At 31.6% G+C, this 144,179-nt stretch overlaps 6 protein-coding genes and 1 long non-coding RNA gene across 27 annotated transcripts; 3 read left to right on the top strand and 4 right to left on the bottom strand.

The window, feature by feature from the left end:
• Positions 1–13,510: 13,510 nt before the first annotated feature.
• On the bottom strand, positions 13,511–18,465 carry LOC105204465 (T-complex protein 11-like protein 1). 4 transcript variants are annotated; one of them, XM_039446382.1, is made up of 9 exons: positions 18,056–18,465; positions 17,854–17,994; positions 17,500–17,616; positions 15,868–15,981; positions 15,422–15,719; positions 14,824–15,342; positions 14,356–14,540; positions 13,886–14,052; positions 13,511–13,805 (listed from the first exon to the last, which is right to left on the bottom strand). In XM_039446382.1, the coding sequence occupies exons 2-9, from the start codon at positions 17,862–17,864 to the stop codon at positions 13,552–13,554; spliced, it is 1,665 nt and encodes a 554-aa protein (XP_039302316.1). In that variant the 5' UTR covers positions 17,865–17,994; positions 18,056–18,465; the 3' UTR covers positions 13,511–13,551. The 4 variants fall into 4 exon arrangements, with proteins under 4 accessions (XP_039302316.1, XP_039302320.1, XP_039302319.1 ...); XM_039446386.1 differs by having other exon boundaries at positions 13,552–13,805; positions 17,582–17,616; positions 18,056–18,462; XM_039446385.1 differs by lacking the exon at positions 17,500–17,616 and having other exon boundaries at positions 13,552–13,805; positions 18,056–18,461.
• A 4,758-nt stretch (positions 18,466–23,223) lies between these two features.
• LOC105204461 lies at positions 23,224–59,833 on the bottom strand. 5 transcript variants are annotated; one of them, XM_039446366.1, is made up of 6 exons: positions 59,514–59,833; positions 59,270–59,402; positions 58,995–59,072; positions 58,356–58,919; positions 43,646–44,691; positions 23,224–23,758 (listed from the first exon to the last, which is right to left on the bottom strand). In XM_039446366.1, exons 2-6 carry the CDS (start codon positions 59,352–59,354, stop codon positions 23,426–23,428), a joined length of 2,106 nt encoding a protein of 701 aa, XP_039302300.1. In that variant the 5' UTR covers positions 59,355–59,402; positions 59,514–59,833; the 3' UTR covers positions 23,224–23,425. The 5 variants fall into 5 exon arrangements, with proteins under 5 accessions (XP_039302300.1, XP_039302296.1, XP_039302311.1 ...); XM_039446362.1 differs by having other exon boundaries at positions 59,530–59,833; XM_039446377.1 differs by lacking the exon at positions 58,995–59,072 and having other exon boundaries at positions 59,530–59,833.
• A 623-nt stretch (positions 59,834–60,456) lies between these two features.
• Positions 60,457–61,903, top strand: LOC105205875 (E3 ubiquitin-protein ligase HUWE1-like). 7 transcript variants are annotated; one of them, XR_005574216.1, is made up of 5 exons: positions 60,457–60,598; positions 60,711–60,877; positions 60,949–60,966; positions 61,042–61,062; positions 61,134–61,232. XR_005574216.1 is itself a non-coding variant. In XM_039446318.1 (5 exons), exons 1-5 carry the CDS (start codon positions 60,528–60,530, stop codon positions 61,469–61,471), a joined length of 339 nt encoding a protein of 112 aa, XP_039302252.1. In that variant the 5' UTR covers positions 60,457–60,527; the 3' UTR covers positions 61,472–61,903. The 7 variants fall into 7 exon arrangements, 3 of the variants coding, with proteins under 3 accessions (XP_039302252.1, XP_039302257.1, XP_039302263.1); XM_039446318.1 differs by lacking the exon at positions 60,711–60,877 and adding an exon at positions 61,432–61,903 and having other exon boundaries at positions 61,134–61,322; XR_005574215.1 differs by lacking the exon at positions 61,042–61,062 and having other exon boundaries at positions 61,134–61,257.
• A 405-nt stretch (positions 61,904–62,308) lies between these two features.
• Positions 62,309–63,641, bottom strand: LOC120357035 (E3 ubiquitin-protein ligase HUWE1-like). 6 transcript variants are annotated; one of them, XR_005574224.1, is made up of 5 exons: positions 63,499–63,641; positions 63,220–63,386; positions 63,127–63,148; positions 62,867–63,055; positions 62,309–62,757 (listed from the first exon to the last, which is right to left on the bottom strand). XR_005574224.1 is itself a non-coding variant. In XM_039446339.1 (4 exons), the coding sequence occupies exons 1-3, from the start codon at positions 63,567–63,569 to the stop codon at positions 62,917–62,919; spliced, it is 228 nt and encodes a 75-aa protein (XP_039302273.1). In that variant the 5' UTR covers positions 63,570–63,641; the 3' UTR covers positions 62,309–62,757; positions 62,867–62,916. The 6 variants fall into 6 exon arrangements, 1 of the variants encoding a protein (XP_039302273.1); XR_005574222.1 differs by having other exon boundaries at positions 63,131–63,148; XR_005574223.1 differs by lacking the exon at positions 63,127–63,148 and having other exon boundaries at positions 62,867–63,126.
• A 1,394-nt stretch (positions 63,642–65,035) lies between these two features.
• LOC120357028 (52 kDa repressor of the inhibitor of the protein kinase-like) lies at positions 65,036–67,713 on the top strand. Of its 2 annotated transcripts, XM_039446313.1 has the most exons (6): positions 65,039–65,496; positions 65,641–65,817; positions 65,918–65,986; positions 66,702–66,758; positions 67,128–67,333; positions 67,465–67,713. In XM_039446313.1, coding segments are annotated over exons 1-6 (609 nt in total). In that variant the 5' UTR covers positions 65,039–65,398; the 3' UTR covers positions 67,467–67,713. The 2 variants fall into 2 exon arrangements, with proteins under 2 accessions (XP_039302241.1, XP_039302247.1); XM_039446307.1 differs by having other exon boundaries at positions 65,036–65,496; positions 67,128–67,713.
• Positions 67,714–74,431: 6,718 nt separating this feature from the next.
• LOC105198770 (catalase) lies at positions 74,432–124,635 on the bottom strand. Its single transcript, XM_039446300.1, has 8 exons — positions 124,425–124,635; positions 108,798–108,969; positions 108,430–108,571; positions 91,207–91,357; positions 83,664–83,843; positions 83,386–83,577; positions 83,078–83,314; positions 74,432–75,275 (listed from the first exon to the last, which is right to left on the bottom strand). The coding sequence occupies exons 1-8, from the start codon at positions 124,485–124,487 to the stop codon at positions 74,874–74,876; spliced, it is 1,539 nt and encodes a 512-aa protein (XP_039302234.1). The 5' UTR covers positions 124,488–124,635; the 3' UTR covers positions 74,432–74,873.
• Positions 124,636–124,679: 44 nt separating this feature from the next.
• Positions 124,680–142,200, top strand: LOC120357027. Of its 2 annotated transcripts, XR_005574211.1 has the most exons (4): positions 124,680–124,794; positions 141,106–141,230; positions 141,305–141,453; positions 141,523–142,199. It is a non-coding gene; the product is annotated as an uncharacterized LOC120357027 (long non-coding RNA). The 2 variants fall into 2 exon arrangements; XR_005574210.1 differs by having other exon boundaries at positions 141,106–141,453; positions 141,523–142,200.
• The last annotated feature ends 1,979 nt before the right edge of the window (positions 142,201–144,179 follow it).

Below are 144,179 nucleotides of genomic sequence, written 5' to 3'. Positions count from 1 at the left end.
ATAACGTTATAATCTTTGAAAATTATGTAAAAAATTTTAAGTTGCTTTAACGTTACATCAACATGGAAGAATAATGAATACTAAACGCACACAAATACGTATAGTTTTATTTTATTTAAATTTATACAGAGTGTTTATAAAGTTCGTCTCCACATATTAAAAAAAAGAAAATTAAAAATTGTGAAAAACTGCGAAATTATGTGTTTGAGTATTTTGAGAAGTTACTCTTTTAAAGGAATTGAGGGAGTTAGAATAGCACCTCCCTAGTAGTAATTTTCTGCAAGATTGCTATAAATCTTGCAGCAGATTTTTGACAGATTCTGCCAACAGGACGTTATAATCTGCTTCTTCATTCTGTTCAATTCTTCTGAAAGATTCTGCAGTCAAATTCTTGTAAGAAATTATATATATATATATATATATATATATATATATATACCCAGCAAACACAGAAAATAATAATTATATAACTTGTGTGTGTCACGTTATATAACGAATTTTTACATTCTAGCAATATTGTAGTTATGTAAAATTGAATTGTTGATATTACAACACAATAACTTATAACAGTCATATAACTGCCGCTTATCAGGTTTATATAACAAACATTTTATTTTAATAATATAACTGTTATAATATTATTAATACGACTCCTCCCTGCCGAAAATGTGCGATTAAAACCGATTAAAACGGAATATTATATATATATATATATATATATATATTATATATATATATATATATATATATCTGCTGCAAGATTTGCAAAATTCTTTCACCAGATTATTAGTATAGTCTTAAAATGGATTAAAAAAAGATTAAATTTGAATTAAACATTTAATTTACAATATTAAATAACAATACAAATTGTTATTTACATGTAAAAATATAAAATTTATGTGGAACAGCGTTCCACACAAACATATTTGAAAAGAATGAAAGCGAGTATTCGTCTCAAGGTTATAACAAGCAGCTCCTATATAAAGGCTCACTGAAATATGAACTGGACAGTCGGCCGCGGCGGCCCCTAGATATAACACCTGTGGCCGCATTTGACTCACGAGAAGATCTTCCGTGGCATGGCCGCGTGGCACCAGTACTCATTGGTTAAATCTATTTCAATCCGAAATTGTTATAAACCTTGCAGCAGATCTTTCTGATTGAGCAAAATCTATACAATATCTGCACAAGATCTGCGCGTCATTTCCGTTGTAAGAAACTTGCAGAAATTTGCAGATCATATTCGTGCAATATCTGCACAAGATCTGCGCGCTACTTCTGTTGAAAAAATCTTATGTCACTCTACTTACGAACTTTGCTAGACAGTTTACAGACTGCAATTGCGGGAAGAATCTGCTTCAAGATAGCTCAATATTTGTACCAAGTTTCTGCAAACAATTCATATACAATACAAATACAGTGCACGAATATTGAAGCAGTCTACTAGCAATCTGCCAGCATGGTTGTATTGGGAATAATCTTCTGCACATCTAACTCAATTCTATTGCAATTAACGCAGATTGTCCTGCAGAAAATACTACTAGGGCTTGAAATGGTTGAATACGTATTTCGTGATTTTTCATAATTTTGCATAGATTTCGAAATATAGGGGGTGGGACAGACTTTATAAACTTTGTATATTAATCTTTTAATATTGTAAAAGTATTCAACTCGTTTATCGTTTTCACAAGTATTTATTCGTTCTTGTTACAAGAGCTTCGTATCTCTATCACGCAAGTACCACGAGTGAGTCTTCGCGTCCAATGCCCCAGGGGGCGAATGCATCTAACTCAAGCAACCAATCAGCGAGTTCGGGGCTTGAGGCTAGTGCGTTAATTCTCTACGGTGCGCCATCATGTTATGGCGGGTAATTTGAATGGAGTTAATCTGCGCAAGACGCTCTTTCAGCCTCGGCCAGCCTGAAAGGACACTCGTCCTCGAGTGTTATTAATTTTCCTGTATAGGCAGGGCTGATGTTGCTTATGGTAGATGATTGACATCTATACTTAATATTAAACGCAGAACTTAGCTTATGCTTAACACTACTTAGTAATTATATATAAAGGATAAAATAGATAATACTTGTTATACAAATATCAGTCTTTTTGCGCAGTAAGCCACGGCTTCAGCCTATCAGTTGACAATATTCCGTTATAAGGTTTTTGCGTTATTTGACACCCAGGAATGTCTTGTACAACGTATCTGTTATGGTCTAATATTTTGACAATTTGGTAAGGACCTTTATACTGATAGCGTAATTTTTTATCTTCCCCGGTTTTTGAGGCAGTGTCTTTGATCATTACATAATCCCCGTCGTTGTATTTATGTGGGGTCTTGTGACGTAAATCATACTAGGTTTTGTTATAGTTCTTGACACGATCTGAAGCAATGCGCGCAATTTCACGGTCTCTATCTCGTGACTCATTATTGTCGGGATTGTTAAAAGTTTTGTTATACATATCATTTAAGAATTGTGTTAATTTTGTATCGGAATGATTTTTCATGTCGTATCCTAGTAATAGTTTTGACGGTGTGTTTTTAATTGAGGTATGGAATGTATTATTAATAATGTACTGCAATTCATTAATCTTGTCTGACCATGTAATTTGATCGTCAATAATCTTCTTTAGTGAAGATTTTAAGAATCGGTTGATACGCTCTACGAGGCCATTTGCCCAGGGTGCGGCGACGGCGACCATTCTGTGATCGATGTTACGCTCTCGAAGGAAGTCTGTAAATTGTAAGGAGGAGAACGCAGTTCCTCGATCTGATACTAATATTGATGGGTTACCAAAAATATCGAATACTGTTTTTAAGTTAGCTATTGTTTCTTTAGAGCTTGTAGTCTTAGTTGGGAACAGCCATGTGAATCTAGTAAACGCGTCTATTATTAAGAGAACGTGTCTAAAAAAAGTATTTGATTGGATCAACGGGCCGAAATGATCCGTGTGAAGAGTATGCATAGGTTTATTTGGAGTAAGGTGCGTTTGTAGTTCTCCTTCTTTAGAATGTACAGACGTGTTTGCCAGTAGACAAACGAGACAATTATCTATGTGACTGTTGACTCTTTTGCGCACTGAAGGAAACCAATAATGCGAGTAAATGCCCTGCACCGTTTTCTCGGGTCCACAATGTGCGCATTGGTCGTGATAGATTCTTATGATGTTAGCAACCATTGACTCTGGTACAACGAAACGGAGTTTATTATCTTTGCACTTTTTGTAGACTAAGCCTTCTATTAAAGTAAAACTATGGCTTTCTGATTCTTCTAGTGACTTGGCTATAGCTCTAATACCAATATCCGCTTGTTGTTTACATTGTAGTTCTGTTTCTAGGGGTACGGCTTTTAAAGAGGCGACCGCTCTGCTTAGGGCGTCCACATGTTTCATTTTTTCGCCTTTACGATGAACCATTTTGTAACGGTAATTTTGTAATTTTAATAACCAACGGGAGATACGCGGATTAATATTGGCTTTAATAGATGCGAACACTAAGGCGTTGCAATCCGTAATAATTGTGAACTCTAAGCCGTATAGATAAATATGGAATCGATCAATCGCGCGTACTATGGCCAGCATTTCCAGTTCGAACGAATGGTATCTACTTTCCGCGGGGTTTGTTGGCTGGCTAAAATATGCGACTGGAGCAAACTTTCCGTGCGTTTGTTTTTGTAACAGTATTGCTGCAATCGCGACGGTGCTTGCGTCGGTGTGTAATTCTGTTTCTGCTTTAGGGTTGTAGTGGCATAACACTGGTTTAGATATTAGTGCAGATTTTAGGACATTAAACGCGTGAAGGCATTCATCATTGAAAGTATAAGGCGTGTTTTTCTTCAGTAGCGCATAAAGAGGTTTGGCGAGTATTGCTATGTTCGCTATAAATTTTCGGAAATAGTTGACGAGTCCTAAAAATCGTTGCAATTCACGTACGTTGTGTGGCACTGGAAAATTTTTTATGGCGGTAGTATGCCTTTCGCTTAACGTGATACCGTCTTTATCAATTATATAACCAAGATATTCTATTCGTTTTTTAAAAAGTTGACATTTTTCGTAGTTTACTTCAAAAGAATTATCATGGAGTGCAGTTAGAACTTGCTTAAAAAGCTGTAGATTTTTTTCCACTGTGTTTGTGGCAATAAGGATGTCGTCTATGTATATTAATACTTTTCCCTCGCGTATTAGCGGTTGTAAGATATTAATAATGCGGCGTTGGAATTCAGCTGGCGCTTCGCAGTAACCGAAGGGGAGTCTTTTATATTCGAACTGTCCACTAGGTGTGGCGAATGAGAAATATTTAGTACAGTTCGGGTGAACCTTAACATTATGAAAACCTGCAACAATATCCAGAACGGTGAGTACCAATTTATCGGATAATTGTGCCATTAAGTCTTCCATGATAGGGAACGTGAAATGTTGTTTGATAACTTTGGCATTTAGTGGACGCAAGTCCACACAAAGTCTAGGCTCACCATTTTTCTTTCGGACTAAAACAATACGCGAACAAAAAGGCGATGAGGACTCCTGTATTATGTCGCGTGAGCATAAGTCTTGTACTATTTTATCAATTTCTTGTCGCTCAGACCATGCGAAACGTCTAGCCGGATATGAAAAAGGAATTTCGTCTTTTAGTTTGATAGTGACGTAATAATCATCTTTAGGTTTGGCAACCGTTCTATTTTTTACTTCTAGAATAATATCGTGTACTAAATTATCGACATGTGTGCCAAAATCGGAATTAATAATAGGTACCGTGTTCTCATCGTGCGTTAAAATATCCGCGGATGCAACCTCATTAATTAGTTCTAGCCGTTCTTTGCAGGAAGGGTTCGCTGGATTATAAACGAGAGTAAGGTTGTTTTGTAACAAAAAATCTCTGCCTAGAATAACATGCGTAGGCCAAGATGTTTGGTTAATAATGTGAAATGTGGCATGATACAGAACTTTAGGAGAAATTTGCAAATTAAAATCGAGCTCTTTTTTCCCGTGTACGATAACTTTTGAATCGCTTAAGGTTTGAAATTGAAGAGTTTCGTTTTTTTCTAATTTTGTATTTTGTCCGAGAAGTAATTTATAAGCTGATTCCTGTAAGAATGAGACCGGAGAGCCCGTATCAATGAGTGCAATCATGCTGCATTTCTGATTATTGACGGAAGTAATTTCTACCGTAGTGTTACTTATAGTTAGAGGGCGAGATGATTCTACGCAGCCAACCGCAGGTGGATCCTCTTTGATGGAAGCAGATTCTGTAGGTTCCTCAATATCTATTGACGCCACTTGCGTTGGTGTCCCTGGCGAAGTCTTGTTTTGTTGTTCCCTCTTCTTTAGTTTGTAACACTCTGCTTTAGTATGACCTTGTCGCTTGCAATACACACAGATGACGTCCCTATTCTTCTTTGGTGATGACGACGTTGTGCTTTTGGAGAGTATGCTAGATCTCTCCTTCTGATCCTTTGAATGTTCGCTGCGTACAGGCGGTGGAGGGTGTTTTGTACCGCAGGCACTCGTGATGTATCTCATTTGGTCTAGAAAGTCATCGACCGAATTGACTCTCAGAGAGGCTGCTGAAGCGCGCACAGCAAAATTGGATATACCGGCCACCAGGTATTGTACGCACTCTCTATCAGGAAGGTGTAGAGGATTCAATAGTTTTAATTTTGCCATTGCGTAATCTTGGAACGTTTCTCTTCCGAAATTCCATCGTCTGGCTTCGATTTTTTGCATCGTTTCCCTGAATGGGATGCGTCGATGGAAGCGACGAGACAGGGCCTCCTTGAATGCTTGCCATGAGCTTATTATATGGCCTGGGTCCATATCAAACCATTCTCGTGCTGTTTTTTGTAATTTCTGTGAGGCAGCCAGGATCAATACTTTTTCATTTACTTCATGTAGTCTTGCGACGAATTCCACCTTTTTAATCCATGTATCAACGTCATCATCCTCTGTACCAGAGAACGTAGGCAGTTGCGATACCAGTAGATTCACCATTTGTGCTGGCGAAACAATGGGGAAACCTTGCATCGTGGTCACTGTAGGACCCTGAGAGGCTTGTGACGACTGATAAAATCCAGGCGGCATAGGGATCCTACCGTGAGAATTAGAGGCAGTGTCGAAAAATGCACTTGAGCCGGCCGTTAGATAGTCCAAGTTGGGTACCGACGACGCAAACGGCGAGGACGTCGGTGCGCTGAAAAACGAATTCGGTACCGGTGCCGTTTGTTGCGTGTAGAACAGACTCGTCGCGTTAGGTGGAGAGAGAACCTCTTCTCTTCTGTCCTTTTCCTCTAATTTTTTAAAAATAAAATTAATTTTTTCTTCTAAGGAAAGGTCTGACGTACCTTTATTTATATCTCTGGATGGGGCTTTATCTTGTGTGTAGATTCCGCCGACCGCCACATCGTCAGCATTTTTTGCTCTGCCTGGAACTTTCTTTTTTTCGTAAAATGCTAAGAGGTGGTCTATACTCGCATGTCTGCTTTCATGGAGGGGAATTCCCGCTTTGACAAGCTCGTCGTGAAGCTCGGCGTCAGAGAACTTTTCTAGATCTTCTCGACGCATAGTTATCGTCCCTGAACGGGTAATCACCATGGGATCCTCGTGTGAAATCTCGTACCAAACAATCGTTGACGAAACACTAACCGACGTGTCGTGGACGCGCACGTGTGTCCGTTCGCGTGGGAAAAACTTTGCAGACGGAAGAAAGAGAAAAATAAAAAAAACGATTGAATATGCCGACTCGTTTATAAGTCGACCAAGACGGACGAGCACTGAGTGAACCGATGGATATTTATCCCACTTCTGAACTGTAAAAGTATTCAACTCGTTTATCGTTTTCACAAGTATTTATTCGTTCTTGTTACAAGAGCTTCGTATCTCTATCACGCAAGTACCACGAGTGAGTCTTCGCGTCTAATGCCCCAGGGGGCGAATGCATCTAACTCAAGCAACCAATCAGCGAGTTCGGGGCTTGAGGCTAGTGCGTTAATTCTCTACGGTGCGCCATCATGTTATGGCGGGTAATTTGAATGGAGTTAATCTGCGCAAGACGCTCTTTTAATATAAACTAACAAAGTTAAAAATCCACTTAATAATAAATATTTTTACTCAAGTTCATAAAACCGACTAAATTACATGCCGAATATAAAATGATGATAGCATCATTATAGTAAAATAAAAAAAGTTTGAAAATGTAATAAAAGTATAAATCAATTTTTTTTATGTTTGTAATAATAGTGTAAGATTGATGATTAAAAATTTAGACGATTAAAAACGGTATTGTAATCTTGAACATACTTATACATATATACTCGGTTCAAGAGCACATTCTGCAGGAACATACCCAGCGCGAACGAAAATTCATCTGTTTTGCGCAAGTTTCCCAAAAAGACGCCTCCCGTATACTGGCTTCTTTACAGCGGGTAGCATAAGAGCATCGACTTAGTATATTCATATTAATTTCTGAGATGCTACATATTAAAGAACATAATAGATTAAATTCACAAAAGGACATTGAGTGTTTCGACGATTTTTATTTGTGTTTATTTCATAAACTTTTAACAAAAATCAATATATTTATAATTTATTATAATTTTTCTTTGTATATCAATTTAATATATTATATTATATCACTTTTTATTCTATAACAATTTTTAGTTTTCTGCTATTTTTCTATAATAACTCTTGTAATAAGGTTTTGTAAAATAAAGATTTTTTTTGTTTTGTTTTTTTAACTGATAATAAAGTTTATCGTTATATTATATTTTTTTAATTTTTAGTAATTCGTCCATAAAATTTTATTTTTTACATTATTGAATTGTATATTATTATTATTATTATTATACTCAATTATAAAAACAATCTTTAATAAAAAATATTTGTATTATAGATTTAACTATTTCGTAAATCATAGACACCCAGCTGCGTAATTTAAATATATTATGATGTCAACTAATCATATTGAAATGTAGAGATTATTTCACCTGTTCAACAATAAGTGCGGTTTTTAACAATAAGTGCGGATCCGAGCGTACCATCATTTACATATACAGTATTGAATAAGGCGCTGTACTCTCTCCACTATGCTGTCTGTATGCGCAGACTTGTGTATATTCTTACTGTCAACCGAATATACATTAATACATATACCTTCATGTTATACACGTTAACTTATGACACTGTATGTTGTAATACAAAAATTTATTACAAAAACACAAGAAAAGAAAAAGACACCATATATCATTAAAATTTGATTAGTCAATGTATTAGTCAATATATAAATATACACTAATGTTTTACAAATAACAGATTAAAAAAAAAAGAAAAGTATAATGTAACTCTATTGTTTGGCGTTAAATGATCATGATTGTTGCCATCGTGAATAATAAAAAATTATTGTCCATTATACAATTAAATGGAAAAATTATATACACTCGTACCTCGATATAGCTTATCTCAATATAGCGCTCGGAAAAAAGTTTTATCACTAAAAGAGATGTATAGCACTACAAGTGAATACAGTTTGATTTATTAAGAAAAATGCTTCCGTAGAAGTCCGCTGTAGTCCTTTATATCTAAAGTTCCATCAAAATAATTCGAATAGTTTGTCAAAATTTTTAGAAAAATGAAATTTTTTTCTTCAATCCTCACATACTGTATTTCTGAAACTAACAGCGATTTCGACTGGGGCGTACCGGTGTGCCACCTTAACGGTGGCACACAAACTGGCTCCGACTATTTTCTCAGGTCCACCTTGTGTACACCCCATATGCACTTGTGAGGTGTATCAAACCCAGACGAACACGCGGCACCATTGAGGGACTGCATTATTTGATTAGCCAAGCACAAAAGTTGCACCAACACCTGAAATGTGCAACCGGTGTGCCCCAGCCGAAATCGCTATAAGCCATTTTAGACATATATACACTATTCATTCAGAGAAACAAAATCGGTCTGCGCATATGGACAACATAGTGTGGAGAATACTGACATTACGAGTCTATATGGCATATACGAGCAAAGAAGAAGGGAGTTCCAGCCGTTTTGCAAGAGCTTGCACGAAACGAATTTTTGTCCGAAAATTTCTCTCAGTGAATAGAGTATAGTTATATAAAGTTTTTGTTTTCAATTAGTATGAGTAACTTCTTAAAATTTTTAGAGTACTTAATGATTATCCTGTATAGTGTATAGATAATAAAAAAAGATTTCTATAAGAAAAATTATATTGATATGATATAAAGCCATTTTAAATAGATGATTTTATAAAATAATCAAAATATTTTTATCTCAAAATATAATTTTTATCTTTTAAATATATAAAATATGTAAAATTCGATGCTCTTAAATTCGAAATTTTCGAATAATTTGGATTCAAATTATAAAGATTCAAATCCAAATCGAATCAAATCTTAATCAAATTCGATTTGATTCGATTCATATTCGAATAGTTTGCACATCTCCATTAACTAAACATCACAAAATGTTAAAAATTTTTCTAGTTTTACAAATCTATTTTTTGTGATTCATGTAACATTACATAAAGTATTATAAGATGCTTTAAACATAATTTTATAAATATTTTATATTGTTAGTAAATTAAAAGAATTATTACGTTAATATTTTATATTCGATAAAGATATTTGATGAAAGGATAGTAATTTAAAAAATATTCAAAGATATATAAAGAAATACACGAATCATATTTCTGTTCTTTTTAACAAAAATTAAATTAAATAATGTGACCTTAAAAACCAATTTTTACAAAAATTTTACTGTTATTCTTCCTTAAGGCTCCTGAGTACTCACTACGGCCATATTAAAGTCGTAACGTCAGAAGAGAAATTGCGTGAAATGACACGTAATTTTGTCCGACGTGCCATTTTTAAATAAAGCCAATTTGGACAAAATCAGATGGCTTTAAAACACTTCTAATATCGGTCACGACTATCCTTTTTCCGCCCAACAGTCAGTAAATAGTAAAAAGCATATAAAGTGAACTATTGAAACAGGAAAACACACGATCATGTAATTTTGTCCGACGTACCATTTCTAAATAAAGCCAATTTGGATAAAACAGACTAATCAGATGGCTTTAAAACACTTCTAAATATCGGTCACGATTATCTTTTTGTTGCCTAGCAGTCAATAAATAGTCGTAAAAAGCACGTAAAGTGACGCCTATTCAGACAAGAAAACACACAGATAGCTATGGAAAGGAGTAAAAAACGTATTTTTATGTATAAAATTCAAAGAAACTTTACTCGCGGTTTATTTTTACGAATTTGGTAGATACGAGACAAGTCATATTTTCACAATGAAATACATAATAACAAAATGACATCTCATCGTCAATCTGTCACGTTTCACGTCTATTAGTGTCTATAGTTCTAATTTTGTCCGCGACGGAATGTCGCTACCGTCAACGCGGAGTTCTCGGCATCAGGAGCCTTAAGTCGAACATGGTAAAATGTTAAAAATTTTTTCAGTTTTCTACAAATTTTATGACTCACGTAACACATTAATATTGTTTCGTGTATTTCCTTATGTATTTTTAATATTTTTTAAGTTGTTGACTCTTTACCGAATATCAATATATTATATGTATATGCAATATGCCTTAAACGCTTGAAAATATTTTATATTAAGCTTTTTATTAGGAGAGAATAAATTAGAAGAATTATTACGTTGGTATTTACCTAGTAAACACAGATATAACTGCTATACATACGTGTGTGTGTGTGTGTGTGTGTGCATGTGTATGGGGCATTCCACGTGAAAGGAGTCCACCTAAAAACAAACTGAGATTTTTTAAATGATAATGAAAACATGTTAGTGGACGTATTGTATAAGGTTAATGATAAAAGAGTAATCATTATATGCTTTGCATCAAAGATATTGAAGGCTATCGTTAAAAAAAAAAAAAAAATTTTTTTTATTTTTTGCTAAAATTAAAAATTTTTAGAGACATGATTTTTTTAGGATTTTTTTGTACTTTTAGATAAAAATATTAATTTTAATGATAAAATTTTTATAGTATCGAAAAAAGTAATTTTTTAGTTTTAAATAAAATATGGACAATTTATTTATTAAAAAAAATTTTTTTAAATACTTTAATATATGTAGAATATCGCATAATAAAGCAAATTTTGAGATTGCAATGATATCCTCTCGAATATTTTTTCCAATACAAAATTATAATTTTAGCCAAAAGCTAAATGATATCAATTTTTATTGCCCAATTATTTAGTACTAGCCTATTTTATAATTATTTGTTAGAAATATTATTTGGTGAATAACATTTCTAACAAATAATTATAAAATAAAAAATAGTTGTGACGTATGCATTATATATTATTTAGACTTATTTATTTTTTTCTTTATTTTTTTGAGAAAAGTCTCGTTTCTTATTAAAACTGAATTTTTTTAAATTTAATTGATTTTTTCTCGCAGGAATAATTGCATGATATTTTAATGTACCCGGAATCATTTTCGCTAATGCGAATCTTGGTTCCAAAAACTTATTTAATTTGTCGTGATTTGTTTTGGAACTAAATAAAATTGTTGTCTCTATCATATCATTTTTAGCCAACGTGTACAATACCTTAGCGTTGAGGATTATACTTCCTTGTAAAGTAGCTTTTCTTACTAATTGTTTAGAATTTCTACCAATACCATCACAGAAACCTTTCCCATGTGCTGTAGCAAAAAAGTGTATTTTAATTTAATAATTATAATTTGCTTTACCACGTGCGAGATTTTTTTTATATTACAGCCGAATGGCACTTCTTTATTACAGCACATGGGAAAGGTCTCTGTGATGGTATTGATGAAAATTTTAAACGATTAGTAAGAAAATCTACTTTGCAAAGATTACAAATGTAATCCTCAATGCTGAGGTATTGTACACCTTGGCTAAAAATAATATGAAAGAGACAATTTTATTTGGTTCAAAGACAAATCACGACAAATTAAGTAAGTTTTTGGAACCAAGATTTGCATTAGCGAAAACGATTCCGGGTACATTAAAATATTATGCGATTATTCCTGTGAGAGAAGATCAATTAAATTAAAAAAAATTTAGTTTTAATAAAGAACAAGACTTTTCTCCAAAAAAATAAAGAAAAAAAAAATAAGTTTAAATAATATATAATGCATACGTCACAACTATTTTTTATTTTATAGTTATTTGTTAAAAATATGTTATTAACGTAGTACTAAATAATTGGGCAATAAAAATTGATATTATCTCGCTTTCGGCTGAAATTATAATTTTGTATTGAAAAAAATATTTGTTTTCGAAAAGATCCCATTGCGATCCCAAAATTTGCTTTATGGTGCAATATTCTACATGTGTTAAAGTATTTTTGAGAATTTTTTCAGATTTTTAAAAATAAATAAATTGTTCATATTTTATTTAAAACTAAAAAATTACTTTTTTTAATATTATTAAATTTTTTTCATTAAAATTAATATTTTTATCTGAAAGTACAAAAAATTCCTAAAAAAATCATGTCTCAAAAAATTTTTAATTTTAGCAACAAATGTTTAAAAAAAATTTTTTTTTAATTTAAACAATAGCCTTAAGTCTTCTGAGTACTCGTCGCGGCCATATTGAAGTCGTGACGTCAGAAGCGAGAAATTGCGTGAAATGACACGTAATTTTGTCAAACATGCCATTTGTAAATAAAGCCAATTTGGACAAAACAGACTGGCTTTAAAACACTTCTAAATATCGGTCACGACTATCCTTTTTTCGCCTAGCAGTAAATAATCATAAAAAGCACGTAAAGTGACACCTATTTAAACAGGAGAACACACGGATAGCTGAAAGGAGTGAAAAATGTACTTTTATGTATAAAATTCAAAGAAACTTTACTCGCGGTCCATTTTTACGAATTTGATAAATACGAGAAAAGTCATATTTTCACAATGAAACACATAATAACAAAATGATATGCACGACAACATTTCATCGTCAATCTGTCACGTTTCACATGCATTAGTTCTAATTTTGTCCACGACGGAATGTCGCTACCGTCAACGCGGAGTTCTCGGCTGAGAAGCCAGGAGCCTTAAATATTTTTGATGCAAGGCATATAATGCTTACTTTTTTTTATCATTAACTTTATACAATACGTCCACTAACATGTTTTCATTATCATTTAAAAAATCCCGAACAGTTTATTTTTAGGTAGTCCCCTTTTGGTGGACTTCTTTCACGTGGAATGCCCCATATATATACAGGGTGATTATTAATGACTGTTCCCACTTTTTACCATAGAAGCACGCATTTGTAATTTCTAATATAATATGTTAGAAATACGTATCCGTCGGTAAATCATGCTCCTATGGTAAAACGTGGGAACAGTCATTAATAATCACCCTGTATGTATATATATATATATATATATATATATATATATATATATATATATATATATATACATATATATATATATAATTTCAACTTAAAATTATCTTGATGCAACGTCTTGGAAACAAGCTTATCGAAATCCGAATATATTAGCATTATTTATATTAACAAATTATTTAATCCTTTTTATAAATCCATAGTATGTGTTCCATGTAAGATATGCTCCATCTCTTTATCATTGTCGCTTTTTGCAAGCGCATTTGCAACAATATCTTGATAATACTCGCAAAACACACTACGATTATGTGAAACAAGTATTACAAATCGGGCAGCGATAACCACTAATTCCTCTTGTAGCGAGGAGAGGCCTAGTGGTACTTGTTGAGGCGCAGTAGATTGAGATTGAATAATTCTCTGTACAAACTGTCTAATTCGTAAACCTAAAACGATATATTTATAATCAAGCCAAAAATAATTTAACAAGTATTAAATCCATTGTGAAATTTATTTTTACACTTACTGACAAGATATCTGATCTTATGTTTTGTATCTACAAGATCATTTATTTGACCTTCTAATAATGTTTCTAATTCTGGTGACAACTCGGGAGCATGGACTTCCTGTAATGTCGTTTTTACATCTGTTTTTACTTGGAGTATAATATTTGGCATTGCAGCTTCTAAATCTCTGCAAAAAAAAGTAAAAATTATTTATAAAACTATTTATATTATTAATGAATTTCAATATTTAATATTAATTATTTCTGAATCATATACAATCATATCAAATACACAAAGAAATATATATATATATATATATATATATATATATATATATATGTATGTGTGTGTATGTATGTATGTATGTATGTATATATATATATATATATATATATATATATATATATATCTTTTCGATTAAATAATAAAAGATTAAAAAATGATTAACATATCTTATTATAACTTATCAATTATAAGTTATTTCACGTACTTATTCGAATGTACAGAATCCAACAATGCGTTTAAATGTTTCTTAATATTCTTTTTAAAGTTTGAGATCCCATAAATTGGTGCACCAATTGTATTATTCACCAATAAAATCACAGAACCAATGACACTTAATCTGCTAGTTATATCACGCAATTCCAAAAGTCTTCCTTGATCCAACATCAATGTCTAAAAAATAAAAATTATTGTGTGTATATATGTACACACGCACGCACGTACGCATATGTATTATGTGTATATACACCTCTGCTTTTAACAATATTTTTAATACAATATATTTAGTATTATAAAATTAATATTTAATTTGGATCATTGATTAATAAATGTTTAATGTTTTGTTATAATATACTACTTCATTTTTAGTTAATAGCATGCTGTTCATAAATGTGAAAATTTGTAAGTCAAAGTAGTTATAAATACAAGGATATCTGTATTTCAGATAGGTCTATACCTCAGCATCTGGATTGAAATCCCATTCTAGAAGATCAAGGTACGCTTCTGTCAATAAAGAATGAGTAATTTGTCGTACATTATTAATACCGCTCGATGAACTTGTGACTTTTTCTGGATCGAAGTGTCTCAGTAACCATTTTTCTGTGTATTGCAAGCCGTTTGAATTAATTTTTAAAAATTCAGCAAACTTTTTTTTCTCGTATTCAATACTTGCTGCAACGATACTTGGTCTCATCATTGTAATAGTATAGTTTGCTAGGTCCAATCTCATTAACTGCAACAATTCCATGACACCTTTGAATGTCTCAATAACGTCTATTTGCTGCGACAGCTCTTTGATTTTGTCGTCTCTTATTGGCGCACATATTTTACTCATAATAGTTATAATATATTGCGCGTAATGGTGAAAATCTAATACGCCTTTCTCTGCTTGCTGCTTGATTAACTCCAAATCGAGCACTTCTCTAATATTTTCTTTAATTCTCACGTTGTGTGGTGGTACAAGTTCATCTAGAGACTGAAATAAACAAAGAATATGTTGTTACATCTCGTTTGATGCTTTTGAACATTGTCATGAAACAAAAGAGAATTATTACTTCTTTAATTTCTTTCATTAAAATCAATGCTTGTGAATAATCTGGCGGATCTTTGGCCAACTGCTCTGCTAACAGATTCCAGAAAGCTTTGTGCATTATTTCTTTTACTCGCCTATGAAAACTACCATCTTTCGGCTCCAATTTTTGCAGTTGAAAATTCTTATCTACCGCGATTTCGTGCGCTAAGGCCATATTTTTCATTCCATTGGCAGCTTTTATAATTTCATCAAAAGATACGAATTTCGGTGGCGATGCCGCTGTTAATCCAGCTGTCATAAAATTTGACATTGTAGATTCTCTACATTGACATAAAAGACATACAAAAGATAAATACAAAACTATAATGTATATAATGTAACATAATGTTCATATTAAACATTAATTAATTATAATGACTTAACGATAAAGTATTTGTTATATATTTGCTCTAGATTCTGACTACATACCTATTTTGAACTTCATTTTCTGTATTTGTATGTACATTAGTATCATAGTTCATTGATGTACCAGCGTCGTTTGTATTCTGCTTTTGTTCATCCTCATTCTCCATTTTTTTGTTGCTAAACATAATAAAATAAATTTAATAATAACGAAATAATAGTTATAGAAATATTATTTATAAAATGAAAAACAAAATCAATATGCTATTACATTTGTTACATAAAATTTTTCTGGCGTGTTGAATGGCTGCTGGAAAAATCTTGAATTTCTAAAAATCTTTTAATAGTCAATCCTGCAGCTAATCAATGTATATGAAAAATTTGTCATATGACAAATGCAATAGCACCCTAAGAAATTTAAGTTTGAAATAGTTATGAACAATTAAGATTTAATATTGTCATAAAAATTTATCTCAATGCAATATAGTCTGTTACCTATTACATTTAGCTCAATGCCTCAATTGACATACATGTAGTTAAATAATTTATAAGATAAATAATACTTATAAAATATCATTGTTACTACTGATTTATTATTAATCACACAGTGATTTTTATAAGTGTTATTTATAAAATAAAAGACAAGTAAGAAGGCTAACAAGACAATTTAAGTTTCTAATAATCATTAAAATGTAATATACAGGGATGGATAAAATAATGAACACCTAAGAAATTCACTACATTTTTTATTAATAAGAGTTTAATTCATCATTTGTTTTTAATTTCCATTTTATCTTTATTTGAAATAAGATTATATAATACTAGAATAGCTTCCAAGAATATTGTTCTTCTGTTTTTTTTTTTGTAGCAGAACATCTTTTAATTAAATATATTTAATTATATTGATTATTTAAGTGATTATAAGTAATGTTGAAGAAAAAAAACTTGGTTCTCATGTTATTTTTCTTTTTAAATTGTTTTTTGTTTTTCAAAACTTCAAAGTTTTTCCTGTCAACATGATTGTTTAACTTAAATATCATTGAGTTATTGTGAGCAGTTTTGAAGGACAAAGTAAAAAATAAGATTTTCTCCTTCAATATCTCTTAAAAGGTAATCTGTTAGAAGAATATATAATATTACATTGGTGATATTATTTTTAAGTACTATAAAACTTTATTCAAAACAAGGATAAAATCTGTTTTAAAGCAAATGATGACTCAATCTTTTATTCATAAATAAGTAGATGTAATTAATAATGACTTTTGATTAGTAACTAAACAATAGAAACAACAATACCTTTTAAGAACAATATTTATAAGAAAAAAAAAATAAAAACCAGCAAAACAATTCAGTTTGAAATAATCATTAAAATGTAATATAATTTGTTGATTGTTATGTTTAGTTAAATGCTAATGATGGATATATTAGATATGTAAAATTGTTTTGTGATTAATAATTACAACAGCAATATTTTAAAATTACATTAATTTAATTCTTATAAATATAAGAATAAAAAACAAAAATAATTCAACTCAAGTTTGAAATGATTGTTAAGACATGGAAATATAATATGTTTTTTGTTATGTTTAGCTAAATGTCACAAAAGATAATATTAATCTTTAATTTTTTTTAATGATTAGCAATACTGTTACACACTCAAACAAATCATTATCAAACAAAAACTATTATCAAACTGACCGAGATAATATAGCAGGGATAAAATTTAATAATGTTGTAGGTCTCAACTTGTGACTAAATAAAATATAGCAAAGAGTCATACCCCATATTACTCCAGCACTGACTAAAACTTTGTTCCTGACAAAATATTATCAAATCACATATGTTCTTCATAATTATTTCTTGGAGATTGAAAAATATAATAGTATAAAAATAAATCAATTACTAATATTTATAATGAAATATTAGATGTTACAATGTTACAGCAAGACTTCTTTATAAAAAGAAAAGCTTGAAATTTGCAAGATTCTAAGATAGAGAGGAAAAATAACAGTCATGAGTTTGCTATGTAAACAAAGCTTCCAAGCGACATACCTGTCTGGCATAGTACTGAGTGCAATGCGTATATATAGATATTATTTAAAAGACTGGCATAATCCACACATAAGTTTGGATAGATCTGCTGATCCGCAACTTTAAAACGCGCTTCAAAACGAGAAGTAGGTCAGCTTGTAACTATAAAAAGAACATCCATGAAGGAATGTGCGAACTGTATCTCTTTACGGCGTATCCTTACTGAGTAGGAATTACGGCAGGAGTCATGCAGGTTAATCGCACACGGTGTAGACGACAGTCACCGTAAAAGTCCTGTCCTTCCTGTGCGTAGCCTTCAGGCCCGCTGGTACATTGGATCTGTTTGCGAACACGCGTGCTCGCTGATCAGCATCCCGTGATAATCCGCGAACAAATTTGGAAACAGCTGTGAGACCACGCACCTATAACATCTTGGACTTGTCAAATTTGGCCGAAAATGTATTGCGCAGCGCCGCGTTTGAACGTCACGCAAGTGCACGTTGAAATGCACGAGTCGAGAAATGACTTATTGAATCAATGTCGAATCGACATCAATTCCATCATCATTTATCACTGGGTAGGCCGCCAGTATTCATGTCAATTCTTTTATGTTTGAGAACTTAAGTTATCATCTTAAGATGCCATCCACCAATCAGAGAGCTGTATTAGTACCTTAAGACTACAAATTCTTAAGGCTGCGTTTACTTTCGCGCTCACAGTGCTTGTAAACATTATTTGTCCTTGTTTAATATTTATAAACAAGAATAAAACGATGCTTACAGCGCGTGAGCTTCTAAAGTAAAAGCACTTAAAACTCTAAGGTCGGTATTCATAGTTGATTTTTATTTCAAGATTGTCTTAAGTAACGTCTCAAGATGCTAATACGGCTCTCTGATTGGTTGATGGCATCTTAAGATGATCTTAAATATAAGAATCGACTATGAATACCGATCTAAATAATAAAGAAGCACAAACTGGCATGCTGATTGGTTAACAGTGGCCACCAATCAAAATCAAGAATAAAGGGCCAACAGCTGACTCTTTTCGACTGCACTCCAAAATTATTATACAACTAAAAAAACTACAGCATATATAGTCTAAACTATAACTTTTTAATTACTATAATACGATATTAGTATGCAGTCCTGTGCAAAATAACATATACAGTGTGTTCCAAGTTCGACAACGATCAAATATATCGATCAAAATAGGAATTCTCTTGAAAAATGTTTTATACAAACGTTGTAGGCATGGAGTTAGGAGAATAGAAGGCTAAACTCAGCACTTCAATTACGTTCTCGTTTCGTGTTCCTTATTGGGAAGATGGTCGCTGAAAAGAGTAACTTCTTACGGATGAGCGCCATTTGTAATAGTTACACTAACTTGACTTTTCATGTATTTTCATAGAGTTCAGTGTTTCTACCCCAATATTGAAATATTTATTTGTAAACCAAAAAATCAAGCAGAAAATGAAATTAATAAACAAACGAATAAAAATTATAAAAAACAAAAAATGTAATTTCTAAATGTTTTATGTTTTTTAAGTTTATGTTGTTACATAAGTTTGTGTTAATTTATGCATCTGTTAATGTATATGATGGTGATAAATAAAAAGGAAATGAACATAGAAACGGATATTTAATGAACTACTAAGTTTATATTTTCTTATAATGAAAATGTACAATCATTTAAAAAAGGTTGAATAGATATATCAAATAAACTTTTATCGTACAACATTAAGTAATTATAAAGACTTCAAGTTACTTCAATACAAATTGAAATATAAATCTCAGACCTTATATTAAACTATTTGATATCAGAGTAAATAAACAAATAGTTTTCAAAAATCGAAATTGATTATCATGGTTTTCTTTAATGACTCGGTCGATTCCATTTCAAATTGTCAAATTTAATTATCGATGTAAAATCCTTAATTTCCTTGGATGCACAATTATTTCATCCTTAAAATATATAATATATACAATTACAAGGAGTATAAATATATATACCATAAATATATATACAGTTAAAAAGAGTATAAATTAAATAGTATCTAATGTTTTCAAAATTTCATTTAAATTATTAATACTCGATACTTTAATATATCTTGAAAAGGGCATAATCTCATCATCGATATAAATATTAATATGTAAATTTGGAAAGACAACAATTCTTTTTCTTATGCTAAAATCACTTTCAACTTTCGTAAAACCAAAGAATTTGTCGTTTCCAGTCAAAAATCCCCAATCCGAAGAAGGCAGCTCTACTAAATTCAAGTTCTGTTGCAAATATTTAAATTTAATTTCATCTGATGCATGATATATTTCCGTAAAATTCTTTCCATTATGTCCCTAAAATGTAAGTTTTCGTATTAATTACTAATCAAATATACTATTTCATAATTATTATGTAATTTTTCATAATATAACCTCTCTGTCGCTTGTTTGACGCAACTTCTATTTTCCATTTCCGATTATTGGACTCATTGTCAGCTTGTAACACGATGTACACCCAAGGACTTTGATTCTGTCCATGGGGAAATTTTCCAAACTGAGAAATCACTATCTTTCTACATACTTACAGTTCATGATTAACGTAACGACCAATAAGCTCTAGTAATTTCATTAATCATAAACTGCGAGTATGTAGAAAGTGGTGACTTCTCAGTTTGGAAAATTTCCCCATGGACAGAATCAAAGTCCTTGGGTGTACACAATTTACGATTAGTTCTTAATTAATATTACTTTGTTGTTAAAAATGTTGCAATAAAAATGATATTTTTCAACATTTTCTTTCAAAATCGGAGTAACAACTGGCATCTCGTATATGATCTCGTGTATGCGATGTATGCGTGATCGTGAATTCATCACATTTTGCATGTGTGAGAGGCTTTTAAAGATGGCGACCATCGGTAAAAAGTTATTCCGTTTAGCGTACAGTCGTGTTCATTATAGTTGCGACACTTTTTTTTCGATGGTTTTTGGAATGTAGCCTTGCTCATCGAGCGGCGAACGTAATTGGTTGGATCCACAAGTAAGAACCAATCATGTTCTCAGCTCGTGTTATAGTTGCGTATTCAGAAACGCATCTAAGAAAAAGTGTCGCAACTATAATGAACACGACTGTACTTCCTCCCAAGGTACACCCAAGGACTTTGATTCTGTTCATGGGGAAATTTTCCAAACTAAGAAGTCACCACTTTCTACATACTCGCAGTTTATGATTAATGAAACAACTAGAGCTTATTGGTTGTTACGGTAATCATAAACTGTAAGTATGTAGAAAGATAGCGACTTTTCAGTTTGAAAAATTTCCCCATGGACAGAATCAAAGTCCTTGGGTGTACAATAAATCAGGAACACTTTTGCTTCGCGCGCGCTATCGAGTTCGATCTCCTTTTCTCCTACTCCATGGTTTAGCTGTGTCAGCCATCAATAGTATCAACACATCGGGAGTCGCTGGTTGGCCGTGTACCAGTAAGCGTGTTTGTAATAGAGTGAAAAAGCGCGGTTAGGATTGCTGACGCAATCCTCCTTACTTTTTGTGCAATCATATCCTGTATTCCTATTTAAGCCTTTTGTTTCCCATACAACTTTCTGCAATGGCCAAATCGTCCCTGCCCTAAATTCAGTGGGGACGGGTGCCAATTTAAAAAAAAAAGAAGAAGAAGAAGTGTCAACACATCGGGCAAATAAATTATTTTTTCAAGTGTGGTACTGGTACATTTTAGTCATGTTCAGTCATGTTTTGTTGCCTTAACATACAAAATTAAAATTATAGTTTGAACCGTTTGTTTCTTTACATGCATCTTTAAATTAGCACAATGGACTTATATTTTTATTAAAAATGTCTTTGTTTTCGAAAATAACGTACCGGACCCAGAATTCTTAGATGGTAATCAATATTCATTATTTTTATTTAAAGAATTGTATAAGCCTGTAATGTTACGTCTCTCCGCCATGCCACCACTCCGGTCCAAACGCCGAACGCAACACGTAAGATCGAGCACGTGCACGCGCTCAGCTAAGCTTGCCGTGATCACGCGCTACCATGCCTGCCGCGCGCCGCGTTCGGCAAACGCTCCTACTCCGGCCGGCCCTACCGCGTGCGCTGATTGGTACTTGCGACCGCACGGACCGCTATATAAGCCGACAGCGGGCAGCCGAAATCAGATCGCTCCAAGCCACCGATCTCAAATCTACTCCGCTCCTGCGCCGGGTATTCTTGACGCTCCTTAGCTTGGGCATTCTCAAGCACTTTCTCGGGAACGGGCATTCTCGTTCTAACTTCCTCGCGACGGGCATACTTCTAATGGCTCTGGCAGACCAGCGCGATTTGCGACGCGCGATTATCCAATAGGCGTTTACAATTTTTTGAAAAGACGTACGCCTATTGGATAATCGCGCGTCGCGTGTCGCAAATCGCGCTGGTCTGCCAGAGCCATAACGGCTGGGAATACTCGGCCGATCCCATCCTCCGTCCGCGACGGGAATACTCGTCGTCTCCGCGGCTGGGTATTCTTGGCCAATCGGAACCGTCCGTCCCGCAATTCTCGGGGATTCTCGAGACCAGCACCGTCGTCCGGAATGCTCAACGCCGTCCTCCGGCTCATTCCGCAAACCTGTTCCCTATGGGGTGACAACACTCCGCAGGGAGAGACCGCTTAGGTCTCTACCGTCGTTCGCTCTCGCGTATCGTGGAACTGTCCGCTGCACCGCGCACTACCGATTCCGCGATCGCGACTGTTCGTCGCGCGGGCCAATCACGGCCGTTTAACCGTAAGTTAAGTTAGCCGCTTCACGGCAACTCCGATCATTGCTTCCGAGCGCCTGGTGCATAATGCCTGTCCGTCTGTTGCTATAACTATCCGAGTCCGTTCTTTAATATTAAGTGACACCGCGAATTATATTTTCTTGTCCGCGGAACCGATGATTGTTTAACCAAGCAACCCCGATTGCTATCTCCGAGCGCATAGCGCATAACACGTGTCCGTCTGTTTCCAGAGTTTCTAAAATCCGTTTCTTCTAAGTGTTTAGATATTAAGTACGCCGCGAATACATTGTGACCGTTCGCTTAGTTTCACGCGGGCCGACGACCGCGCAATTAAGCACTCCAGTGCCGTAATTCTATTCGTGGAGTTCAGTATTATCCGATAACGATATCGGGACCTTATGATTCTTTTGTACTAAACCATAGCAAAATATATTTAAACTATTTCGTTTCCACTACCAAACCACGGCGTTATCATTTGACACGAACCCGGACATCCGGCGAGCACATCCGAGCAACCGATCCTGAACCTAAATCCCGTAACCGACACCGAGAAATTACCAGCGTTACAAGCCTAAGAAACAATGCATTCGTTGATGATTCATTATTTATACGTATTTCATCGGATTAAATTGCAAGTTTATTCTTTTGTCGGCATTGTAAAGAAGTTATTCCTACGTTGGATAATGTAAAATTCCTTCTTTAACGGGTCTAGATTTTCTACGGATAGATTTCTGATTTAATTCGAATCTGTGTTTTTTACTAAGTCAGTCTTTTACGCACTCTAGTGACCGTGTTTGGTAACTTATCTGTTCCAATTAGACTACACAAATGTGTTACACTGTGTCTTTCTGTGTGACACTGTGTCACTGTGGCACTCTTGTTGGAAAGCACCCCATATTATCCTTCCACCATGGTAGGGAGGCATGGTGTAAGAACCATGATCACTGGTAGGGAGTCCGTTTGGGGCGTCGAACGCGTGTGGACGTGTTCGTCCGTTACCGAAAGTATTTTTGAATCCGCCGATTGCATCACAATCGGCAATTGTGTTTTGGTTGCAAATTTGATTTTGCTTGCACATTTGGACTTTGTTTTTCATTTCTTTTTTTCTGGAACTCCTTTTTATTCGAGGAATGGCCGTAACGTTCCTGACTTTCTGAAACAGGAACGGGTGCCAAATTGTCAAAGAAGAAGTGTTAGTAGTGTTTTGACAGCTATCCGTTCTAACCTCAATTTTGATCGTTTAAATTTCTGAAATATTACAAAAAAATATTTAGTAATAAAGTTAGGTGTTCATTAGGAATTAAAGAAAATTACTCACAATTTAATCGAAAAAAAATGGATTGAAGCATTTGATACGTCAGATAAATAGCATAAAAAAAAATAAATAAATAAAACTGCTAATAAATTATTTGTTAATAAGAAAATATACTTTGTGAGCTGTTTTTATTTGCAGTTAATAATAAATGAGCGAAAAGAGTCAACAACAGAGCGATTGTGACAACAAGCATTTTATTGGATGCAAGAATGGATATTACATGGTTGGATATTGTGTGCATATAATAACAATCATTTGATATCTGAGATATGCATAATGTCTTGACAAAGATATCTATGAGCTAACAAGATCAGCTAACGATGTATTTGTTTAGTTTTAGAAAACCTGATAATAAAAAAGAAGTTGAAAATAAAGTTTATATGTTTCCCAGGACCCAAGAGAGCGTGTTCTCTTGCTGGAAGGGCGGTAGAGCCCAGAGCGTTTATCTTAGTGCTTGCACGCCATTACCATTATATTTTATACGATGAGCAGCTGGACAAAGAGGATGCATCGATGCACTACAACGTTAGAAAATGTTGCAATCAACTATGGACATCCCTCCTCAGAGCCTCCGCACCTGAGGCGCCCAAAATAATTAGTATACCCTTTGAGAATAACCACATCGTTCATTCTTGAGTCAGGTTTAAATTAATATATTATTCTTTAATACATACATATTTTAAAATTTCCTTTACTCTTGTTTAGACATACATATTGATTGTATTAAAGAATAAAATATTAATTTAAACCTGACTGAGGAACAAGCAATGTGAGGAACAAACAATGTTATCTGACGTATCAAATGCTTTTATCCACTTTCTTTCGATTAAATTGTGAGTAATCTTCTTTAGTTCCTAATGAACACCTGACTTTATTACTAAATATTTCTTTGAAATATTTTAAAAATTTGGACGATTAAAATTGGGTCCCTAAAATGGGTGACCCAGGCATTAATGGCATGGTCTGTACATTAAATTTTTATAAATTACGTCCTAAATAATATTCATTTCATTACTTTAAGTCTAGAATCTGTCAAACAACATTCTGACGAATGTAATCGTTCAAGTTTCAATAGAAAATATTAATTATAAACAAAATTATTCAATAAAATAAAAATGGGTGCCATATTATTCTCTTCTCCTCTACTCTTAAATTAGGGAACTATCGATACTTTAACATTATAATATCTTTTATTGTATTTTCTTGTAGTTGATTTCGAGAACTTTTCAAAACACTATAAATAAGTTTACTTTCGTTAAGTACTTTCCGAGTTATGACGCTTGAATATACAGTACACTGTAGCTTTCAAGTCTCACAACTCGAAAAGTGCACAAAAGAAATAGGATTTTCGTGTAAGATTTTGGAAAGCTCTTGATACCAGCTATTAGATTCTGGAATCGAAAATAGGGTGTTCCATTTAAAAAAGTTAACGTGATTTCGATCTGACCTTGGCGACGCCATCCAAGGTCAAACTGATAAGATCAAATAGATCTTTTGAAACCCTACAACTTTTGTCTAACACATTTTTCAAGAAAATTCATATTTTACGATATATTTGACCGTTAATGAACTTTTGGGACATACTGTATATCACATATGTGATCAATATGATCATATGATTCGATAATAATTGGAGTTCCGTCTGTTCCGTTTACAAGTGAATAGCTGCGAGCCCAAAATGGCGCTCGTGAGAGTCATGAGGGAGGGGGTAAATGTTTGCGCTTTTTTGATTATTTAGGATACTACTTAAGATATACTTAAGTCGCTCTTGACATAAATTTGATTGTAAATACCGGCCTAAAAACCTTCAGTTAAACCCTGAACTCAGCCTAGGCTTCAGAGGATCTACTGTCCGTATCTATCTTCATGGAAAATTTTTATGAAAGGACCTAGCCGAATAAGTATGGTGAAACGACCCCCACGGCTTTTCAAGTTGGTCTTTTTTCAAAAATTTTTAAAAATCCACTTAAAAGAAATTATCTTTGCAACAAAAAAACTGAAGAACTTTACAATATGACGTTTCAAAGCTAAAAAGTTATACTTTCAAAAAAAAATTATGTTACTGTCATTTCTATAAAAAAATATACTTGGGTAACAAGTGAGGTATTTTTGATTAACTCAAGGTGTCCAAAAATGAAAATTGATGTTTGATAATATATTTTGGATCCTACGCAGAACTCTTCTTTTTCACAGCACTATAGTATTTTAACTTTAGAATATTTTAACTTTAGACAGAGTAACATACGCGTACGGATCTGTTTGAACATGTTTTGTCCAGTCTTTTTACATAAGATTACTTACAAAAAAGTTTCACTGATACATTATATGGATCCCATTGACCCTAACAAAACTTTGCTGCCGTGCCGTCCAAATTCTAGTTGAACAAAATAGTTGATCAATCATATCAATCAAAAGAAATTTCAAACTTTTTTTACGTTCTGGTCCAAACCTATCTCATTCCGTCTTCACGTATACAGCAAGCGTTTGAAACTTCATATGGGATCTCTCAGACCCTTTCTTTTTTTTTTTGTTTACGGAGAGGAAATGCGTTACCGCATACCCCAGGCCCCGGGGGAGGCCTGGTGGTTATGTGGGGCTCTCCCCTGCCGGCGGCGTGCCGGCGAGGGCCTGCCCACTAAAATCTCTCCGGGTGTTCTGCTCAGGTCCATGACTGGGGGGCTCCGGGAACGCGTGCAGCATGCTTCCGGAGCGGGATCTCTCAGACCCTGCACTTATGTGCAAACTTTAAGGGTTAAGTTCAGATTTTCGTCTCGCAGTCGCATTCACTTTGCGTTGCCCTCAATGCCCATATATAATAGTTAACAAACTGCGAGTGGCAAAAATCAGAACTTAAACTTTGAATATAGCAATTTTTTTTTTAAATTACGCATAAAACTTTAGAAAAAAAAGTAGTTTACAAAAAAATAAAAAACAAAATACATATAATTTAAAAAAATAAAAAAAAATAAAAACAAAAAAAAATTTTAATGGGATCTTGTTTGACACGTATTCAGCGTGATCCCGGATAGTGCAGAGAGCAAACGCAATCAAGAAAGCCACAAGAAAGGAGGAGCGGAGAAGGGAGACGACTTTTGGAACTCTTGTCCAGAGCGCGATAATTTCTCACGCCGGTCCTGACGACTATCCCTATTATTTTAGTTATTATTGCATCGCCGGCAACTTATATATGTGGAGAACTCCATACTCGGATTAATCCGAGTGTGGAATTTCCACACTTGAAAGGCTCTAGCCGAATAAGGAGAGTTGAATCCCTCCTCAATGGATTTGTTTGAAATTTGACCCATCCTTTTGTCATTAAAGAAAACTAAGGGATCGATTCTGTAACCTTAACAATGTTGTTATGGTATCATTGCGCAGCTATTATGTGATACAAAAAATCTACGCAACGATACCATAACGACATCGTTAAGGTTACAGAATCGACTTCTAAGTTTCCCCAAGTTTTCAGGCCTCAGGCTTTTTCCTATTATTCATAACTTTAAACAAATGTTTTTTGGTAAATAATTTTTTCTCTGCGTGTTTTTAATGAATTGATGTGAAATTTTAACTGGTAATAAATATTATTCAGATTCATAACTACGAATTTTTGTCTTCTATTTTGACAAAAAATTCAAATTTAACAAGCCGAAAAAATATTTCAACTTGTAATATCTTGTCTCTGATAAGACTTGCTACCTCTATATTTTAATGATAGCTGCATTTTCGTACAAACTATCTCCTTGATTTTTTTCAAAATTTTTTTTCATGCAAACACTTTTAAATACCTCAAAAACCGCTTTTTCACTTTTTTAGCCTAATTTTCATGGTTATTTTTGCTTGTAAAGACTATTTCGTGGCTCTGTCCGATAACTTTTCTATTCTTCTCGGGAACAGTTTATCATCAAGCATCATTAACCAATAACTTAAAAAATATCACGTTTTTACTTGTTTTTGTTATTTTCGTATATTTTAAGCTTGATTTTTTAATCTATGTCCACATCGATTCGTTTATGCAACTAGATAATTTTTGCTATTATTCATCATAATCGAAAATGCTACCAAAACTTTTTTAACTCAAGAAAAACATATTTCAATCGGTTTCTACGATGCCATTCTAGTAAATACAAAGTTATGTTGTATTAATGTTACCCTAGTAGCAATTTTCTGCAAGACTGCTGTAAATCTTGCAGCAGATTCTTGAAAGATTCTGCCAACAGGACGTTATGATCTGCTTCCTCATTCTGTTCAATTCTTTTGAAAGATTCTGCAGTCAGATTCTTGCAAGAAACTTGCAAGAAACTTGCACATATCTCTGTTGGCAGATTCTTGCAAGAAACTTGAATGTATCTGCTGTAAATCTAGCAACAGTCTTTCAAGATATTTGCTACATACCCTAGTAGCAATTTTCTGCAAGACTGCTGTAAATCTTGCAGTAAATTCTTAAAGATTCTGCCAGTCAAATTCTTGCAAGAAATTTGTATATATATCTGCTGCATGATTTGTAAAATTCTTTCACCAGAATATTTTAGTATAGTCTTAAAATGGATTAAAAACGGATTAAATTTGAATTAAACATCTCATTTATGTACAAGATTAAATAACAATACACATTGTTATTTACATGTAAAAATATAAAATTTTATGTGAAACAGCGTTCCACATACACGTCATGTTTAAAAAAAATAAGAGCGAGTATTCGTCTCGAGGTTACAACACAGAGCTCATAAAAATCTCACTGGAGTATGAGCTGAGAAGTCGGCCGCGGTGGCGCCTAGATATAACGCCTGTGGTCGCACTCGACTCACGAAAAGATCTTCCGCGGCGTGGCCACCTAGCGGTGGCAGCAGATCTTTCTGCTGCTGATTAAGCAGAATCTGTACAATATCTGCACAAGATCTGCGCGCTACTTCTGTTAAAAGAATCTTATGTCATTCTGCTGAAGAATTTTGCTAGACTGCTTACAGACTGCAGTTGCGGGAAGAATCTGCTTCAAGATAGCTCAATATCTGTACCAAGTTTCTGCAAGCAGTTCATATACAAGTACAGTGCTCGAATATAGCAGTCTGCTAGCAATCTGCCAGCATGGCTCTTTTGGGAATAATCTTCTGCACATCTCACTCAATTCTACTGCAATTAACTGCACGCAGATTTTGTCCTGCAGAAAATGTCAGAAAATGCTACTAGGGTAGTTATAATTTTCCATTTAGCAATGTTACATAACACACTCGATATATTACATTTACATTGTTGAGTGAGAAAATATATTAACATTTACATAACGGTAACTTTGTATTTGCTGGGAATGTTTTCAGTGCATAAAATCCTTTTCCTCTCAATGGATAACATCTAGTTTGGGAAATACTAAACATTTACAGTTCAAATCAAGTCCAGCTCTTAAAACAAATTATTTATTTGCTGTCTGCAATCTTATTATAAAATAATTTTTTAACAATTTTAAAAATTATTCGACCTGTAATACAAAGTCAGTATTACGTAAAAAGAGAATATGTCATATGAAGAAGGATTTGATTCATTTTCAAATATACAAACAAGAAACGGGTTTAAGAATGGTACTAGGTGTTATATGCAAGGGTCAATAAACTAAAACATTACTAATTGAATATAATAAATGTTTCTACTTGTAATTATTGTCCTTTCTTGTTGTAGAAACAAATTTCAAGATCTGTAATAAAATTCTGTAATGTTGGTCTCATAGAACGTTGTAAGAAAACGTTTGGTTTCGGAGTTGACAAAGAAAATTTTCGGAATTTTGGTTGAAAGGCTTAAATTACACAGTTACAAATTCAGCATATTTAAAAATTAACAAATAAATAAATAAGACAACAATAAGTTAATATAAATACAAGTTATGTTTGTCAAAATATAAAATTAAAATATTAGCAAATAAAAACTTAATAAAATAAATAAATTAGAACTAAATAAAATAAATGCTGAACAAATCAAAATATTATAAAATGTAAATTAGAGTCAATTTGAAATTAAAGTAACAAGAAAAATAATTATTGTACCTATGAGTTCTGAAAATATATTTTCAGGATTTATATTAGCATCTTTAAATGCTCCAAGATGAATTTTAAAAATATGTTAAATTTGTAACTGTGCAGTTTGAGCCTTTCAACCAAAATTGATGTTCCAAAACCTTTATCTTCTTACAATGTTCTATGAGACCATTACATAAAAAATACGATCCGATACACATTTTGTAATAATCTGGTAACTTTTGGATAATTATCGAGACAAACATTAAATAACTATTTCTGCATCACTGGTAATTAGTTACACAGTATGTATTTTGATATGTCATAAATACGACAAGACGAACATTATTGAATTTTACAGATCTTGAAATTTGTTTCTACAACAAAGAAAAATGATAATTACAAGTCGAAACATTTATTATTATTCAATTAGTAATGTTTTAGTTTATTGACCCTTGCATATAACACCAAGTACTGCTCTTAAACTCATTCCTTGTTTGTATATTTAAAAAAACTAGATATTTCCCAAACTAGATTATTATACATTGAAAGGAAAAAAATTTTATGCACTGAAAGCATTTCCAGCAAATATAAAGTCATCGTTATGTAAATGTTAGTATAATTTCTCAACAATGTAAATGTAATATATCGAGTGTGTTATGCAACATTGTTGAATGGGAAATTACAACATTAATACGACGGTAACTTTGTGTTTGCTAGAATGGTATCGTGAAAACCGATTAAAGTACGTTGTTCTTAAGATTAAAAAAGTTTTGATAGCATTTTCGATTATAATGAGTAATAGCAAAAATTATCTAGTTGCATAAGCAAATCGATGTAGTCATAGATTAAAAAATCACGCTTAAAATATACGAAAATGAAGTAGAAATGTGAATTTGTTTAATTTATTAGTTAATGATGCTTAATAATGGGCTCTGTTCCCGTGGAGAATCAAAAAGTTATCGGACAGAGCCACAAAATATATAGTCTTTACAAGCAAAAATCAAGAAAATTTGCAGAAAAAGATAAAAAAAGCGGTTTTTGGGTATTTAAGGATGTTCTCACGGAAAAAAATTCTGAAAAAAATCAAGGAAGTAGTTTGCACGAAAATGTAACTATAATTAAAATATAGAGGTGTCAAGTCTTATGAGAGACAAAATAGTACAATTTAAAATATTTTTTTGGCTTGTAAAATTAAAATTTCCTGTCAAAATGGAAAACAAAAATTAGTAGTTATGGATCTGAATAATATTTACCACCAATTAAAATTTTAAATCACTTTATTAAAAACTTGCAGAGAAAAAAATTATTTACCAAAAAATATTTTTTTGAAGGTTGGATGATAGGAAGAAGCTTGGAACTTGAAAATTTGGGAAACTTAGTTTTCTTTAATGACAAAAAGATGGGTCAAATTTCAGACAAAACCACTGAAGGGAAATTTCGACTTTGTTTATTCGGCTAATAAAGCCTTTATTAATTTTTCTAGCTTCTTCCCCCCCCTCCCCTCCAACAGATAGCAGAACTCCACACTTGAAATTCTACTAAGTTGCCGGCTACAGTTATTATGTAATGAATTCTAACAATTACTTATAAAATTATTCGTTTAGTAGCACTATTTTTTAATGACGTTAATATGCCAATACATAATAGCTGACAATTGTTAAAAAACATTTTTACTTTTGGGCTTTAAAACTTTTTCAAAATACATTTTATTTAATTACACATACATATACTTCATCCTCATTGTTTTTAAACTTAAGCACACGAATGTATGTACACTCAAATGTTATATACACTCAAATGTTGTTTTTATTATTTAACTTTTTATTTGGCTGTACACATTTTGTGTCATGCAAAATTTAAACAATAATATGGCATTTTGTTAATGTTTTTTAAAAATTTTTATATCAAAATATTTCTTTGATAAATCGATTATTACTCTAGAGAATGGTGTTCGGAAACGTAGAGATATTATTTTATGCTTGTTTTTTAATGTTAAATAGTGATAATTAAATGAAATTTCTAATATCTCTAAAAGCATGACATTTCTAATTTAAAAGATTCTAAACGATGGAAAATTAAAGATAATTTAGTAATAAATAACTATTATTATTAAATAATAATAATTATTAATGATTATTATTAATTAAATATAATTTTGTAATAAAATATTGTGTTTTTTTAACTAAACCAATTTTTAAAAACTATTTTTGACTTAAGTCACCTCTTTTTCTTCCATCAATTATGCAGTGCGTTACATTTTTATAAATTATGTTCTAAATAATAAATATTTAATTGCTTTCAGTAAGTCATCTCTTATGGTAAATAGTTGTTCCAACTATTAATAATCATCCTATATATAATTACTCAAGTATAAAAATATTAGAGAAGAAAGGATATTATGGCTATTGTCGGCAACATGGCTACGCTTTTATTTATTTTTGTAATTAAGGTGACGTATTCTAACAATTGCTTATGGAATTATTTGTTTAGTAGTCCATCGTTTTTTTAATCATGCTAATATGCCAATACATAATAACTAACAATTGTTACAAGATATTTTTACTTTTGAGCACTTCTGAACTTTTTCAAGGTACATTTTTAACCTTTAATTACAAATACTTTAATTACAAATAATTATAAACAAAGTTATTCAATAAAATGAAAATGGGTGCCATATTATACCCTCTTCTCCTCTAAAAATAAGTAGTATACAAAAAATTAGACAGTGATAAATCACTTTCTTTTTGCTAAAAAATTTACTACTTTAGCTTACAATTAGTATGGCGGGTTTTTTAGCTCACAGAATGAATAAAGCACCTACTCGTTTATGTAAACAATTACTAAAAATAAATGTTTAGATTGTAACACATTAAGAAATATTTTTTACAACTTCACGCGTCAATTGTAAAATCGCAAAAGGTCTGCCATACTTGCGTTTTCTTCATCTTTACCATTTAAATGACAAATTAATGACGGTTTCAAGCAATAACAAATAAAAATCAAAAAAAGTGTCATCTCCCAGACTGTTGCATTTCAAGTTTTGATTCAGTGTATATAAACAGAATTTTTTTAACTACGCTGTATTTATAAATAACTTTATTTTATATTAAAATTAATTAAAAATTAACCTTTACTAGCAATTGTGGAGTCACTTGCGTCAGAGTAAAATTTCCCGCGTTATACACCGGTATATTATGCATGCAACTATAACCTGCCTAAAAAAACTTCATTGGTTAAGAATATGACGCCGTAATGGTGTTTTATAATGGTTGTTATTTCAATTAGATCGGTGTGAAAAATTCACAGTGTAGGACTGAACCTAGCTTGGCTGGTGAAGGTGCTAAAATTGGAAATATAATTTTTATATTTCTTAATATTTCATTTTATCAATATATTTGCACAATATTTGTAATTTTTAACTTTTTATTAATAAAGGTATTTGATTTTTATATTATTATAGAAATGTTATGTATGTATATGCATATGTATATAATTTAAAAAAATATATAAATATAAAGACATAATTTTTACTTTTCAACATTAAATTCGTATATTTATTAACCTCACAGAATCGAAGCTATATTTATTGAAAATCCCATATTATCCGCTAATTTTATATCATAAAAATAAACATTATTCATGTTGCAAATTTAATATTAATTATGAATCTAAACTAATGGAAATTTTTGTAAAATATCTTTTAATTTTAATTTCTTTGTTCGAATCGGTTTTCCATAATGATTTTTAAGAAAGTCATGATTTTTCAAAAAATTACCCTGTATTTGCCGTAACTTTGTTCACATATTTGCCAAAATTATAGTTTCACCAATTATTATTGCCATTTCACTTTTTAATCGTACACTAGAAGGAGTGAAATTAATAGCAAATTTGGTTGGACTGCATTAGTGCGCATACATTAAAGCCGCTATACTCTGATCTAACCTTCTTTAAAAATAAATACTAAATTTTACTAAATAGTATAATAAAATATCGATTGAGGATTTCACAATTTAAATATGTTTATATTTTATATTAAATTATACATATCTTTCCCATACAGCACAGAAAATTCCAGCAACATTGCAGCAATGTTGCAATGTTGCAGATTGCAATGCAATATTACGGAAACATTGCAGAAACATAAATTAACAATATGCCTGCAACATTGCATTGCATATGCCAGTAATATTCCAGAAACATTGCATCATAATTTTTTAATAAAGTAATGGCAATAAAAAGCCAAAACAAAATATTCGCGTATAATAATATATTAATTTAATTCATCCATAATTATTCATCCGCATTTAGCAAACTAAGATCGGGCGACATTACTAAATTTTCCGCTGAATCTCTACATTCCCTAACAGTACAACCGTCCATCGACTGTATATCGACTGTAAGTCGACTCATCCAAGTCAAGCTTTCAAAGTTGACTACAAGTCGACTTTGCATAGACATCTACAGATATCCTTCAAATGTTGACTCTAACATGTCTAGAAAAAGGAATGCGATCCCGTGGTGCTGTGTGCATCATAGTATTAAGAAACATAAATATTTATATCAATAGACGAAATAGGTACATATATGAAGAAACCTCACTCTACAGCCTCACTCTACCCAATAAACAAACAATATTTTTTAATTGTTTTTTTAATAAAAATTTTTCGTATTTAATTTAATTATTGTATTATATTGATATATATTTTTTAATTGCATCTTATTTAAACAAATAACAGAAAAGTTATTCCAGATGCTATTCTGCATTTGTAAAAAAAAACTATAATTTTATATTTATTTATATAAATATTGTGCTTTAATTATACATATTTCATTTTTTTGATAACGTATATTGACCTGATCTACAAGTTATATACATATATCAGCCTAAAGGTGTTCACAGGTCATCATGAGGGATCAGTTCGCAGCGATCACGGAGGTCAAGCAACGTTCACCGGACTCGCGACTTGGATGGGTGACCGCTTGAAAATTTCCGAAAAAATATTTCCAAATTTTTTTTTGCAAAAAAAGTTTGTTAAAATGTTACACAAATATTGTTTTGTTCATTGGAATTATGTGGTGTAATAATATTTATGTAAATATTTTGAAAAAATGGGATATTTCAATGCAATATTTCAAAAAGTGGACATCTTAATGTTGCTGCAATCTTCCAGCAATGTTGCAGCAATGTTTCGCAATCAAAATGCAATATTACAATGTTTCAATGAAATCATTCTGCAATGTTCCTGCAATCTCTCTGTGCTGTATGGGTTTACGTCAATTTGTGTATGATGGTTTTAATGTGCACCAGTGCGCACTAGTGCATCTAACCGAATTCGTTATAAATAAAGCTGAACTTCTTCGATGTCGGTACTGTAAATTATTTCTCAAACGAGAGTCGACGCGGTCGCGCGTGGGACGTAGGATAAAGGGAAGCGTTAACATTAGACTAGCGCTCTTTTGTCCAACGCATAAATCTATCTTTGTTCTTTGATTGTAACGCCATCTGCAAAAAGACCTATCAACTACTGTTTGTACACATTCACTGTTCTGCTTGCCATCATTTACGTGCGCTAAGCAAAATTTATACACGTATAGATGTTCAGTAACTAAACTTTTATGTTGCGCTTTTGATTGGAAAGGCACACAGTTAGTGTTGGTCATTAGAGTTTTCTGTATTGTGAGAAGTTCTCATTTCATACATACAAACTACAGAATGTCAGTAAATGATAAAAGTTAACCTCGACTGACAAATCCACGAGATCACAAAAGTAAATAAATTTTTCACTTTTTTATTTTCTCGTAAAATATTTCTTATCGCACTTTTTTTAATGCGTAGTTTCATTCTACAAAAGGATTTTGTGCCAATTTTCGAGCCAATTCAAAGATTTGAAAAAACTAATGCATCGGTAATTTCCGTGTTGATTAGAAAAATATATTTTCTAAATTATAAACAAACTTCGAGCTTAAGAGTCGTGCTAGATGTTATACGCTAAAGATCAATAACATTTATAATTAAATATAATAAACATTTCGACCTTTAATTAACGGTCTTCCTCAAATCTTTGTACACTGAGGAAGATCGTTAATTAAAAATCGAAACGTTTGTTTATTGTATTCAATTATGTTTTTATTTATTGACCTCTGGCGTATAACATTTAGTACGGCTCATAAGTCTAAAATTTGTTTATAATTTTGAATTGTATTCATACAAGCCTTATTTTTTCACTTAATAGATATATTTTATACTTATTTTCAAATTATTCCATAATAATATAATATATTGTACACACATTTATTACAAAACTTTTCCTTATTAAATTGTTTAGGTATTTCGATTCTCTTGTTTAATATTATAAATTTTATCTTTCTATGTTGGGTAATCGAAACATTTTAATTCATTTCAAAACATTTCAATTTGTCAAATAAATTTACAATAATGTATATACATATTTTTATCATAACATAAATAGTCAATTATGTTATATTACGTTCTAATAGTTTTAATCTATGAGGATAGATTGAAAAAATTCCAACCTAAACAAATATTTTTTTGCCAAATAAAATTTATTTCTCAATATAGTCTCTCTTCAATTCAATATTTCTGGTTCAATGTTTTTCTAGATCTTTTATTCTTTCAATATAGTAATTTTTATCTAAACCGGAAAGTTATTAACGGCACTTTTTTCCCAGATAGCCATTTTTTAAATAAATTAATGAAATGCTTTAAAACATTCATTTCTTTTCATTGTGTTTGAAACACTCAAGACACGATCGTGAAATGTCCAACCAATTTTTAATCAACAATAAGCAAATGCAGTATTCAACGGGCGCTCAGCTTTCTCATACCTGTTATTTTAAAAGGTTAGAAACCAACTGATTGCTAGAATCATGGTAGAAAAACAATCCTGGTGAAAGTTATGGTTTAAATAGGAATTTAATACAAATTTTTTCGAACTTGCTATTCTCAAGTCCAAGCATTAAGAACTGCACATCGCGTTATGTATTTTGCTTACGTCATTGCACAGACTCAGTACTCTTCGAGGTGTTTCGATTCGAAGACGCGTGAGAATTGAACCAACGCTTTGACTCAATAAGTTTATAACATCTGGTTTTCCGCTGCCGAAAACACGATACGTGACATTATCGTTATTATCGGAAAACGTGAATTTTTGACAGTAACATACGCTTTTGTAAAAAATGAATTGTGCAGTAAAAGGTTGTATCAACTCGTACAGAAAAACAGCTAAAATTAAAGATTTTAAAGGTAAAAATTATAGGTCTAAAGTTAAAGGTTATTTTTTACACACACGGAAAGACACAGTGCAGCACAAGTTAATCACTTTATTCTTGTTTATTAACGAATAAAACTGAAATGATTCACTGTTTTACGCTATGTCAATTGTATCGCATGTTAGGAAATGCCCGTTGTTAGAAGAGTTCAATTTGCCGCTTAATGTGAAATATGATGACGTAAGCAAGATACAGTTTCTCATTGGCTGGCCGTCATTGTGATGCACAAAAGCCCTTATTTTTCTACCATGGCTAGAATGACATTAAAGCTTAGCTCTTTGTATTTCTTTCAGATCTATAGAACAAGTATTGCTTTCCTGAAATCTCATTTTTTCTTGCTCAGGTCGGAAACTTTTCAATCTATCGTATGTATCTTGTTACAATACGCTTACAAAATTTTATGTCTCGTTATCTGAAAGATGTGCTTCCTTCATTGTAGGAAGTATGCGCATAATAATATCACATGCTCTAAATCGTTTTTTGTCATCACCCGGTAAAGCGAAGATAAAAGGGTTTTCTTCGTGAATATTTGCTTCTTTACGATATCGTAAAAGTAAATCAATACTATTTTTCATTTCACAATCCAAAAGAACAGGAACAAATCTTTCGAACTTTTTTCCTCTAATAGGTACTCTTGTATATTTCTCAATTGTCTGAAAAAACACATAATTGTTCACTTTATTATTACGTATATAAATGCTACTATATATATGTGTGTATACACAAATACGTGGGCGCACACACATAAATCCATTGCCAGTATTCATAGTCGATTCTTATATTTAAGATCGTCTTAAGCATTATCTTAAGATGTCATTAACCAATCAGAGAGCCGTATTAGCATCTTAAGCTATTACTTAAGCCGATCTTGAAATAAGAATCGATTATGAATATCGGCCCATATGTACATTCAGCGTCATCGATTCTGTCCCTCAGAAAATTTTCCAAACTGAGAAGTCACCATCTTTCTACATACTCGTAATTCATGATTAATATAACGACTAGAGCTTATTGGTCGTTACGGTAATCATGAACTGTAAGTGTATAAAAAAATAGCGACTTCTCAGTTTGGAAAATTTTCTAAGGGATAGAATCAATGACGCTGGGTATACGTACATATGCACACGCATACATGTATATACAGGGTGAACATTTTAAAACGTAATGGGTCAAATATCTCGAAAAAATATATGAAAAGATACGGAAAAATGTTTCAAATAAATGTTGTAGGGTTAAAAAAGATTTATCTGTTGATCTTATCAGTTTGACATTGGATGGTGTCGCCAAGGTCAGATCAAAATCACATTAACTTTTTTAAATATAACACCCTATTTTTGATTCCAGAATCTAATAGCTGGTGTCAAGAGCTTTCCAAAACACTATAAATAAGTTTATTTTCGTTAAGTACTTTCCGAGTTATGAAACTTAAAAGTTACAGTACACTGTAACTTTCAAGCCTTACAACTCGGAAAGTACTTAATGAAACATAACTTCTTTATAGTGTTTTAAAAAGTTCTCAAAATCGACTACAAGAAAATGCAATAAAAGATATAAAATGTTAGAGTATCAGTAGTTCGCTAATTAAGAAGTATTGGTACTTCCCTAACTTTCTATATATTGCATTTTCTTGTAGTCAATTTCAAGAACTTTTCAAAACAATATAAAACAGTTATTTTTCATTAAGCACTTGCCAAGTTGTAAGGCTTAAAAGTTACAGTATACTATAACTTTCAAGCCTCATAACTCAGAAAGTATTTAACAAAAATAAACTTATCTATAGTGTTTTGAAAAGCTCTTGAAATTGCTATTAAATTCTGGAATCAAAAATAGTGTTCCACTTTAAAAAATTAATGTGATTTTGATATAACCTTGGCAACGCCATCCAAAGGCAAATTGATAAGATCAGTAGATAAAGCCTTTTAAACCCTACAACTTTTATCTAAAATATTTTTCCGTATCGTTCTTATTTTCCGAGATATTTGGCCCATTACGTTTAAAACAGTTTACCCTGTATACAGGGTGTCCCAAAATTCGAGGATTCAGAGTACAAGACGTGATACTTTGTAGTAAAAAAAAAACAACTTTTTTCTTTAGCAAAATTACGTTGGACCTATAGTTTTTGTGTGAGAGATAATTAAATTTAATGAAAAAACGCTCTAGTCATTTATTATACAATTTATATTAATAATGTTGTTTTTCAATAATCTTCTTTTATACCCATGACAAATATCTCGTAGTCAATTTTTCCCCATCGCTACGAGGTTAGCCATGAAAATTAAGTAACTAAATAAACAAATCGATTAAATAAATGAATTAAACAAACAAATAAATAAATAATAAATAAGAATAAAAAATAATCAAAAAGTGAATAAATTTCCAATTGTAATTTATTCTTACTCATTTATTTATTTATTTGATTATTTATCTATTTAGATTGATTGATTTATTAATATGAAGAATTAAAATAAAATTTTAATCGGGAGAATGTTTACAGTAAGCGCAAGGTTCCACGGCACGCTTCTGGGCGCTCCGGCTCAGCGCAATCTGATTGATAAACTTTAACAGTTAATAACTCGGTAAATAATGATCTAAGCCAAAATTGGCAAAGAAACTTTTAGTTCAAAATTTCATTCTCTTTCGCTCCCTAAAATATTTATAAAGCGTTACGGGACACCCTGTACACAGGGCGTTCCAGACCATTGTATAAAGATTATCACGGTAGAAGGGATCGAGATAAATGAAAAAGTTTAATACCATTTTGCGATATTTGCAATAATTTTCAAGTAACAAAATATTTATGTCAAACAAATAAGAGCGCGCGGAGAGACAACCGGTCGCTCGTCTGAACAGTAGGACTACCCACCGCGGCCCAACTGTAGGCTACGGTAAGTGGCGCCCAGGGAAGAATAGCTTGGTAACCACACCGTGCTGAGGCTCGCGATTCTATGGCTCAGGCGAGAGACCGCTTGTCTCTCCGCGCACTCTTATTCGTCTGACTTTAATATTTTATTACTCAAAAATTATTGCAAATATCGCAAAATGGTATTAGACTTTGATTCATCTCGATTCCTTCTACTTCATCGTGATAATCTTTATACATTGGTCTGGGACACCCTGTATATATACTTATATGTAACTATTTTTAAAATTATATGTATATTTTTGTACATATACAAGGTATTTCAAAAATACCTAATACTGAATACTGTAAATACTTTTTGCTTACTGTAAATACTTTTCATTTGAAAAGTATTATAGCCTCGACATTTTCGTATTAGGATTTTTGTCTTATTTTTATGTAAAGAATCTCGTAGCGTATTCAGTGTTAGGTATTTTTGAAGCATCCTGTATATAGGTGTGTGTGTACGTGCGTGCGTGCATGTGTACACACGCACGCACGCACGCGCAAAATATATTTAACAAAAAAACATTTATAATGTTTTGGAAAGGTTTTGAGATAAGTTACAAGAATATGCAATAAAACATGGGCACCTTGAAATCATAGAACTTTTGTCTGAAACATTTTTGTTGAAAATGAAGAATTATTGAGGTCCGCTTTTTAAAATGGGGCACTTTGTATACATATATGTAACTACTTTTAAATTTATATCATAATTCACAGAATAAACTTACATTTCTTAATTTTTAATTAAATTATAAACATTTTAATTAAAAATTAAGATTAAATACACTTCTAATTTTAATTAATATTATTAAATATCATATATCTTAAATTAAATTATATATTTAATATAAAATATGTGACATTTGTTATTTAATTAAAATTAATTAAATCGTTTTAAAAATATTGTTGTTTCTAAATTCACATTAAATGTACAAAAAAAAGAAATTTCAAAAATCAGTTGCAGTTAGCGTTTAAGGCTTCTGATTTCTCGCGCGGCCATATTGAAGTCGTCATAAGCGGGAAATAACACATAAAAGTTTCCACCGTGCCATTTATATTAAAACAAAGAGAATTTGGAAAAAACAGATCGCTTTAAAACACTTAAATAAAAATTGACCTAAACTATCCTTTTCCTTCCTAACAATCAGTAAACAGTCATAAAAAGTACGTAAAGTGACACTTATTCAGAAAAGAAAATATACGAATAGCTGTTGAAAGGAGTGAAAAATATGCTTTTACATGTAAGATTAAAAAATTTTTACTTGCAGTCCATTTTTATGAATTTTATAAATGCAAGACAAATTTTTACATTTTCATAATAAAATACATAATAACGAAATGACATGTAAGATAAAATTTCAACCTCTCATGTTTCACGCTTATTAGTTTTAATTATTTCCGCGACGATACGTCAACGCAAAGTTTTCGGCTGAGGAGTCAGAAGTTTTAAAATCAGAATATGTTACTATTTGATCAATTCATAAAATAAAATATTTTGATCACTAAATTCAGAAATAAAAAAATATACAAGATAAATCATAACAAAAAATTAATTTGCACAAAAATAAGAAAATATAAAATCTTTTTCAAAAAATTGCTTTAAAAATTGGGAATTCCAAACATTTTATGTATGTTTTTCGTTTTTACGACGGACTGCTGTCAAGTCGTTGGCAAAAACAAAGGCTTTTTACGTTTTTTTATTAATAAATGTTTTAACCCTAGCTTTCCATATATAGATACGATTCTATGCGATTTTTTTACTGTAACTTTTTTATTATATAATTTGAAGACTAGAATTGAAGTTCAAACTTTAACTAAAACTTTAACTATTTATAAATACGATAAGCCTACAGGCATATTTTTTTTCATTATTTAAAATGTGAGAATGCACGAAAGTTTAAAAAGGATACTTGGTACGCTTATAAAGGTAACTTATAAATTTTCAATTTTCTGGATAACCCTTTATTTTTTGTTACATTTACTGGATTCGAAATAGTATAAAAGTAAAGACTTGAAATTGTAGAATTAAAAAAGTACTATTTTAATGTAATGTATACGCATTATTATGTGCATTGTAATATTCTTTCGTCTTTTGCATGCTAACACTGGAATTTCCGGAACTTTCCTCGAGATTCATGTTCATAAATTACATATAGAATAATAACATTTATTCATTACAACCACTTATCTATCATTTTATTATGTTCAAATAATGAAATATTGAAATTTATTAAACAAAATTAATGTAAAATTATATGGATTTGCTAATTTTAAAAAAATGTTGACTTTCGATATTTTAAATAATTAAATTTTTTGGAACGATTCATATCAAATTTTTTTTTTGTTAGTTCAACGGATTAAGTAAAAAACCATACTGGTTTTTTGCTTGAAATTAAAATTAAAAAATTTAAGATTTTTTTACTTAAAGTACTCATTTTTTTCGAATTTTTGCAACAAAACTTTTTCAGAAAAGTGTAATTACTTGAGAATAAAATATTTTTGATTTGGATCATTTATCGTTTTTATTAACTCTAAGATATCGATTTCATATGTTATGAACTATGAACTAAAAAAATATACTTTCTGTTCAGAAATATAGCATGTCAAAGTTACAGGATTCCACAAACCCATAGGGAGAAAGGCAATCAAAAATATGTGTTGAGAGCTAGGGTTAACATATTTTAAAGAACATGTTTTAATTATTTTACATGTACTGTTACATACAGGATATCCCAATTAACACATGACCACTTCTTTTATCTTTGCAGATAAGATCGGATGAAAAATATGCCCAGAAAAGTTGTATGATCTGAAGAACATGTAATAATAATCAATTTAAAAAAATTGACTTTTTAGAATAACAGAGATAATCACCTTTTTTTAAATTATTATTTTTTTACATAATTTAGTGTATTTAGAATGATCAAAAAATCAATAATTTACAAAATATTTTATATATTTTATTCTACTATTTTTTTTATAAAAAAAATATCTCGTAAACTATTAGGTGAGATACTCTGTATATCACAATAAATTTATATCAATAGCATCTTTCAAATTCAATCATTGTTATGATTACTGAATCATATCTAAATAGAAATCACAATATAAAAAATTATATATTAAATTTATAACAAAAAATTTCAATAAATAAAAATTAATAAATTATAACTTTAAATTTAAATTATAACTTTTATGATTCTTTTGTAGAATGTGAGTATACTTTGTAGAATGCGAAATTTACAATGTAAAAATTTAAACGTTCCTTTTTTATATTAACTTTCTATATAAACACAATTTTTAATTGATACATAAATCACTGTGCCATGTGCAACTGAACATATTTGTCTTATTCGGTTTGTCATTAATTCATAATCTTCAAATTTTTTGTAATGTTTCATATATTATGTATTATATATACAAATACTATACTATAATTATATACACAAATACTATATACTATATATTATATATATATATATATATATATATATATATATATATATATATAAATAGATTTAAACATACCTTTTGAGCTTCAGCTGGTAAGAATGTATATATCTTTAGATTTGTTCGTTTGGGTACGTTTCCTGCATGCATATAATCGTCAATGGACATTTGTTCTATTGCTCCAGCTTTTTGTCTATTAAACACTTGAATGGATATCAAAGTAAATTCCGCTAGTTGTCGCCAAGCATTATATGTGAATGCATCTTTGAGTTGTTGAAATGCTAAACGCCTATTGGTTTGTAAAAAGTTGTGCAACAATTTAACGTCGTCAGATGAAAGTAATTGCCGTAATCGATTGCGTTTAGCTTGTACTATAGATTTTCTAACATTTTTGTTAACGATTGTATGAAAATCATCTTGATATAATTTTAAAAAGTTTTCTATGTTTATTTTTTTTTCTAATTTGTTGTGTTTTATGCATTCAGCGATACCTAAATTTCCTACTTCCCTTAAAAGCGGGCAAAGAGTTGATGCAACAGAAGGTGCTGTATAGATTTTTATATTTGTATTAAACCCTGCCAGTTGATTTATGGCAGTAATACAATCATCATAAATTGATGGATGATAAATACTATAGAAATCTGTCACATTCTTATTAATTTCTTGAAGGGTTTGTAAAAATCGTCCTAATAGTCTTAAACGAGATCGTATCAAATCATGATGATGTTCCGTGAGTTTTACACACAATTTATTGCCGTAAGTAATTAGTAGTTCATCATATCTAATTAATCGGATAATATCATCTTCTCTTAATACTGGAAATACCTCGTTTCTTAAAATAGAATTTGCACATTCATGAATTCGATCTTGAATTCTTCCAAGTTTGTTAACAGATCTCTCAACACATCTTTGTGTACATTTTCTAAAATGTTGACGTATATTACTTTTAGAGAAAAAGCCTTTACATCCTGTACAGCATATAAAATCGCATGCAGTTTTTTTTCCAGATTCTGTCGGTCTTCTACAAACTATCAATTCTCCATTATTGTATGCAGGATCTAGATTGAATAAATGATTGCCTTTTCGTCTAAGATTCTTAATAATCTTCTGTCTTTCTTGATTACCTAATATAAAAGGCAAAAACAAAAAATTATCAATTTATATATTATTACTATAAATTATTAATAATAATAAAATTAATAATAAAATTATGACAAGACCAATTAAATTCATATCATACTAAAAATATCGTCTGTACAAATACAATTAATATTTTTAGTATATACTAGGGTGTCCCATTTTTAAAAATCCACCTCGATAATTTTTTAATAAAGCATTTTCAGCAAAAATGTTTCAAACAAAAGTTGTATGGTTTTGAGGAGCTCATAAAATGGTGTCATTAATTTGACCTTGAACAGTTGCTTAAAGGTCACGTAAAGAATATTTTCAATGTTTGAAATAGGACTGCCTACTTTTTATTGTATATTCTTGTAGCTTATCTCGAGACTTTTCCAAAACATTATAAGAAAGTTTATTTTTGCTAAATACTTTCCGACTTATAAAACTTGAAAGTTACAGTACACTGTAGTTTTCAAGTCTCACAACTCAAAAAGTATCATACAGTACAAAAGCCAGCAACATAACTACAACATTGCATATTGCAATGCAGTGCTGTAAAGATATTGCAAAGAATTTTACGTAATATTACTTTAGCGATTCCAGGCAAAATCATTTTTCTGCACATTTCTTCTATTTGTCTCAAAATTGGGTCATTTCGCATAGGAATGTGATAAAATTGCAAAGAAATTAACAAAAAAATTTCAGTCAAATTTCAACACAATTTTAATATGAAAATAATCATAAACGTATCTTATTTTTTTTATCTTGAGTCCAATTTTGGAAGCTTGATTTAAAAAAAATACTCCTGCCAAAATAAGAGTGAAAACACATAATGCTATGGCTTTTATTCTATTATGTGATTTTTTTTACTTATGAGACATAAAACTCTCATATCCATCTAGCGGCAGTACCGCGTACTGCTCGAAAATCTTCTGTTTTTCTTATATTTCTCTGTAAATAGATTTTGCAGAGAGAGTGTAAAAAAATTTATTTTCAAAGATCTCCACAGTTCCTCTTTTTTTATCTGAATTTATTCTGTGATTGCATTGTGAGACTTAAAAACTACAGTGTACTGTAATTTTCAAGCATTATAACTCGGAAAGTACTTAACAAAAATAAACTTTCTTGTAGGGTTTTGGAAAGTTTTTGACATCAGCTATTCGATTTTGGAATCAAAAATAGTATATTCCATTAAAAAAAATTGATGTGACTTTGACCTGTGTTTGACGACGCCATCCAAAGTCAAAGTCACCAGTAGTATCTTCTTACGCTCCCCTTTAAAGCCTACAATTTTTATAAGAAACATTTTTATGTACAATGCATTCTAAAAAAATTATTTGGGGTGATCACTTAAAATGGAACACCATGTATGTATCAAAATGTATTAATGTAATGACACCTGAAATAGCATCAGAAACACTAAACGTATATTGTAATATTGTAAAGTACTTGAGCCGAATAAGGCCCAGTACTGAATAAGGCCCATTTTTCAATTTATCATTTAAAAACCCGTTTTATGTTTAAAATATATACTTAAAAGATATGTCATAAAAAGTAGATAAAGACTGAATAGGAAATTAATATCGGAAGCAACACGTTTATTCAGTGCAACAAAAGCTTGTAATAAAGTGGCTAAATCAGTCGTTTTTATAAAAATGTGTTGTAAATTTAATAAGTATACATTATTTTATGGTTTATTGCAACATATTATAATATTATTCAACTTTGTAACTATAGGAAAAAACAAATATGTATATCAATTTTTTGGAATAAATATACTTTTTTATAAATAATGTATTAATAAATAAGGCCCACTTGTACATTTATTGTTATAGCTATTGTTATTTGTTTATTATGTATGTGGCTTGCAACAGAGAATAACGATTTTCAATAATACTAACTTTCCATAAGTTAAAATTGCACTAAAATAGCCAAAATTTCTTAAAGTTAAAATATTAATTATAGACAAAATTAAAAATAATTGTAATGTTTTATTAGTAAAATAGATCTTAAAGGATTTTGTATTTGTGATTAATAATCATTTTAACAGTAAGTTGGAAAATAATACTTAATTTTTTTGTTATTTTCAATTTATTTTTAATTCGAACCTTATTAAAAGCACAAAAATTTAATAAGGCCCAATATCAGAGTTTAAAAACATTTCTTTTTTGTTTACTTAAAAATGTTTTATATAGAAGATAATTTTATTTTGTCGAGTGGTTGAAATAAACATTTTATTCTCGTTTAGTTTATTTCAATATCTTTGTAAATAAAATTTATAAAAAATAAAATGAGTTAGGTGGGCCTTATTCGGCTTGGATTTTTTATAACAATATACGGGGTGATTCAGAATAACCTTGTCCTTCAAGGGACGTATTCCTGGTCGATTTCTAAGATAATTTTTTCCTTTGGCAAAAATTTGGTAGACGCTTAGATTTTGAAATATAAGCTGATTAAATTTGCGTATCACGAGACGAATACAGATAGTACGCAGGAGCGGCGCACTCACCGTTATGCGCGGGTGTGTCGGCAGGAGGCGCCTACTACGTTCAGCTGACACAACACACAAGAGTCCCCACTCTCTCCCCTCTGTCACTCTCTTTCTCTCTCTCTCCCCCCTCTCTCTCTCACATTACAATGCTATCTTTAACTTAAAAATGTAATTATTTTTCGTCTTGATTTTAATGATTTTGATAAAAGAAGTGCCAAAAAATTTTTTGTACTGTCAAAGAATCAAACAAAGAATTACATGAAATCTACAAAAGTATTTACATCTCGAGTTTTTAGAAACAATAGCAATTTTCTTGTCACAAAAAAGAGAGAGAGAGAGAGAGAGAGAGAGAGAGAGAGAGAGAAATAGCGCGTGCTTGTGTGAACAAGTTTGGGCATATTTACTTACGTATTATTCTGTACACGCTGTATACAACGATCAATTTACCTCCACGATGAGATAGATCAAAGTTTTCAACAAAGACCATTTGTTATGAAGAAAGTTCTTCAAAGAGAATTAATCTGCCTTTTTCAGGGCAACCAAATAATTTATTTCGAAGAATAATTTTTGGTTTTAACAAATCATTAGAATCTCTTGATATAAAAAAAATAATTTTAACAAAATAAATATAAACATATTTTTTCGAAATATTGAAGCAATTTTTAATAAATAATAAAGCAAAGTAAAATTGTAATGTTTTTCAATAATTTTATTATTATAAATAATATTAATCAATATTTCACCTTTAAATTGCTGCGTTCTAACTTTTGTTCAATCAATCACGCATTCACATTCAATCATAACATAATCAATAAAATCAGTCGGCTCTTTCCTGTTACCGAGTAAACACGTGTTGTCTGTTCGTCGCGCATAAACACGTATTTTATCGAGCTACATATTTTCACATGCCGAATGACTATTAATTATTTGCAGTGATCGTTATTCGAAGTGATCGTTAATTAGTTATTCAAGTTTTATCAATCAAATGAATGAATTGTATATTGTGATACTAAAAGTGATAATTTACGAGAGGATCAAGAAAACTTTGTCTCATCGTAGAAGCAACTAATTGATCGCTGTACAGAATAATATAGAAATATGCCCAAACTTGTTCACGCAAGCATGCTCTCTCTCTCTCTCTTTCTCTCTCTCTGTGACAAGAAAAATACTACTGCTTCTAAAAACTCAAGATGTAAATACTTTTGTAGTCTTATATAAAAAGAGAAGCGACACCAAACCCCTACCACAATCTTCAATATCCAATTGAATCCTTCACCGCCATATTGGGACCACTCTAACGTCATCAAACACCATTCGTATCATTCTGCAAACAGCTGTGGTCACAATATAGCTGCTCGCTTAGCCAATCAAGTATCAATCAGATTACCAATCAGAGCTTCGGACATCAATGTCGCTTTTCTCTTTATATAGAACTCTATACTTTTGTAGATTTCGTGTAATTCTTTGTTTGATTCTTCGACTATACAAAGAATTTTCTGGCACTTCTCTTATCAAAATCATCAAAATCAAGTCAAATATAATTACATTTTTAAGTTAAAGCTAGCATTGTGATGTGACAAAGAGAGAGAGAGAGAGAGAGAGAGAGAGAGAGAGAGAGAGTGAGAGAGAGAGTGAGAGAGAGAGAGAGGAGGGAGGGGGGACTCTTGTGTGTTGTATCAGCTAAGCGCAACAGGCACCTTACAACATATCCGCGCGTAACGGCAAGTGCGCCCCTGCATACCATCTGTATTCGACCCGTGATACGCTAACTTAATCGGTTTATATTTTAAAATCTAATCATTTGCCAAATTTTTGCCAAAGAAAAAATTATCTTAGAATTCAACCAGGAATTCCTTGAAGTACAACGGGTTATTCTGAATCACCCTGTATATAAAGATAAACATTTTACTATTGCTACAATGTTTTACATTTTTGCAATGTTATAATTTTGCAATACAATATTTCTGTAGCATTGCTGCAATCTTTCTGTGGTGTATGAGATGTTTAACCTATTCATCAATAACTCTTAGATCCATTGAGGGGATTTCGACCCTCCTTATTCGGCTAGAGCTTTTATTATAAGCCTTTAGCAATTTGTTGCAAAAGATAAATAACCTAAATGATTTGCCTAAATAATTTAACAAAAGAAACCACAGAGCTGGTAGATGCCAATTTTTGGACTTGCAAGGGGAGGACCAAGTGAGAGACGCTGGGATTTTGATCCCAATTTTTTTAGTTATTCTGGAGACGAAAAAAAAAGTTTACGTCTCCCGGCGTTTTATCGAATAGGCCTTAGTTTCGAAATAATAAATTTGTGAAAATTGGCCATACCGTGGCGCGCCATATGAGCCTTCCCGGTAACTGTTCTTGCAACCAGTGCAGTCGGCTCCGTACGTTAGGTGCTTGCTTCACAATCGTAAGATCCGGATTCGCTCCCGGATGTGTGCAATATTTTTTTTCTTATTTTTTTAAATAAATATATTTATTAATAAATGTAATCAAACAGCCCAAAAGTGAGAGGCAAGAGGACTCATTGTAATCAAACACCTCGAAAGTAAGAGGCAAGGAAACTCACGTAAATCAAGCACCCCGAAAGTGAGAGGCAAGGGGACTCACTGTAATCAAGCACCTCGAAAATGAGAGGCAAGGGGATTCATGTAAATCAAGCACCCCGAAAGTGAGAAGCAAGGGGACTCACGTAAATCAAGCAATGGAATCAGATTTTTGTCACGTCCACGCCGTTGATTCCGGGTAATTCTAAGAACAAAAAATGTTCATGAATATGTACAAATTGATGCATGATTCTCTTTACAAAAAACATTTTTTTTCTTTAATTGCTAAATTTCCCCAAAAATTATAGATTTTCATAAAAAACGTGTTAGACAATTTTAATGTAGAATTTTATGTTCTTTCAGAAAATGCAATAAAAAATACTACATTTCATTTAAAAAAACTTAATTGACCTTCATATAACTTTCAGTTTTACTTTCATCAAAAACTCAAGCCCACCATCTTGTGCCCCCCTCTAAACCCTACAACTTTTGTCTGAAGCATTTTTCTCTAAACTCAACAGCGTTTGAAATATTCGCCTGACTTGATTAAAATGAAGCACTCTGTATATGTATAGTTTTGTTATATAGAATGAATCATTAAAGATATTATAGGCTATTTTTTACTTCTAAAACTAAGCGAAGTGTGTTTTGTTTTCCATTACCCGTTGCTATTGAAGATTTCTATTTTTTCTATTTTTTTTTAGGTGGAATAATTTCGAACATCTAAAGGTCTTAATTTTTTTAGTAAAATTATGACTTTTTTTACAAAATAATCCTCAAATTATTTTGCATTTAAAAGTATTAAAGCAGAGACATAAAAAAGTTAATAGTTTACGATAGATATTTTATATTTTATAGCCTAGTATATTTTGACATAAAATATTATATAAAATAAACTATTAAAATTTTCTTGTAATTATATCTTAATCTTTTTATGCACATAATATTGAGATGAATTAATTAATGTAAAAAAAACGTATTTTCAAAAAAAAAAATTATGCCTGTCATGCATTTAATGATTAACTCTGTTATTGGATTGGAACAAAAGTTCGTAGCGATATATATACATAATAAATCTATGTAAATATTATTTTTTGATACAACAAAGTAAATATAGGATAGGCTGAGACGGTCATAGCAAACTCTTCGCACTAAAATAATATTTCATGTTTCTATTCATTTCGAACTGCGTGCCGTTACTTTCAATTTCAAACTTAACTCTTAAAAATTAACCAAAATAGTACTATCATATAACTGAATTAAAAATTAATTTAATAATACTAATGCGTTTGAAAGCTCATTTTCAAGAACTATGTTCAAGAACTGTTTTCAAAAACAGTTTTAATCCTTAAATACCGATCCTGTAAAATACAGAAATACATTTTCGGGTCTGGGACTTTTTCAACTTTAAAAAACTATAATTTTTATTACAATCAATATTTTTCTACAATTTTTTTTTTTTAATAAAAGTTTACAATCTTAGGATTGTGACTGCACAATCGGCATTGCCAAAAAAATAATTTATTGTGAAGTTATAAAGGCAAAACCATTAAGAAAAAATAAGAAATTGATCAAAAATCCACTTTTCCTTCAAAAAATCATATCTTCGCAACAAAAAACTTTTAAGGGTTTTCAAATGCGGCGTTTTAAACCTAAAGTCACATTTTCAAAATAAAATTTGGCAAAGTCATTTCTTTTAAAAAGTATAATTATGTAACATTGAGAATATGAGGTATTTTTGGGCATCTAAAAATCCACTTTGTTCAAAAAAAAAAACATCTTTGCAATTAAAAACTTTTAAAGACTTTACAATACGGCGTTTTAAAACTAAAGATGCATGCTTAAAAAAAATATCATTGTCATTTCTATTAAAAAATGTACTTATGTAACAAGGCGAATATGAGGAATTTTGATTAAATCGTGTCTAAAATTGAAAATTGATGTGTTTCATGATATATTTTGAAAAAACTCCCTTTTCTACAACATTTGATCGTATTCCAACTTTAAATAGAGTATATGCGAGTAACATCCGCAAACCGACTTGTTCAAACGTATTTTGTCCAGCTTTTTTATATAAAAACTCACAAAAAATGTTTCACTTACACACTATATGGGTCGCATTGACCCTAACAAAACTTTGCTGCCGTGCCGTTCAAATTCAAGTTGACCAAAAATGTTGATCAACCATATCAATCGAAAGAGAAGATTTCAAACTTTTTTTACGTCTTGGTCCGAACCTCCTATCTCATTCCGTCTTCGCACAGGAAACGTTAGAAACTTTATATGGGGTCTCTCAGACCCACTTACGTGTTTAAGAGTTAAATAAATAGAAACATATGAAATATTAATTCAGCAAGACCTTGTTGACCGTCTCGGCCTATCTTATAGTCTTAAATCTAAATTATTTTTTAATTTTACTTAAAAAAAACCCTACAAACTTTTGTTTCAATCCTATATTATATTAGGTACAAATTAATTCCCGGCTTCTACACTTAATCGACTACAGCACCTAAAATTAAAATTAAAATTTTTATTATATATCATTTTAAAACATCATCTGTCAATTTTAAAACAAGATAATAGTTAATGGTGCTGCTGATATAATCTCAAAGCACAGCAGTAGCGAAAGCAATGTTGTTTGAAACGCAGCATCTAAGGCAACGCCTCTTTCACATTTCAACTGAAGAAAAATATGGGCAAGGTTAAGGAAATGATTTGCTCTGCTTTATGTAAAAATGCTATGCTTTGTAGTCAGGGACACGGACCGGACCAAAACCGAAACCGATAATCGGATCATAACCGTTATTTTAGTCACACCAAAACCGAAATATTGTGCAGGCTAATGGACCGTAACTGTAACCGGTCCAAAAATATTTTTTCGATTTTTTTAGTCAGATTTTTAAAAATGCTGTTAAAGATCATACTGAAGATCAGGTAAAAAAAGAGAAAAAGCGCGTGCTGTGCAGACTTCTTTCTCTACGAAATAAGAATAAGAGAAAAAGATAAACGGCATCTATATTTTCTTTTTTTTTAATATTTTTAACGCTCCATAGATATGCAGTTGATTTTAAGGCTCCTGAGTACTTGCCGCTGCCATATTAAAGTCGTGACGTAAGAAGCAAGACATTGCGTGAAATGACATATAATTTTATCCAACGTGCCATTTATAAATAAAGCCAATTTGGATAAAACAGATTAATCAGATGGCTTTAAAACATTTCTAAATATCGATCACGATTAACCTTTTTCCGCCTAATAGTTAGTAAATAGTCGTAAAAAGTATGTAAAGTGAAGATATTGAAACAGGAAAACACACGGAGCTATTAAAAGAAGTGAAAAATGTGCTTTTATGTATAAAATTCAAAGGAACATTACTCGTGGTCTATTTTTAAAAATTTGGTAAATACGAAACAAGTCATATTTTCACAATAAAACACATAATACCAGGTGTATGCATAAGTTTTTTCCGGTTTTTTGGTGAAAAAAAACACGTAATTTTCAAGAGAAATTAATTTTTTTTTATTCAAAATATTGGCCATCGGCTTCTACACATTTCGCCCATCTTTCAGGTAATTTATGAATACCATGCCAGAAAAACTGCTTGTCTTTTGCGGCATTTGTCGAGCCATTTTCCAACTTCCTCGAAATTGCTGAAGTGCTGTTCTGCGAGCGCGTGCCCCATTGATGCGAAGAAGTGATATTCAGATGGCGCCAGGTCTAGGGAGTACGGCGGGTGCGGAAGGATGTCCCATCCAAGAGATTTTAAGGTGTCTTTCACTGGTTTTGCTGTGTGAGATGGCGCATTGTCGTGTAACAAAATCACTTTGCCATATCTTCCGGTCGTCTTTCGATTAATGCATGGTTTAAATTAATCATTTGTTGGCGATAGCGTTGTGTATTAACGGTTTCGCCGGGCTTCAAGAGTTCATAATACACAATACCGCTCTGATCCCACTAAACACAGAGCATGGTCTTCTTGCCGAAGCGATTTGGCCTTGGCGTTGATGGACCCGCTTCGCCAGGTGAAAGTCACGATTTTTTCCGCTTCGGGTTTTCAAAATAAATCCATTTTTCGTCACCCGTCACAATTCGATACAAAAATGATTTCCTTTCGTGGCGTTGAAGCAGCATTTCACAAGTGACTTTGCGATTTTCCATTTGACGTTCATTCAAATTGTGTGGGACCCATTTACCGAGTTTACCCATTTATTGATCTTTTCCATTGCTCGTAAACGTCTGCTAATTGTTTCTTGTGATACATGTAATGCTTCTGCTAATTGCCGTTGAGTTTGAGTTAGGTCATCATCCAATAATTCCTGCAATTGCTCGTCTTCGCATTTTTGTAGTCTACCAGAGCGCTCACTGTCTTTCACATTGAAATCACCACTTTTAAATCGTCGAAACCATGTCTCACATGTTCTAATCGATGGAGCGTGTTCACCATATGTTTCTACCAGCAAACGATGACTTTCAACAGCCTTTTTCTTTTGATTAAATAAAAAAAGCAATGTGTGCCGCAAATGTTGTTTTTCAGGTACAAAACTCGACATGATCACTGAACAATAAAACAAAGACGCTAGTTTTTGGTGGACTCAACTTGTGTGTGTTTGTAGTTCTATGTCAGACGAACAAAATGACGTATATGTCAAATTAATACGTTGCGTACTTTTCGCTGGCGCCATCTCTTAGTGAAACCGGAAAAAACTTATACATACACCTGATAACAAAATGACATGCACGACAACATCTCATCGTCAATCTGTCATGTTTCACGTCTATTAGTTCTAATTTTGTCCGCGACGAAATGTCGCTACCGTCAACGCGGAGTTCTCGGCTAAGGAGTCAGAAGCCTTCAAGATTAATTTTTTCTTCAATTTGTGAACATAAAATGAATACAAAAGAATAAGATTTTTATAATGTTAAAACTAAATTGTTAAAGCTAGAATTATATTTTAATTTTTCCGGCTCTTTTAGAGCACCAAAAAAGTTTAACAATTTTAATTAAATTTTTAAGACTGTAAATATTTACTTCTAGGTTCTCAATAAATAGCGATATTACAGGCTATCTACGAAGGATTACTTTTTTATTTCTTTGCTTTTATTATGATAATTTGATTAAGATTAATATGTTATTTTATAGAGAAAAATTACCATTAATACCAGTAAAAAAAAAACGACCATTAACGCTGTAAGTTGCTGAGAATGTTGAAGTAAAACAAAAACAAAAAAAAGAGATTTTGAAAGACCCGAAATTTCCAATAATTTTTAAACATTTTTATATTAAACAAGTGTTGTTTACAATAAGAAATTTTTTAAAATATGATTTTATACTTGTATTATTTTTATACATTATCATTTTTATACGTTATTATATTTTACAATAGGTAATTGTACATCTGTAATCATAACCGTAACCGTAACCGAAAAAGATCGAAATCCAAACGGTTACGGTCACCGTCATCAATATCAAGATCGAAACCAAAACTGAAACCAAAAATTGGATATAATTTCTGATCTCGTAACCGTAACCGGACCAAAATTTTATTTCGGGCAGGATCCCTACTTGTAGTACATGTACAAGAAGTGGTTTTAAACGTTTTGGGACGGCAATTTCAATCTCCAAGATGAAAAACGCCCTAAAAAACCCCCCCAAAAATTGGAAACAAAGAATTAGAATAACTTTTAAAAGAAGATCCTTGTCAGACTCAATTAAAGCTTGTAAATATATTTGCAGTGATCCAAGAAACCATTTCAAATTTTTTTACGCCAGTTTGGTAAGATTCAAAAAGCAAACCGTTCGGTCCCGCATGTGCTCAATCTTGAAAACAAAGAGAGATGACACGGCTATATTCTGTTATTGGTCTGGTTTATAGCATTAAATAGATTAGTACGTATCAAGTTAATGCGACCTGAGCATTTGATACATCCCTATTTACACCGATTCATCTTAAAACGAATTAGGTTTTTAATCTAGATATAGTTCTTGTTGATTATAGAGTGTAGTTGTATGTATGTCGGACGATTTATAGTTAGGCAAAGACATAGTCTCTCTTAATAGAAATATTTTACATTTTAAAATATTTTTTTATTGTAAAATATTTTAAAATATTGCAAAATGTTTCCATACTCAATTCTCATTCTGCAATGCTTATATAAAGAAGTAAAATCTAAATAATTTTTATCTTTTTTTACAGAAAATATAGAAGGTAACATCTAATAGTAACAGAGGAGTTGTAAAAACAATGCAACTGCCTACAACGCGATCGCTGTGTTTTGTATTGTTACGCTATTTCCCGTTGCATGGGTTTGCACTTTTAGTGAAGCAGTATATACATATATATATACATATATATATATATATATATATATATATATATATAGGGGAGACCGGGGCAAATCGTTAGACCTTTTCTTCTTTTGTGTCTCCTGAGTCCTATATTAATTAAAAAAAAAAAAAACATGAGCCGGTTTGAAAAGTTGAACCTTCCCCTTCACAATGCCGATATAAATAGAACATGCAAATGTACTTGCTTTAAAGTACATATAAAAATGTCGACCAATGTCAAAAATTAAGAATAGCCCCAAGCCCGGAGTAATTCGTAACTAGTCCGAGAATATCCCGAAATTTGTGTTTCAAGTTGAAAAACTGTAAAAAAGCTGTTAAGACTCTTTTATTTAAAAAAAATATACAAAAGGTATACAAAAAAACAAATGCAAACACACGTTCGTATGTCTTTTTATGCCATCGGTGTGACAGATTTCCTAACCTCACAAGTGTCAATCTTTAACGCTTTATAACTTTTTACCTGCTTAAGAGCGTCAATTTTACATTCATATTCATGTTCTATGTACTGAAATACATAATATTATCAAGTTTGAACTAAATCAATGAAGAACTTTAGCTCAATGCTTAACTCTGCGTAGCGCAGACGTTCATAACACAGCCAAAGAGTTAGGGTTACCCAACTTGGGTTAGGCGCTGCAATCAGTATTAACGAATAGTCCCAACATCAACTGTGCGTATTATTGCGTATGATCGACAAAAATAGACATCACATAGCAAAAAATAAACACGAAATGTTTCAAATACATTCAACTGGACACAATATATTCAAAGTTTAAAAAAAAAATTTTATTATCTTATTTAAATTTCGAAGAATCACTATCAGAAATTACTTCGACTGTCGCAAAACACATTTTTCACTACTACGACATTAATATGACGCCGTTACCAACAAAACTTTGTTAGTAACACCGTTACATTAAGACGTGTTTACAGTGTTTAAAGTAAATTTTTAATATGTACCCATAAAATGATATTCCAATTTCCAATTATCGAATTATCCCGTCTAACGATTTGTCACGGTCTCCCCTCTATATACAAATATATATATATATAACATTACCTAAAAATTTTACTGTATCTAAAGAGTTGTAGAATAAAATATAATTTATATTCTATATAAAAAAATTCTATTGAATAGATTGATATTATAATTACATAAATAAAACTGCATACACTAATACAAAAAATTTTGATGAAATTTTAATGAACTTGATGTTTCATCTCTGTTTAATGAAAAACAGATGACAGTTTAATGAGAATTCAATAAAAATGTAATAAAATTTCAATAAAAAAAATCATAGATATTTTGTAATAATAAATTAACTCATTAAAGCCCATGAACAAACCAGCAAAAATAGAAAAAAAAGAACAATTAAAAATAAGACCGGAGCATAAAGACATTATCGACATAAAAAGCACTTTTTAAAAACTAATTTTGCAACTAATTGTTATAAACAAATTATTAAAAATTGATTGTAGCGGAAAACTAATAGCACCAATCAATTCTATGGGATCAATTACTAAAGAAACATATAAACTTTCTTACATCATGCATATTTTATGCAAAAAAGATAAGCAATATAAATAATAAAGCTGCCCATGGCTAGACCAACATGGCCAAAAAATAATAATTGGAAATAGGACCGGAACGTAAGAAAGCATTATTGACATAAAAAACATATTGCAAAAATCAATTTTGTAACTAATTTGTTTATAACAATTAAGAGTCATATATTTAATAATTTTTCCCATAGAATTAATTGGCGCAATTAGGTTTTCTTTACAGTCAATTTTTAATAATTTAGTTATAACAATTAATTGCAAAATTGATTTTTGCAACTTGCTTTTTATCAATGTTTTTTTATGCTCCAATCCTATTTCCAATTATTATTTTTTGTTATTTTTGCTGATCTGGCAATTGTCTTTAAAGGGTTAATAACATTTTATTGAAATTATAATTTTTAATAAAATAAAAAAAAACAGATATTTTGTATTAATAAATTAACAATTTATTAAAATTACAATTTTTTAAATAAATTGCAACAAATTACAGATAATCCATGATATTAAAATTAATTTTGTGAAATTTTGATAAACTTATTAGTTAAGATATTTTAAACTAATATAAAATTTAACTATGTCATTAAAATTTCATCAAAATTTTATGGAAATTTTTCCAGCAAAATTTTTCTAGAGTAAATATTGATAAGCAGCAGATAAATTTGTACATTAACGAATTTTCACAGAAGTGTTTTTTAATAATATATAAAAAATGTATACCTTTGGGTAATGACATGAATTTTTTCACATCCTCTTCATCTCTATGCATTTGTTCAAAATGTCTGGCTATTTTTGTCAACATTTTTTTGCAATAATAACAAAAGTTTCTTTTCCCTCTACCTTTAGGTACGGAACACTCAACACGCAAATCAATATCGTCACAAGTTTTCTGTTCAGTAACATTTAATGTCTCAAAACTTTTGTGTGTAATGTCATTAGATTTTGTAGGTTCTACAACTGTATCACTTTCTTCCTCAGAATTTTCTGAATCTGCATTATAACAAGAATCAGGAACCTTGTCTATATCACTATTATAAGTAAAATTATCTGTATAGCAATCTGGTTTTTCTAAATCCTCATTAATATCTTCATTCAATTCTACATTGTCATTACTATTGTCATCATCAGAAATGGACTCATTTTGCAAATTACAACTGAAACTTTCATCTAATATATCGTCTTGTATCATCAATTTGTCATCGCTTATATCTTTGGAAGGTATTTGCAAATCACTTGTTATATCAACAATATGTACTGATTTAAGTATGTCAATATTATTATCAACTGAAAAAAAACCAAATTGTAATGTATCATGTTTTATTTGTTTACTATTATGTGAATGAAAATTTTAATTCTTACCCATGTTTTTATTTACTTGCACAACTGGTATATTTAAATTTAAATTATTAGCTATTTTATTAAGAATTTCATCGTTATCTGTAGATCAAATCATTTCTGTTATCTTCTTAATAATTTGTAAAATAAATAAAATATATTGTGTTAAAGAAAACAAATATTTGAACTTTAATTTAAAAATTGGAGCTACATATTTATATAATTATTAAACTTTTTATTATGAAAAAAGTTGTTAGCGTTTAAATTATTATACAACTTATAATTTTTTTGTAACTTACCACTTTGTACAATCAATTTATTCTTTTCACATGTATTTTGAGTATGAACAAAATATTTCTTCTCGTGTTCATACAGACCAAACATGTTGAAAATGTTGAAATAGATATCTATGATTCTAATATCATTAATTTTCTGAAATTTATAAATCAGCACATTTTCTTCAACTTTTTATTTACTAGACAAATTTGATTAAATAAGTATCGGTAACGTATATATTATAGAATATACACAGTAATTAATTACATTCAACACTTCTTACAGAAAAATAATTCTCATTCCACAATACTCAATGTAGGATAACAATTGTTCAAAGTCGTAATCAGACTTTTGTTTGACTACGGTTTTAGTGACTGATTGTGACGTAATCGACGATTACAAAACTGTAATTAATAACGAATGAACACGTTCAAAAACAAATACAACCTCAAACACAGAACATATAAGGGTTCTAAATCAGAAAAAAGACTGAAAGGATATATACATACAGTATACAGTTACGAGATAAAAGATTGCAACGCATTTTCTTCGATGGTTTTTAGAATGTAGACTTACTCATCGAACGGCGAACGTAATTGGTTCTTACCTGTGGATCCAACCAATTAAGCATCGAACCATCTAACCATCGAAGAAAATGTGTTGCAACCTTTTAGCTCACGACTGTATGTATGTACAGTCGTTTTCATTATAGTTGCGACACTTTTTTTGGGATGCATTTCTGAACGCGCAACTATAACGAGAGATGAGAACGACTGTAGTTGCGGAGGTTAGCGCGAAATGTCAAACGTTGGTATACAAGGTGTCGCAAATAAAATTTGGGTACCTTGGAGGAAATATAAGATAAGTATACTCGCAAATATTTTTCAAATAGATTTTTTAAAAAAATATTCGCACATTTTCCGTATTTGATCGGTTTTGGTCTAATTGAGCTTTATATATTCGTCATTACAGCAACGATGAGCTGAGATGCTTAGATGTAGTTAAATAAATTATAACTACAACAAATATAAAAAATGAAAATTTTAAATATTTGTTACAGTTATAATTATAATTTATTTAACTACATCTAAGCATCTCAGATCATCGTTGTTGTAACAACGAATTTATAAAGCGAATTTATAAAATATATATATATATATATATATATATATATTTTTTTTTTTTTTTCTAACTTAATACATGCGTTGTTTCTAGGTGAATTAATTTGGCGTCAACAATGTGCGAAATTTAATACCAAATGGACGTAATACAGTTATTGTTATGGAAAAGACCAAACTTGAATATATTAGGCTCATGTGTCAAATGAAAATGACTGGAGCAATTTGTAAGCAGTAAGTAAATTTTCCAAAATTAAGTAGAAAGATATTGTTTGTTTTAACTATTTGTTTAATTACGTTTTCACGTTCTACGTTATTTTTATATTTTAAATCTTTCTAACTACAGGTCTATTCTTGGAAGGATTTTATGATATTATGCTTAAACGACCAATTTTCATATTTAATGAACAAGAACTTGAACTATTGATCGGTGGCTTGCTTACTGTAAATATCTTAAAGGAGGATCTTAAAGCAAATATTGAGTATCATAAATACACTGCTACGTCTTTATAGGTACATTTTGATATTTTGTATTAGCTCAAGTTTGAAAGACTTGAATTATACCATCTTTTTTCCACTCACAGATTCAATGGTTCTGGTGTGTAGGTACATTTTGATATTTTGTATTAGCTCAAATTTGAAAGACTTGAATTATACCATCTTTTTTCCACTCACAGATTCAATGGTTCTGGTGTGAGGTACATTTTGATATTTTGTATTAGCTCAAGTTTGAAAGACTTGAATTATACCATCTTTTTTCCACTCACAGATTCAATGGTTCTGGTGCATTGCGAGGTTTTAATCAAGCGGATTGTTCGAAGTTCTTACAATTTATCACTGGTACATCTAAAGTGTCGTTACAAAGTTTTGCTGCGTTAGAAGGCATGAACGGCATACAAAAGTTCCAAATTCACAGAGAAGACAAGTTGACAGACAGGCTTTCATTTGCACATATTTGGTTAATATATGAAAAAAGAAATTGTTTTAATACCTTGTCATATGTGTGTATAAGTTAAAATTAAATTAATATAAAATTACAAGACTAAAATTGTATTTTTTAATTGCAGTTTCAATCAACTGGATTACGAGACGTATGATAAACTCTAAACAAATCTACTCAAGGCGACTTACGAATGCACCAAAGAATTTGGATTTGCATAAGCTTACCAGAATTTGCTCCAGTACAATTTCAATTTCAATCGATACAATTTCGCGTTCAATCGATGATATTCTAGAGACCAAACTTATGATTGGATCTTTACAGCCAGTGATAACATTCCGGACGTGCAATGGCCTATTGCTTGCAAAATTTTTAACGTACTTACAAAAATTGTTATACGCAATGCTATATGTAAAACTATCTTGTGAACGTAGCGAATCACAGTGCTCTAATTGCTATAATATGTATTATTATACTTATACGACTTTATAAATACGAAATATATATTTTCATTTTATCATACACATTAACTCTCATGTAATTAATGGACAATAATTTATTCGTTAATATATACGCTAATAAAAACGCTGATTTTAAAATGCAGTATATTACATTTCTTTTCATCCTTTTTATTTCTTACAATAAATTAATTAACTATTACAGTTATGTGTATGAATCTTATCTTTAAAAGAAATCGGAGCTACCTTGTGCATCAAAGTGACTTTGGAAGAAGAGAAGCAAGACCCTGCAAACACAAATATTAAATTACATGGTTCCTATTTATGAATCATGTATGATGAATTAATAGGTAGAAAATGATAATCTTTTTTTAAAGATTTATTCTTTATTTATAAAAATGTAACTGTCAAAAAATTCAATGGCATGTATAATTCAATGTATATTTTATAATTTTTTTTTAATTTATCAAAATAGAGCTTATAATTAAATAGACGTTAATTACTTCAATAACATATCAATGGATTAATGTTAGTATTATTACTGAATAGATTATTAATATCTATTTAATCTATAAATCTTGATACATGAGAGTTAATGTGTATGATAAAATGAAAATATATATTTCGTATTTATAAAGTCGTATAAGTGTAATAATACATATTATAGCAATTAGAGCACTGTGATTCGCTACGTTCACAAGATAGTTTTATATATAACATTGCGTATAACAATTTTTGTAAGTACGTTAAAAATTTTGCAAGCAATAGGCTATTGCACGTCCGGAATGTTATCACTGGCTGTAAAGATCCAATCATAAGTTTGGTCTCTAGACTATCATCGATTGAACGCGAAATTGTATCGATTGAAATCGAAATTGTACTGGAGCAAATTCTGGTAAGCTTATGCAAATCCAAATTCTTTGGTGCATTCGTAAGTCGCCTTGAGTAGATTTGTTTAGAGTTTATCATACGTCTCGTAATCCAGTTGATTGAAACTGCAATTAAAAAATACAATTTTAGTCTTGTAATTTTATATTAATTTAATTTTAACTTATACACACATATGACAAGGTATTAAAACAATTTCTTTTTTCATATATTAACCAAATATGTGCAAATGAAAGCCTATCTGTCAACTTGTCTTCTCTGTGAATTTAGAACTTTTGTATGCCGTTCATGCCTTCTAACGCAGCAAAACTTTGTAACGGCACTTTAGATGTACCAGTGATAAATTGTAAGAACTTCGAACAATCCGCTTGATTAAAACCTTGCAATGCACCAGAACCATTGAATCTGTGAGTGGAAAAAAGATGGTATAATTCAAGTCTTTCAAACTTGAGCTAATACAAAATATCAAAATGTACCTACACACCAGAACCATTGAATCTGTGAGTGGAAAAAAGATGGTATAATTCAAGTCTTTCAAACTTGAGCTAATACAAAATATCAAAATGTACCTATAAAGACGTAGCAGTGTATTTATGATACTCAATATTTGCTTTAAGATCCTCCTTTAAGATATTTACAGTAAGCAAGCCACCGATCAATAGTTCAAGTTCTTGTTCATTAAATATGAAAATTGGTCGTTTAAGCATAATATCATAAAATCCTTCCAAGAATAGACCTGTAGTTAGAAAGATTTAAAATATAAAAATAATGTAGAACGTGAAAACGTAATTAAACAAATAGTTAAAACAAACAATATCTTTCTACTTAATTTTGGAAAATTTACTTACTGCTTACAAATTGCTCCAGTCATTTTCATTTGACACATGAGCCTAATATATTCAAGTTTGGTCTTTTCCATAACAATAACTGTATTACGTCCATTTGGTATTAAATTTCGCACATTGTTGACGCCAAATTAATTCACCTAGAAACAACGCATGTATTAAGTTAGAAAAAAAAATATATATATATATATATATTTTATAAATTCGCTTTATAAATTCGTTGTTACAACAACGATGATCTGAGATGCTTAGATATAGTTAAATAAATTATAATTATAACTGTAACAAATATTTAAAATTTTCATTTTTTATAATTGTTGTAGTTATAATTTATTTAACTACATCTAAGCATCTCAACTCATCGTTGCTGTAATGACGAATATATAAAGCTCAATTAGACCAAAACCGATCAAATACGGAAAATGTGCGAATATTTTTTTAAAAAATCTATTTGAAAAATATTTGCGAGTATACTTATATTTCCTCCAAGGTACCCAAATTTTATTTGCGACACCTTGTATACCAACGTTTGACATTTCGCGCTAACCTCCGCAACTACAGTCGTTCTCATCTCTCGTTATAGTTGCGCGTTCAGAAATGCATCCCAAAAAAAGTGTCGCAACTATAATGAAAACGACTGTACACCCAAGGACTTTGATTCTATCCATGGGGAAATTTTCCAAACTGAGAAGTCACCACTTTCTACATACTCGCAGTTCATGATTAATAAAACGACTAGAGCTTATTGGTCGTTACGTTAATCATGAACTGTAAGTATGTAGAAAGATAGCGATTTCTCAGTTTGGAAAATTTTCCCATGGACAGAATCAAAGTCCTTGGGTGTACAGTCGCCTGCATTATATACTACGTTTACACGGTCCAACTAACGCCGAAGTTACAACGGCTATGTTCCGATATTAACTGCCAGTACTGAAAATGTATAGTATATGTGACGTGAACTATAAATTTTCAGTACTACCAGTAAAAACGGAACACAGCCAACATCGATGTTATGATACTAGCTAATCACAGTCTTTCCATTCTTCTGAAGAGTACTCGTGATTGGCCAGTTTTATAACATCGATGTTATAACCACAGTATATACAGGTTGTGTTCCGATATTAACTGCCAGTACTGAAAATGTATAGTATATGTGACGTGAACTATAAATTTTCAGTACTGCCAGTAAAAACGGAACACAGCCACAGTAGCGCAACTCTCCCGATTTCAGCGTGTACGAAATTGAACTGCACATGCGCGAGCTAAGTAGGTAACCAATCACATAACAGATTTTCTGTCGCATTTTCTCTTACTGTTTTTCTATAGCTCTTTCTGTCACACATTTAAATGCCATGTAGAATTCGGTTAGAATTGGCGGGCAAGGTCCGTGGATTGGCGTTGGAGGGGAAGGAAGGTCGTTGCATAGCCGCCATTTTCGAGACAGCGAGTCAGTGTTAGTGTATGTACGTAGATAGTAAGGTACTACAGCTATTAGTTGTGTGAGTGAGCGAGTGTGCAGTAAAAGTATGGCCGCCGCCATTTTCGTTCCACATCGTTGAAGTGGATGCAACGACCTTTCTTCCCCTCCAACGCCAATCCACGGACCTTGTTGGCGGGAGCAGACGTTTAGCTATACATTAGCTGTATAGAATCGAAGTGAAAAGCTGTATCAAAAAAAATAGATAGTGAGAAGTGTTCAGTGCTCAGTGGTGTTCAGTGACTGAGTGGAAATTAATATTAACTGTCGAGGAGAATCTTTGTTCAGAGAATAGTTGATCTGTATAAATTTTAATTATAAGATTTATACAGATTTTCTATTCTCTTCTAGAAGCACCTTTGATCTTAGCTTTGTTGCAGGTGCAGCTTCTTGGAAGATACAGATAATAAAATATAAGGAAAGAGGATGTCAGCTTCTAAATCAAGTTTATGGTGTGTCGTAAAGGAGTGTAACAATACTACGGAGAAAAGACACTTCTTTTTATTTCCAAAGGAATATGATAGGTACTGTTTTGTTTTATAATTTTTTTTTAAACATATGCAATTCAGTATTATATTTATTTTATATTATATCTATCATCTATGTATCTATATATATATTTTTTTTTTTAAATTTTTTATATTAATAATTTTCTGTAAAATTCATAGATGGTTGCAATGGATACGTGCATGTGGAAGGTATGATTTAGAGGTAATGGGTCCCGAATACGCTCATCGCAACTATCGACTGTGCCACTTGCATTTTGAAGAAAAGTGGTACAAAATAGGCAAAAGTAGAGCCAATCTTCATCCTGATGCAATACCAACTATATTTTTTGGAACAAAGTAAATAATGCATTTTTAAAACATAGTTTCTAAATAATATATGTTTTTCTAATGAACAACAATTAATAATATATAAAATAATATTTTATAACTTTTATAGCAATACATCTGGAACATCAGAAAATGTTGGAAATATAGTTGAGGCTTGTCAAAAAGAAGAAACAAGCAGGTTTTTAAACTTTTACATATTTCACAATATTTTTTTAAAGAATTTTTGCTATCCGTTATTCAATATAATACTTTATAAATATATATTTTAGATAAATCAATAAAAATTTATTTATTTGGATAAAGTTATGTAAATAGGCGGTAATATTAAAAGTATATATTATACTACTGTGTCCAAAAAGTAAGGTGACATTGCATTTATTTCGAAAATTCTTTATTTATTCTTGCAAATCAATTTCGTCCCCTTCAAAGTAATCCCCCCCTGATATAATACACTTATTCCAACGGATTTTCCAATCTTCGAAACAGTTGTAATAATCGATTTCAGGAATGGCCTTTAGCTCCTTCTTCGCAGCGGCTTGAATCTCTTCTATCGACTCGAAACGGTGATTCGTGATTTTTTAACCAAAAACTCGACTAATATCGTTCCACAACCACCGTATTCACCTGATTTGGCTCCATGCGACTTCTGGCTATTCAGCAAACTCAAGCGGCCGCTCCGGGGACACCGTTTCGCTGCGAAGAAGGAGCTAAAGGCCATTCCTGAAATCGATTATTACAACTGTTTCGAAGATTGGAAAATCCGTTGGAATAAGTGTATTATATCAGGGGGGGATTACTTTGAAGGGGACGAAATTGATTTGCAAGAATAAATAAAGAATTTTCGAAATAAATGCAATGTCACCTTACTTTTTGGACACAGTAGTATGTTTCAGCAATATCCAGTCAACAGAAATATTGCCCATGGATACCTATGCCGACATTGCTAAACCGTGAGTTCTTATTTATAATTACATAAATACATTTTAATTATAGTATTTGTAAAAATATAACATTTAGGGCATTTAATTATTATTTTAAAATATATATAATTTTTTCAAATTATATTTCTCACAATTTTATGTGTTATATTATAATTTCACTATATTTCTCTCTTACTATATTTTAAATAAAATAAAAACACACTTAAAAGTAATGATTGTATAACAAATTTCAGAATATATTTTAGTTATTTACTAGTTTACTTATATATGTATATCTAGTTATACTCAATCTCTTTAAATTCATTTTTTTATGTCTTCCCAGTTTTATATCTTAATTTTCAACGTTTTTACAAAATTATTCTGTTTCTGTTTGTGTAGGAGTACATCCAGCAATACTGATTTATCAACTGTGACAGAAAGTCCGAGGAAGAGGAAATTAAAAGACCGAAATTTAAAGTTAAAGGCAGAAAATAAAATGCTGCGAGAAAGAATTAGACGGCTTCAAAAGAAGATCGAAAAATTGGAAAATATAAGAAAAAATAAGGAAGATGTCAAGGAACATGAGAGTCTTCGTCAGTTAGGTTGTAAGTTACTACCTCCAAATGTGGCACAATTATTATCTGCACTGGGAGAGAAGATATAATCCACATATATTATATCCACGTTCATGTTTTATTAATGTTTATGATTTAATATTTATTGCTTTATTTTTTAGGATTAAGATGTTTTAAAACTGATTATGTATTTCTCGGGTGCGATGTGGTCTGCATTCTTTTCCTTAACTGTCACTATTTCTTTTTTATTACTGGTGCAACTGTGTGTGTAAGATAAGGTGCATTAGAATGTAAGATAAAATATTAATTTTTTTTATCTTTTTTTTTTCTTTTTTTTACATAAATAGGTATTCCTGTTTCTTGTGCCAAAAATTATAATAGCTGCATTAATAAATAGAAAACTACAAGAAGAAGAAGAATTGTATAAATACTACTATTATATATAAAAAGTTTGAAATTGTGTATAACTTTCAAAATATAAATTTTTATTAGAAGTTAATTCATTTATAATTACATAATGTTAATATTAGGTTAATAAGAATTTTAATATAATGTTTGTTTTATAAATATTATTAGTCTTATTTTAATTGTTTCTATTATTCCCCGTATGATCTAAACATTTATAGAAAGATTTTACGTATCACTCTTAAATACACTTCGTATCAAATTTTTATAATCAGTTAAAAATCTATAAATTATGTATATGATTACAAAGTAAAGTTATTTAAGCCAAATGTGTATAAACAAACTTATTTTTACCTTTCTAATTTGTCCCATGTAAATTTCACCTTTCACTGTAAGAATGTGCTCTCTGATTTAAAGTTCTAAGACTCAACTTATGTAATTAAAAATATTACAAGTATTAGAACAACTTAAATTTCTTTATTTTATCATTATAAACTAGATCTAAATGTTTAATCATCAGAAAAATTCATTGTAATAAAGATAAAGCAATAACAGTTATGATTTAGATTCAGTTTTGCGAAAGCGAATTACCTCTAAGACTCAACTTGTGTACTTAAAAATATTTATGATAAATATTTATGATCAGTCCAATCTACGGCCATAAAAACATTTATTAAATGTTTTGATAAATGTTTATAAAATATTAAAATAAATATTATAAATATTTAGTAAATATTTTATAAATATTTTATGCTATCTGGGATATATATATATATATATTTACTTTATGTTTTTACTTTATGTTTTTACTTTATTTAGTTTTATTTTAATAAAACATTACTATTTTATACTTTATATTTATAATTTACTTTATTATGGTTATACTTATTTTAAACACCACGCGCGCACATATGCTAATGAGGTTATTTAAACTGATGGACTTACTACTTGAACAATGCTACAAATCTATAAAAAATAAAAACACGTTCTTTAGGGATTTTTGTTGGTACCAACATTATCGCGGCCATTTTTCGGGAAATTTTCGGCTAACCCGTAAGGCTCAATGCACACAGGACACGTCAACGCGTTACGCGTGGCGAATAGCCAATCATTCTTTTGCTTTCTTATTTCTTGTCATAAAAACGAAAAAATGATTGGCTATTCGCCACGCGTAACGCGTTGACGCGTCCTGTGTGCATTGAGCCTAAGTTGGGCTGTGTAAACTAGAGTCCTATATAACGCTGCGTTCAGATTCTCCACTCGGTGAGTGATCTCTGGGTGACTGGGTAAATGGGCGGAACTAATGAAAAGCTCCCTAGTGGTTTATGGAATCTGAACGCACTCTCAAACATTGGGTGTGTTTAGCAAATAACGCTGAGAAATAGTAACATAAATATCTCAGATTCAGAATAAATTACATAATAAATTAAGATAAACGATAAAGATAATACATAAATATTTTACTATGAATATTTTTATCAATATAACTAAAGTAGATGAAAATTAAATGTTAGTAGAATAGAACGAATCAATTTAAACAATGAAAATAAATTTTTATTTTAACAAATTAGATGAAGATATATATTGCGCATAACATCTAATATATGTATAGGCTTGTTTTCTATTCCTGCACTAGACTGCACTGGAACGTTCCTTCTTGTTTTTACTAACTTTCAAATATATATCTATTTCACTTTAAGTGCACACTAATTCAGGGAGTTCAGGAACAGAAAACAAACAGTATATTTTATTAGTATCAGAAAATATTTAATAATACTAAAAATCTTTAACATACTAATCTCAAATATAAATATTTATATAACGGTTTTGTGAGACTGTAGACCAAGAAACCTTACATTAATAGAATAAAAGATTAATATTTATTAATCTGTAATTACATAAACAGAATAATAAACAAAACGTTTAAACTTTACTTGGTTATTAACGTTTTTCTTTATTATATTTATACATTTTAATTTTTATTTACTATAATATTTTAAATTAAATTTATTTTTTTATTTTAAATTTGTTTTAAATATACGAGCTTTATCACAAATATATAGAAATTTTTATAGCGATACATTTTGGAACGCACCTTTATGTCACCCACCCGTTTCACCCGGCTCAAGGACCCATGTGGTTTTTCCACTCTCTCGGGATAGACAGAGTGATAAAGTGAACGACCCACCTAATGTCCGGTAGGGGCACTCTAAAGGAATCTGAACGCTCTTTAGGTGCCTGGGTGCACTCGGGTGGGGAATCTGAACGCAGCCCAAGGTAGCGAGGTAGTGCGAAGCTCCGATTCGTCCTTACTTGGTCGCTGGGCTGGTGGTTGCGACCGGATGGGGAGGTCCCTTGCTCGAATTAGGCGTTTCCTCGGCAGAGTTAGCAAGTTCTGCCTAGGCCGTCGACTCCTGGGCAGGAGTCGGTCAATTGAGAGTACAAAGTACTCAACAATAGGTTACTTCAGATGCCGGTGCGGTACAGAGGCCCCTAGGAGCTCACTCTGTGAGTGCGAAAAGGCTGCTGGGCTTGGTTCCGCCCGCGCTTATATCCCCTTGGTGGATGCTTTTTAAACACGAGAAAGCGTCTGCGCTCGGCCGTGTCGCCACCTCGCGGCGGTAGCGCGCACTAGCGTTTGGCGAGCGCGCGCCCGCGAGCGCGCGTAATGGTGGCGCCTAATGGAACGGCTGCCACAGAATATTAGAATATTTCAGTATTTATGCATACATAAAAAATTTAAAGAAAAAATTTAATTACTTAATATTTTTGAAAAATGTTCTGTAATTTGTATAAAAAGTATATCTCAGAAAACTTTTTATCAGCAATAGAGCTAATGATGTCTTTCTTCTCAAATCGATTTTTCTAGAGTTTTATTTTTTTTATATACTAAAATTATTACATACGTTTATAAACTATAAAAAAAATAGAAAATTGCAGTATATTTTTCTTCCACTGTTTATTTTGAAATAAAATTGTTACAGCATGAAATATCTTCTGTGTTTGATCAAATTAACCAAAGCATATGTACCCGATTAGATAATCTTAATCAAATAATCGATTTTTAATAAAGCAATAAAAATAAAGCAATTTTTGAAAAAATATATTTAATCAAAAGTGTTATTATCTTAAATACACAAAAATAAAAAAAATACTTTTAACAATAATCTTAACTCGAACAAATATCGAAACGATCTCAATTTTTTTATTATTTTATCTAGTCAGAAATAATTCTTTAAAAAGAAAAAATTAATTATTTTTCGTGTTTGACGGGATGTTCTCGGAAAATATCAAAATAGCTCCTTGAAATGATATCGTTTTGATGTCAAATGAAATCGAAAATTACTCGAAATTGGAGTCAAAAATCTATCGAAATTAATAAAAATTTTGAAAATTTTTGACTTGCATTTTCGACATCGAAACGAAATCGTTTTGAGGAACTATTTCTGACTGGGTAGAAATTAGCAATATTAAGTAGCGTGAGAGATTGTTGGAAGATCCGTTAACTTTTAGTGGTCCTGAAAACGTATGTTTCTTCCAGTACTCGTGATACATTTACATTTAAGGCTCTAATAAATGCCGATTGCATTTCAAAGCAATAATCTCTTGTGATAGAGTATTAGATCAATATAATCGTAACAAAAATTAACCCTTTCGCGTACAACATCGTATGAGATTCGTGGTAAGAAAATCGGGCCAAACATAAGAACTACGGGTGAAGGCCGTGGTACCTTGATCGAGCCAAACGTAAATAATATGTGTCAAATTCGTGGTTTGTAGATACGTAAACAACACGTTAATCGCTCGATGGTGACCGACCTTGGTGTTGTTTATGACACACGCCGTCGGAATTTAACTCCTACGGCAAAGTATTAAGAATTGCGAGCGGCTATTCAATGACGTATCTGTTAATTCTTCGCAGTATAGGTAGTATACAAGAAAAGTGCCACCAATATGTAGTATATATGCACATCTAAAAAAAAAAACAATTTACGTTTATGTAATATGTATGAAACTTGAAATTTTATAGTTTTTGAGGTTCCTGAGTCAGAATATATTAAAATTTTACAATTCAAAATGGCGGATTGTAATTTGAGAACCTAAATAAAAGATAAAAAGCAATAAAAGCCACGCAAGGTCTTTGTGCAATAAATATAATGCAATATGTATTTCAATATTAAGCAAACATTTCAATCCCATATCGAAATATTCTTGATACATAACGTAGGTGGACTAACAACGATCACCAATACATTACGATTAAAATGCGAAAATCATTGTAAGTCCAATTATCCACTGAAAATGATTCGACGTAGTGTCAAAACGTTCATTTAACATTGAAATACATATTATAATTTTCGCACAAAAACCTTGCGTGGTTCTCATTTTTTCGAGTTTATTCAACTTTTATTTATCTGAGCCTGACACTGATGCTTTAATTTTAAGAATCCAATTATTTTTCCAAATTTTAATCCGCCTTATTGAAACCGCCACTTTAAAGAATAAAATTTTGATATACTCAAATTCAGCAACCTCAAAAACCACAGGATATCAAGTTTCATACAAATCGAAAAAGATTAAATAGGTTTTTCTTTGCTTATATGCCACATATACACTGATAATCTTCTTTCTGTGCACACAAACTGCATAAACTGTGTTAATGTTTGACTGTGGATGTTATTTAGTATAAAATAATGTGGTCCCGAAGAGTTCATGTAGTCACAGCAGTGTCCCGAAAGTATAGAATATATAAATGCTATATATAAAATTACGAAAGATATCAACATTTAATTAAAATTATTAGTTTGTATACAACTAATATAAAAAAAAGTGAGCTCTTGAATGTACGAGGTGTGTTCAAAAAGTATCGCGAATTTTGTGTTTTTTCAAAAATTATTTATTTATTCATGAATATCTATTTTGTCCCCTTCAAAGTAATCCCCATGAGATATTATACACTTGTGCCAACGGTTTTTCCAATCTTCGAAGCACTTCAAAAAATCATGTTTTTTCATCTTGTTCAGCTCCTCCTTCGATGCCGTCTTTATCTCGTCAAGCGTAGCGTAACGTCGTCCTTTCATGGGCCTCTTCAGTTTAGGGAACAAGAAAAAGTCACAGGGGGCCAGATCTGGGGAATACGGTGGCTGCGGCATCATTAGTGTGTTGTTTTTGGCCAAAAAGTCGCGCACAAGCAACGATGTGTGAGCAGGGGCGTTATCGTGGTGCAAAAGCCAATTTTTGTTCTTCCACAAATCCGGGCGTTTCTGGCGGATTGCTTCGCGCAAATTGCGCATAACTTGCAGGTAATATTCCTTATTGACCGTTCTACCCTGTGGCAAGAACTCATGATGCACCACGCCCCTGCAATCGAAGAAAACTGTCAGCAAAACTTTCACATTCGACCGAACTTGGCGCGCTTTTTTCGGTCTTGGTTCGTGCGGCAGCTTCCATTGAGATGATTGAGCTTTGGTTTCCACGTCATAACCATAAACCCACGATTCGTCACCAGTTATGACCCTCTGGAGCAAATTTGGGTCGTCGCGGACAGAGTCCAACATCTCATTAGCAATGTTCATGCGATGCTGTTTTTGGTCGCAATTGAGCAATTTTGGTACGAATTTCGCGGCGACCCGTCTCATGCCCAAATCATTGATAAAAATCGAATGGCACGAGCCAATCGATATGTTTAGGTCCTCAGCAACTTCTCTAACGGTGATTCGACGATTGGCCAATACCATTTTCTCCACTTCATTAATTTTTTCGTCTGTTGTTGAAGTGCTCGGGCGTCCGGCACGCTCTTCGTCGTTCACATCTTCTCGGCCTTCTGAGAACATTTTGTACCACCGATAAACGTTGCTTCGGTCCAAGGTAGCTTCTCCGTATGCCACAGTCAACATTCGGAATGCATCCGCGCACTTAATTTCGTTTTTCACACAAAATTTGATACAGGTTCTTTGATCCATTTTTTTGAATAGGTAAAAATCGAAGACGATCCAAAACACGTGCAAGCAAAGCAGCTGTCAAGAATTAAGTGAACATTCAAAATGGCCGAGCTTGTCGGCATAAGTGAGAGACATGAGTACCAACATAACGCCACAAAAAGATCGAAATTCGAATATACGTAACCCGCGAAAATTCAAAATTCGCGATACTTTTTGAACACACCTCGTATATTCTAATAGTATCATTTTTTTGATAAAATTGAAATTAATATCCTAAATATTTAAGATTATATTTCTTTTTGTACATAAAGTGTATAATTCCAGGTTGGACCTGAAAACATACATTTAATCCGAAAAAGATCCGGGTCCAACCTGGCAACAGCCAAAGGTCCCGGAAATATCCATTTTATTTGAAAAGTCCCTGTAGTCATTCTTAGACACACACACCCACGCGCACACACACACACACACACACACACACACACACACACACACACACACACACGCACGCACGCACGCACGCACACGCACGCACACACACGCACACACACGCACACACACGCATACACACACGCACACACACACACGCACACACACGCACACGCACGCACGCACACACACGCACGCACGCACGCACGCACACACACGCACACACACGCACACACACGCATACACACGCACACACGCACGCACGCACGCACGCACGCGCGCGCGCACATTCTTTTGTATAAAGGCAAACATTGAGATCGGTACAGAAGTATCAGAGTATAAATACACTCACTTGTTGCAATTTCCAATTTTATTTAGATAAAAACCCCAACATATGTTCCCTCTTTAAAAGAGCGTTAAAGATATTCTTATACAATGTTACAATTAACAATCACTGCAGCAAAACGTAATATCTTAAAAATTATTAGACCAAATGCTGAATTTTTGCTTATTTTAAATTTTTATATTCAGTTTGTGTATGTAAAAAGGCACCATAACTTTAAAATTACCTACACCCTTGTAAAATGGTATTATAGAACTAAATAACTTTAGAATGAAATATTGTCGATTATAAGCAGCATATGACTGCAAAAAAAAAAATATTTTCAGCAAAGATCGGACAAACGTGTATCAATTAATACAAAGTATTATAAGTATATATTATTTAATATTTAGTATGTATTTATTGTGTATTTGGTAGTAGATATGTTATGATACAAAATGAGAGATCCTCTTCAGAGATTGGCTGATTTTCCCAAAGCATTAATGTGCATTCCGCACTTGCGCAAACCATCCGTTAATCTCTGCGCGAGATCGACGTCTACCCGACCAAAGTTTCGTACAGCTCGTTCAACGATGAACGTCGAGGCATTACGTAGACTCCCGACCATGTTCTGCACCAATCTCTCTCTAGCCGGCTCGTCGAGAATTTTCTTCCAAAAAGTACTAGCTTGACCAAAGTCGTCCTCATCTATAGGATCGTGACGGTCCACTTCTCCGCTTACGTGGAATGGCGGTGAGCGAGCGGTCGGACACTCCTTTGGTCCGGAGAAACTGTTCGGATAATAATTCGGTGCGCCACCATGGTTGTATATCGGCATAAAACCATCCCGTTGGTAATGCATCGCGGAAATTGCCTACAAAATTAGTAAGTTACGTTAACCGAGAAGTTAAGTATATAATGTCAGTAACATATATTTTAATCAATTATAATTAATAATTATTATATTAATATTATTATATCTAATGTTAACATTAAATAATACAATATTGATAAAATATATCTTATTAGTTTGTATATAATATGTAAGTAGTGCGATTTATTTTAATATTTAATTCTCAAATGTAAAATTTTTAATAATTAAAATTAAATATTAATATATTTAACATAATTATATATACAGGGTGTTCCAGACCAATGTATACAGATTATCACGATAAGGTAGAAAAGAATGAGATAAATCAAAAGGTCTAATACCATTTTGCAATATTTCCAATAATTTTTGAATAATAAAATATTAAAGTCAGCCAAATAAGAGCGCACGAAGAGACAAGCAATCGCTCGCCTGAGCCGTAGGACCGCTTACCGCTGCCCGACTGTAGGCAAGAGTAAATGGCGCGCGGCGAGGGAAAGAATAGCTTGACACCACACCGCTCCCTCATGCCTCCGCACCGCGCCAAGGCTTCAATATTTTATTACTCAAAAATTGCAAATATCGCAAAATGGTATTAGACTTTTTGATTTATCTCGATCCCTTCTACCTTATTGTAATAATTTATACAGGATGTCCCAGACCAATGTATAAAGATTACTACGAAGAGGTAGAAGGGACCGAAATTAATCAAAAAGTTTAATAACAATTTGCGATATTTGCAATAATTTTCGTGTAATAAAATATTAAAGTCAGCCGAATAAGAGCGCCCGGAGAGGAAAACGGTTGATCGTCTGAGCCGTAAAACCGCCCGGCTCGACGCGATGCGGTGCCAAGCTATCCTTTCCCTTGCCGCGCGCCACTTACCGTTGCCTACAATCGGGTCGCAGTGGGCGATCCTACGGCTTATTCGGCTGAACTTAATATTTTATTACTCAGAAATTATTGCAAATATCGCAAAATGATATTAGACTTTTTTATTTATAGTATCTTGATCCCTTCTACATTATCCTGATAATCTTTATACATTGGTCTGGGACACCTTGTATACATTGGTCTGGGACATCCTGTATATACGGAATGTTAAAAAAAAAGGGTCACATATTTTGATAACAGGTAGTGTTGGTCAAAACAAGAAAAAAAGGTTTAATTAACATGAGTCCTAAGACTAATATCTTTAAAGATACTAGCTAATTCGTTATTTGGGCTCTTTGTTATTTTCTTATTAGTCGTGTCATCTTTAGAATATAATGAACAAAAGAGTAGGCTTGTAGTATCTATTACGAACCAAACGTAAATATCAGGAGAGAGAAATAAAGTTAATAAACGTGATTTGAAAGAGTGCGTAATTCTCTAAGACGTAGGGCTGAAACATGCATGAGAGTAAATGGCAATCACATAGAGCAACTCTTCTAATGCCAAGTCAGAATTAAAATTTTTTGGTTTTTATAAAAAAAATAGTTTTTATTTTGTTATCATACATTCAGTTTCTTTACTTCAGTTTTTTTATGGAAGATAATATTATAGATTCCATTTTATGTTAAAATAAAAATTTATCTCTCTTTGTTTATTTTTTTATTTTTTAAGACACCTAGAAAAAAGATATTCCCATTGTACCCCATTCTCCCCAACTCCTTTGTTCATTACATTTTAAAGATGACACAACTAATAAGAAAATGACAAAGAGTTCAAATAACAGGATAGCTTGTATCTTTGAAGATATTAGTCTTAGGACCCATGTTAATTAGACCTTTTTTTCTTGTTTTTAACACTACCTGCTATCAAAATATGTGACCCTTTTTTTCAACACCCTATATACAGTAGCGATGGTGGGAGAAAATTATGAGTCAAATTCCTTCTGCACATGCGTTGGCTGTACAACCAAAAATATGGCGGACTGTCATACCAATATCACATAATATCACATATGTACGAGGTGTGATCAAAAAGTAAGGTGACTTTTCATTTTTATAAAAAAATATTCATTTATTCATCCAAAATTATGTTATCCCCTTCAAAATAATCCCCCTCTGATACAATGCATTTGTGCCAGCGCTTTTTCCAGTCGTTAAAACATTTCTGAAATGCACTTTTGGGTATTGCCTTGAGCTCCTCCAGCGATGCAGCCTTAATCTCCTCAATCGTCGCAAATCTTCGTCCTTTCATAGGCTTTTTTAATTTTGGGAAGAGGAAAAAGTCGCAGGGGGCCAAGTCTGGTGAATACGGTGGCTGAGGCATGATGATAGTATTGTTTTTGGCCAAAAAAGTACTCACTAGTAACGATGTGTGCGCAGGTGCATTATCATGGTGCAGAATCCATGAATTTTCTTTCCACACTTCCGGGCGTTTTTTTCTTATTGATTCACGCAAACGCCGCATAACCTCAAGGTAATACTCCTTGTTTACCGTACGACCTTGTGGTAGGAATTCTTGATGCACAACGCCATGGTAATCAAAGAAAACTGTGAGCAAAACCTTCACATTCGAACGAACTTGCCCAAGCAGAACAGGGAGTCATCAAGATGTCAAAATGATGTCAAAGTGACTGCAAAATGATCATTAAAAGTCACTTTTCAATCAATTACGATTCATTTTGATGTCATTTTGACACAATTGTGAATCACTTTGATGTCATTTTGACTTGTTGTTCTGCTTGGGTGGCGTGCCTTTTTCGGTCTTGGCTCTCCTGGGCTCTTCCACTGGGATGATTGGGCTTTGGTTTCGACGTCATAACCATATACCCATGTTTCGTCACCAGTTATAACCCTTTTGAGCAGATCAGAATCATCATTGACGTCGTTCAACATGTCTTGGGCGATGTTCATGCGATGCTGCTTCTGATCAAAATTAAGCAGTTTTGGAACGAATTTCGCTGACACACGTGTCATACCCAAAACATCCGTTAAAATTGATTGGCACGAGCCAAACGATATGTTAAGATCATCAGCTATTTCTCTAATCGTGATTCGACGATTTTTCAACACAATTTCTTTCACTTCCTGAACATTTTCGTCGGTTTTTGACGTGCTGGGGCGTCCAGAGCGAGGTTCATCGTTAACATTTTTTCGGCCCTCTTGAACTAACTTATACCATTTATAAACATTTTTTTTGCTCAAAGTTGACTTACCGTACGCCACTGTCAACATTTCAAGAGTTTTTGAACACTTAATACCATTTTTTACACAAAAATTAATACAAACTCTCTGCTCCATTATTTTCAACAGCAAAAAATCGCCGAGCACGCAAACACGAGTCTAACCTTTATGCCTCTCACATAAAAACAACACATGCTATATAGTCAAAACTGTGAACATATGATCGTGACGAGTGTACCAACACAAAAAAAAAATTTGAAATTAGAGTGTACAGAGCGCGCGAAATTCAAAAAGTCACCTTACGTTTTGATCACACCTCGTAGTTAAGCTGCACTAAACTGCGACAATATGCCGGCAAATAACATAAGTGTAAAAATTAGTAAAGCTGAGTATAACATTTATTTTATTATAATTTAATATAAATGCAAAAGGAGGCTATTCTTATGCTTTTGCTACGTGCAAAAATATTTTTGGAAGGACAGAAAATAAAATAAGTTTCTTTCGGTTTTCTAAGGATATTGAAATTATAATTCTACTGAAAACAATCTTTATGGCAAATTATTAATGTCGAATAAAGAGTTTAAATATAGCTCTCCTATACAATCGTCAAAATGGCTGACAATCACGTGATGAGGACCACTGACATCCAAGAAGCTGACGGCTACTGTCGCTACTGTATATACTGTGACCAGACTACGGGCAAACTTCATCTCACACTCTGTATATATAGACATTTAATATACAGTGTGTCCCAGACCAATATATACAGATTATCACGATAAGGTAAAAGAGATTGAGATAAATCAAAAAGTCTAATACCATTTTGCGATATTTGCAATCATTTTCAAATAATAAAATATTAAAGTCAGTCGAATAAGAGCGCGCGGAGAAACAAACAGTCACTCCTCTGAGCTGTACGACCGCCCACCCCAGGGAAAAATGATAGGTCAAATCGACGTCAATTTTTACGTCGATGGCGTTTAAAACATTTCCAAGTCGAGACATCGACGTCAATTTGACGTTGATGTTTTCCAACAATTTGACGTTGATTGCATCGACGTCAATCAGACATCAACAACATTTACAATCTTTGATAGGTTTAGTCAAATAATACCGATAAAAAAATTTAAGTTTAATAAAATTTAAAAATTGAATAAAACAATAAATTAATTAAAAATTGCATTAAAAGAGATTAAATTAAATTAAATTAAAAGTTAATTCTTAAAAGTATTATTTGTATTGTTTTAAATAAAAATGTAATTTTTTAAAATTAGATTTTTAAAATTATTTTAAATAAATAAACAATAAGAAAACATATATGAACATATTTTATATATAATTACATATATTTTGTACATAACAATTTTTTACCGGTAATCGAAATTTAAAATTTAATTATGTATGAAACAGAAAATTAAATTATTATTATTATATTTAATTGTATGTATAGAAAAACTTATTTACATGGTAACATGCTTTAAATTATTTAGATGTTTAGGTTTCCGTTATTGGGTGCATAGAAAAATGGAGCGCTGCAGAAACTATAATAAAATGATAATAGAATTGATGTCAATTGACATCAAATTAATATCAATTTGATGTCAAAATCATTTCGATATTGATTCGATAGGTCATTTCTCGTTGAGTTATATAGTAATACCGACAAAAAATTGTAAGTTCAATAAAATTTAAAAATTAAATAAAAAAATAAAGTAATTAAAAATTGCATTAAGAAATTAAATTAAGTTAAATTAAAAATTAATGTTTAAAAGTATTATTTGCATTGTTTTAAATAAGAATGTAATGTAATCTATTTGACACTTATACGTCAACATCTATACTATCTATATTAATTTTTCAAAATTTATAGATATATATTATATATTAGATTTTATTTTTCTAATTTTATAAATTGTTTAAATGTAATGCATAATATAAAAATTTTTAAAAATTTTTAATCAGTTGCATTAAGAATCCTAAATACTCACAGCGACTACATTTAGGAATACTGACATTAGTAGCGAGAAGTGATATGCTGAGACGCTGAAAATTCTTGCGTGCTATTTTTAAATAAAAAGCTATTTTGATAAAATAACATTGTAAATCATTTTAAGTAATTTTTAAAATTGTTCAAAAACTATTTTTTTTCTTGACAGTTGTTTATTAACTGTCAAAAAAAGTATAGTCTTCGGACAATTTTACAAATTTGTTAATATGATTTATAGTGTTGTTATCAAAATATCTCTTTATTTAAAAATGACACACAAAAATTGTCAGCGTTTCACATCACATAAAAATTCTATTTAATCATAATTTATAAAATCCTGTAATTTTGGATTGAAATGATAAATTTAATAAGTGAGTGCTGACGCCACCGCTAGGCGGCCACGTCGCGGTGGATCTTCTCGTAAGTCAAATGTGGCCACAGGCTTTATATCTAGGCGCTACCGCGGCCAATTTCCCAGCTCATACTTCAGTAAAATTTTTAGAAACTGGTTATAGTAACTTCGAGACGAATACTCGTTCTCGTTCTTTTTATACGTGGTGTGTGCGTGTGTGCGTGTGTGCGTGCGTGCGCGTGCGTGTGCGCGCGTGTGCGTGTGTGGAGCACTGTTCAACATAAAATTTTATTATAAATATGTTTTGGACCGATAGTGTAACAACACAATGATAGTAAGAAAGCCTTCTTCGGTCGCAACTAGGTCTTTATATTTATTCGTGTGATTTTATATACTTCTTTGAATTCAACTAGAATGTGCGCCGAATTAATTTCGGTCGTAACTCAGCATGTCGAATAGGAATTAGAAATATTACTATTTATATTAAATTGAATTTAATTTAAGTCGAAGAGCGTCTTGGCGGTGCCTCTACGAGACGTTTTCCCCACATCCAAGCGCTCCGATAATCATCACCGCTTACTCTACGTCGCCAAGAAGCTTTTACAAACAAAAAAAAATATAAGAAAGTTTTGGCCGATATGCAAGTGAGTATGTATTCTGTACACGCTTTTTGTCTTTAACGATAAATATCGGTGTTGTTACGCTTTTCTGCTGTGTAAAATATTTATGCAACAACACCGATAACTATCATTAAGAACAAAAAGCGTGCACAGAATACATACCCTCCTCCAAGTTGGTCAAAACTTTTCTTAATCTATTATTGTTTTGTTTGTGAGAGCCACGTTTTCCGGTAACGTAGCTAAGTTAAGTCGGTAGTGATGATCGTCGGAGCGCTCGGAAGTTGTAAAACGGCAGAGACATCACCGAGACGCTTTTCGACGATATCGAAGACACAGAAACAACAATGCTTACCGCGAAGTACATGTTGGCTGGTACCATCAGCAATTCTCACAAATTTTGCGGACCGGACTGAAAAACATGTTCGACACGCTCACGGGTTCGAGCAATATTGAGTAGTATGGCAACAACAAGACAAGAGAGATCGGAAGCAAAACTACGAATATAGATGGCGTTGATAGATAGAGAACGAACAAGGATAGCATATAGACATGCAAACGTGTCCATTTAGGGATATCTAGATTGTCCACAAATACATATCCTATGGATAGCTTATAGTAGTCCAGGGTATCCTGACCAGAAATGGACACGAAACGAATGTCCATAGGATATCCTGTGCTGTCTGGGTATTAGATTTTTTTATTTACCTCAATCCCTTCTACCTCATTGTGATAATCTGTATACATTGGTTTGGAACACTCTATATAGGACCGGATCCAATAGCGCACGGTGCAATAGCCCACCAACGAATCATCTTGACTTATCTAACCCAACCAACGGAAAAACTCTAAGCATCGGGCACTGTGAGTGGTGGTGTGCTATCGGTCCCGTGTGCTATCGTGATCCGCCCCCTTTATATAATTACGTGAGTCCGTTTGGGGTCGTTGGGGTCGTTAACGTATTTGGACGTGTTTGTTCGTTTCCAACATATTTTTTTAACCGTCGATTGCATCACAATTGGCAAGCCGAGACAACTATTGTTGTCTTTCGTGCTTTAATTTCTATACTAATTTTGTTTTTTAATACTGACTTTGCTTGTTAATACCAATTTTGCTTAAACGCATAATTTGCAATTTTGTTTCTATGTTCAACATTTTTTACTTGAGGAATGGCCGTAACGCTCCCAGTTCGTTGGCGTGGGAACGGGTGCCAATAATCATAAGAAGTATATAATTACGTACACCCAGCGTATTTGATTTTGTCCATGGAAAAATTTTCCAAACTAAACAGTCGCTATCTTTTTACATACTCGCAGTTCATGATTAATGTAACGACTAGAGCTTATTGGTCGATACGTTAATCATGAACTGCGAGTACGTAGAAAGATAGCGACTATTTAGTTTGGAAAATTTCCCTATGGACAGAATCAAACATGCTGGGTGTACACCCATGGAATTTGATTCTGTCCATGGGAAAATTTTCCAAACTAAGAAGACGCTATCTTTTTACATACTTACAGTTTATGATTAACGTAACGACCAATAAGCTCTAGTCGTTACATTAATTATAAACTGCGAATATGTAGAAAGTGGTGACTTCTCAGTTTAGAAAATTTCTCCACGGACAGAATCAAATTCCGTAGGTGTACATATAATTATATATAAAAATTTTTTTACCTGGTATAGTATTGTACTAAAATTATTTAATTTATTTTAATATATTGCAAAAATATTACCTTGTAAGGACAGTTCACTGCTAACTGAAGATGATTCGGACCCAGGCGATGCCTATGAGTGTCACCATATGCAAAGAGTCGACCTTGCAGCATCTTATCGGGACTCGGCTCGATACCAGGTACCATATGCGCTGGATCGAAGGCCATTTGCTCTACGTCGGCGAAGTAGTTTTCGGGGTTGCGATCTAGCACTAATTTTCCCACTTGTATCAGCGGATATTCCTTGTGTGGCCACACCTATAAAAGAAATTTGTACAGTTTTCTAAAAAATGTCTGTTAAAATATTAAGTATGTTAAAAAATAATTACTTTTGTCAGGTCAAACGGATTCCACTTCAAGGTCTTTGCTTGTTCAGCGGTCATCACTTGGATGTAGAATGTCCAGGACGGATATTGACCCTTAGCAATAGCATTGTAAAGATCTCTGATCGAGTAATCAGGATCAGAAGCACTAAGTTCGGCGGCTTTCTCTGCAAGAAGGTTCTTGATCCCTTGATTAGTCTGAAAGCAATAAATATTTATAATCGGATAGTTATATTAAATAGATATTAAATAACGTGTTATTTTTTTAAATATATGAAACAAACCTTGTAGTGGAATTTGCAGTAAACCATTTCATTTTTGCTGTTTACCAATTTGAACGTATGTGAACCATAGCCATTCATATGACGATATCCATCAGGAATGCCACGATCGCCGAAGAGGAACATAACTTGATGCGTTGTTTCGGATCTGAGGGAGATAAAGTCCCAGAACATATCAGCATCCTAAAAAAAGATTTTATTAGTATAGTCTTTGCAATGTAATTTATAATCTAGTTTTCATAATATAAGAAATATATTATGCACCAATGCGTTTACAATAACTTATTCTAGCAAGCTGCAAGCAGGCGTTAGTAAGTCGAACACTATACAAAAGTACATTAACAAGGAGACGTTAAATTAAGTTTTAAACAACAATTTTTTATTCTTAATTGGTTTAGGACGGTCATCTGCATATACATGTATGTAGTAATAACTCGAATATTTCAAAAATGCTTTAATATTTTTTAATGAATAAAATATCATTTTAAACAGGATTTTACGCTCTACATTTTGATGTCATCACCATCATACTTATAATTTTCGACTTTTTAGGATTACGTTTACTTAGACATTTAAGACCACTTCAATCAAACTCTGATTAATCTAATCGACCAATTAATCCCAATTAATTAATCGGTCGATTAGGTTATATATATATATATATATATATATATATATACTTTAAAATGGGTCACTTGGTGTGTGTGTGTGTATATATATATATATACACACACACACACACACACACCAAGTGACCCATTTTAAAGTATCCCCTAGAATATTTCGAAAACTAAGCATTTTTAGCAAAAATGTTTCAGACAACAGTTATATGATTTTGAGGGGGACATAAGTTGGTGTTATTAATTTGACCTTGAATAGTTGCTTGAAGGCCACGTAAAGGTTACTTTTAATTTTTTAAATAGAACGGCCTACTTTTTATTACATATTCTTGTAGCTTATCTCGAGACGTTTCCAAAACACTGTAAACAAATGTTTTTTTGTTAAGTATTTTTTGAGTTGTGAGGCTTGAAAGTTAATTTTTCAAGAAATACACTTTAGATAAAAAAATTAAAAAAAAACAGGTGTTTGATATTTTTTAAATGTTATGTAATAATGGCTATATTTTTTCATACCGCCGGCTTTAGCGTTACCCGATGTACACCGCGAAGAGGTAGCACGGTCGGATTTTATACATTTTGTAGCCTTTAAAAGGGTTGATGTTATAATTGATCTTTTTAAGCAATAAGGTGCTCAAAAGTGGCACCGTTAACCTGTTCACAAAGCTGGATTTGGCGTTGAAAATAAGTAACAGTATGCAGAAGAGTATCGCGTGAGATATTATTGCACGCTATTCTTTCTATCATATCGGCTCTGGTGGTTGGTCTTTCTCGATAGACATAATCTTTGAGGAAACTCCACAAGTAAAAGTCAGAAGCAGTTAAATCTGGTGACCTTGATGGCCATTTAATTGGACCTCCTCTGCCTATCCACTTTTCAGGATACATTTCGTTAAGGTAGTTCCTCACGACGTGTGCAAAATGTAGAGGAGCACCATCTTGCTGAAACCACATTCTCATTCTTGTATGCAGATCAACGTTTTCTAGCAAAAATGGAAGATCGTCTCTTAGCAGTTGCAAGTAACTTTCACCGTTGACAGTGTTATCAAAACAATAGGAACTAATGAGGTAGCCATTTACAATTCCGCACCACACATTGACGGTCCAGCGGTGTTGATGATTTGCTGCATCCAATATGGGTTTACGGGGGGCCAGTGGCTATTGTGTCGATTCAATGATCCATCACTGTGAAATGTGGCTTTGTCAGTGAACATTACGAACTTGAAAAAGTTTTCATCGTTTTGAATTTACTGTACTGTCCACTGACAAAACAATAGCCGTTCTTCGTGATCCTGCTTATTTAACGCTTGATTCAAGGACAAATAGTATGGGTGGTACTTCACAACTTTCAAGTATCTTCGCGCAGTCTCTCTTGGGATACCAATTTGAATTTAAATTTGGCGCGTTCATATGTTAGGGTTCAAATGAACTGCCGCCAAAACTGTAAGAAAGCGCGCATTCATACAATAATCGTCGAACATACGTCGTTTTCGTTGTCGCCGAATATTTCCTCTTCAAATTTTTGATTCAATTTTGCGAATTGCGGAAGCATTCGGGTGATGCAGTCGCATAGGATATCGTCTACGATACAATACTGCTGCTCTTTTAAAAAAACGGTGACATTTTCCTAGAACAAGGAGAATATCCACGATTTCATTCGGAGAGTAATTACCCATTCCGCCCGATTCTCAGATGATGTAAATCTAACAATTTCTTCAGAAATCGAAGTAACAGATAATGAAAACTTTCACACACAAGGAAGACACAAAACAAAAGACTTTATTGACTTTAAGGTTCAGATGTAACTACTTGGATGTAACGTGGATACAGTGTGGATAGAATGTAAACACTCATGTGTCCTTGAACCAAGCGTTAAATGAGCAGAACCTCAAAGAACGGCAATTGTTTTGTCAGTGGGCAGTACAGCAAATTCAAAACGATGAAAACTTTTTAAAGTCTGCTTCTGACTTCATGAGTACTTCTGCATACTGTTACTGATTTTCAACGCCGAATCTAGCTTTGTCAACAGGTTAACGGTGCCACTTTTGAGCACCTTATTGCTTAACCCGTTGTGGTTACGCCTCCAAAAAATAACGTAATGGTTACACTGGGTCCAGTTGACCCGACGCAAAAAAACAGTTGCCATTTGCGTACCTTTTGATGAATCGACTCAAATCCTTCACGAAAATGAAGTTTAAGACTTCTTCTTCGTAATCAAATCGTTTATGTATCCTTTATTAAATTTTTTAATATTGAAACGACACGAGAAAAAAAAATTTTGAAAAATGCCATTTTGTACTAAAAAATTTCTGAAAATTCTAATTTTTGAGTAAAATCAAAGTTATTACCGGGGTTCTACTCCAGAAGTAGTATACTTTTAAGGAAAAAATAGTATTATATCGAGCTTTTCAAAAAGTATATTTATTTTGAAGATTGAAGTTGGTAATTGTAATGAAAATCACGAAATGACATAAATTAATGTTGAAGGAGTAAAATAATGTAAAGAAATTTTTTTTTGTGTCAAAAACTATATATATTTTTGATTGGTCCTAATCCTAATAACATATTTTTGATTGGTCCTAATCCTGCGAAGAGAAAAGGGGTGTACGGGTGGTCTGAAACACCCTGTATAACTATATATGGCCTTGGGTCATCTAGACCCAGTGTAACCACAACGGGTTAAAAAGATCAATTATAACATCAGCCCTTTTAAAGGCTACATGATGTATAAAATCCGACCATGCTACCTCCTCGCGGTGTACATCGGGTAACGCTAAAGCCGGCGGTATGAAAAAATATAGCCATTATTACATAGCATTTTAAAAAATATTAAACACCTGTTTTTTTTTAATTTTTTTATCTAAAGTGTATTTCTTGAAAAATTAACTTTTAAGCCTCACAACTGGAAAAATACTTAACAAAAAAACATTTGTTTATAGTGTTTTGGAAACGTCTCAAGATAAGCTACAAGAACATGTAATAAAAAGTAGGCCGTTCCATTTAAAAAATTAAAAGTGACTTTTACGTGGCCTTCAAGCAACTATTCAAGGTCAAATTAATAACACCAACTTATGTCCCCCTCGAAACCATATAACTTTTGTCTGAAACATTTTTGCTGAAAATGCTTAGTTTTTGAAATATTCTAGGGGTTCTAATAATATTTTAAAATGGGTCACCCGGTATATATATATATATTAAAAACGTTAAATATATTAAAAATCTCAGTGAACACGCAATTTCGGCAGCGGACAGCTACATGTTATTAATTTATCAAGTCGATAAATATCTATCAATGTTAAATAATATTTGAATTAAACATAAATCGATATTAAGTAAATATTAAATAAATGTAAAATAAATATGCAATTAATATTAAATTGTTATAAAATATGCAATTAATGTTAAATGTTTATGAAATTATTGTTTCAAATAAAAAATTAATGTAAAATAAATATTAAATTATTGTTGAATAAGTGTTAAATTAATATTTTTAAAAATGTTGTTTCAAATGAAAAATTAATGTAAAAGAAATATTAAATTAATGTTAAATAAACGTTAAATTAATGTTTTTGAAATTAGTGCTTTAAATAAAAAATTAAGTATAAAGTAAATATTAAATTAATGTTGAATAAAAGTTAAATTAATGTTTTTTAAATTATTGTTTCAAATAAAAAATTAATGTAAAACAAATACTAAATTAATTTTTAAAAAATATTAAATTAATTTTTTTAAATCATTATTGCAAATAAATTATTAATGTAACATAAATATTAAATAAACGTTAAATAAACATTTCCCTAAATTATTATTTTAAATGACTAATTAATAAAATGTAAATGTTAAATAAACCTTAAATAAATATTAAATTTATATTCTCTCTAAATCATTATTTTAAATATTTAATTAATGTTAAATAAATATTTAATAAATGTTTAATAAATATTATTGTTATAATAAATTTTACAATAAATAATTAATATTAAATAAATATTAAAAAAACATTTAAAAAATATTGTGTGCTGATTCGGATATACTTTAATAATCATAAAACTCAACTTTAATAAATAAACTTAGATTTTATAACATTCTCCCTATTTTTAATCATATTTTTTAAAGATTTTATCTTTCATTACTTTTAATTTATATGATCCCGCGTTGTAGAATTTTTCGAAAAATTTACCGGTAACTTATTTTTCATTAATTAAATAAAATTTTTTGATTTTTGATTAATTTAATTATTCACAATTAATGTAAGCTAACAAAATTTAAATAATTAATTATCACACTAATTAACTTGAAATTCTCGAGTTTACTGTTGATGTTATAATATAAATGTAGGTATAGTACTTCAGTTCGCTGATTTTATAGTTTAACAGTTCCAATAGAATAATAGGTCTGATTCGTTTAGCTGAATGTATACAATGTTCTCATTGGAAGATTCATAGGAAATATCACGGAAACAACCGATTCATAAATAAGCATTACCTTAAGCATTACTTTGCAAAGACGATCTTATATCAAATAAAAACAACTTAGGCAAGAACTTCTTCGCCTTAAGTCTATGAAATGTACTACTATTGAGACGATAAGTATGTTTTCTGTTTCTGCACAAGAATTGCGTTAGAACTGAACTGAACTGAACTAGTGCATGTCAGAACTGATGAGTATAAGCATGCAGTCAAGGAATAGAAAACGTTTTAGTGCAAGTCAGTGCAAATAAAATGGCGTCTAATATTTATCTTAACATGAAAATGATAGATTCATCCGATGAAGATGAAAATGTTAATACAATTCCACCATTAGGATCGTATTTATTTATAATAATGACAGATAAACTGTTAATAACGTTATTGTTTTAATTTATTGCAAAAAGTATAAATCATGGTAAAATATTATTAAGCATTAAAATTTATTTTGATAGATAAAGACAATCTTTGATTATTTAATCGCATTTTACATATATGCTTTGATGAATAATTTTTAAAGAGTAAGTGAATTTAATATTATAATAAATGTACTTAATATTTTACTATTAATTACGTGTTAGTATGACATTTTCTAACCTTACAAATTTAATGTTTCATAATTCTGATTATTTAATAAATTGTGAATTTTATGTTATTTTTAATGCTAATGCTAATGCTTGTAAATACTTATTTTAAGATATTTTTTGTGAATAAGTAAATTTGAGTTTATTTTAGGACGGTTTAGTAACACGTCCGAACACGAACTGTGCTTTTTGTGTCTGAATTCACATGCTTACACTGCTTTGCACTGCTTGCACTAACTCCAGACCTAAAGCAATTAGTTCACTGAACTCATACACTGAGTTTATTTACACTGGAATAGCAAACAATCTTGTTGACATCATTTCGGGAATAGAAAACGCTTTAGTGTACACTTCTTGAACTAGTGCAACTAGTGCAGGAACAAAAAACAAACCTCTTATTTGAATAAGACGATCTTAAGTGCTGACTTGAGACTTGACTACGAATACCAGCCTTAGTACGACTATGAATTCATGACTAATAAGATAGTCTTAAGTCTATGCTTATTTTGAACAAGATCTGTTTATGAATCTTGCTAAGACGTCTTGAAATAAGATCGTTTTGGACAAGCCTTGTCTTGAGATTTTACTCAAGCATTTGCTTGTTTCATGACTATGAATCTAGAGGACATTGTAAGATTTATAGCGGCGTTCGTCCGATGGCGCCCAAATGTCAATCGCGAGCATGAAATGCGGCGCGCGCTAAAGCGCGCGAACCGAGCGTGTGCTCCGACGCTCCGGAGCACAGCGTACGCGCGATTCCGATCGTTTCCGGGATCAAACATGAAGAAGACACTCTCAGTGGAGCCGGCACGCAGAATTAGTCCATCTCGTGCAAGAGTCTTGCTAAATTGTCGTTGTAGTCTAAGTCCAAGTTGTTGTACGCTGTGATACAATACAATAAAGTGCTTAGTATTTCGATCCGGGAAGGTACCGATAGCGCACAGTACTATTGCACACAAGCTACTCACAACCACTCATAGCGCTTGAACAGAAGAATATCACTAGGCACCAGCCGCTGTGATTGGCTGTGTGCAATAGTACTGTGCGCTATCGGTACCTTCCCTTTCGATCCATCTGTGACAATAATTTGTCTCCTACTCCATACCTTTCCTTTCAGCAGATATCTTTCGGAGATATCTTTCGGAACAAGCGGACCCAAACAGAACAGGGAGTTATTACGACGTCAAAATGATGTCAAAGTGACCACAAAATGATCATTAAAAGTCACTTCTCGATTCAATTACGATTCACTTTGATATCATTTTGACATAATTGTGAATCACTTTGATGTCATTTTGACTTGTTGTTCTGCTTGGAAAGCCATCTTCAAGTCAAAGCACATGCCGTGAAGTCGAAATGTCGTGTCGAATCTTAGGGCCACTTGCACCAACGCCGATTAACTTAATCGGCTGATTTTTCTATCGGAATTGACCAATCGCATTTTTACGTTAAGTAAAATTGACCAATCACGGTTGACGCTTAAACGGCAGTTAAGTTAATCGGCGTTGGTGCAAACGGTCCTTAGTCTAGGAAGTCGTCGAGTCGAGTCGGGTCGAAAATCGGAATCGTCGATCAGTCGGATAAATTGAATTGTCGTCGCCCAGTCGTTTTTTCAGCATCTTAAGACCGTACTTAAGACGATCTTAAAAATAAGTCTCGACTATTATGAATACGGGCCTACTACGTCTATCGCGCGCCTACATAAATAGTTAAACACCACTGATCATATCCGATTCGTTCCGACTTCATACGAGTATGACATCAGCTTGAACAAAAGTGGTAGGAATATGTAGTGGTCTGAGACAGATCAAGCATATCCTTGTCCTTATACTATGGTTAGGCTGTAATTTATAAATAATGATTATAAATTTGATCGAACCTTTAAATGAGTCGCTGGATTTCTCTTCTGCGTATGTATGAAACTCGGGAAGAAGAGTGGGTCTTTGATAAAGAAGATCGGCGTATTGTTGCCTACGAGGTCCCAGATACCCTCCTCAGTGTAGAACTTTACGGCAAATCCACGTGGATCTCTAAAAACAACAGAATGTAATAAGCAGACTGTTTATAGTAATTAATATATAAACGCAAGAATTTTTTATTTTTATTCCGCTATTCAAATTAATTATATTTGCTAAGCGATGTAATTTAGTGGCACACAATTCTTATGAATTATGTTATCAGTAATTGCACAACGTTAAACAATAGAGATCATATATTGTACATACAAGGTATGTTCGGAAAGTAAGGTTACAACAAATATTATAAATCGAAAAATGTGAATTTATTTATGAAACTTACATAGAATGTTACATAGGTATGTAACTATTTTTCAACATAGTCACCTCATTCAGTTCCTTACATTTAGTGAGCCGCGGGATCAATTTTTTTATGCTCTCGTTGCACTCATTTCCCGCCAACTTCTTCGACCATTCGTATACCGCGTCTTTTACCTCCAAATTGGACGAAAATCATAACTATTCTGGTAAGCTCGTATGCAATTTAACAATTAATTAAAAAGGCCAGTGAGACGAGCAAAAAGGTGTAGATGTTCGTATAGCTAATAATACATATTTATTCGTATATAGAGGACACAAACGTTTCGACTCTACGGAGTCTTCTTCAGTGTGTGTGTATTCTTACATTACAGACGCAGAGCGCAAACAAATCTTCATAACAGCCTTTTAAATACAATAGTCCGGGATTTAAAGCCCATGGTCCGAAATTTTATTCTTGCTTTGTCGATTTCCAGTCCGCGAAACAAATCGTGTCAACAATTCGGTCTACGTATCGCTTCTTGTACGACTCGTGCAAATAAATTAATCTCTGACCAATAATAGGTTCGTCGTTAGAGTCGTTGTAAGGCATGTTCAAACGCTGATCGCTTACAATGTTAACGAATAACGGTCGATCTGTATTGATCGGCGTGACAAGGGAGACTCAAATCGTTTTCCACTGAGATGCTCCTTTAGACGAGTGAAAAAGAAGAAATCAGAAGATGCAAGGTCCGGACTATGAGATGGATGGTTTAAAACACCCCACTAAAAAGGTTTGGTTGGGATGTTTTAAATCATCCATCCCATAGCCCGGGCCTTGCATCTTCTGATTTCTTCCTTTTCACTCGTCTAAAGAAGCATCTTGAGTGGAAAACGATTTTCGTTCGATTTGGAGGTAAAAGACGCGGTCTACGAATGGTCGAGGAAGTTAGCGGGAAACGAGTGCAACGAGGGTATAAAAAAATTGATCCCGCGGCTCACTAAATGTAAGGAACTAAATGGGATGACTATGTTGAAAAATAGTTATATACCTACGTAACATTCTATGTAAGTTTCATAAATAAATTCACATTTTTCGATTTATAATATTTGTTGTAATCTTACTTTCCGAACATACCTCGTACATCCACGGTTATCGATTTTATCTCTTGAAAAATTTTTCAAACTAAGAAGTCACTATCTTTCTACATATTTGCAGTTTATGATTAACGTAGAAATTATTAATTAAATGACGTTGGAACAACACAATAATTTAATAACAATACAATCATCTAATAATAGTTTAATAAGACTTCCGTTTCCGGTAGCGAAAGTGATAGTTGTGTGCTTGTAAGGTGTGTTTGGTGAGATTGTGTTTTTTGAGAAGAAGGAGGGCAGGATTGGAGCGCGAGGGAGTGAGAGGACAGAGAAGTAGCAGGTGGAGTTGGGAGAATAAGGGATAGGGCAGGGGTAAGGGAATAGTGAGACAGAAGTGATAGTAGGGTTGGGACGGGATTTGGAGGTTAGACGGGAGAGCAGGTATAGAGAGTAGAGGGGAAACAGAAAAAAGAGAGGATAGCGACATCGGGCGGTAAAAGTGAGAAGCATAGCAGAAGAGAGTAAGTGCAGTTGCAGGAAATTTTGAATTGGAGTAACTTTTGAGTAACCGATATATTATCTTAGTATATAATTTTGTATTTTTACATTTTCTACATTTATATAATGATTTTACAAATAAGCTAAAAATATTATTAAACTTAATTAGATTATTTTCTTAGATTAAAAAATGTGATCATCTTAAATATAAAAAGAATCATATTTTCTAGTAAATATTTTCTAGAACTGCAAAAATTAGATTACTTAATTAAAAATTTTTTTTATTTACATTTTATTTACATAAATATTTCAATAAAAAAAAATTTATCCGACTACAAGTAAATAAACTTTTGAATAGGGAAAGTTGGCAGGTTAGAAGAAAGACAAGATGGAGGAAGGAAAGGATAGCGGAAAGGAAAGGGAAAAAGAAGTAGAAGGGAATGGAGAGGAAAAGAAAAGAGTGGGAAGGCCGAGCAAGGTAGAAAGTCTAATGAGGGATAAATCAAACAGTGCGCCGCTGCTAGAATTGTTGAAGGAGAAAAAAGGAAGGGTGAACAGGGGGAGGAGACTAGAGTAGAGGAGGGAGAAATCTTTAAGAAGAGCAATAAAGTAAAGAGATCGCCGGTAAGATAAAAAGAAGGAGAGATAAGAGAGATATTAAGGGAGGTGAGGGAAAGTTTTAAGAAAATGAAAAGCGAATTGAGAGAATTGAGAGAAGGTAGGGAAGAGATGAAAGAATAGATGGAGAAAATGAGGAAAAGAGTATACAATTTGGACAAAAAAGTGGAGGATATAGAGAAAGGTAGGGGAAGGGTGAAGAAGGAGAAGGGAGAAAGAGAGAAGGATAAAGGGGAAAAGATAGAGCAGATACAGATAAGGGGAAAGGGTGAGATGAAGGAACTGGAAGAAAAGATAAAGAGACTAGAATTAGAAAGGGAAAAGAGGGAAAGGGAGGAGAGAAAGAGGAATATAATTATAAAGGGGGTAAGAGTAAAGGAAGAGGAAAAGGAGGAATTAAAAAGAGAGATAGAAAAAATAGTGGAGGCAACGGGGGCGGTAGCGAGAGTGAAAGGGGTAAAGAAGATAGGGAATAAAGATAAGAACGGAAGGAGCATGGTATTGATGAAATTTGCAAGTGTGAGGGAGAAAATTGATGTGATGAAGAGAAAGACAAAGCTGAGGGATAGGAAGGAGTGGATCGTAAACGACTTGACGGAAAAAGAGAGATGGGTAGAGTAGTGGATAAAGAGAGAAGCAGAAAGGAATAGAAGAAAAGGAAAAAAGGTAAGAGTAGGATATATGAAAATGTGGATTGAGGATAAATTGTGGATATGAGATGAGATCAAAGATGAATTAAAGGAATGGAAGGGAAGAAATGTAAGAGAGAAGGAGAGAAGGGGAAAGAAAGAGAAAGAGAAAGAGGATTTTTAGCAGCGGGGTGGAGTAGGAGAGGGGGAGAAGGATGGGAATAAGGGAAATGAAAAATATGATAGAAAGAGGAGAAGAAAAAGGAGGGACGGTAAAAAATACAAAATAGGTTTTTGAAATGTAGCAGGCATGGAAAATAAAGAGGAGGATTTTAGGAAGAAACTGAAAAAATGGGATGTAATGTTTTTGAGTGAAACATAATTACAGAAGAAAGGATGGGAGAGGGTGCAAAGATGGTTACCGAAGGGATACGTTTAGGAGGTGCAAAAAGCGGGAAGAAAAAGTAAAAAAGGGAGGGCAATGGGGGGGATGATCATGGGGATAAGGGATGGGATAGAAAGAGAAAAAGAAAATAGGAAAAGGAGAGAGGTGGAATCACAGGTGAGTAAAGTTAACTTAGGGGGAGAATGGTGGAAACTAGTGGGTGTATATGTGAATGGGGACCTAGAGGAAAAAACAAGGCAATTAAGAGAATGGATGGAAGAGAGAGAGAGGAGGGGGTAAGTATATTAATAGCGGAGGATTTTAATGCAAGAACGGGTAGAAAAGGGGGAGGTATAGAAGAGAAGGAAAGGGTAGGGGAAAGAGAGAGAAACTCAAAAGATGGAAAGAATAGAGAGGGAAAGAAATTGTGTGGTTTTTTAAAGGAATTAGGATAGTCAATTATGAACGGTTGCATAAAAGAAGATGAAGAGGGAGAATAGACGTATACTGGAGGGAAGGGGGGGACTGTAATTGACGTACATAATCGGGAAGAAGGATACGAGAGGGAAAATGGTAAAGATAAAGGTGGAGGACTGGGTGGATTCTGACCATCAACCATTAATTGTGTACGTGAAGAGGGGAGGAAGGGGGGAGAAAAAGATTGGGAAAAGGAAAGGAAGAGAAAGAAGAGGGGTGTAGACGGAAAAGGAAAGGAAGAAATTTGAGGAATACGTGGGCAAGAGGGATAGTGTTTCGGAGGGGGTTGAGGAGGGTTGGAGGAAATTGAAAAAAAGAGTGGAAGGAGCATTGGAAAGAGTAGAGAAAAAAGATAAAAAGGTGCGAAGAGGATGGTGGGATATGGAATGTAGGAGTATGAAAAGAGAAGTAAGGGAGGAGTTTAAAAAGTGGAAAAAAAGAGTAGGGAAGGGGGAGAAATATAAGGAGATGAGGAAGAGATACACAAAGTATTGTAAAGAAAAGAAAAGAAGGGATAGAGAAAGATGGGAGAGGGAATTGGAAGGTGTAAGAACGAAAGAAGATGTATGGAGGATAGTAAACAGGTGAAGGAGAAAGAGAAAGAGAGTCAGGGAAGGGATCAAAATGAGGAAATGGGAGGGACACTTTAGAAAAGTGTTGGGGGGAGTGGAGTGGAGGGTGAGAGGGGAGGTGAGGGAAAGAGAAGGAATGGAGGAAGATGATATCAGTAGGGAAGAAATAGCAAGGGCGGTAAGAAAACTGAAGGAGGGAAAAGCGGCGGGAGGGAATGGTATTGTAAATAAAGTATGGAAATATGGGAGAAAAGAAATAAAGAAATGGCTGTGGGAAATGTGTAACAAAGTGTAGAAAGGAGAGGGGTGGCCGAAGGTGTAGAGGGAGAGAGTGATAGTGCCGGTAGTGAAAAAGGGGGAGAGAGTTGAAGAATATAGAGGAATCACGTTAACTCAAACGGCATACAAGGTGTACGCAACGAAGAGATTGAGGGAGGAGGTGAAGAGGAAAGAGATACTTCCACCGAGTCAAACGCGGTTTAGGAGAGGAGTAGGCACGATTGATCAAATCTACGTACTGAACTATCTGATAAACAAAAGGGTGGCGGTGAGAAAGAGCAAGATGGTGGTGCTATTTGCAGATTTGAAAACTGCGTTTGACTCGGTGGATATAAAAATCCTCATACAGATGATGAGGAAAAAGGGAGTTAAAGAAAGTTTGGTCGTAAGGTGCGAGAAGGTATTGGAGGAGACCATAAGTAGAGTGAGGGTGGGGGAATAAGGTAAGAGGAAAACTTCTGGACGGGAAGAGGGGTAAGACAGGGGTGCACTCTGAGCCCATGCTTATTTACTCTGTTGCTGGCGGATTTAGATGAGGAGTTAGAGAGGGAGGGGTGGGAGGAGTGAGGGTAAAGGGAAGAAAAATATACTCGGCGTATGCAGATGATGTGGCAGTGGTGGCAAAGGAGGAGACAGGGATGAAAGGGATGATTAAGGTACTAGAAAGTTATATAGAACGGAAGGAATTAGAAGTCAATGTGGAGAAGATAAAGGTAATGAGATGTAGAAAGGGGGGCGGAAGACAGAAAAAGATGGTGTGGAAATGGAAAGGAAAAGAGAAAGAAGAGGTGAGAAAGTACAAATATCTAGGGTATGTAATAATGGCAAATGGGGGTCAGAAAGAACCTATAGAGGAGAGAGTTAACAAGGGAGCAGTGGTGATAAGAAAAATGTGGGGGATAGAAAAGAGGAAGTTTGAAAAGAATTAGTTGAGAAGGATATGGTTGTTTAATAGATTGGTTTGGACGGTAATGGGATATGGAGTGGAGATATGGGGCTATAAAGAAAGTGTTGGAGGTTATGCGTGAATCGACTGCTCTTGTGTACAAAGAAATACTTTATTGTATAATACTACTGTGTCCAAAAAGTAAGGTGACATTGCATTTATTTCGAAAATTCTTTATTTATTCTTGCAAATCAATTTCGTCCCCTTCAAAGTAATCCCCCCCTGATATAATACACTTATTCCAACGGATTTTCCAATCTTCGAAACAGTTGTAATAATCGATTTCAGGAATGGCCTTTAGCTCCTTCTTCGCAGCGGCTTGAATCTCTTCTATCGACTCCGGTGTCCCCGCTTGAGTTTGCTGAATAGCCAGAAGTCGCATGGAGCCAAATCAGGTGAATACGGTTGTGGAACGATATTAGTCGAGTTTTTGGTTAAAAAATCACGAATAATCAGCGCAGTGTGTGACGGCAAAAAACGAGAAATTCACTTTTAGCAGCTCACAAAACAATGCGTATCTCAAACACTAATGGATATTTTGACGTGTTACTTCTCTTGGATGTCAAAGACAGTCCTACCAACCTAAAAAAAATTTTATTCCTCCAAATCCGTGCGCGCGGTAGATTTAAAATGCAATGTCACCTTACTTTTTGGACACAGTAGTAAGTACAGTGATACTTTTCAAAAGGCGGGAGACGACTCTAGTAAGAGAGCGTACGCGCTAGACAAAGAAAAGAAAAGAGGACGTACTACGTGACTACCAAATGTGACGTTAGATCGCGCTATACTTAACAGAAAGAGAGAAGGTAGAGAGGATACAGGACAGGTTCTTGAAGTAGATTTTGAGGGTTGGGAGGTACACGCTAGGTTACATGGTGAGGGAGAAAATGCTGAGGGAAAAGTTGAGGGGGAGGGCAGGGTTAAGGGCATGGAGTTATGATAAGAAACTAGGAGAGGGAGGGGGGGATAGTTGGCAAGGTTGTGTTTGGAGGAAATGAGAGACAGGGCGAAGGTAGGAAAAGTGATGGGTAAATGGGAAGAGGAAAGGAGAGATTTTTATGAGGAGAAGAGCTGGAGCTTAATAAAGATAGAAAAGATGAGAGAGGAGGGAGAGTTGAGGGGGGAAGAGGTAGTAGCAAGGGAGAGTAGATGGCAAGAGGAGGAAAGATGGAAGAAAATTAGGAGCTCTAGATTCAACATATAGTATGGTAGGGTGAAAGATAAGAGGTTGCCAGAGTACCTAAAGAAGGAATGGAAAGAGCAAAGATGACAGAGAGTGGCAAAGTATAGGCTGGGAGACGGGATGAGGGGGAGTAGATATTGGGAAGGGGATGAAGAAAGGAAGTCTAGGATATGTGGAGGGGAAATGAAAACTTGGGAGCACATATGGGAGAAATGCACAAATTGGGGGATTGAAAAAGGATGGCAGGAGATAGTGGATAAGATCTTGGGAGAGGACGGGGAGGGAGAGATTTGGATAAGGAGATTAGAGGGGATGAGAAAGGGAGGAGGGTGGTTGGGTATGAATGAGAGTGTGGAAGGAAGAGAAAAATATGCGGCGGGAACGAAGGTCCAGAGAATGAGTGTAAAGGTATGGATGGATAAGTGATCTTTCTCTCTCTCTCTCTCTCGTGCGTTGTAAAGCGAGGAATAAAATGTTGAAACTTTGTAAGCGAAGCGGAGGTCCACAGTGTACTCCGCAAGGAATAAAGTACCTTAATAATAATAATAATAGTTTGATAGTTTTTAAAAATTTATCTTTAATTTATGTTTTTTTTCATCACGAGAAATTATTAATTATATTTATCTTCAAAACTCGAGTTCTCGGATTAACTTCCAAAAATTTATTGCATTTGACATAAAGGTTACTTTGCCTTTATGTCAAATGCGGTCGCAAGCGGCCGACGCGACTGCAAGCTCTGACGTTACGTTATGAACTGCAGTATGTAGAAAGATAGTGACTTCTTAGTTTGGAAAATTTTCCGAGGGACAGAATCGATGATCGTGGGTGTACTACTTCAAAAAGTATTTAAGTACGATATTTCCGTTGCAAATGCACGCACGTAATTAACTAGGGCAACATAAAGGTGATTTATGTTCCTCACAATACTGAACATTTTAGCAATATTGCAGTTAAAGTTATATATTTATTAAAGTTATATATTTGCAGAAACGTTGAAAATATTGCAACATTATTAAAATATTTTGTGCTATACATTGCGCTTTTACAATGAAAGTATTATAAACATTTACAAGTTAATATTGTACATCATTTATTTTAATATACTTATTAAATAACTATTAATAATTTTTTTAAATAACTATTATAATATAATCGGAGTGTGTGGAGAGCTTCACACTCGAATTGATCTGAGTGTGGAATTTTCAAAGCAGAATTTGGCCAATTCCGCATTTTCCGAAACGATTGCCTCGCCTTCGTAAAACTCCGAAACATTTCAAGAGACGCAGATATCCATGCATTTAAATCTGCTGAAGAATAATCGATAGAATTTTAATAAAATATCCCATACAGCACAAAAAATTACAGCAATATCGCAGCAATGTTACAATGTTGCAGATTGCAATGCAATATTACGGAGACATTGCAGAAACATAAATTAACAATATGCCTGCAACATCTCATGGCATATGCCAGTAATATTCCAGAAACATTGCAATATAATGATTTTTTAATAAAGTAATGACATTAAAGAGCCAAAGCAGAATATTCGCGTATAATAATATATTAATTTAACTCATCCATAATTATTTATCCGCATTTAGCAAATTAAAGTCGGACGATGTTACTAAATTTTCCGCTGAATCTCTACATTCCCTAATAGCACAACCGTCCATATGTCGACTGTAAGTCGATTCATCCAAATCAGGCTTTCAGAGTTGATTACAAATTGACTTTGCATAGACGTCTGCAGACATCCTTCAAATGTTGATGTCTAAAACGTCTAGAAAAAGGCATGCGGTCCCATGGTGCTGTGTGCATCATAGTATTGTTGAGAAATATGAATATTCATATCAATAGACAAAATAGATCCACGTATAAAGAAACCTCAATCTACATCTCAATGAATAAACAATATTTTTTAATTGATTTTTTAATAAAAATTTGTTTATATCTAATTTAATTATTGTATTATATTGATATATATTTTCTAATTGCATTCTTATTTAAACAAATAACAGAAAAATTATTCCAGATGCTATTCTGCATTTGCAAAATTAGTAAAAAAAATTATAATTTCATATTTGTTTATATAAATACTGTGCTTTAATTATATATTTTTTATTTTTTTGATAACGTATATTGACCTGATCTATCAGTTATATACATATATCAACATAAAGTGTTCACAGGTCATCATAAAGAATCAGTTCGCAGCGATCACGGAGGTTAACAACGTTCACCAGAGTCGCGACTTGGATGGGTGATCGCTTGGAAATTTCTAAATAAAAGTTCCCAAAATTTTTTTTGCAAAAAAAGTTTGTTAAAATGTTACAAAAATATTGTTCTGTTCATTGGAATTATGTGGTGTAATAATATTTATGTGAATATTTTGGAAAAATTTATAACATTGCAATGTTGCTGGGATGTTTCAATACAATATTTCAAAAAGCGGACATCTTAATGTTGCTGTAATCTTCCAGCAATGTTGCCACAATATTTCGCAATTAATATGCAATATTACAATGTTTCAATGAAATCATTCTGCAATGTTTCTGCAATCTCTCTGTGCTGTATGGGATATGTTCAATACTAATCTTTTCATTAAACGAAAGATTCAGCTCCAAAACAACGGTATTTTTAATAAACCCCGTCAGCCAAATGTCAACGAACAGATCATTCGGAGAGTCTGTTATCAATTTTTGTTGCTAGAAAGGCAACAGATTTCACACAGACTCTGCAATATCAGCGGTGTCAGCAAACTGCTGTCAGAAATAGAACAGAAACTGTTGGCATTTAATTCCAGCAGAAATCGAGCAAATAGAATTGACAGTACTGTTGTCAGATTGGCGGTAGAAATCAAGCACAACCTGCGCAACACAATCTGACGGCAGACTGACAACAGAAATCGAGCACTGCGTGCTGACAAGACCTGGCGTCAGATTGGTAACAAACGAGCAGAATCGACGCGACAGACTGGCAGCACCATGCAAACACGCCGTGCTGCCAGCACCTAATGTCAAATAGGCGACAGAATTAGAGCAAGACCTGTACAATACAATCTGACGGCAGATTGTTAGCACAAATCGAGCACCCCATGCTAACAGGATCTGACGTCACGCTGGCAGTATAAATCTAGCAAACCGAGCTGTTTTGTATATTTTTAAAATGTAATGTCACTCTTCATGAATTTATTAAGGGCTTATTCAAACAAACTTGTATAATTGCATGCATAAATAACATATTCATAAAGAAAGCGATTGATCCATTTTCTTATGCATTTGCTTTTAATTATTGGACCAATCAATTTCTTTATGTATATGTTCTGTCTGTTTTTGTTTGCATTTTATACGCTGCAATTTCTATCTGCACCTGTCCGCGATTACGTACAGGAATCCGTATCTATCCGCATGTATTGTGTCCAGATTTCTATCTGCATCTGCCCGCATATATAAATAATTAAAACCTATTCCTGGCCATGGTCTGACTAACAAAAATAGTCAAAAATATTGGAATTGGAAAATAGGACAAAAGCATAAAAAAATATTATTGACGTAAAAAGAACTTTTCAAAACTCAATTTTGCAATCAATTGGTATAAATAAATTATTAAAAATTTACTCTAAAAGAGAACTAATTGCGCCAATCGATTCTACAGGAAAAATTACTAAAGAAACGTTGCAAAAATAAATTTTACAACTAATTTGTTTATAACAATTAAGAAAGCGTTATGCATGTTTCTTGATTCATTTTTCCCGTAAAATTAGGTTGGAGTAATCAGTTTTCCTCTACAATCAATTTTTAGTAATTTGTTTATAACAATTAGTTGCACAATTGATTTTTGCAAGCGTACTTTTTACGCCAATGTTTTTTTTATGCTTGTTAGTACTATTTCCAATTGTTGTTTTTTTGACTATATTACTTTAAGCAGAAACAGGTTTTAATTATTTACATAATTTATACAGTTTATATAGTTTATTTTAAAAATACTTAAAGCTAAATAATTAAAGGGCTACTGAGAATGTTCGCGCGATACTCAACACGATAAATTTCTTCCTGTTAAATCAGCTTTACTTCAAATATAACTTTTTATTAATGGTATTACAAGTGTACGATTAGCTCAGTGTTAGCGCATTAAGTTATTGTCCCGAAATCTTATGTTCGAATTCCGCCGGCGCCCATGCGTTTTTAAAAATTGTAAAATAATGCGTAATCGTAATTAGTAAAATAAAATATATGCAAATTAGATTAACCTATAATAAAAATAAGAATAAAATCTGCAAAAAAACTAAAAAAAATTTTTTTATATTATAATAAAAATTTTTGAAATTTTTAAATAAAAATGCTTGATTTTGGCTGCCAGCGTGACGTCAGAACTTGTCAGCACGGCATGCTCGATTTGGCCTAGCAGTCTGCCGTCAGATTGTGTTGCGCATGTCATGTTTGAATTCTGCCGCCTATCTGGCGTCACGTGCTGGCAGCACGGCGTGCTCGCCTGGTGCTGTCATTTTGCTACATAAAATATCAACAGGTTCTGTTAACACAACGTAAGCAGAATTTGAGATCAGTTGAGTTCAGTCTGTCAACATGTCGTGATCGAATCTGCCGCCAGCCTGCTGACACAGTGCTAACATTTTGCTGACTGGGTATCTATTAAATATCTATTGCATATTTTGTTCTGTGTGAGTACACTATCAAAATTTTTAGAGATTTCAAAAATAATTTGATTAAAAAAATGAAATATTTCATAACAGTTGCAAACTGTTTCTGAATGCTGTAATAAGAGCGCATTTTGCTGGTTTTAATAGAGAAAAAGAGGGTATTATGGCTACTCTTGACAATATGGCTGCCCCTACTATTTTCGTTATTAGGTAACGTATTCTAACAATTGCTTATGGAGTTATTTGTTTAGTAGCTCGCCGTATTTTAATGATGCTAATATGCCAATACATAATGATTGATAATTGTTACAAAACATTTTTACTTTTGAGCACTTCTAAACTTTTTCGAGGTACACTTTTAACCTTTAATTACATACATTTCCTCATTATTTTTAAACTTGAGTGTATTATCACACGAAGGTACATACACTTGAGTGTTTTTTTGTTACTTATTTAACTTTTTATTCAACCATATTCATTTCGAGTTATTCAAAGTTAAAACATGAAATTTTGTTAATATGGTTTTTTAAGCAAAATTTTTACATCAAAATGTTTCTTCGATGAAGCGATTGTCATTCTAAAGAACGGTGTTTAGAAACATTAAAGACATCATTTTATGCTTGTTGTTTAATGTTAAACAAGGATAAAATGATATTTTTAATGAAATTTCTAATGGTATTTTTAAAGCTTTTGAACGCAGGAAAATTCTAAACAATGGAAAATTAAAAATATATAATTTTGTAACAAGGTACTGTTTCTTTTGAACTAAATTAATTTTTTTTAATTATTTTTATAGATAGCCATATTACAATCACTTTTTTCTTCTACCGATTATTAGATTTTTATAAATCACGTCCTAAATAATAAATATTTTATTACTTTGAGTCTAGAATCTGTCAAACAAAACCCTAACGAATGTAATTGTTCAAGTTTCAATAGAAAATATTAATTATAAACAAAGTTATTTAATAAAATAAAAATGGGTGCCATATTATCCTCTTCTCCTCTACTTCAGAAATGGTATTTAAATTTATTATGTTTTGGAGATTGCAAATACTAAAGTTACAATAAAAATTAGAGGAAAAAAGGGTAACATGGCACGATTATATTTGTTAAAGTGTTATTTAAAAGATTTTAAACTCAAAATAATGAAATATTTATTATTGGGTCATTTAAAAAGTATTCGCGGTTTTTTGTCACTAGATGGTGTTGATGGTCATATATCAAATAACACTAATCCGATTATATCAAACAAACGCGCGTCTGAAAGATAACATTTTAGGTTATATTTTTTGTAAACAAAGTTTGGTAATTCATCAATCGTGTCAAAAGTTATATTGGTTTGAAAATGAATGAAATTTCTGAAAAAATTCGTTATGTGATATTTTTTTTACAGAAAAGGCAAAAACGCAGTACAAACATGCAGAAAAATTTGTGAAGTTTACGGTGCTGATGCTGTAAATAAACGCAGGACGCAGTAGTGGTTTGTTCAATTTCGTTCTAGAAATTTTGATGTCAAGGATCGATCTCGCTTTGGTCAGTCACTGAAAAAGTCAACGAAATTTTGCAACTGATCGAGCAAGACCGGCATGCAAGCTGTCAGGACATAGCCAATACACTAAGAATCAATCATGTGACAGTTTGGAATCATTTAAAAAAGGCTGGCTACGCAAAGAAACTCGATGTTTGGGTGCCACATGAATTAACACAAAGAAATTTGATTAACCAAATTTCCATCAACAAAACACTACTAAAACGCAACAAAATTGACACATTTCTGAAGTAAATCATCACGGGCGATGAAAAATAGGTAAAATACAAAAATATCAAAGATCATAGGGTAAGCGCGGCGAACCACAAACGACTTCAAAGCCTAATTTAACGACAAATAAAATGATACTGTGTGTATGGTAAGATTAAAAGGGAGTCCATTATGAGGTGTTACCACATGGCCTAACAATTAATTCAGAGCTCTACTTTTCACAATTGGATAGATTACAGGAAGCAATTAAGGAAAAACGACCAGAATTGAGCAACAGAAAAGGTGTTGTCTTCCATCATGACAACGCCACACCACACATATCTTTGATGACGCGCCAAAAATTGAAGGAGCTTGGTTGGGAATTTTCGATGCATCCACCGTATAGCTTGGACCTTACACCGTCTGACTACCATTTGTTTCGATTTTTGCAGAACTCTCTTAATGGAAAAACATTGAGCGACAAAAAAGCCAAAAATCACTTGAAAAAGTTTTTGCTGATAAATCACAGAAGTTCTACACGGATGGAATTATGAAATTACCTGACAAATGGCAAAAAGTTATAGATAATAATGGCTAATATATACTTGATTAAAATTGATTTTTAATAAAGAAAAATTTTATTCAAAAATTGAACAAAAGCCGCGGATACTTTTTAAATGATCCAACACTTGGGCCGTGATTTATAAAAATCTAATGCACTGGATAATCGGTGGAAAAAAAATAGTGGTAATAAGACTAGCCCAAAAATAATTTTAAAAAAATTAGTTTAGTTTAAAAAAACATAGTGTTTTTATAAAACACACAGTACTGTTACAAAATTATATATTTTTAATTTTCCGTTTAGAATTTTTCTAATTTCAAATTTTTGAAGACTTAAAAGTTATCATTAGAAATATTATTTTATCCCTGTTTAACATTAAACAATAAACATAAAATGATACCTCTAATGTTTCTGAACATCGCCCTTTAAAGTAACAATCAATTCATCAAAGAAATATTTTGTTTAAAAAATCGTATTAACAAAATCCTATGTTATTGTTTAACTTTGTCTAATTTGAAGGGTGTACAGCCAAATAGAAAGTTAAACGTATAACAAGAAAACACTTGAGTGCACATACATTCGTGTGATAATACGTTCAAAAAACAATGAAGAAGTATGTATAATGAAATGCTAAAATGTACCTAGGAAAAATTTAGAAGTGCTTAAAAGTATACAAAATGTCTTATAACAATTGCTAGCTATTATGTACCCACGCAACACAAGGACGTCCTTTGGACGTCCAATGGACGTCGCGGTCGGACATGTCTTGACGTCCAGATGACATACCAATTGTGTCTTGTAGACGTCTAGGAAACGTCCTTCGGACGTACAATGTACCGCCTTCTGACGTCAAATGGACGTCATTAGGACGTCTCAGCAGGACATAAAAAGGACTTTTATGGACGTTGTTTGGACATTATTTTATATTGCGTGATTAGGACTTTATTTAGTAAAAAATAATATTTATTAGTAAAAGTAGTATTAATCTTGCCGAAAATGTGCGATTAAAACCGATTAAAAAAAAAGTAGTCCGAATCGATCGAGATTTCTGCACCGAAAATATGGTGTTAAGGCTCCTGAGTACTCGCCGCGGCCATATTGAAGTCGTGACGTCAGAAGCGAGAAATTGCGTGAAATGACACGTAATTTTGTCCGACATGCCATTTGTAAATAAAGCCAATTTGGATAAAACAAACTAAGCAGATGACTTTAAAACACTTCTAAATATCGGTCACGACTATCCTTTTTCCGCCTAACAATCAGTAAATAGTTGTAAAAAGCATGTAAAGTGAAGCAATTGAAACAGGAAAACACATGGGCACATAATTTTGTCCGACGTGCCATTTCTAAATAATGCCAATTTGGATAAAACAGACTAATCAGATGGCTTTAAAACACTTCTAAATATCGGTCACGACTATCCTTTTTTCGCCTAGCAGTCAGTAAATAGTCGTAAAAAGCACGTAAAGTGACGTCTATTCAGACAGGAAAACACACGGATAAAGGAGTGAAAAATGTACTTTTATGTATAAAATTCAAAGAAACTTTACTCGCGGTCCATTTTTATGAATTTGGTAAATACGAGACAAGTCATGTTTTTACAATGAAACACATAATAACAAAATGACATGCACGATAACATTTCATCGTCAATCTGTCACGTTTCACATGTATTAGTTCTAATTTTGTCCGCGACGAAATGTCGCTACCGTCAACGCGGAGTTCTCGGCTGAGGAGTCAGGAGCCTTAAGACAGATTGAAAATATTATAAAATCGGAACCCAGATAGATTTATTAAAACAGAATACATTAATATAAAACGTTATAAATGTTTAATTTACAAAAAAATATTTCTTGTATCCTTTAGGACTAAAAAAAGATTAAATTTGAATTAAATATTTAATTTTTGTACAAGATTAAATAACAATACAAATTGTAATTTACATGTAAAAATTATAAAAATTTATGTGGAACAGCGTTCCACACACACGTCACATTTGAAAAGACTGAGAGCGAGTATTCGTCTCGAGGTTACAACAAGCAGCTCCTAAAAGTCTTACTGAGGTTATGAGCTGGGGAGTCGGCCGCGGTGGCGCCTAGATATAACGCCCGTGGCCGCATTCGACTCACGAGAAGATCTCTCGCGGCGTGGCCGCCTAGCGGTGGTGCCAGCATTTACTTGTTAAATTCATTTCAATCCGAAATTACAGGATTTCATAAATTATAATTAAATCGAATTTTAATGTATACATGTATTTGATTCACAGAATCATGTAAACAGATATGATTCTGTAAATCAAATATATATACCTTGCTGCTAGATGTATAATTACTTTCTTTATATTTTAAGTTTACGTTCCAAAACGTTTTTTCCGAGAAAAATTTTACTTGATATAATATACGTTATTATTTATTTATATTTTGAGTAGGATTTTCCAATGTAGAAACGTCCAATGATTTTTAAACATTTTTATATTAAACAAGTGTTGTTTACAACAAACAAGAATTTTTTATAATATGATATTTATACTTGTATTATTTTTATCATTATCATTTTTATACGTTATTAAATTTTATAATAGATGATCTGTAACCGTAACCGTAACTGAAAAAGATCGAAATCCAAACGGTTACGGTTACTGTTATCAGTCACAAGAACAAAATTGAAACCGAAAATTGGATATAATTTTTAACCCTAACCATAACCAGACCGAAATTTTATTTTCCTGGCCACAACAACCTTTTCTCCTCTATATGTATATAAAATACATTTAATGTTTTATTGTACGTTTTTATTTCCAATTTAATTAGTATAATAAATATGAATATAATTTTGCTGAAATATGTTCAATAAGAATGAATTAACACGCGTGGGCGCGTGCGCATATACATACAGACGCAACAATGTCGAAATGACAATGTGATTTTTAGTAATCTTTTTTAGGAATTATTTAAATATTATGATAATTTTTTATTTGAATATGTTTTTAAATGTACTATATGTAATACATTTTTGAAACATTTCTGTTGCACCATTTCATATAACATTTTACAAATATTAAAATTCTTTCAGAATTACATGAAATATAAAAGATTAAAATTTTCTGAAAAAACTTCAACAATCGGTGTTGTATAGAAAATTATTTACGTCATTAGCTAAATAATATTCTATCACCGCATTGGTATTTTTTTTTCTATTTTATTACCTGACAGTGTCGGCAGAACCACTTTCGCCACCGACGGTGGAACATCTTACGGCGATCGGGGTCTTTTTTCCAATGCTAGAAAACACCTTGGCTTTGGTATACTTGGTGATGTCGTGGGTAACTTCAAAGTAGCCAAACGCACCTAGAAAATAAAGTTATGAAATTAATGACGAGTTATGGTAAAAGTAACACGTAAAAGTAACATGTATTTACATATATATGTATACACAATTGACATTATTGACACACAATAATGTAATAACAATATATGTATTATACTTTAAGGAAATATTCTTGCTTACCATTTTTAGATTTTAAAATCTAAAAGCAAAAATACTCCCTTTAGCATTAAGAAATAGAAAACGTACCAGCTCCCTTTGCATGTACAACTCGTTCTGGAATTCTTTCTCTAGCAAAATGCGACATTTCGTCCAGGTAAACAAAGTCTTGCAATAACATAGGCCCACGAGGACCAACCGTGAGGCTGGCCTTCTTCTCATAAACGGGCGCTCCATTGGCAGTTAATAATACAGTCTCACCCTGTAAAAAATAAATTGAGAAAAATTTATAAACAATCAACTATTCATGCAAAATTTTATTTATAGCGCGTATCTTATAAATATTTTATAAAATTAAAAAATTAGCAATTTTATTAATAATATAATGTTAATAGATAAGATTAATTTTGTTAAAGCTTTCTGCCATAAAGGTTATATAATCCTATTAAAAATTCTCCGAATAAAATATGATTTTTAAATCATGTCGTTTTGCATATAAGATTTTACTTTTCGTTTTATCATTAATTATTGCTATGTTCAGTTTTTTTTAATTTATCAACTAATCAATCGCATTATGCGTAAATGCAATTTTGCTCTGTAAAACTGCACATAATGCGTTTGATTAATTAATTAAAGTAAAAAATTTGCTTTTTTTTACATTATTAGATTTGAAACATTTTATGGTGTATTAAATTTTAATTTTACTATTTACAATGTATAGTAGATATCTAATTTACGAGTATAACTGTTATATAACATAAATGTAAAACAATTACATTTACATGCATGTTATATAATAGTTATATTTGTTTGATAGATACATATTTAAACGAATAACTTAAATTTTAAAAAATAAAAATTGACTCATAAAAGATAAACAAAAATAGACAAGCCACAAGTTGGTACAGACATCTATGATGATGCGATACTGATAATATCACAAATAGCGAGTATAGTTCAATAGAGAATGTACTTCAAACTAGAAAAACTATAAATAAACTATAAGTAAAATATACAGGAATATATGGGAAATAACGCGGTACTTAAATCACTTTTATTTGTTTATAATAACAATTTGATAATGATATTACAATTTTTCATAATGGTAATACTAGGGCTAAAACAGTCACTTTTAACAAATAACTCTTTACTATTATGTTTTACTCATTGTAAGTTGTTAGTTACGAGTAAAAGTAACGAGATGTATTTTTTCAATGAGAGACGTAATGATAATTTCTCGAGTTATTTCTCAAAAGTGACTATTCCTACTGTGGCCGTACCAATACCGTTATAAAAATTTGTAACGTCATTACAAATCGTTATTATAACGTAATGTAAAATAAAAAGTAACGTAATAATAACGTGTTACTTGTAACACACAGTCGTTATTTCTCATTTCTGAAAATAAAGTAAATGTATGAGTCAAACGAGTTGTGTTGACATCTACGCTTGCTTGTATTGGCTTGTCTATCCATGATTAATCGTTTCAACTATACAATAAAAACTCTGTTACACAATCGGGAGATTTCTTGTGTGCTTGATTAGGTTTTTTCTTTTTTTTCCAAAATGCAAGAGAGAAACCGCGACGGACCGCACAACCTTCGTTACTACTCATTTCGCCAATGAACAACCAAGGAGCAAGCGCGAAAGCTTTTTATATGATAAATATCGCGATAAATCCATGATGCGATAAAAACAACCTCGCCTATCGATCATAGATGCGTGAGATCCGTGCAAATAGCAATTTCGAAATCCTATCTATCATCTAAGAAACCAGCGACCTACTTCGTGCTTCGTTATGGCAATTATCGTACCATGACTGAAGCATCAGCAGTGACATAATCACTGCTTGTTGCTCGCAACATTATCGTTTCTCTTTTTTTTTTTTAGTTGCAAAAGTTTAGTACCAGTCTCATTGAACAAGCAATTGCTGTAAGTTTATAACTTATCAAAAGACCATAGATAACTGTGCACAAGGATATATTAAGCTCAAGTATCTTAAATTACGTATACACGTAAACAGATATTGTGTTACATAATACTTCGAATAAAGTTTCTAAAATTATAATTCACCTTTCTGATGCACATAAATTTATTTACGTGATAAACATTTTTGGTAGCTGTTAAAATATTACAAAGAACCATTTTTTCACATAATGACATTTATTTTATGATTAATATAAAGGTATATTATTGTACTTTGACTTATTAAAAAATTGACAGTTGCAAATATTATTATTGTAAAATGTAATATCCCTTTTTTAAATTTATGATTAAAGCTGTTATGACAAATGATACATATATGTTATTACTTTTTAGAGAGATTCTTAATATATTTGTTATGGTGGAATTAAAGTTAATGTTAATTTTAAAAATGGGATTATAATGTTTTCAGAACTATAATAACCCAGGTAACAAGCTTACCTAAGCAGAACAGGGAGTCATCACAATGTCAAAATGATGTCAAAGTGACTGAAAAATGATCATTAAAAGTCACTTTTCAATCAATTACAATTTATTTTGATGTCATTTTGACACAATTGTGAATCACTTTAATGTCATTTTGACTTATTGTTCTGCTTGGATATGTTATTTACGATCATTTTGACGTCAAAATGTCGTCAAGCATATTATTTCGATGTTAAAGTGACAATAAATAATCTCAGCTTGCTACCTGGGAATTCACTTTTCTGATGTACATAAATGTCTCTATATGATAAATATTTTTGTCAGGCGTCGAAGTTATATTGTTACAAAAAATATCATATGTATTTATATTCATATGATGACATTTAACTTAATTATATGATTTATGGTTAATTTATACTTTAAATCATACAAAATCGACAGTTGCAAAATGTAATCATTATAAAATGTAATCTCTAAAGCAGGGTTGAGTAAGTTAATATTTTCATTTAACTAAATTAAGTTAAAATTAATGGCTTGTAAAATTCAGTTATGTTAAAAGTATATGGACAAAATATTTAATTAAAAGTTACGTTAAGATTAAATTAAGTTCAATTAAAAATTAATTTTGAAAAATATTATTTAAATAAAAACAGAAAGTCGTAATTTTTTAAAGTTAGATTATTCAAAATAATTACAATATAGATCATCAAATAAATTTAGTATTTTATTTGTAAAATAAGTTTATAAAATAACAAAAAAATATTATTTTTTATGTGAAAATATTTTTTTTCTTTTGTAATTGTTTTCTTCCTTTATAGATAAATTTTTAACTTAGAAAAAAATTAATAAGTTAAAATTTATGTAAACTTATCTAGAAAATTATTATTAAGTACTAAGATCAGTGTAGTTATTTTCCTAATTATATTGATACACATTCCTATCATAGTAATTTATAGTTTAAAATTTAGGTGTCTTAAAAATAACTAGTCAAAGTTGAAAATTAAATTATTTAAAATTAATCAAATTAAGTCAAAAGTTATTGACTTTTTAACTTTATTATTAAACGTTTAACTTTTTAACTAGTTACTATACTTAATCCTGTTCTAAAGCGATATGCGTGTTATGATACATAATAGGTTATTAATTTAGGGATAGCCTTATAATATACTTTATATTATGATAAAAATATATATAAAGTTAATATTAATTAAAAAATGTGATATATTAACTCCAGTAGCAGGCACACAAAAAAGTGTCATGTCCGAGAGACTACACCTATGTATCCCTATGTATTTTGACGCCCTAAAACCGAATATGATCTTAGAATTGCTCCATCAGGTCAGAATTTTTTTTACACTCAAAAAATTACCAAATATTAAAATTACACTATTCAGTCCGGTAAAAAAAAATCCTGACCTGATGGAGCAATTCTGAAGTCATATTCGGTTTCATGGCGTCAAAACACATAGAAATATGGATCAAATACATATATAAATGTAGTCTCTCGGACATGACATTTATTTTGTATGCCTGTATAATTAATGTTGCATATACTAGTGGCGTACTAATAATGAGAATGCTAATTATACTAACTATGTTAGCTCTTTATATAGTCCCCACTAGAAATTTACCTGTTAGATAAATGTAAAAGATATACATACATTAAATATATTTTAAATATTATAAATATATCATATTAACAATACATATATGTTTTTTATTGTGATATTCATTAAATAATATTATTCTCACTAAAAGTCTAAAAAAAAAATCCGTATTTTTATCGCTTTAGAAAATAATTTTCAGAGAACCGTTACACCGAGAACGTTGTATAAAATTGCGATTAATTTCTATTTTTATATTAATTAATCAACGTTATATATATATGGATCACTGTTTTCAAGATATGCAATGTTCTAATCGCACAACTTTGTGGAAATCTAAGATTGCAAATAATACGCGCCGGATATGGTACAACCATCGTCAGGAAACTTCTTTCTAATGTAACATAGCGTATATTATTTTCAAACCGTCATCGTCGACTTGGTGCACTCGACACGACTCGTTGCTAACTCTTTTGGAATGCAAACTACACGCGAATAAGCGCATTTTCTCTTTCAAATGTCTCAGACAAACCTGAACGCTACGAGGTGTACCGCGCGTAATTAAAAATTTAATCAAAATTTTCAAGAATTTAATTTTATTTGATCCATATTTTTCAGAATTATCAATCGTTTAATTTAATAAATGCAATTTTCTAAAAAAAGCCATTTTTCTGGACAATATTTAACTTATCTTTTATCTATACTTCACTTAGTCACGCCACAACAGTTTTACTTATTTTCTTAACGGTATCTATTAATTAAAACATCTAATTTACTTCGTCAGATAAATCGTTTTAAATAAATAAAAAAATTTTCTGACGCGACGTGCGCTTCTTAATCATATTAAAGAACGCGATAATAACAGTCATAATTTCGACGATTATAAATATCTGAAGATACTTGACAAAGGTCGCAAAACGCGGTGAGAATGTTATCACAGAAAAATCTCAAATTCGCCGTGCGGTGATAAATTACGATTGCGTACGAATGCATCATAAACATTCTACATAATTTTTGTTCGGTTTCTTGAATGTAACTTCTTTACTGCCCAGTGAATTTCTCTTGGATTACACTCTAAGTCTTGCAAGTTTTACAAATTTTTTAAATTCAAATTGAATTGTAAGTTGAATTTTAAGTTAAGAATGCTTGCAAAAATGGATCTATCAAAAACAGGGATTTTGCATAAAAAATACATCTTTTGTACAAAGTTGCAAAATTACATTATTTTATTATCTGACTCCGTATACTGTCGTCAAAAAGTAAATAGCGAAATACATTTTTACTTTTACGGAAGAAAAAACACTTAAACGGTTTATATAATCTGTCATCGATTATCTCAAATGATGTGATACTGGTTAACTCTTTGACTACATAAGTATGGACTGCTAGTCATCTTCACTTTTCCCATAAAGAAGTAGCCCAACATTAACTCGATATATCGAGATTTAGCCCTGCCCCGGCTAAAAAGCGGTAATTCAAATGTATCAAGGTTAGAGGAAGATTGCTGACACTATCATACTTTGTCTTTAGAGTTCATTTCTTAAACAATAGCTACAAACAAAACTGTGGAAACAATATTTATAATAATAATTAACTTTTTCATATATTAAGCGAAAATAAACTAACAAAATGAGTTCTAAAATCAAGAAGAAGAAAGATATAAATAAAATAGTTTTAAAAACCACAAACAAAATAATTTTAACACTAATATATAAAATATTAACGGTAATATATAAAATTTGTATTTAATTACGTACAGAATTACATACAGATTACATACAGAAATAATTATAATTTTTTACCTAATTAAATTATTACAAACTAAAAAGGATGTTTTTATTAGTACTAATAAAGTGTTATGCTTATAATTTAAAAATGATTTTAAATATTTTTAAAGTTAGACGATCCTATAGTCTGTAAAAAGTATAATGTTTTAATTTATCTTTCAGTCATTTCAATATTTGGTGAATAACGATAAAATAATATATTGTTTACAGAATGCAATGAAATAATTCTTTAACAATTTTTTTTCTTTTTCTTCATATTATATTATTTCATTAGATATAAAATTACAGTGGCATAGCAAAAATAAAGTATTTTAGATTAAACAGAGCCAAATAATTGCTTGCTCATAAAATGTTTCGTTAAAATGATTTTCATTATTTTTTATTTGTATGTCGACGATTTGCAGTTTTCTACAAATTAGTAAATTACCATTTTGATGCGTGTTAATATTTATTTGTAGGAGACAAAAATCTTTTGCTACAATATATAATATAATATGTACTTAACACTGCATTCAACTGCATGACACATAACAGATACGTCACGAAAAATAGTTCCAATATTGATCACTTATCTATTGATGACGCGATACATTTTGAGTTGGGCGACAATATCTTGCGAGATATCGCAAACATTAGCAGTCCATACTTATATAATCAAAGGGTTAACTGGTATAAAATATAATAGTGCACATGTTCTAAACTTTGTATAAAAGAGAGAAAGAGAGAAAAATTAAAGATATATATATATATATATATATATATATATATATTTGATATCGACATTATAATATCACTTTTATAAAGAAGGTGACGCCAAAAATTTGCAGAAATCAAACTAGACAGAAAGTGTTACTAAAAATGTGTGCTGAGGTTTACAATTATGTAATAGTTCCGTCTTAGTTTGTAATACTTTAATTCTATAATAGTGCGATTTAATTTCACTGGGCGATATTAATTTTAAATTTGTAATGACACACTGAAAATAACCTAAAATAAGTGAGTGTTTATTTTTCGGTAGAGTGTAATAAATAACAATATGTATTAAATATGCATAAATAACATTAGCATAAACACTAATTCGACTTAAATGCTCGTTAATTAGATTATTTTTATATTATGTTAAAAATGATATCAAAAATTTTTTAAATATAAAAGATAGTTATTGAAATACTTACGTTGCAAACTGAGTTTTAATTGTCATATTTTTTCATATAATATTTTAATACGATGTATATGTGTTATATTCAAAAATATAAAAACATGCATATACTCGATACTCAAATTTGTTCATATAAATAAATTGTATGCACTGCTTTCTATTAGAGTTTTCTTTTCATAACCCATTTCCACTTCCTGAGCCTCAGAATTATAAATATGACATAGAAGTTAACATTAGTGTGTTGGACATTTTTAAGATACATAACATTTAAAGTAAAATTAATGTTTTGAAATGGAACAAATTTTTAAAATGATACAAAATTGATCGGAGAGACAAGAAACTACGTCTGTAAAATCGTTAATACCTCAATTACATCAGTTGTGTCAATAAAATTTATAGCGCAATTTTGCTACAAAGGCAATACTGCGAGCTCGTTCTGCAATTATAATCTAGCTTACAATGTACTAACGTAGCAAATATATTCTTGCGCAATAAGCGCACACTAGGCTATTCTACAGTAGCGTAAAGATAGGTAGTTATAGGATATTGTAAAGACGCAGTTGTATACATATGTCTATTTCTATCAACTAAATTAATTTTAATTTTCAGTTTTTTTTATGTTTAGAACTAGAGAAAGATAAAAAAAAAATAAGTTGAACTGAGATTAAAGCTAATCTATATTGATAGAAATGGACATACACAACTATACTTTAGAATTATGTACGATTACATTTACACTATTGTAGAATGACCTTTACCCAGATAACCAGGCGAGCTTTAGCACATTGGACAAATTAATGCACTGCATATTCACTGTTGTGAACTTGTCGTCAATGTTCTGACATCGAAATTTAATGTGGAATTGAATTGGTAATTGAAAGACAAAGACACATCAGTTAATGAAGACTTTATATGATTGCAAAACAACAGACAATCTGTGGAAGCATCTTGTCCTTAGATTGTCGAAATTGAATGCGATATGCATGATAGCAAAATGACAAGATGTTGTCCTCATTTGAGTATCTGGGTATCGATCATGTAACTTTCCCTAGAGTGGAAAGGTGAAAAGTGAAAAATTTCGCCATTAACTTCAATGGCGAAAGATTTCACTTTTCACCTTTCCGCCCTAGGGAAAAAATTACATGATCAATACCCTGGGTAACAGAGCCGTAACTAACTTTTTCATGTGTCCCAGGTAAAGATTTATTTTTGAAAACTCCTTAACTTTTTAAAGAAAAATAAACAAATACAATATAATAATTGTCTAAATTGTTTATAAATAATTTTTGTAGCATTCTCTAATCGAAATCAATGTATCATTCACCGAGAGACAATGAATAACTTAATTTTAGTACTATATTTAAAACTGTATCAATAATATGTGCACTGTCTTTCAATGATAATACACTGATTTTGGTCAATGACAGTACCGCTTTTAAATAGAATTATTGAAAAACAAAATAATCACTGATGATCACAGTTATAAGTACTCATGCAAACCGACAACGACATTGACAACGGAGAAGACCGGTCGACGTATTGACAAATACGTACAGAATATACTTCAAAATCATACATTTATTTTTCAAGCGTATAAAATATACTTCAAATTCATATATTTATTTTTCTCCAGGAGAAATAGATAATACTGTGTCACTTTCTCAATAATCATGAAATTCAATATATTTTTACATATATTATATTTAGTAATAGTACATGAATATAATAATAATGCATAAATCTTTTGACTTTTAAGTTTTAATTACTTCAACTTATGCTTAACAATTTGTTTAGCACTGTTAGTAGCATAATGTTTTGTTTGTTGTTATCAATAAAAATGGTATTTCTAGTAATGCGTTAAATTCGTCTTAATGTTTCTATAATATTGCGAAAAAAACCATACAGTGTTACTTTAAAAAAATCAAAGTAATATTCAATTTTTTACAAAAAAAAAGATTTTTAATTCTTTTAGATCGTAAATTACAGTTTACATGAAACAAATAAATATTTTCTTTATATCATTTTTTTTAAACTGTCGCAAATATTACAAAAATCGTTCGGACCGATGTATTTATGAAAATATTTCAATAAAAATACGAATGTTAGAAAAATATCGGTAATTATTAGAATATTAAAATAGATATATAATATTTATGGAAAATACTGCACATGTGCACGTCGACATCTTGATGGATTCGTGTACTTTGAACTTTTATTGTGAACATTTGCTTTTTAGTATATTAATAATAGATTATTATTATCAGTACATATACATATACAATAATTATTAATGCAATGAAAGTCGAGACAAACATATATATTTGATATATGTATATTTTTTATACTTTACACTTGACATATCGAAGAGAAAAACAAAACTTGATGGTTTAGTGTTTTTTTTAATAAGAATATTTTTTTAATGACTTTTAAACAATTTCGGGTCATAATTCTTTCTCATAAATTGAGCAAACCGATTCCACGCTTAAATGCAAAATGATTAAAAACAAGTTAATATTTATTGCAACTTATTCTGTATAATTGATAAATGTATAATTGGTAAAATTTAAACTATAAAGTTTTTCTTTATTGGTAATAAAAATTACAAAATTGAACATAAGCAACCTAGTTAATTAGATATTAAACTTTGCAAAATTTATAAAGTTCTTCAAAAAATTAATTCAGAAATACACACATACACACACGCGCGCACGCGCGCAAGAAATCCGGAAAATCATCCGCAGTGCTTCAAGAAGTAATTCGGGACAAAAACAGAAAATTATATATATAAACATAGGTCCGGAAATAAGTTGTTTCTGAGTTATAACCACTTTTATATTTATTTGTTATTTATTTTTCATAACCATATTAATCATAATTTATGAAATTTAATATAGTTTTTTAACAAAAATAACTTTATTTCAAATTATTTTAGCAATAAATTACGATTTTTTAATAAAATGAATAATGATTTTTTTTAACACAAAAGTAGTTATAACTCAGAAATTACTAAATTATTTCCAGACTTATGTTTATGTAGCTTTTTTCCTTCCTTTTGAATTCCGAATCATTTCTTGAAGTACTGTAAACGATTTACCGGATATCCCATTATAATAATAGCATTAAATTGATCTCGATCGCGGGAATTAAAATATTACAAAATAACAAGGGGTTTGTATTATATCGGATTATAAAGAAATTTCTGAACTCCCCTTTGACATAATACGTGATTACGTATTAAGTGTATACGTACGATTTATCTGAAAGTGTCTTTTGCTTATGTAAGAGATACGAATCGAAACGATAAAAGCAGAGATAACAACTTTGTTTTCAATTTCGTGATTCGCAAATCAAATAAATGTATTAGACGCCCTGTTGAAGTGCAGAGGTCGATCAATTGAATTTTTTAAGCACACAAAAAATTTTTCTTAGTGAATATTTAAAATTTAAATGCTGATTGAACAAGAGGTGGCCACGACCAGTGCATTACCTATTTTAATACAATTTTATAGGTGTGTAATATTGATTCACACATTTACTACAGTAAAGCCGTAAGTTGCAAAAATTAGGCATTCTCGAAAAAATAACAATTAAATATTTCCAGCACCTATAGTACCGTTACAGCTTTTAGTTTTTTTTTATAAGGTTTAAACAAAAAAAGACAATAACAAAACCGTTTTACTCGGATACCGCTGTAAGTATGACGATTTTTCTAACGCCGGACATTACGCCGCTGACTCGATAATCGTTCTTCTAAAATTTATAACGGGAGATACTATAAGTGTTGGAAATATTTAATCATTTTCTTAAAAATGCCTAATTTTCGTAACTTACGGCTTTACAGTAGTAAATGTGGTGAGTGAATACTACACACCCATACAATTTTATTAAAATCGTTGATGCACTAGTCGTAACTACCCCTTGTAAGTAGTCTTTATGGTGATAAAACATAGAAAATTTTGTTCAAGGAGCTTTGATTGAAAAATTGTACATCTGATGAATAAAATGCGATAATTCGATATCGTTGGTATAGTTTCAATTAACATTCTTTAAAATACAAAATTATTTATATTAGCTGAACTTAATTTTGACGTAAATTATAGAGGTAAGAATACTAAACAACTTTTCCTTATAAATTAACCCTTTGCGTTATGGTGTAGCTGTGGGAGATACATCTACCATCCAAATTTATTTTATCAATGAATCAATTGTTTTACGTATTTCTTTAGTACGCTTGATATTGCTGAATTGCTAAAGGTTTTCTCTCTCTAATAAATTAAATATATATTAAATATATAGATTTAATATATATTATATTAAATTCATTAATAAGTATATACTAAAAAATTATCGTTTTTAGAGTTTAAATTTGTTTGCATAAAATTTTGCACAATAACTTATACTTCAAAAATACTATCTGAAGATATTTGAGATTGCTAATTGCGAACCTGATATCAAAAATTAAAAATTCAAAACGGCGAATACAATATGGTGGACAAAATTATCAAAATTGACTGAATTTGCTTGAAACTTATTATTTAGGGTTTACAAGATCGCTAATTACGAATTTGATGTCAAACATTCAAAATAATGAATCCAATATGGCGGACAAAATTATCAAAATTGATACGATTCGCTTTAAGCTTGTTAGTCAGATGTTTTCAAGGTTTCTGATTACGAATTCGATGTCAAAAGTACAAAATTTGAAATATTAGATGCAATATGGCAAACGTAGTTTTCAATGTTTTAAGCAAATTCGGTTGATTTTGAAAATTTCGTCCGCCATATTAGATTGCTCATTTATAATTTTGCATTTTTGACACTGGATTCTTAAACAGCAGCTTTCAAAACTCTCAAATAACAAGTTTCAAATAAATTTAGTTGATTTTGAAAATTTCATCTGTCATTTTGGCTCCATCGTTTTAAATTTTATATTTTTCATATCGGATTCGTACTTAGCGACCTTAAAAACCCCGGATAACAAGTTACACAAAATTATATTTACCAGAAAAAAAAATGCCACATAGGGTTAATTAACGATTGGACGAAATTTCGGTCAAACGTTTTTATTCTATTTGTTAATATGCATCGTGACTGTATGTCGCAATTATTTTATGCGCGTGATTGATCATTTTGGTGAACAACTTGTATGTAAGATAATGCATCTGATCAATCATGTTTACAATTCTACCTAATGCAATTGTCTCACTTTTTAGTATGTCTTCTGTATGTCACAATATTCTATTCGATGTGATTGTTATATAATAGCGTCGGCTAATATTGTAGCAGTAAATATTATTGCAGTAAGTACGCGTACAATGTATGCAAATAAACCTATAAATAAACACGAGATTTTTAATGTTTCCACATGTTAATTTAGTGGAGACGTTAAAGGTACATATTGAAGTATAAATACTGCACGTTTTGCACATATACTCCAATTTATTGAAATATATGTGCGAAGTGTGTGTTTGTTTATACTTCAATATATACCTAAATCACGCGTGTATATACACGAAGTCATACGATGACTTAAATCAAATTCTGCTTAATAGATAATAAATTTAATCGGCAGAATGATGTGAGCTCTATACTTATTTGCTTTCCAATAATCTTGTATGTAGCCACTGAACTTGTCGTAAACAGGATTAGAAACAACAAACGGTACTTTCTAAATTGGAATCAGTGAAATCTGGTTTGCAATGTTATATTTATAACTGTGATTATTAAGGATAATTTCAGATTTCGATTAAGAGAAGAGATACTTTCACTGGCCGGAATCAAACTATATTACTGAAAAACAGTGCATATATATTACTGATAGATATATTTATAAGTATAGCACTGAAATTAGATTTACTGTGTTTCATAATACACTTAGAAAGAAGTTTAAAAAATTAGGTTTCCATTTGAAGAAATAAAACAATGTTTATTTCATTTATTATAATACTTTAAATCACATTTTTTTATTAAAATATATATTCGTCTCAAAACCTGAATACAACAATTTGAAAAAAAACTTCATATCTTATTTAAGTTTAAAGATATTCACTCAAGTATATGAATTAAAATAGGCTATCTTGTATAATTTACTATTTCTAATCCTCGTTTGCATATTAAACAATAAAAAATTAATAATTCTATCCATTTTAACAAAGTGTTAGATATTTCTTGATAACTTAACTGTCGATTAATTGAAATTAATCGTCGATATCAAAGTCACTCTACCCAATATATAAAAAAAAAATAGCATTGGACAAAAAAGAGCTACATATAAGATGCCAAAAAACGTGTTAAGTAAAAGTTTCAATTTTTTATCTTTTAATTTTATAAACTTTGTCGTTTAATATGTAAAAATATATTTTATTACTAGTTTATCAATTTATTTTATAATTAGCACGTTCTGTTTGGGGCTGTGTTTGAATTTTACCATTACTTTCTACTGTTTTAAGTTTTAAGATCCATTTCCTTCAGACATTCTTATCGAATTATGTTGCGAAAACATTAATTAATACAAAAAGCGAAACAGTATTATAAAAATTGCTGTACCATCTGATATAAAGCATTTTCTAGTTGATATTCTTAAAGTTTATATTTTTAAAGTTTTATTTTTAGCTTGTAGTGTATGTATAAATTTGAGATATAAAATATATTATGTATGGGAAATAAGTCACTTACATTATGCTTTTACGACTTTACGACCGCATTTAAAACATTGCATAATACTTAATAGTGCAGCAAAGAAATTATTTTACAATATTTTTTAAATCAAAAGTTATTAATAATTTTTTAAGTAAAAATATATATTATAAAGTATTTCTAAAATCTGTTTGTTTTATTAATGTGCATTTATTAATGTGTAAGATCTACGAAGGATCATTAATTTGAGAATTTTTAAATAAAATGCCTTTTATGATGCATTATAGTTAGTAATATATACCAATTAGGTCCGTTTTCTACCTCACAAATACGTCCTTTTTTCCCTTCTTCAATAAATTGTAAGTTTCGTTTGTTCTGTATACCCGATAAACTATTTATAGAATAATTGATAGTACTCTAACTGGCTAACTTTGTGTCCATAAAAATTACATTACGTTAACATTAATTAAATTATTTAAATAAAAAACAAAATGGTATTCTATTAGCCTCTTTATTTTTTCCTCTAATATAGTATATAATTTATTAAAAGCTAAACACACGAAAACTATTGCTTTCTTTGTACTGTTTCATGTACTATATTTATATACCGAAAAACTTTTTGGTTATTTAATAGAATGCCGATCAAGAACATAATTACTAACTCTTCAGTTTTCGAACGGAAACCTCAATCTGTTTGAACAAATGTCTAGAGGGAGAGCCAGATTTCATTTCACGTCACAAAAAAAAAAAAAAATAAAAGTGAAAGAGAGGCAAAAATTCCCATCCCATCTTTTTTCATTACTAATAAATGTAATATATTTCAAATGTAATTATTTTACATCGCTAGATCTATCTTTTATCAAAGTTACGTGCAATTTTCTAAAAACGCGATTGACGCCATTGTAAACATAGTGAATGCTAATTCATTATTATGCGTAATAAACATCTTTTTGCTTAAACCAATGCACTTCTCGCGCATGCGTGGATAATCACTGCGCTATTGAGAAATAGTCAAGTCATTCTCACTTCGATAATATTATCGCACATACAGGAAAGTGATGTGTGGAGCCATTTACACATGTTCAAGTATACATATTGTGCAAGTCAACTGGAACGTGTATCATATTTGTGATAGCTATACAGTTTTGTCATCTAAATGTTCCAATACACTTACACATAATTACTTTTAAGCTGCTGCACATTTACGTTTTTTTAAGCGTGTTTAGAAAAATAAGTGTATAGTTTAAAAATAATTATGTGAAACATACACCAAAAAATTACTTTTTATCCAAATAAAAATAAATTTAACAAACAGAATAAGAAAAGTAACTAAAAAACGATTGTTATACGAAAATTTTAAAGAAAATAAGTGTAAATAGAGTCGTTTACTAAGAAAAATATGTGACTGCTTTCCTGTAATAACACCAATAATTTCATAAGACTCTATATGCAATCATATTTTTAATTACTTCATGAGCAATCTAGATCTTTTATGTCAAAATTTTTTTATTGTTCTAGTCTTTTAAAATCTTTAGAAAAATTCAGAGTTACTCTTGAACATTTCCGCTATATTACCAAATGCTTAACTTCTTTATTACCGTTAAAACTTTTATTTAATAAAAATTATATTTCGAGCAATGAAATTTGAGAATAAAATTACATTTGTGCCAAAAAATTCAGATTATCTATAGTTAATATTAATTACTCAACTATAAAAAATGATTTGAAGCTAGACGCAAATGCCATTTTCCGATTCGTCTGAATTGAGCCATACCACTACACACGCTTCGGTTTACTTCAGTAAACCAGTTTGGTAAAAGTATATCAAATAATTTTTCATATTTGCTCTAAATACTTGCAAAACAAAATAAACTGTGCAGTTTTATACTCCAATTGCACAAGTGTGCTTACGTATGCATATGTGACAAGCTTTTACTTTGAACTGCCCTTGGCTATCTTTAAAAAAAGTTAAATATGATCGTAGAATCTAAAATAATTAAAAATAATTGAATGTTTTGATCATTAAAGACGGCAATTAATTTTACATGATATGACGAAGATTGAGCACCACTGTAACTGCGCGGTAGGTCATGCATATGCGAGAAAGACGAAGTCTCTTTACCTTGAGTTTTCTTTTGTAATCGTTCAGCTGTTCCGAGGCGGGATCTCTCACCGGGCAAGCCATTTCGCCGGTCGATGTTTTGCAATTACTGTAGAATCGTCTGATCGAGGATGCGTGAAGCGCAGAATTGAACAAGACGTGGTTTACAGATACAAATAATTCTCCTGGCGTTTCACGACAACTGATCGGCGGTGACGGTACCGGGCTTTTATCTATGTCGGAATGTAGTGGATGAGAATGCTGAAGGGTGGGAGCGCGTGCGACCTGCGGCAACTTCACGTCGGCGAAGGAGTGGCGGTAGTGGCAATATCATTCAAAAGAGTCGATTCACGTCCGAAGATGCTCTCATATCTCAGTTCGATCCTAGACGGTATTTATACAGATTAATTTTAAATATAAAATCTTAACCCATATAGCACAAAATATTATTACAATTTTGCTGTAATATTGCAATATAAAAAATCAAAAACATTATATATTATTATAAAATATTACAAAAATATTACTGATATATTACAAGTAGATAACATTGAAATATTACAGTAATATTGTTGCAATATAATATTGTTGCAATATTCTAAACAGCAGGTAGGTTCAAATGACGTTTCAGTTATGTTTTATTGATGTTAACGATATCACTAAGACGTTATTAAAATATCACAAAGTTATACTATTTAAAATATAAATGTCTTATTAAAACTTTTAATTTTATTATAAGTTTTAATTATAAGTTATTTACTCAGTTTGTGTTTTTAAAAGTGATATTTAAATTTATAATTTTTTAATTCGTAGCAATCCCAGTCGGCACACAGATTCAAAAAGAATTTAAAAAAAATTCAGATGTATGTCATCAATTTAGTGTTCATTTTGAAATGCAGAAAGAATTCTTTTTCTGAAAAGAGTTCTTTTTGCGTTTGAAAATAAATTTTGAATGATAACATAAGTCTGAATTCTTTTTGAATTCTCTGTGCCGACTGGGATATTACTTACTGTAGAGAAGAAGAAGGTAATATGGAAACCATTTTTACCTTATTGAATAATTTTGTTTATAATAAACATTTTTTTATTAAAACTTGAACGATTATATTCATCAAAGCAAGGTTTGACAGATTCTAGACTCAAAATAATGAAATATTTATTATTTAGGACGTAATTTAGAAAAATTTAATGCACTGCATAATCGGTGATGGAAAAAAAGTGGTTGTAATATGACTATCCATAAAAACAATTTTAAAAAATTACTTTAGTTTAAAAGAAACACAGTATACCTTCTTACAAAATTATATATTTTTAATTTCCCATTGTTTAGAATTTTCCTGATTTAGAATTTTTCTGCGTTCAGAAACTTTAGATATACCATTAGAAATTTTATCGGAAATATTATTTTTTTCCTGTTTAACATTAAACAAGTATAAAATAATGTCTCTGATGTTTTTAAACACCGCCCTTTAGAATGACAATCAATGTATCAAAGAAATATTTTAATATCAAAATTTTGCTTAAGAAACAATATTAACAAAATTCCAAGTTATTATTTTAACTTGAAACGTGTACAGCCGAATAAAAAGTTAAATAACAAGAAAACACTCAAGTGTATGTACATTCGTATAATACACTCAAGTTTACGAATAATGAGGAAGTATATGTAATTAAAGTTAAAAGCGTACCTTGAAAAAGTTTAAAAGTGCATAAAAGTAAAATGCCTTATAACAATTGTCAATTATTATGTATTGGCATATTAGCATCACTAACAAATAGCGGGCTACTAAACGAATAACTCCACTAGCAATTATTAGAATAACGTAAATAATAAGGGTAGCCGCTTGTCGACAGTAGCCATAATACTCTCTCTCCTCTATTAACTACTTACATTATGTAATAATATATTACACGTAACAATTTTTTAAATAATATTAAACAAACAACGTAATAAAAAAATAATTAAAATAATTTATTAATTTAAATTAATTAAATAAAGAAACATCGACCCGTAAAAACACACATTAAACGAAATGCCTTATAACTCATTAGCTAGACTTTAGTGCTGATATTTATTATGTGATATACCCCTTTTCAAGTTTATGAAACTGCACGCCGAATAATTTTTTGGTCTTAGAACATGATTCTAAGTTGTACAAGAATTAGTAATATCATAACCCAGATAGCAATGCATTCTTTGCACAAAAGGAGAAATACTTGCTAATTACAAGTTTCGCTTCGGTTGCAGTCACGTTGTTATATCGCAATCCTTTTGTATAAGATTATTTAAAGGCAATAGGAAGGAAACTGTTTCTCAGGCAACTGAAGGACAATAGTGTACGAAACTTTTATTAGTATAAAATTTCCAATAACTTGTTATAAATAGTTTTCGACAATTCTTTATTATAATATTTCCTCCAAATATAAAGAAATGTATGTTAACATCATAATTGATTAAAATTATATATTTATGTATTTTAATATATTTCAATGAAATATGTATGTTATACCTAGATAGCACACAATATTTATGATAAATATTAATAAATATTTATTATAATTTTTTTTATAAATATTATAGAAATATTTTATACATATTTTATATACATGATAAAAAAAGATTATAAAAATGTGTATCCAAAGTATTGTTAAAATACTTATTAAATATTTTCTAAAATATTTATGGTAAATGAAGAATAAATATTTACAAAACTATTAATATAAATATTTATAATAAATAAAATATTTGTAGTAATATTTTGTAAACATTTTTATAAATATTTTGTTCATTTATAGTAAATATAAAAAAATTTATTCTGTTTTAATAATATATATTATATGTTAATTATTTTTTGTTTTGACTGCCACATATATTTTTCTTATAATAGAATACAAAATGATACTTTTGGCCGTGTATTTAATGTACATGCACACCCAACGTATTTAGGCTTGTTTTCTATTCCTACACTAGACTGCACTGGAACGTTCCTTCTTGCTTTCACTAACTTTCAAATATATATCTATTTCATTTTAAGTGCACACTAATTTAGGGAGTTCGGGAACAGAAAACAAACGGTTTGATTCTGCCCATGGGGAAATTTTTCAAACTAAACAGTTGCTATCTTTCTACATACTCGCAGTTTATAGGTTTGTTCGAGTTGCTTGAAATCACCAAAAATGTTTGCACTCGAGATGAGATAAATATATATTCGAGATATAAATATATAGATGAGATAAATATATAATTAGGTGTACACCCAAGGACTTTGAGGGCCAGTTTCACAACTTAGTTTAACCGGAGTTTAAACCTTTAAACTTGGTTTACGGAAAATATTGTGTCCCATAACTGTCTTAAACCTCGGTTAACGTTGTTAAACTGCGGTTAAAGTTGAACGGCGAAATTCGGGCGTTTAAGGTAGATAACCGAGGTTTAATACTGCAGCGCCACTGCTTTCAGTAATCTTTCGAGTATTGTACTTCATGGCTGATATCTCCACGGAATTGTAAAAAGGTTATGTTGCAAGATATGGCTCTGGAATATATGTTATCGTCATCTAACGATGAAGATTTTGTGCAAATAATAAATCGACGCCCGAGAATAATTAGAAGACGACCGTCATATTTTGAAGAATTTGAAGAATTTGATGACATTGATTTTTATGCTCGATTTCGCTTAACCAAGGAATCTGTTACTGCAGTCTTAAGAGAAATCAAAGAAAAAATTTCTCATAAAACAGAACAGTAAAAATAGTTTTGTAATATTATTAAATTAGTACTTATAGATTACATACTATAATTACGATGACCATATATGTGTTTTTCCAAAGAACAGCTTTTTTTTATTTCGAGTGGCTGTCTTTTAGATTTATTTATTTTTTTCAAAACTCAATTTTGTCTTTTATTCTAATCTGTTGTTCTTTATTTTATGAGAAATTTTTTTCTAATTAGTGTTCCAATGTTTAATGTACTTAATAAAGTGTAAATTTTTACAGTAACAATTGAATTTAATTGTTTAGTTCAAACTGATTTGGAAACATGTAAGAAGAAAACTTTAAAACTTTTAAATTTGTTCATTATTTTTTGCTTTGGTGTATAGAACCTGTAATATCTCATTCCCTACTCTTCGGTAACAACCAATCACACTACTTGTTCTAGAAGAAAGATAAGTCTGTTGAAGTTTCTTTGCATAGATTATAGGTTTACGTAACCTAGAGTTAAAATCTGGTTGTGAAACGCGATAGAAGTTTAACCGTGGCGTTAAACTTGACGGTAGTTCAACTAAGCTCGGATTAAACCCAAAGTTGTGAAACTGGGCCTGATTCTGTCCATGGGGAAATTTTCCAAACTGAGAAGTCACCACTTTCTACATACTCGCAGTTCATGATTAATAAAACAACTAGAGCTTATTGGTTGTTACGTTAATCATGAACTGTAAGAATGTAGAAAGATAGCGACTTCTCAGTTTGGAAAATTTCCCCATGGACAGAATCAAAGTCCTTGGGTGTACATAGTAAAGTCCTATATAAAGAGAGAAGCGACATCAAACCCCCACCACAACCTTCAATATCCAATTGAGTCCTCCACCGCCATTTTGGGACCGCTCTAACATCATCAAACACCATTCGTATCATTCTGCAAACAGCTGTGGTCACAATATGGCTGCTCGTTTAGCCAATCAAGTATCAATAAGATTACCAATCAGAGCTTTGGACATCAATGTCGCTTCTTTCTATATAGGCTTCTCTCATTATATACTCTAGTACGGCTGTGTTCCGATATAACTGCCAGTACTGGCAGTGGTGAAAAATCCGTTCCGTTATTGGTACGCAGCGCACTCCGACAGCATCTAGTAACATCAATGACGTCATGAATGGTAGCCATATTGCCACTGTGACTACTGCAGCTTCCAAGGTGAGGTAGCTACAGTGCAATATGGCTACTATGCTGTTCCGAAATACGATGCTATAGCAGTGCTGGCAGTAATGCAGTAATATTGGAACAGTTGTGACAGTGTACTGTCATGACGTCACATTTACTGCACTGCCAGTAAAAACGGAACACAGCCTACATAGGCTTGTTTTCTATTCCTGCACTAGACTGTACTGAAACGTTCCTTCTTGCTTTCACTAACTTTCAAATATATATCTATTTCATTTAAGGCTGCGTTCAGATTCTCCACCCGGTGAGTGATCTCTGGGTGACTGGGTAAATGGGCGGAGCTAATGAAAAGCTCCCTAGTGGTTTATGGAATCTGAACGCACTCTCAAACATTGGGTGTGTTTAGCAAATAACGCTGAGAAATAGTAACATAAATATCTCAGATTCAGAATAAATTACATAATAAATTAAGATAAACGATAAAGATAATACATAAATATTTTACTATGAATATTCTTATCAATATAACTAAAGTAGATGAAAATTAAATGTTAGTAGAATAGGACGAATCAATTTAAACAATGAAAATAAATTTTTATTTTAACAAATTAGATGAAGATATATATTGCGCATATCATCTATTATATGTATAGGCTTGTTTTCTATTCCTGCACTAGACTGCACTGGAACGTTCCTTCTTGTTTTTACTAACTTTCAAATATATATCTATTTCACTTTAAGTGCACACTAATTCAGGGAGTTCAGGAACAGAAAACAAACAGTATATTTTATTAGTATCAGAAAATATTTAATAATACTAAAAATCTTTAACATACTAATCTCAAATATAAATATTTATATAACGGTTTTGTGAGACTGTAGACCAAGAAACCTTACATTAATAGAATAAAAGATTAATATTTATTAATCTGTAATTACATAAACAGAATAATAAACAAAACGTTTAAACTTTACTTGGTTATTAACGTTTTTCTTTATTATATTTATACATTTTAATTTTTATTTACTATAATATTTTAAATTAAATTTATTTTTTTATTTTTAATTTGTTTTAAATATACGAGCTTTATCACAAATATATAGAAATTTTTATAGCGATACATTTTGGAACGCACCTTTATGTCACCCACCCGTTTCACCCGGCTCAAGGACCCATGTGGTTTTTCCACTCTCTCGAGATAGACAGAGTGATAAAATGAACGACCCACCTAATGTCCGGTAGGGGCACTCTAAAGGAATCTGAACGCTCTTTAGGTGCCTGGGTGCACTCGGGTGGGGAATCTGAACGCAGCCTTAAGTGTACACTAATTCAGGGAGTTCAAGGGGTCGATCATGAAACTTTTTCCCTAGGGCCAAAACGTGAAAAGTGAAAATCTTTACCATTGAAGTTAATGGAGAAATTTTTCACTTTTCTCGTTTCCGCTTTAGGGAAAAAGTTTCATGATCGACCCCCTGGAACAGAAAACGTCATGTAAAGGGGTCGATCATGAAATTTTTTCCCTAGGGCGGAAACGTGAAAAGTAAAAATCTTTACCATTGAAGTTAATGGAGAAATTTTTCACTTTTCACGTTTCCGCCTTAGGGAAAAAGTTTCATGATCGACCCAAGGGCTCATCCATGGGGTCGATCATGTAACATTTTCTCTAGGGCAAAAACGTGTAAAGTGAAAAGTTTCACGTGAACTGCACGATCATGTACGATTCCACGGGATCATACAACTCACTCATGAGCGGAAATATGAACTTTTTCACGTGAACTTTTTTCCCATCAGCCGTGATAGCAAAAAGGTGAAAATTTAGGGAATTAATAAATTGTATGTATTTCAAAATTAGAATAAAAGTGTGGTAACAGTGTGGTAAGAGTTTGAAGAGGTATTATTGAAGGGGTTAACCTTTTTGGTATTGCATTGCGTTAACAGAATAAGCTAATATACATACGTAAATAAAAATAATGCTTTTGTGATATAATTAGGTTTGATATTTATATTTGACAAGTTGATATTTTGATAATTATATAAAATGAGGCTTCATCAAATGCAAATTTAGATAAAAATATACTTTAACGCGTTTTGATACACAATGTTATAAGAAAGGTGTGTCTTATGAAATAGAATATTAATCAATCATGTAAGTGTTTATAACTTATAAATTTGGAAAATACATGTGTGAGAATTTTTTTACGTAAACTGTTTTTTACAATATAAAAATATTGTTTTGCTTATTGGGATTATGAGGTGTAATAATAAAATAACTTAAGTTATTATAAAAATAGAATAATTATAAAACAGAAGAGGGAAATTTTCTCACCGGAGGGAAAGTTTCCCTCCGGTTGCGCACAGTTGTTTCTGGCATACATTGCCGGCAAAATCATAAGCAAAAGCGGAAGCCGCTTTCCTCAATAAAGATCAAAACTTAGGCAATGTAATTTTTATCAAATTGATCGCAACATGAAGGAAACTTGCTATCTGAGAATATTAAATTAAAAATCAATTTAATAATAACTAATGCTAACAAGCAATGTAAATGTAAAAACATTTTTTTCCCTTAAAAACTATAAAGAATTTGCGAAAGACACTTGTCTCGGAAAGTTGGAAAGTCCCAGGTTCGATCCCTATTAGCTGAGGTGTTATTTTTTGCAACAAATTTTGCAATTTTTTAAGGGGAAAAAGGGTTTTCACTTTTAGATGCTTGTTAGCATCAATGTAATTATCAAATTGATTTTCAATTTGATATAATATTATTAATCTTGTTTAATTTAGAACTGTGTTTTAAACCGATAGTTATTTGGTGTGCAGTCTCTCACTTAAAAATGTATATTAAATTACATAATAAATATAAGCATTAAAATCTATAGCTATAATTCTAATAAAGCATTTTGTTTAATGCTGTGTTATTTATTTAACTCTTCGCAATAATGTGTAACTATCACAGAAGTATTATATAATATTACGGTAATACAACTATAAAATATCACAACAATAATATTAAAATAATTAAAATAATAAAATAATTATAAAATAATTCATTTATTTAATTCCTTGCAATATCATTTAAATATCACATAAACATCACAGAAATATTGTGAAATATCACAGTAATATTACTGTGATGCGTTTTTGCGGACATTTAGATATTACTGTGATATTACAGTAATATTTTATGATATTTCTGCAATATTTCATTTGTAATATTGCAATGAAAAAGTGATATTGCTGTGATATCACTGCAATATTACGTGCTATGTGGGATATAATCCATGAGTAAGGTCTTACGTACAATGAAGGAATAGAAATGATTAAAGGAGAAGAAAGTATGGTTACTGTCGACAATATGGTTATCCTTATTATCTTTGTTATTAGATGACGTATTCTAACAATTGCTTATGGAGTTATTCATTTAGTAGCCCGCCGTTTTTTAGTGATGTTAATATGACAATACATAAAAAGTGACAATTATTATAAGGCATTTTTACTTTTGAGCACTTCTAAATTTTTTCAAGTTTCACCTTTAACCTTTAATTACTCATATTTTCTTATTATTCTTAAACTTGAGTGTATTATCACACGAATCTACATACACTTGAGTGTTTTTTTTATTATTTATCTTTTTATTTAGCTATACACATTTTGAATTATACAAACTCTGCCTGCACCGTACGTAACAGAGACGTGCTGTTTTGATCACAAAGTCGCAGAAAATATGATACGTCTTGTGCACGTTGCTGCGACGTAATTAAATAATTTGAATGTTTTAATTAATTAGCTGTTTGTTGAATTTTCTTTTGTATTATGACTTATATTTTAAAGATAAATAACATTTCACTTTTTAAAAATGATGTTTTTCATTTAATGTAATTAAATTTAACACGTAATTGTGAAAACGTTACGTAGAGTAATGTACAGTTGGGAAATACTATCGCGGTATCCGCCCAGCAAACACAATAAATAATAGTTATATAACTTGTGTGTGTCACGTTATATAACGAATTTTTACATTCTAGCAATATTGTAGTTATGTAAAATTGAATTGTTGATATTACAACACAATAACTTATAACAGTCATATAACTGCCGTTTATCAGGTTTATATAACAAACATTTCATTTTAATAATATAACTGTTATAAAACTGAATTATTAATACGACTCCTCCCTGCCAAAAATGTACGATTAAAACCAATTAAAACGGAATCCTTTTTAATTGATTTTAATCTGTTTTAATCGATTCAATCCACGAGCGGATTAAAAAGTAATCGGTTTTAATTATATACGAATCGTAATTGATTTTAATATCGCTTTCGTGAATTATTTAAGTGTAATGCATAATATATAAATTTTTTAAAATTTTAATTCATTTGCATTAAGACTCCTAAATACTCTCAGCGACCACGTTTCAAAATCCTGACATTAGTAGCGAGAAACGATATGCTGAAACGCTAAAAATTCTTGCGTGCTATTTTTTAAATAAAAAGCTATTTTGATAAAATAACATTGTACATCATTTTTACTAATTTGTAAAATTGTTCGGAAACTATTTTTTTCTTGACGGTTGTCAAGAATTATTAATTGCCAAAAAAAAACATAACTTTCGGACAATTTTACAAATTTGTTAACGTGATTTATAGTATTGTCATCAAAATATCTATTTAAAAATGGTACATAAGAATTGTTAGCGTCTCAACGGGTCACATTGCATTAAAATTTGATTTAATTATAATTTATGAAATTCTGTAATTTTGAATTAAAATGGATTTAACAAGTGAGTTCTGGCGCCACCACTAGGTGGCCACGCCGTGGGATATTTTCTCGTGAGTAGAGTGCGGCCACATGCGTTATATCTAAGCGTCACAGCGGCCGACTCCCCAGCTCATACTTCAGTGAGACTTTTAGGAGCTGCTTATTGTAACCTCGAGACGAATACTCGCTCTCACTTTTTTCAAACATGATGTGTATGTGTGGAACGCTGTTCCATATAAAATTTTATATTTTTATGTGTAAATAACAATTTGTATTGTTATTTAATTTTGTACTTAAATAAAATGTTTAATTCAAATTTAATTTTTTTTTAATCCTTGTTAACGAAAAAGATACAAGAAATGTTTTTTGTAAATTAAACATTTATTACATTTACATTAATGTATTCTGTTTTAATAAATCTATCTGGGTTTCGATTGGGTTTTTATTTTCAATCGGTTTTAATACTATATTTTCGGTGCAGAAATCCCGATCGATTCGGATTACTTTTTTTTTTATCGGTTTTAATCGTACATTTTCAGCAGGGCTGTATAACAAATATGATACAACTGTTATGTAACTGTTATTTTTCTTATGAGTGGGAAATTACAACTAACATGGACATTACATGTAACGCGCATGTTATATAGCGTGTTACTTTCGATTTTATTTTATTAACATTGCTGTTATGTAACTGTGTTTGCTGGGCGGCTATCCGGTAAAAATCACTATCCGATGCATCTCTCATAATAATTTCCTTAACCATGCAATTGTAGTCACAAATACTTTTTTCTCTGCGTATAGTAGTACACGAAACCGTCACTAGATGGCTGTTATTGCGTTTTCTCGTAAGAAAGAAAACACGTAAATGGTATAAAAGGCGGAGCATTATAAGATTTTTCACCGATGTTCTATTAGAGTAGAATAATTTTTGTGATGAATTTCCTTGAAAATAAAATCAAGTGGAAGATGTTTTAATTTACTATATGATTAAAACTAACCTTTTTAAACTTCCAATATTTGGAACCATATAAACATAATAGATGTAACTATACATAAAAAGTAGAATATTATAATTCAGAATTACTATAATTTATAGATCGCACCAAAAACCACTATAAATTACAGTTGAATTATGGTAATTGCAATCATTCTCTTCTCTCAGTGTAAAACTATTATACATTTTATCTAGCAAGTATTTTACGTACATAATGCAGTAAAAACCAATCTTAATTTTTCAAAATTGGTCGATAATTTTCAGGTCACAATTAGTGCATAAGTCACAAAATACACGTCATTACAACGTTGCTGTCACCAGAAATGGGGATGTTAGTTACGTCTCAGCGACGTCTCAATTACGTTTCGAACATCAGTTGAGACGCTCTCTGCAGAGCATTAGATTTTTATAAATTACGTCTTAAATAATAAATGTCTCATTACTTTGAACCTAGAATCTGTCAAACAACACTTTGACGAATGTAATCGTTCAAGTTTCAATAGAAAATATTAATTAGAAACAAAATGATTAAAATAAAAATGGTTGCCATGTTACCCTTTTTTCCTCTATTAAATATTAAAAACAAAAAAATTAGAAATACGGACTTGGTTAGGTGGCGCGCATGCGATCGGATGTGTGAAAGAGTGTGTGGTCGAGAGTGTATAGCGTATTAGATTAATTAAGTTAGCGGAGGGGTGCGAAAGAGGTGCGGAAGAAAGAAGGGTGAGAAGCTAAGGTGATTGAAGGGAGAGTTGGGGAGGCGAGAAATAGGAGGAATTTAACGTGCATAGGAAGCGGGCTAGAAGTAAGGTTAGGGCAGGATGACGAGCAAGGCGAGAGATGTCGGTAAGGAAGGAAGCAGGGACCTTAGACAAAAAAAGTTAGTGACAGAGGATAAATCTAATGATCGGAGAGTATCGTTCAGACTAGAGGAGACGAAAAAAGTAAGTAAGTTCCCAGTCAGCAAAATGTTAGCACTGTGTCGGCAGACTGGCGGCAGATTCGATCAAAACGTGTTGACAGACTGAACTCAACTGATCTCTAATTCTGCGTACGTTCTGTTAACAGAACCCGTTGATATTTTATGTCAGCAGAATGACAGCACCAGGCGAGCATGCCGTGCTGCCAGCACATGACGCCAGATAGGCGGCAGAATTCAAACATGATATGCGCAACACAATCTGACGGCAGACTGCTAGCACAAATCAAATACGCCGTGCTGACAAGTTTTGACGTCACGCTGGCAGCAAAAATCAAGCATTTTTATTTAAAAATTTCAAAAATTTTTATTATAAAAAAATTTTTTTTAGTTTTTTTGCAGATTTTATTCTTATTTTTATTATAGGTTAATCTAATTTGCATATATTTTATTTTACTAATTACGATTACGCATTGATTTTTAAAAACGCATTGGCGCCGGTGGGATTTGAACCCACTAGAAATAAATAAGCTAAAGGTAGAGTGGGACATTAGAGCCAGGAAGTATGAAGAAAAGATAAAGGAAATGGGAGAAGAAAGATGGGTTTAGACATGTTGGGAAGAAAAAAGAAGAGAAGGATGGATAGAGCTATAACGTAGAGAAAGAGAAAGGTATTATAATAGGAATGACTGGGGGTTAATTGCGATAGATAATATGCCAAGGAAAGAAAAAAATTTAATAAAGGAAATTAGAGAAAAAGAAAGAGATATGCAGAAACAGGTGGAAGATAGTAAAATAAGAAAGGCTAGATATAATAAAAGATATATATAAGGATTTCACCGGAGAGGGTAGCATACCAAAATACATAGAACAGGAAATCATAAGTGGGGGCATGAGTAGCGAGGGAATAAGAGCTCTAGTTAGATTAAGATGTGGTAATATGGAGAACGATAATAAATATTGGCTAGAAGAAGGAAAAAGAAGATGTATTTTTTGTAAAAAAGGGAAAGATAATATGGAACATTTTACTCGAGATTGTGTGGTGGCTAGGGAATGGTTCGTAGGAATAGGAGATAATGTTAAGGAAAGAGTAATGGGAAACAAAGATTGAGATGAAAGGAAAGAGAAAATATTAATTAAGTTTTGGAGAGAGAAAGAGAAGTATAGAAAGAGCGATGAGGACAATGATGTAGATTAGAGAGGCTAGAACATTATTATTATTATATTTAGAGTTATATATAGAAGCTAGAAAGAATATTAGAATGTACATAGTTAGTTAAGTGTAAACATGTAAACATATGTAATAATCGCTAGTCGATTAGACATAAGATTTGTACATTTTGTAAAAAGATTTCTATTAATTTTATTGTTAATGTATTATTGTAAAATTTGACCTATGAAAGTAGGAGGTAAGTTGAGATAACGGGAAGAAGAGTAGAGGGAAATAGTCGATTGACAAGGAGGTAGGGCAAAGGGGATAGGAGGTGAGACAGAGATAGTGGGGGATAGTATGCGTGAGAGTGTGAAAGTATGCGTGGTTAAGTATTTCTGTAAACCAAGTCCCACTTCTTGGCTATAGCTGAAGTTGAAATAAATTCATTCAAAATTAGAAATACAGATTAACGAGGAAAGGTTAGGAAAAAGTAGAAAAAAGTTGATTTTTATAAATTTTTTTGCGGCATAAGACTTTCAATAAAATGTCCATAACTTTTCTCACATATTTCTTATAATTTGTAGATGTAGAATTATAAAAAATATGTAAGAAAAGTTATAGAGTTTATTAAAAATTTTGTGCCGCAAAAAAATTTATGAAAATTAGTTTTTTCCGCCGATGACCTTTCCCTCTTAAATGTAAAATGCACAGTAAATATAATATTTTATGTCTTATTTGTATTTATTGTGCGTTTCGTTTAATATTTATTTCTCTTTTTTTTATGTCTGATATTTAATCCATACAATACATAAGTTTGCATCAATTAACATTCCAACGTTATAGCAATGTTGCTGCAATATTGCTGCAAGTATTTCTCCATTGCTGTACACTGTGTAATGTTTTACTGCAATATTATTGCAAGTACTTTTCCATTGTACGCAGAACATAATATTGCATAAACGTTATATTACAATGTTGCTGCAACATTACGTGCAATATTTCAGCAATATTAATAAAGCGGACATTTTACCGTTGCTGCAATATTGCTGAAACATTGCAGCAATATTTTGCAACATTTCTGCAATATTCCAATCTTGCGATGAAATATTTCTGCAATGTTGCTGCAATATTTTTGTGCTGTACGGGTTTTTTCAATTGTTAATAAATCGGTGAATAAAAATTGTACAACGCTCAACAAGTACGCAAATTAAAGATAAAGATTTACGCTTTCAAACGCTGCAAACTGCATTTGTGTGCAATTTTTAATTCACGTCAAATAAACTCGCAAAATTCGTAATAAATTTTGCCGCATTTTTATTTTTATCCGTAAAAAATCAGTATACGTTTTCAAAGTCAATATTAAAAGTAAATGTAGAAACATTAAGTTGTAAAATGCGTTTTAAAACATTTGATTTATCATTTTTGTTGATTTATCACGTTACACTTTTTTTGGAGGATAACTGTTGGTGATCCTTTAATTTTGTTGTTGAACGCTCACTTAATCTTTGTTGAAGTCAATATTTGAATTTCGTGAAAAAAAAAACGATTTTTCAGGGCTCGTTTTAAAGGGCAAAACCTTTACAATGATTTAAAGGTTTTTTTATCTAAGTTGATTTTTCTCGAAGATTCTTTTATATTAGGAAATAAAAAAAAAGTTCAAGAAAATTTTTAAAAATCAAAAATTTGCAAAATAAAAAATTTTTTATAATGCAATAAAACATTAAAAATATCGTGGATTATTTTTTAATTACTAAATCTTTTTAAAAAGTTTTTTTACTTTTGACTTCATGTTGATTTAAATGGCCAAAACTTAGCAACTTCCTAAATTTGTTTAAATTTGGAAAATTTATTACGAATTTTGCGAGTTTATTTGACGTGAATTAAAAATCGCACACAAATGCAGCGTTCGAAAGCGTGAATCTTTAATTTGCGTACTTGTTGAGCATTGTACGATTTTTATTCACCGATTTATTTAACATTGAAAAAAAGAACCATTTTTGCTTCAGTGTTGCCTAACTCAGTGAAAAAAAATCGTACAAAGCTCAATAAAAACGCAAATTAAAGAAAAAGATCCACGCTTTTGAATGCTGTAAACTGCATTTGTGTGCGATTTTTATTTTACGCTGTACAGCTTGGCAAAGTTTTTATAATATTTTTACATTTGTCGGATATTTTTTACAAACTTTGCAAGCTACACAGTATGAAATAAAAATTCCACAAAAATTACAGTTTAAAGCGTTTAAAAGAGTAAATCTTTACCTTCAATTTGCATTTTAGTTGAGCGTTATACGATTATCATTTACTGAATTATTCAACATTGAAGCAAAAGAGGCCATTTTTGCTTCATTGTTGCCTAACTATAGCGAATTCGATTGGATGCACTAGTGCGCATTGGTGCGCACTGAGTGCGCCCTCTTCTAGTGTGTTGTATTCGGTTGGCGTGCACTCCACTGGTTCAGAAACTTATGATGTGTTCGATTGATAATGCACTGAAAAGGTGTTAGTAAAAACGTGTTCGATTGAATTGCACTACTCTACCCTAATAGCCAAGCATGTTTTGCAAAATCAGGCAACTTGATGCTGCGCATGAATTTTCGACCAGTTGCTGTGTATTTGCTGAAAACGTAACGCATAGTCCTACATATTCAACAACACGAGAGCAGATTTGAGACATTTTATGTCAGCAGATTCAAAGCAAACGAAGAGCAACTGTTGCTTATTCTGTTGCCAACAAAATGATTTCTATTCGTGGAAAACATTTTGCTTTATCAATCATTTTCAGCAACATAAGAACAACGTGAGGAGAATAAAAAAAAGATAATGATGTTGTGCTTTTGTCGTGTATTTGTTAAAAACATTAAATATATATTTTATTGTCTTGTAGCCAAATAAAATATTGAAAATGATTTGTGTGTGTGTGCGCGCGTGTGCATATGTGATTGTATGTTTGCGCGAGCGTGTGTAATGTAATAAATAAACAGGAGTAAATTAATTATTTACTTGGCTATCATATCAGATTGAAATGGATTTAACAAGTGAGTGTTGGCGTCACCGCTAGGCGGCCCCGCCGCGGGAGGTTTTCTCGTGAGTCAAATGCGGCCACAGGCGTTATATCTAGGTGCCATCGCGGCGGACACCCCGGCTCATACTTCCGTAAGCTTTTAGGACTTGCTTGTTGTAAGCTTGAGACGAATACTCGCTCTCATTCTTTTCAAACGTGATGTGTGTGTGGAACATTGGTCCACATAAAATTTTATATTTTTATATGTAAATAACAATTTGTATTGTTATTTAATCTTGTACATAAATTAAATATTTAATTTAAATTTAATTCTTTTTAACAAAAAGGATACAAGAAATACTTTTTTGTAAACTAAACATTTATTATATTAATGTATTCTGTTTTAATAAATTTATCTGGATTCCGATCTTATTTTCAATCGGTCTTAATACCATATTTTTGGTGTAGAAATCTCGATCGATTTGGATTACTTTTTTTAAATCGGTTTTATTGCACATTTTTGGCAGGGTGGTAACAATTCAGCAGAAAGAAAAATTAACTTATTTATTTTTTATATATTTGAAAAAAGTACAAAACATATATTTAACCATTTTCGACATGTTGTTGGCAACTTGCTCTCATTTTGCTTTTTATGTATAGCGATAAACCGTTGACAGCAAATACGTGCAGCAAAACGTGCTGAATTCATATGAATGTCAAACCAAAGAGACACACACCTTGTTCTAAATTTGCTAAAAATTAATGCCCTTTGTTTTTGACAACATTACAACAACAACACAGACAAGTGGCTATCAGGGTAGTTCAGTGATACTTTTATGTTCGATTGAACGCACTACATTAGTACAGAATTAACTGAACCGCACCGAGATTTTTGGCAGTGCGGTTCAATGCCTTCCGTACTTATAGTTTAGTACAAAATTGATACAACGTATATAATGGCAGAAGATGGCAAAAATATGATAGAAAAAATATTGTTATTAGACGAATTATTAGATAGTTCAAGCAGTTCCAGCGATGAAGAGATAATGACAATATTAATGAAATGTGAAAATATTCCAAAAATGAAAAATATGATGGAAATTATTAATGAATAATCTGACAAGGAGGTATGCTATACGAAATTTCAACATATCTTAAATATTTGTTATTTTAGATTTAAAACATCTGTTATTAATTTCAGCAACATTTTTGTTTGAAACGAAGCACGTTCGATATATTAAATAATATGTATTTAAATTTGAAAATTTATAATACAACAACAGAGCATAGTGGTAGCATGGTGGAGCGTAAAACAATAAATAGTGATGTACAACTATTAGCCCTCTTATGGTATGTTTTTTATATATTTATGTAATTAATGTATATACATATAAATATTTAATAATATTATATTTACAGGTTTGCAGGAACCAAATGTGTGATACGGGATATTATATCTAGATTTAATGTAGCAGAATCTACTTTTCATTCTATCATAACAAATGTTATGAAATATTTTAATTATATTGCTCCAATAATGAAGATGCTAGATACAGAAGATAAAAAAAGATTAGTTGCTCGTGAATTTAAAAATGTGCGTAATTTTTTTATGTTTAAAAAAATGCATAACAATTAACTAATAATTTATCAGTGGTAGTAATCAATAGATTAATCAACTAATAATTATCAATATATAGCAATAGTTATAGTCACAGATATCTATCTAACAACTAGATCGCTACCTTCGGCTGAATAGCTGTGTCCGGCAGGATATCCAGATTCGGCCATCTTACCCAACAAGAAAATGGCGTCTACGCGTAGATTAGCTTAGTGCGTATGTGTTTGACAGGTTTGACAACTGAGCCGGTTGACCGCTGAGCACCGTTGAGCATATTAATTGTGATTATCGAGTGTGTTTTTTCGATATCGTGTCATAATGCCAAGCAAGAGCGGCATTAAAGCGGCATTGGAATGGCCATTTTGTTGTAGGTAACATGACTGAAACCGGATATCCTTCCTGCCTCAATACTGTCATATAGGCCGGTATTCATAGTCGAGTCTTATTTCAAGATTGTCTTAAGCAACGTCTTAAGATGCTAATACGGCTCTCTGATTGGTTGATGGCATCTTAAGGTGATACTTAAGACGATCTTAAATATAAGAATCGACTATGAATACCGGCCATAGTATTGTTCGTTTTGTCTCTCGGGAGCTGCTCGGAGTCGCTCTGAACAAACCCAGCGACTTGATAGTGTTCTTTTAGACGGAAGTGATATAGAGGGCAATTGGGGTGAAAACTTGGTTCTGTTTTATTACCTGCCGTTAGAGCTGTTGAGAACCATTCAGGTCCACTCAGAGTTTCCCTGTAATGCTCCACCGCGAAACGACAGTTCAAGTCGGTTCCATTCAGGTTATACAGGGTGCTTTCCAACAAGAGTGCCACAGTGTAACACAGTGTCACACGGAGAGACACAGTGTAACACAGTTGTGTAGTCTAATGGCTCTGGCAGACCAGCGCGATTTGCGACACGCGACGCGCGATTATCCAATAGGCGTTTACAATTTTTTGAAAAGATGTACGCCTATTGGATAATCGCGCGTCGCGTGTCGCAAATCGCGCTGGTCTGCCAGAGCCATAATTGGAACAGATAAGTTACCAAACACGGTCACTAGAGTGCGTAAAAGACTGACTTAGTAAAAAACACAGATTCGAATTGAATCAGAAATCTATCCGTAGAAAATCCAGACCCGTTAAAGAAGGAATTTTACATTATCCAACGTAGGAATAACTTCTTTACAATGCCGACAAAAGAATGAACTTGCAATTTAATCCGATGAAATACGTATGAATAATGAATAATCAACGAATGCATTGTTTCTTAGGCTTATACAATTCTTTAAATAAAAATAATGAATATTGATTACTATTTAAGAATTCTGGGTCCGGTACATAATTTTTGAACACGAGACATTTTTAGTAAAAATATAAGTCTATTGTGCTAATTTAAAAATGTAGCATGTAAAGAAACGAAAGATTCAAACTATAATTTTAATTTTATATGTTAAGGCGACAAAACGTAACTAAACATAACTAAAATGTATCAGTACCATACTTGAAAAAATAATTTATTTGCCCGATGTGTTGGCACTATTGATGGCTGACACGGCCAAACTTAAGATTGAGCTGTGTTTTGCAGTGTCGCTCTGTGTCTCTCTGTGTCATAGTTGGAAAGCACCAATGTAGACACTGTGTTACACAGTGTCGCCTGTGTCTCTTGTTGGAAAGCACCCACAATAAACAACCGCGTGTTTTGAAATATATAAACATTTATTGCCGTGGCGAAAATGATAGCGTAAAGCAAGCGGGAGTGTAAATTGGGGCATCAGAACGTAAATAAAGCGTGTGAAAAGTGCAGGGTTGGGTAAGTTAATACATTTTTTAAACTAAATTAAGTTAAAGTTAATGGTTTATATGTATATAAAATTAATTTAATTAGCGTTAAAAGTTATATAAACAAAAAACTAACTAGTTAAAAGTTACGTTAAGAGTAAAGTAATTTGAGTTAAATTAAAAATTAATTTTAAAAAATTTTTATATTAAATTACAAAATTATAATTTGTATAATAAATTTAAAAATAATTAGTTAAAGTTAAAAATTAAATCATTAAATCATTAATTAGTAATCCTATAATTTTAAAAAAATACTTTTAACTCTGAGACTTTATAACATTTCATCAAAAATTATAAAACAAAAAATCTTTAGAAAAATTTTAGGATATTTTATAATTAGTATATATGAAAAATTCAGAAAAAAGATAAACTTTCTAGTATTTCTAAAAAGTATTCTAATTTGTATAAAAAGTTTGAAAAAGTTATACAATTATACAAATATTCTGAAAAATTATATAAAAAATTCTGAAAAAAAATTTCACGGGGATTATATTCAGTCAGATTAGGTTACGCTATCGTGTTCTTTTTACAGCCGTCCGAGTAGACCCGAGTTCACTTCAGAGTCGTTCAGAGCAATATCAGTAATCCACTTCCTGTTCTACGATCCATTTCCGGAATTCTTCTA

The sequence above is a fragment of the Solenopsis invicta genome, chromosome 1, assembly GCF_016802725.1.
Source record: "Solenopsis invicta isolate M01_SB chromosome 1, UNIL_Sinv_3.0, whole genome shotgun sequence".
Lineage (NCBI taxonomy): Eukaryota > Metazoa > Arthropoda > Insecta > Hymenoptera > Formicidae > Solenopsis > Solenopsis invicta.
This window is presented reverse-complemented; position numbering and strand designations above follow the sequence as displayed.

Bases quoted from the DNA above. Each gene is read 5' to 3' on its own strand.
- LOC105204465 (XM_039446382.1), bottom strand. The intron at 15,982-17,499 runs GTCAGTTTGATA...TATTATGTTTAG, and splicing joins ATCCCTGCTATATTATCTCG to CAACAAAAAAATGGAGAATG. The intron at 15,720-15,867 runs GTATGTAGTCAG...ATGTCAATGTAG, and splicing joins GAAAATGAAGTTCAAAATAG to AGAATCTACAATGTCAAATT.
- LOC105204461 (XM_039446366.1), bottom strand. From the start codon at position 59,354: ATGTTTGGTCTGTATGAACACGAGAAGAAATATTTTGTTCATACTCAA. The intron at 59,073-59,269 runs GTAAGTTACAAA...TTTGATCTACAG, and splicing joins TAAATTGATTGTACAAAGTG to ATAACGATGAAATTCTTAAT. The intron at 44,692-58,355 runs GTATACATTTTT...CTTTTATATTAG, and splicing joins ATTCATGTCATTACCCAAAG to GTAATCAAGAAAGACAGAAG.
- LOC120357028 (XM_039446307.1), top strand. From the start codon at position 65,399: ATGTCAGCTTCTAAATCAAGTTTATGGTGTGTCGTAAAGGAGTGTAAC. The intron at 65,497-65,640 runs GTACTGTTTTGT...TAAAATTCATAG, and splicing joins TTTCCAAAGGAATATGATAG to ATGGTTGCAATGGATACGTG. The intron at 66,759-67,127 runs GTGAGTTCTTAT...CTGTTTGTGTAG, and splicing joins TATGCCGACATTGCTAAACC to GAGTACATCCAGCAATACTG.
- LOC105205875 (XM_039446318.1), top strand. From the start codon at position 60,528: ATGGAAAAGACCAAACTTGAATATATTAGGCTCATGTGTCAAATGAAA. The intron at 61,063-61,133 runs GTACATTTTGAT...TTCCACTCACAG, and splicing joins TTCAATGGTTCTGGTGTGAG to ATTCAATGGTTCTGGTGCAT. The intron at 61,323-61,431 runs GTTAATATATGA...TTTTAATTGCAG, and splicing joins CTTTCATTTGCACATATTTG to TTTCAATCAACTGGATTACG.
- LOC120357035 (XM_039446339.1), bottom strand. From the start codon at position 63,569: ATGGAAAAGACCAAACTTGAATATATTAGGCTCATGTGTCAAATGAAA.
- LOC105198770 (XM_039446300.1), bottom strand. From the start codon at position 124,487: ATGGCTTGCCCGGTGAGAGATCCCGCCTCGGAACAGCTGAACGATTAC. The intron at 108,572-108,797 runs GTACGTTTTCTA...TTTATTTTCTAG, and splicing joins TGTACATGCAAAGGGAGCTG to GTGCGTTTGGCTACTTTGAA. The intron at 83,315-83,385 runs GTAATTATTTTT...TTTCTTTTATAG, and splicing joins ATCCGTTTGACCTGACAAAA to GTGTGGCCACACAAGGAATA.